At 46.4% G+C, this 144,179-nt stretch overlaps 1 protein-coding gene across 2 annotated transcripts; it reads left to right on the top strand.

Annotated features, from left to right (window-relative positions):
- The first annotated feature begins 76,911 nt into the window (after window positions 1-76,911).
- ZNF281 (zinc finger protein 281) lies at window positions 76,912-141,747 on the top strand. 2 transcript variants are annotated; one of them, XM_068264339.1, is made up of 6 exons: window positions 76,912-77,437; window positions 112,883-113,008; window positions 123,753-123,876; window positions 136,715-136,798; window positions 138,577-138,695; window positions 139,997-141,747. In XM_068264339.1, exons 1-6 carry the CDS (start codon window positions 77,108-77,110, stop codon window positions 141,626-141,628), a joined length of 2,415 nt encoding a protein of 804 aa, XP_068120440.1. In that variant the 5' UTR covers window positions 76,912-77,107; the 3' UTR covers window positions 141,629-141,747. The 2 variants fall into 2 exon arrangements, with proteins under 2 accessions (XP_068120440.1, XP_068120441.1); XM_068264340.1 differs by lacking the exon at window positions 112,883-113,008.
- The last annotated feature ends 2,432 nt before the right edge of the window (window positions 141,748-144,179 follow it).

Below are 144,179 nucleotides of genomic sequence, written 5' to 3'. Positions count from 1 at the left end.
TGCACAGCCATTGTTGTTACAGCCAGAAGAATTTTCACCAGCTCATATGTCTGCGTTACGCGGCAACACTATGGATGTAACGTGTAAGGAGGATGAAGGACCTACACGTTTGGATTTTTCTGAGGCAAGCGAAGCTGGGCAGGATGATTACGATGATGACGATGATAGGGATCCTCTGTATGTTCCCAATAGAGGAGATAAAGAGGGGGACAGTTCAGAGGGGGAGTCAGAGAGTAGTAGGAGGAGAGAAGTTGCTGAAAGAAGCTGGGGCAGCTCTTCATCAGAAACAGCTGGTGGCAGTGTCCGGCACCATGTATCGCCACCTATGTACAGCCAGCCAACTTGCCCTTCAGCATCAGCTGCTGAGGTCCCCATAGTGCCCACATCCCAGGGTGGCTCAGCGGTGTGGAAATTTTTTTATGTGTGTGCCTCAGATCGGACCAAAGCCATCTGTTCGCTCTGCCAACAAAAATTGAGCCGTGGAAAGGCCAACACTCACGTAGGGACAAGTGCCTTACGAAGGCACCTGCAGAAAAGGCACAAACAGCAATGGGATGGCCACCTAAGCAAAAGCAGCAGCAGCACACAAAAGAAAAGTCACCCTCCTTCTCCTCTTCCTCCTTCAGGTGCATCATCTGCTTATGCCGCTTTCTCCCTTGCACCTTCACAGGCACCCTCCTCCACTCCGCCTCTGCCCTTGAGCGGTTCCTGCTCCTCTGCCCACAGCAGCAGTCAGGTGTCCATGAAGGAAATGTTTGAGAGGAAGAAGCCACTTTTGGCCAGTCACCCCCTTGCCCGGCGTCTGACAGCTGGCGTGGCGGAACTGTTAGCTCGCCAGCTGTTACCATACCGGCTGGTGGACTCTGAGGCCTTCCGTAAATTTGTGGCCATCGGAACACCGCAGTGGAAGATGCCAGGCCGCACTTATTTTTCGAGAAAGGCCATACCCCAACTGCACCGTGAAGTTGAGAGGCAAGTGGTGTCATCTCTTGCGAAGAGCGTTGGGTCAAGGGTACACCTGACCACGGATGCCTGGTCTGCCAAGCACGGGCAGGGCCGCTACATTACCTACACAGCCCATTGGGTGAACCTGGTGGTGAACCATGGCAAGCAGGGCGCAGCGGACCAAATTGTGACACCTCCACGGCTTGCAGGCAGGCCTCCTGCCACCTCCTCTCCTCCTGCTACATGCTCTTCGCCGTCCTCCTCCTCCTTGGCTGAGTGGCAGTTCTCCTCTCCAGCTACACAGTCCCAGCTCCGCAGGGCCTATGCTGCATGCCAGGTATGACGGTGTCACGCCATCTTAGACATGGCTTGTCTCAAAGCGGAGAGTCACACTGGAGCAGCTCTCCTGGCTGCTCTTAAGAAACAGGTGGATGAGTGGCTGACCCCGCACCACCTGGAGATAGGCAACGTGGTGTGCGACAACGGCAGCAATCTGCTTGCCGCTTTGCATATGGGGAAGCTGACACACATACCCTGCATGGCACATGTCATGAATCTAGTTGTTCAAAGATTTGTGGCAAAGTACCCTGGTTTAGCGGATGTCCTGAAGCAGGCCAGGAAGTTCTGTGGGCATTTGAGGCGGTCTTACACAGCCATGGCACGATTTGCAGAAATTCAGCGGAAAAACAACATGCCGGTGAGACGCCTCATTTGCGATAGCCCCACTCGCTGGAATTCGACCCTGCTCATGTTCTCCCGCCTGCTAGAACAGAAGAAAGCCGTCACCCAGTACCTCTACAACTGGAGTAGAACGAAACAGTCTGGGAAGATGGGGATGTTCTGGCCCGACAACTGGACACTGATGAAAAATGCATGCAGGCTCATGCGGCCGTTTGAGGAGGTGACCAACCTGGTGAGCCGCAGTGAGGGCACCATCAGCGACTTAATTCCCTACGCTTACTTCTTGGAGCGTGCTGTGCGTAGAGTGGCGGATGAAGCTGCGAATGAGCGTCACCAGGAACCGTTACGGCAGGAACAGGCATGGGACCAATTTTCATCAGACCCAGCTGTTTCCTCAACACCTGCGGCAGCACAGAGGGGGGAGGAGGAGGAAGAAGAGAGGTCGTGTGCAGAAGACGAGTCAGACTCAGAGGATGATGAGCAAGGTGTTTCTTTGGGGGAGGAGGAGGAGGGGACAGCGGCAGGAGAACCACCGCAGCAGGCGTCGCAGGGGGCTTGTGCTGCTCAACCTTCCCGTGGTATTGTTCGCGGCTGGGGGGACGAGGTTGACTTACGTGACGTCACTGAGGAAGAGCAAGAGGAGATGGAGGGTACTGGATCCGACTTTGTGCAGATGTCGTCTTTTATGCTGTCCTGCCTGTTGAGGGACCCCCGTATAAAAAACCTCAAGGGGAATGAGCTGTACTGGGTGGCCACACTACTAGACCCTCGGTACAGGCACAAAGTGGCGGACCTGTTACCAACTCACCGGAAGGTGGAAAGGATGCAGCACATGCAGAACCAGCTGTCAACTATGCTTTACAATGCCTTTAGGGTGATGTGACAGCAGAACGCCAGCAAGGTACAACTGCCACTAATCCTCCTCCCGTGTCCACGCAGTCAAAGACAGGACGCTCCAGCGATCTCATGGTGATGTCGGACATGCGGACGTTCTTTAGTCCAACGCCTCGCCGTAGCCCTTCCGGATCCACCCTCCACCAACGCCTCGACCGGCAGGTAGCCGACTACCTGGCCTTAAGTGTGGATGTAGACACTGCTGTGAACAGCGATGAGGAACCCTTGAACTACTGGGTGCGCAGGCTTGACCTGTGGCCAGAGCTGTCCCAATTTGCCATCCAACTTCTCTCCTGCCCTGCCGCAAGCGTCCTCTCAGAAAGGACCTTCAGCGCAGCTGGAGGCATTGTCACAGAGAAGAGAAGTCGCCTAAGTCACAAAAGTGTTAAGTACCTCACCTTTATCAAAATGAATGAGGCATGGATCCCGGAGGGCTGCTGCCCGCCCCAAGACTAAGTCAGTCCCCGCACACACAGCATCTCTGCCTGCACGCCGTGTGACTGGCTGCCTGGCCTGCCCCAAGAAGACTAAGTCGCTCCCAGTCCCTCCACACAGCATGTCTGCCTGCAGGCCGCTTGACTACCTTCTCCGCCACCACCAACAGGGTCCGGGACTCCAGGCGGATTGCTGAATTTTTTAGGCTGCTGCTAGCAGCGGCCGCTGTAATAATTTTTCGGGTGCGTGTACATGACTGCCTAATTTTTCTGGCTGCACTGCGGGCAGCTGCAACAACAAAAGAAAAGGCATGTACATGCGCCCATTCCCCTTCGTGATCATTACCTTGCCGTGGTGAAGGGGCTTGCGTATCACAATGAAGCACCTAGATGAGTGTCTCGGGGGGCACACAAAAGATAATAAGGTCGTTGCTTCATTGTGGTCAGACCAAATTTGATCAGCTGGACAGTCACTGTTCTGTCATTCAGCTACATCAGCCAGGCCGGCGACCATATGGGCTGTAAAGCCACCAAAACCTGCACTCTCGCCATGGTGCGCACCAGTCCAGCACGGCCGTCACTACACAAACAGCTGTTTGCGGTGCGTTACACGGTGAGTTTGGTGTGTCAGTGTGAAGCAGTACCTTAATTACACTACCTGATTGATGTATACACATGCAAGATGTTTTAAAGCACTTTAGGCCTGTCATTTAGCATTCAATGTGATTTCTGCCCTTAAAACGCTGCTTTGCGTCAAATCCAGATTTTTCCCGGGGACTTTTGGCATCTATCCCACTCCGCCATGCCCCCCTCCAGGTGTTAGACTCCTTGAAACATCTTTTCCATCACTTTTGTGGCCAGCATAATTTTTTTTTTTTTCAAAGTTCGCATCCCCATTGAAGTCTATTGCGGTTCGCGAACTTTAACGCGAACCGAACGTTCCGCGAAAGTTCGCGAACCTAGTTCGCGAACCTAAAATCAGAGGTTCGGCCCAACTCTACCTCTCGCTTCGGCTTCCCTTTAGCCACTTCACCCCACACTCTATTTTACCCTTACTGCCAATAGCCATTTTCACCGAGCGCTGTAAAAACAGCACATGATAATTGGGCGCAGCTGACGTCGTCATAGGCTGTGTTAGGAATAATGGCTATAGCAGCGCTTAGTGAGTAATTTGGGCCCCGTCACAAGACGGGGCACAAATTACAATAAAAACACTGTAATTTGGCCACCAGCAGTAGCTGGAAGCCAAATTACATGTTTACCCTACTATCCATGGCGGCCCGAATGGGGAATAGCAATTAAAGCCGCCAGGACTTGTGCAGGAGCAGGGTGAGCCAGTCATCGGCTTTACCCCACGTCCGAATCCAGAACATCATGAGGGTGAATTGTCATCTATGCGTTTCTATGCTATTCAATGTGTGGCAAAGAATTGGAGAGGAGGGGATTATATTAGAGCCATGTCAAGAAAAGAAACCTATTGGATCTATACACTTAATACTTTGGCACCGCATGGCTTGAATCTAGATATAGAATTGTTTGCCTTTAATGATTGACAGCAGGAGCGGCGAATGAAGGAGGGAGGTGGAGTGGAGATGGACAGGTCGCCCGTGAGTATGAGGCGCGCACCCCGAACCGTCGCTCGTCGCTGCTGTCACCAGGCGATTGGTGGCGGTCAATCGCATGGCGACAGTTGCCGCCGCAACTTCGCCGCAACTGTCGCTAGTCCGCGTGTGTATGCGGACTAGCAACGGCAACATAATAGATAATCTACGGCACTTCCGGCGAGGGGGAGGAAAGTCGGCGACAGCTTCCGTCGCTTCAGTAATCCCTCTTCCGCATGTGTACGCGGAGGAACCTTGCGAGGAGCTGTTGCCGAACCTGTTGCGCACACGCTCCCGCGTGCTATCGACAGGACAAAAAGTAGCCCGTGAGTATGGGCCATTATACTCCTGACTGCGGAAGCTGCTGGCAGGGGCTCCGCAGCAGTCGAGTAGGTCTGGACCGAATCTCTCCGTCTCCCTAGCCCACGGACAGATGCCGCAGCTTCACTAGGACATTGATTGATTGTTGGAGCACGGCGAATTGGACTGAAAAACACGCTAATCGAGTGGAGCTGTGAGTACCAGGAGATACACTCCTATCAAATGCCGCTATTGTGCTGCTCTATATAAACTGTGCAGGATATGAAACCGATTTAGGATTGCCAAAATACAAGTGGATTCCAATATGTTATGCTATCTACACATGGATATTGGTGTTTGTATATATTTTATCTTGATTTAGCCAAAAGGAAGCTCTATCTACAGAAACATTGCAGGAGCGATCCCTGTGATCTGTCCAATTATCTGTGCGAGATCTCGCAGTGTGTATGGTGGTGTGGATGAGGTGTGAGATTGCTCACAAGATATTTTGCTAGACAGCTAAGGGTGTGTTTTCTAATGTTCCCTAGAGACATCTTTGACCATTTTATACTGTGAATTTTATTCATTTAATTGATTTTATTCAAATAAAGTGAAGAATTTCTCTTTGCATAGTGCGCAGGAGTCCATGGGCCTGATTCACAAAGCGGTGCTAACAGTTAGCACACTGGTGAAAAGCCCTTTATCATGCCTAAACTCAGTTTAGGTGTGATAAGTTTAGGTGTGATAAGTTTAGGCATGATAAGTTTAAGCACCAACTGCATTAGCACCGCAGTGCACAGCTGATCAAAAGTTTTGCGCTAGCAAAGTCTGGTGCACTTTGCATAGAGTTTAATGGCGCTGCTTTGCGTGCGGGACTTTGCACGCTATCTACACTTATCTAAACTTAGCATGCCTAAACTTATCACACCTAAACTTATCACACCTAAACTGGCTTTTCACCAGCGTGGTGAAATGGTTATCACGCCTAAAGTCTCTAACTGGGTTAGCACCGCTTTGTGAATCGAGCCCCATGTATTTATATATTTCTCCTATTTTAATAAGACTGTGGCTGTTTGCTTACTATCTCTCCTAGCAGCCTAATCACATGATTTATACTAGAGAGGAGCGCTGCAATTGCCTAATTTTACTATTTGTGCAAACTATTGATAAAAAAATTATTTTGAAAGTTATTTATATATAGAAAAGTTATTTAGAACAAATTAAAAAATACAAATTTATTTATAAAAAATACAAAATTTCAAGGTAATATTTATATACTCTAATTTCAATGATAATTTTCAAAAAATGTTTAAAGGAATACTATCGATACCCAAGTGTTCTAAAATGACAATGTACAAATAATGTCTAAGTAGCTGTGTAAACATTTTCCTACTTTTCATGTTAAAGCGGTTTAACACCCAGCATTACAACTTTGCTTTAAAAGATTGCTTACAGCTTACAAACTATTATGCCAGATTTTTTTTTAAGCAGAAATTCACTGAATGGGTTAAACATGACATTTTAGTGTTGGATTTAACTAGGAATCCGCATTCGTTCTTATCTGTAGTTACAAAATGTATCTTTATTTGTAATACAAATAGACCTTTGAAAAGCCTGCCGGGGAAGCCCTCTTTGTTCTCTCAGAGCAGTGTTTGTTTGTTACATTGTAGATAGATACATTTGTAACTAAACAAGCAAGCAGGAGGAGCATTTCTAGCTAAATGCAGCACTAAAATGTCATGTTTAATCCATTCAGTGAATTTCTGCTAAAAAAAAAATCTGGCATAATAGTTTATAAGCTGTAAGCAATCTTTTAAAGCAAAGTTGAAATGCTGGGTGTTAGACCACTTTAAATATCAGAGGCAAAAGCTGTAATTTATTGAGGATAGGATTTAGCTATATTAGGACAAATCAATTGCAGAAGGGGTGTCTGCTTCAATGCACAGCCAGAGTTGCATATCAGACTACAGAAAGCAAATATCAAACATATCAAACTCTGAAAGTAAAAACAATATGAAAAAGCTGTGACAATTAGTTACATTTCCTCTGCTCTCTTCAGACACTTCAGTCAGAAACAGTGCTCCCAACAGCTGCAGCTCCTGAGTCCTGTCTCTCTCTGTCACACACAGAGCTACACATAAAGTTAACTGATCAAGTGTGAGGGTAATTTCCCCTCTCCTCATGGCTCAGTCAGCCGTCAGTTTTGGAGTCAGTAAACTTTGAATGTATTTTGCTAACAGTAAACAAAGAAGTTGCTACTAAAATGTATACACCAGTACTTAGCAGCACTTCCCAAACAATTCCTGTGTCAATTGAAAAAAATATGTGAATCGATAGTATTCCTTTAAGTCAGTAGCAGGGCTGCTCATCACGGATGAATCACGAGTAACCACGGTATTTACTGCTGATTCAAATTAGCTTTAATTGCCACAGCTGAGCTGCTAGATGCGGCTATAGAGCACTTCCTCCTTCAAGCCGGAAGGAGGAAGTGCTCCATAGCGAGGCTTGCAATGCGTCTAATAGATGCTTGCAAGCTCATGAAACACTGGGCGGAGAGCGGCATTATGGGTAATTAACCCCGCCGCATCTAGCCGCTCAGCTGCAGCAATTAAAGCTAATTTGAATCACGAGTAACCACCGTGGTTACTCGTGATTCATCCGTGATGAGCAGCCCTGGTCAGCAGGTGTCAGGCAGGCAGCAGGCCTGCCGGCCATTCGTTGTAGGGGTGGTGATGGTGTCACCAACTTCACGGCAGAGCCACGCAGTGGAGGCTTGCCATTGGTGTTCAGTGGGGTGGCAGGCTGGCAGCAGGCTTGCCTGCCATTCATGGTGGTGGTATCACCACTATCTCCAGTGCAGAGCCACGCAGTGTAGGCTTGCAAGCAATGAAATGCAGGCTACCTGAAACTCCATCATGGTGTCTGCCACTCTTACGAGAATGAGAAGTTAGTGAGGTGGTGGTATGCGTGAACTGGCACCCCTGTGAATTTAGTTTTGTTTGTTTTGTTTTTTTTAGTTTAGTCAATTTGTGAGAGTTAGTTATGACAAACCAAAAACATTTTTTTTTACAAATTCAAAATTGAAATGTATAACATTTTACAATTTGTTTTCCTGATAGTCAGCAGGTGTCAGGCTGGCAGCAGATCTGCCTGCCATTCGTGGTGGTGGCACCAACTCCACTGCAGAGCCACGCAGCAGAGGCTTGCCAGTTGCCATTGCTGTGTTCATTGGGTGGCAGGCTGGCAGCAGGCCAATAAAGTAATAAAATGCAGACTACCTGACACAGCACCATGGTGTCTGCCACTCTTACAAGAATGAGAAGGGAGGGTGGTGATGGTGGAAACAGTAAATTCGGGTGCCTGAGGCAAGTGGACAAAAAGAGCGCCGCCATTCACTCCCATAATAAATATCGTTTAATGGGCGCCCGACAGGAAAAAAGGGCGCCGGAGAAAAATAACATTTTACAAGCGGCGCCCGGAGACTTTTACTGTTTTATAATTGCTTCTCATGATTACACATTATTTAATGATTTATAATTTTTTAAACATTATTTTTAAACGAAAAACAGTACAATCTTTTTTAAAACATTATTTTTAAACGAAAAACAACACAATATTTTTTTCAAACGTTATTAATGCTTATCACAGGCACCACCAGGGGGGTCTTAGGGTTAGGCACCACCAGGGGGGTCTTAGGGTTAGGCACCACATGGGGGGTCTTAGGTTTAGGCACCACCAGGGGGGTCTAGGGGTTAGGGGTAGGTACAGGGAGGGTTCTGTATGAGAGTAGGGTTAGGCATAGCTTTAGTAAAATTCTTATTAATCTTTTATAACACATTATTATACATTTCACTTTTTAAACAGGGAAGATTAACGTTTTTACAATTGCCGATTTCATACACATTATTTAATCATTTATAACTTTATAAAACATTATTTTTAAACGAAATATAGCACAATTTTTTTTAAACGCTATTCATGCTTATCGTTTAAAACCCTGCGCCCTTTTCTCCCGACGCCCTTTTTTAACGTACGCACATCAAAAAAAGGCGTCAGGAAAAAAGGGCGCTTGGTGTAAACGATAAGCAGTATTATCGTTTATAAAAAATATTGTGTAGAATTTCGTTTACAAATAGTGTTTTAAGAATTTATAAATCATTAAATAATGTGTATGAAATTGGCAATTCTTAAAACGTTAATCTTCCCTGTTTCTAAACTGAAACTTATAATTACGTTTGTTAAAAAAACAGTATTATTTGTTTAAACATTATAATTATATATTGTTATGAATAATCTTGATTTATCGTTTATTATTATAATAAAATGTGAAAATATTGTTTATAACAATATTAATATAAGTACATTCATAATAACTGTTGAATAGTATTATTAAAATTGTACTAAAACTATACCTAACCCTACTCTCACATAGAACCCTCCCTGTACCTATCCCTAACCCCTAGACCCCCTGGTGGTGCCTAAACCTAAGACCACCCTGGTGGTGCCTAAACCTAAGACCCTCTATGGATAATAATGTTTTACAAACATTAATAAAAAATTTTTTAAATAAAAACATTTTAATAATTTTTTGGGGTGGATAATAATGTTTTAGAAAGGATTTACAAATAGTGACTGTAAAAAATATATTGCAATTTACGTTACGTACTGATCGCTTTATTTTGTGAATAATAATGTTTTACAAACAGTAAGGGTTAAAATGTTAAATAATGTTTTAATTAAATAGGATAAATATGTTTAGTATTTTTATAAACGTTATTCGTCACGGGCTCATTTTCTAAACGTAAATCATCACAAGCACAGTTATAAAACATTAAAAATCTCCGGGTGCCGTTTGTAAAACGTTAATAAGCTCCGGCACCCTTTTTTTCCCTGTTTGGCGCCCATTAAACAATATTTATAATGGAAGTGAATGGGGCGCCCTTTTTGTCCACTTGTCTCATGCGCCCAAATCTGCTGCTTCCGCCTCAAGGTAGTATCTCACCCCAGAAAAACTGTACCAGATGAATCTTAAAGATAACAAACAATGTTGGAGATGTGGGGTTGGGGTGGGGAACTTAGTACATATGCTATGGCAGTGTCCAATAATACAATCTATTTGGAAAGAAATTGAACAATTCATTCAAGATTACATAGCCCCGGGTACTTGTATAGATACCATGGTGGCAATTTTCAGGTACAGCCAAACAGGTGATAATAAAAATACTGCACTTCTACTCTATATGCTCTCTTTAGTGGCAAAAGTAATTATAGGGAGATATTGGAAAACCTCAAACAAACCCTCTATAAAAGGGTGGTTAAGGCAAACATCATACTTATTGCGGATGAAGTTGGGCGAGGAGGGAACAGCAGAGGGGGGCCTGGAAAATAAGTTCCAGATACCCGGTAAGATACGAGAATCAGCAATAGAGAAATACAAAGAGAAATTAAAGTATGTTATTTGACTGGGAAGAAAAGTAATAATTGTATAGGACAAGGAAAAGGACAAGGAAAGTGAGGGAATGCAGGGTTGCGGCAGGGTGTAAAGTTAGAGGACGGGGTGTGAAACCAAACAAGGGGTGGTGACGAGTTGGTGGTGAATTTTTTTTGAGGAGAAGATGGGTGTAAGGAAATGAATGGAGGGTATGGGTGGTAAGCTTGAGGAGAGCAGGATGCATGGGAAGGAATGCGGGGTGTATGAGAGACAAGTAGGATAATTGAACCAGTTGTACACATTGTATATTTTAGATTCTGGTTCACTCTTTTCTCTGTGTAATGATCTGCGCTGCTGTCTGCATAGGCAGACAGCTGTTTGACCATTTGTTAGGTCTGAATGCTGCAGGTCCCTGGAAAGGAGACCTATCTCTACTCTACAAGCTGCAGAGTTGCTGTTCTGGGGAGGAAATTGCATACACTTGTCATGCAAATTGCTTAGTTGCTTCCTTTTGATGGTTTGCAGTATAAATACCTTTTGCTCCCAGAATTCCTTGCTGGTCATGAAGGTTTGTTCCTGTTAACTTGCCTGGAGTCTCAGCCCACTGCTAATTGTTAGTAATTATTGCTAGCTTAGAGTAGTTTCCCTTTGGGAGTGCTCCTTGCATTCCTAGTTAGTGCAGTCAGGATTGTGTATATTGTACTGCTTATTCTGTCGTGTCTTGCTCTTGCGATTGCGCTGTCGCCAGCGGTTGGCGGTAGCGAATCGTTCTGTCTTTCCTTTGCAATTGTTCTGTTGCCGGCTGACAGAAAACCGCTCCATCTGTTTGGATCGCACTCGCTCTTGTGGAAGAGCAGTGGACCCTTTCAGTTTTGTTCCCGTGTACGGATCGCACTCGCTCTTGCGGAAGAACAGTGGATCCAATCTGTCTTGTTTCTGTTATTTCGTGTTTGTGTTACATTGGTTAGTTAGGGTGGCACGCTTATCACTGGGCACCTAACGCGCGGTGATTATGTCTTAAACGCGTTCGCTGTTGCGAATGAGTGCGGTGTTCGCATTTAGCAGGGGCGCCGCGAGGCATAAAGCGAACCAATCGGTCGCTTGGGGCCTCGAGATCGTAGGGGCCTCGGCGGCTCAGTGACGTCGGCGTGACGTCACTGTTTCCCAGCAGCTCCGCGGGGCTGGCAGAGCCGGGCAGGGCTACGGGAAGATGGCCGCCGCCGAAGCCCTGCTCTGGAGACTATTTATATGCCTCCAGTACAGGGCTTCGGGTGGCCATCTTCCCGTAGCCCTGATTCAATCAGCGCGGGAGATTGGAGGAGGGAGGGAGCTCCGTGGGAACTGCGCGCCTGAGGAGCCGGCCAGGAGAGGAGACGGGGAGAGAAGACTTCTGCCAGTGCCACTGCCAGGTGAGTAAATTCTTTTCTTTTTGCAGCTCTGAAAATGTGCCCTAATTGTGTTTGATTTCTGCTGAACTTTTCCCTAATTGTGTTTGATTTCTGCTGAGAATGTGCCCTAATTGTGTTTGATATCTGCTGAACTGTTCCCTAATTGCGTTCGATTTCTGCTGAACTGTGCCGTAATTGTGTTTGATTTCTGCTGAAAATGTGCCCTACTTGTGTTTGATTTCTGCTGAACTGTTCCCTAATTGTGTTTGATTTCTGCTGAAAATGTGGCCCTAATTGCGTTTGATATCTGCTGAAAATGTGCCCTAATTGCGTTCGATTTCTGCTGAACTGTTCCCTAATTGTATTTGATTTCTGCTGAAAATGTGCCCTAATTGCGTTTGATATCTGCTGAAAATGTGCCCTAATTGCGTTTGATTTCTTCTGAACTGTGCCCAAATTGCGTTTGATTTCTGCTGAAAATGTGCCCTAATTGTGTTTGATTTTTGCTGAACTGTTCCCTAATTGTGTTTGATTTCTGCTGAAAATGTGGCCCTAATTGCGTTTGATATCTGCTGAAAATGTGCCCTAATTGCGTTTGATTTCTGCTGAAAATGTGCCCAAATTGCGTTTGATTTCTGCTGAAAATGTGCCCAAATTGCGTTTGATTTCTGCTGAAAATGTGCCCTAATTGCGTTTTTATTTTCTGGTGTCTGGGGTAACTGTTGCTGCATTTATTATTTAATGGTCATAGTTGGCTATATTTGCTGTGCTACGGTTAAGCTCCGCCCATACAATGTCATGGCCAAATCCATCTGCGCGCGCCTCAATCACCCCCACATCCATTTTCCCCGCAAACAGCCCCGCCCCAATCCACCCTCCAGCTCCACCCACATGTCATGGCCACGCCCACTTATGCAGGATAGCCACACCCATGCTTCGCGCGCCGCAGGATAGGGCCACTTCCTACAGACCGCTTGGGGCCACAAAAACCTTAGCTGCACCCCTGGCGTTTAGCTAGCGTTTGTTATTTTTCTTGACATTCTGATTATTGTTTATTGCTATGTCTTTTTTGCTACACTTGTGCTCTGTCTTTATTCAGTCTTGTGTCACTATTGGCAATCGCCACTCTTGCGTAATACTGAATTTGCATAAGGAGGGTTCATTAGCGTCTGGCCTGCCATGCTTGGACAAGCCCCTGATGAGTCATACATGACGAAACCGGTAGGGCGTGGCTTCTGGCAGACGGGTTAGACACATCTACAAGCTGCAGCGGCGGTGAGCCTGGGATTTTGATTGAGAGATGCGCATATCAGTTTTATTCTTGTGAGTGCAATTTTTTAAACCTTTTATACAAATAAAACAGTATTACACTATGCAAACGTTTGTTTGAGTTCAAGGAGGACATGAGACTCAGTACATGGCAGCGCCCATAGAAGATTACACACAAACGCTATTGCTGGTCATCTGAGATCAGCCATTACATGCGGTGAGTGCAACTTGTTACTATATGCATGTCTAGGAGCACTGGTGGTTTGCTGTTTGCACTGAGGTGAAGGAGTGGATTTGCATTCGTGCACTGGATTACGCTATGTTGTTCTATTTGATTTGAGTCCATAGCAACTTGGATATATTGCAGCTGAGTGAAGACAACATGTATACTCCTAGAGGAGGGACTAATCACAAGAGCACTGACTGGTCCATGTGGTCAGCATAAATATCTGGTGAGCTCAAAACCTGCTCATGAGGTGGAAGCATACACAGTGTGTTTGGTGCACGGTGATTACTACACTATATGTGACAGTATTACGCTATGTTTGTCCCATATACATTTCTTTGAGGTAACTCCTATCCTGGAGAACATGGAGTCTGGTGGAGATTGAGATATCAACCAATGCTGTCATTGCTGATCTATAATATAATCAGCAACAACATCTGGTGAGAGGATTATGGGCTTGATTTACTAAGCGGTGCTAACCTACTTAGCACGTCTAAAGTCTTTAGACGTGCTAACCAGGGTGCTAAGTAGGTTAGCACGGGATTTGTCAATCAGATCGCACGCAAAGTTTTGCGCACAAAGTTTTACGCGCGCTAAGTCCCATAGGCTTTAATGGGCACTTCGCGCGGAGCGCCCTGCGCTCTGTGCAGTGCGCGCGCAAAACTTTGCGCGTGGTACTTTGCGCACGATCACTACTTCTCACATTTCAACTGAGTTTAGACGTGCTAAGGGCCAGTGCTAAAGTTAGCACCGCTTAGTAAATCAAGCCCTATATGTATTGAAGTGAAGATAAGGACTATTTGTAATGCTTGGACTAAATACACTCTACAGTTTCTGCTGGTAATGTCTGCTAATTATAATACAGGGGGTGATGTTTGCATAGGTTAGTATAACCAACACGGGCTTATATGGACACATATGCTATCACAATATTGCAGGTTTATATGGGGGTGGGTTCATATTTTTGTAATAGATCGTGTTTGCGGAGTAGGCAGCGCAGCCGCCGTGGGGACGATATGGTGGCTTGGTTTCTGCACAGCCGTAGAAGTAGTTAACATGCATCACCGTTACAAGCAGTAAATTTGCATAAGGAGGGTTCATTAGTGTCTGGCCTGCCGTGCTTGGACAAGCCCCTGATGAGTCATACTTGACGAAACCGGTAGGGCGTGCCTTTTGGCTCATAACCTGCTCATAAGCATGAGGTGGAAGCATACACAGTGTGTTTGGTGCACAGTGATTACTACACTATATGTGACAGTATTACTGTGAGAAATCGCGGAAAAGCCGCCACATGTGCTACTGAGCAGGCGGCTGATTCCGCATCCAGTGCGGTGGTTTGCACGCGGAAGCGTGTGTTTGGTAGCAGGGCAGAACGAGGAAAAGCCGCCGCATGCAACAACAGTAAGGCGGCTGGTTCCACGTCCAGCGCGGCGGCTTGCACGCGGCAGCGTGTGTCTGGTGTGGCTGAGTCTGTCAGTGTTTCTCAACATTTTATTGGTATGTACCCCTTATAAAACCCTGTACTCACCAAGTACCCCCTGGCATAGTAAATATTATCACAAGTACCCCTTAACAAACACATATTTAATCGTAGTACATGATAATTGGTTCTAAACAATTTCCAAGCATTTACTATTGCTTTTAATTAGAAAAAAAATACTAATTTGGTGTTTATATAGGATTTATAATTTTCTAAAACTCTAAATTTGTTACTCTTGATCAAGTATCTCAAGCCTGAGTACCCCCTGGAACCCTCAGAAGTACCCCCTGGGGTACGCGTACCGCATGTTGAGAAACTAGGTGTTAGTGCACATAGACTTAGGAGTACACGCGCGCGCTCTGAGAGGCAGAATTCTTATACTAAGCAGGAAGAGTCAGCTGACCACGCCGATCAGCTGACTCCTGAGCGGGATACTATTGGTTGAGCAATTAGGGGTGGTGCTGGAAAGCACTACTCCATATATAGTTCCTGCTGGTCACTTGCAAGTTGTTTGCCGTTGCGATCACTACGTGGAAGCACTCAGACCTAGTCAGATCCTCAGTGTGTTTGAACCAGGTGACCTGGGAATACACACTTAGCCAGATTATTTGAATTGTATTCTGTTTATGCTTTAGCTAGTTCCAGGGTGTAGAGGCCAAGGACCTCACACCCAGCTTAGGGAACTGTGTTATCATCTGTGTTATACTTCAGACTAGTTGCAGGGTGTAGAGACCAAGGACCTCACACCCAGCTTAGGGAACTGTGTTATCATCTGTGTTATACTTCAGACTAGTTCCAGGGTGCTGAGACCAAGGACCTCGCACCCAGAATAGGCATTGTTTGATATATGTTATGACTTATAGCTTTTCTGACTACTCCTCTGTCTTCTGATTCGGTACCTCATATATCTGATATTCCGTTGCCAGACCTTGCTTGACTTGGATACTGAATCAGCCTTTTGTCTTTCTACTTTATCTGTCAGTGTGTTGCCGACCCGGCGTGCCCAACCTCGAGAGCTATCTCTCCCCTTAAAAGAGATAGTCTCCAAATCAGATAGTGACATCCATCTGAGGTGTCACTCACTCCTAGGTCCTTCCCGTCTTCAGCCTGACTCCTCCCCCCGGAGAGCCTCGGGCTGCTGGAAGGTTCCTGTTCCCCCAGAGCTGTGTCTCTATATTGTATACCACCTGCTCAGCAGGTACATTACTCAAAGTATTACTGTTACAGGGGTGTCTCACCCACCAGGCAAGTACAGGTGGTTGCCTGGGGTGACATGAGGTGGTGAGGCGCATTCCCCTGCCGGCTGCCGCTGCTGCCGTGACCATGTTTATATATATATATATATATATATATATATATATATATATATATATATATATATATTATAACCTCCTGACTCCCCGGTGCTCAGCACGCTACCTCCATGTGCTCCGCAGTGCCTCCACCTTCATAGATGCCCCCTCCTTCTCCCCAGTCAATAGCGCAATCAATACTGCTCTTCTCCGCCATGCTCCTCCTTTAAAGCCGCGCCTCTTCTTCTCAGTAGCCACACGGGGTAAAGTGTTTACCTCGTGTGGCCCAGCCTTTAACTCTGCCCCCCGCCAGTCAAACCAGGAGGCAGCGGCCAGCCAGCTTATGCCCCCGACAGTCTGACCCCCCCCCACCTGTGTCACTGGCTGCACACAGACACTGGAGCGAGACATCCAGGGGGCAGATGCAGTCACAGAGAGGAGAATATGAGGTGTTCATGTTGGAGCTGGAGTTGGAGTTTCTGCTCTAGAGATAATCTGCATGCACAGGCAGAAGAGAAGGTATGCAGGCAGGCAGCTGAGAACACTTCCTGTCCTGTATACAGACTCCCATTACTGTTATAACTGCTATAATGTGCCCTGCTCTTTTGACTCTAGAGTTTTCTTTGAACGCTGGTTGGGCTGTAGGCTGGTAAAGATGTAAACCTGTGCTTTAGTGCTGTCTCTCCCTCTCCCCTTTCTGTTCCTTTCCCCCCCTCTTCCATCTTATGCTGCCTCTCCCTCTCCCCTCTCTGTTCCTTCCCTCCCTCTTCCATCTTATGCTGTCTCTCCCCTCTCTGTTCCTTTGCCCCCCTCTTCCATCTTATGCTGTCTCTCCCTCACCCCTCTCTGTTCCTTTCCCCCCCTCTTCCATCTTATGCTGTCACTCCCTCTCCCCTTTCTGTTCCTTTGCCCCCCTCTTCCATCTTATTCTGTCTCTCCCTCCCCCTCCCTGTTCCTCTGCCCCCTCTTCCATCTTATGCTGTCTCTTCCTCCCCCCTCTCTGTTTTCTGCCCCCCTTTTCCATCTTATGCTGTCTCTCTCTCTCCCCTCTCTCTTCCTCTGCCCCCCTTTTCCATCTCATGCTGTCTCTCCCCTCTCTGTTCCTCTGCACCCTCTTACAATGATTGTCTGGTGATACGCTTCCGCATTACGATTATTTTCTGGTGAAACGCTTCCGTATTACGATTACTTTCTGGCATAAAGCTGTCCCATTACGATTATTTTCTGGTGAAACTCTTCCGCATTACGATTATTTTCTGGTGAAATGCTCCTGCAATAAGTGTATTTTCTGATGAAATGCTGTATTTTCTGGTGAAACGCTGCCACATTACGATTATTTTCTGGTGAAATGATTCTGAATTACGATTATTTTCTGACGAAACGCTGACGCACTCCGATTATTTTCTGGTGAAACGATGCTGCATTCCGATTATTTTCCCGGGGGGTGGGGTGGGGGGGGGGGCTCCCAGGTTTTCTCGCCTGGAGTGACAAAATGGCTAGAGGCACCCCTGTACTGTTACACCAAACACTCACTTATCCATAGGTGTCCAGAGGTTAGCAATATATCTGATTATCGGTGATACTGCAGATCATAAATAATCAGATATATATCTGCATTCTTGGTGATACTGCAGATCACCAATGATCAGACTCTTTCTGCGTGCTGACACCAATCGTTACAGAACGGCAGACCAAACCCAAATGGACGCACTCCGCAGCCATCTCGATGTACTCACCACTATGGTGGAGAATTACAACCGAGTACTGGGCAGTCACCAGGCTCAACTCAACGCTTTGTCTGGGACTGTACAAGTTTATCAGACGGCTGTGGATACCGTGCGATCTCCTCCTAGCACAGACATTCGTATGCCTGTAAGACAAGATAAAACAGGAGCGCTCTATGGTGCATTAACGTTTTATTTCTGTTAAAAAAGATAAAAATTGCACTTACAAGATGTAAATGCTATAAAAGCATATCGCCCAAGATCCGGGCTATGAGGATTCCCTTTCTCCCTCTCCTTCCTCCGAATCCCAATCGCTGTGGCCAGTAGCAGGGATGTCGAGATGGATGTCAGACTTGGGGGTGGGTTGGGATCATCGGGACCTCTTAGTTCAGTGCCTGTAGCATCATTACGCGTTTCGGCGTACCTACGCCTTCATCAGATCTGATTGGGATTCGGAGGAAGGAGAGGGAGAAAGGGAATCCTCATAGCCCGGATCTTGGGCGATATGCTTTTATAGCATTTACATCTTGTAAGTGCAATTTTTATCTTTTTTAACAGAAATAAAACGTTAATGCACCATAGAGCGCTCCTGTTTTATCTTGTCTTCCAGTTTTCATCTTTCCCATGAGTATTGGAGCTTGCTAATTGGTGACATCTGTGGGAGTTAAATCTCCGGGATCTTATACTCAGTTGGAGCGCGGTTTTTGTTGTTGAAACTGTACATTCGTATGCCTGTACCTGAAAAGTTTTCTGGCCACAGATCTGACTTCCAGAATTTTAGACTGTGATATAGAGAAAGGACCATATAAGTAGACTCATACAGGTTTTTTTAGATGCAAAAAGTATCAAATGCTTTATTGTCACAAAATGGAAAAAAGGTTCTTTGTTTAAAAGTCTCTGTGAGAGGTTCCTTGCGAATACATCCAATACAGAATTATGGCGCAGACATAAACTTAATCGTAGGCTTTAATGCAGTCAGAAAAAAGGCAACGACACGTTCGTTTCGGGCCCAGAAAGCCCTTCGTCAGGCCAAACTGCAGAAAATACTGTCTACAAAAAAGCACATAGTTGGAGAAACGTTAACCACATTAATATAATGTAAATAAATGTTCCAACACCTCACAGAGAAAAAAACAGAAATCTGTGTAAGTGACGAAGTGTACACACCGAGTCCCATAATGCGGGTCTCCACACTCGTCCAAAAGGGAGAAAAGAAAAAGTGTCAAAGAAGCAAAAGAACACCAAGAGAAGTCAGTAAAGGAATGACCCGGCGTATCGACAACCAAGCAGGCTAGTAAATATCAGTCTGCCATCCAGCCTAGGGTCTACTGTAGAAAAAGAGCCAAGGGAGAATAAAAATACAACAAAGTGACATATGGCAACTAACACATAAGGGTCTATAAATACCGGCCCCATTGTTGCCAACCGTCAAAGGAGAGATTACAAATAAAACATCAAGTGCATAGAGGCATAAATGTGTAACTCTCGGCAAACCTGCTGATCCTGTAGAAGGAACACGACACCGAAGGGGCAAGGAAACATCTGAACCAACCAGATGTAGAGTGCACCCTAAAAAGGAGGTTTAAAAGCAACAAAGTCATCTAGCCGCTTAAAAGATTAAAGCCAAAGAATGGGAGAATATAACAGTAATTGTCCAGCATGGCCGCATATGGCCACACACCGTAACGCACTCCGCAGCCATCTCGAAGTACTCACCACTACGGTGGAGAATTACAACCGAGTACTGGGCAGTCACCAGGCTCAACTCAACGCTTTGTCTGGGACTGTACAAGTTTATCAGACGGCTGTGGATACCGTGCGATCTCCTCCTAGCACAGACATTCGTATGCCTGTACCTGAAAAGTTTTCTGGCCACAGATCTGACTTCCAGAATTTTAGAAACAGAGTGTTATCATACTTTGAGCTAAGACCTAATTCCTCAGGGACCATGGCCCAGAGAGTAACTTTCATTAAGACTCTATTGTCAGGGGATTCCCAGACTTGGGCGTATAACCTTCCCACAGGGGATAAGGCCCTAACCTCGGTAGAGGAATTTTTTAAAGCGATGGCTATAATTTATGATGACCCGGATATTGCCTCGACCGCTGAACGGAAACTCAAGTTATTGCGGCAAGGCAAAGGTCCGATAGAAAACTATGCTGCTGAGTTTAGAAAGTGGGCAGTGTCAGCTCGATGGGACTCATTTGCTCTACTTGACTGTTTATCAGGGTTGTCAGACGCAGTTTCTGATCTAATGTTGGGTCATCCTGAACCCAAATCCATCGATGAGGCCATTTCATCGGCCATCAGAATTGATCGTCGTTTACGATATCAAAGACAGACCCAGAGTAGGAACAATGTGAGGTCCTTGTCCTATGCAGCGTCTCCTTCTGCTCCATCTCCACCTGATTCACCCCCACCGGAACCAATGCAGATTGGTCAGTCGAAATTGTTTCAGGTGGAACGGAGACGCAGGGAAACAGAGCAGCTCTGTCTTTACTGTGCAGAGGGGGGTCATAAGGTACAGAATTGTCCCAAGAAGTCGGGAAACACTGCCGCCTAGGTGTAGTCGGAGGTAATACCCTAGGCGAGCAGTCGTTACCTCGCGAAGATAAACGTTTTCTTCTCCCTTGCACTATAGCTTGGCAAGATAAGACAGAGACTACTGAGGCCTTCATTGATTCAGGCTCAGCAGCTAATTTTATGGATTACGAATTTGCTAAGAAATTGGGGATCCCGATCTCCCCTTTGAAACAACAGATTTGGGTCACAGCGGTGGATGATTCCCCTCTGCAGAGTAATCACCCTCTTTCCCAGACACCAGATTTGGGTATCACAATAGGGGTCTTGCATATAGAAAGTCTATCATCTTTTGTGTTACGAATGGCAACCTCCACGATCATTCTTGGCATGCCATGGTTACAGATTCACTCGCCTCAGATTAATTGGGCCACGGGTCAGCTAACCAGCTGGTCTACCCACTGTTATCATCATTGTCTTGCGAAAGTAACCTTTGGTAAAACCAAGATTCACATGGAGGGATTGCCAGATCACTATTCAGAATTTGCAGACATATTCTGTCCCAAGTCAGCAGATAAACTTCCTCCACACCGTCCCTTTGATTGCCCCATTGATCTTAGGTCTGGTTGTATGCCCCCTAGAGGTCATCTCTATAACTTATCTGGGCCAGAGAAATTGGCTATGCAGGAATACATCCGAGAAAACTTAGCTAAAGGTTTTATTCGCCCTTCTCGATCCCCGGCCGGGGCAGGGTTCTTTTTTGTGAAAAAGAAAGATGGTGGTCTACGCCCTTGCATTGACTATCGGGACTTAAATAAAATCACAGTAAAAAATCGCTATCCTTTGCCGTTAATAGACGATTTGTTTACTCAAGTCACCAATGCTTAGATTTTTTCAAAGTTGGATCTGAGGGGTGCTTATAACCTTGTGCGAATCAGGGACGGTGATGAATGGAAGACGGCCTTTAACACACCCGACGGGCATTACGAGTACCTAGTGATGCCTTTTGGGTTGTGTAATGCACCGGCCGTCTTTCAAGAACTGATCAATGAGGTCTTCAGAGAGGTATTAGGCAAATTCGTCTTGGTATACTTAGATGACATTCTAATTTTCTCGTCCAACCTCTCAGAACACAGAGATCATGTTAAGTTTGTGTTACGGAAATTGAGGCAAAACATGCTGTACGCTAAACTGGAGAAATGCATATTACGCTTCCCAATTCAGGAAGTGGGCAGTATCCTCGCGTTGGGAACACTATGCACTGCTGGATAGGTTCCTTGTTGGGTTGTCTGAATCAGCGGCTGACGTCATGATCAGCCATCTTGAGCCAAAGACCCTTGATGAGGCCATTACTTTGGCTATTCGGATAGACCAAAGAATTCGGTACCATAAACAGGGTCGGTCTCGGGCACAAGCTGCCAGGGTATTTTCATCCCCTTCAGTCACAGCCTCTGCAGATGAGCCGATGCAGCTCGGACATTCTAAAATCTCAGAAACCGAGAAGAGGCGGAGGATGAACGAGGGTCTTTGCCTTTATTGTGGGGAGAAGGGTCATCTGGTTTTGAACTGCAGTAAGAAGCCGGAAAACTCCTCCGCCTAGGTGTAGTTGGAGGTGCTCCCCTAGGCGGACCAGTTTTACCTCACACTGATAATAAATTATTGCTACCCTGTGTAAGAAGGCGGGGAAGAGCCGCCGCCATGAGCCAGCGGTCGGCGGCTCTTCCCGCATTCAGTAGCCGCACACACGGGGAGGCAGCCGCCTCCTCCCAGCGCGAGGCGGCTGTCCCCGTGGAGAGGCGGGCGAGAGGCACTGAAGCCGCCGCGTTGGACGCGGCGGCTGGTACACAGGTCCCCGCTGCGGAGACACCGCAGAGCGGGGCTGCTGGGACTCATAGTCCCTCAGTGTTCAGAGTGACGCGCGCGCGGAAATTTATGACAGTACTAAGGGAGTCAGCTGACCAGGCTGGTCAGCTGACCCGAACTCTGCTTCCCATTGGTCCAGCACTTGGGAGGTGCTGGAGAGGCAGGTGTGTATATATACTGCCGGGTCTTCACTTGCTCTTTGTCTGGCGTTGCGTTCACATACGTGGGAGCACCCAGATCCGTTAGTCAGATCCGTTAGTGTGCCGGGACCAGCTGGAGCTGTAATCCTACACTAAGTTAGATTCTGTTGATAGCTTAAAGTACTAGTTTGATTGTGATTATTTGTTATGACTCTTGCCTGCCTTGACTATCCTCCTGAACTTTGACCTTGTACCTCGTTATATCTGATACTCTGTTGCCGACCCCGGCTCGCTCCTTGACTCTGCTTCTGCCTCCTGATTTTGTACCCCGATATCTCTGCTACCTCGTTACTGAACCCTGCCTGTACCTTGACTCCGCCTTTGCCTACTGATTTTGTACCCCGATATCTCTGATACCTCGTTACTGAACCCTGCCTGTACCTTGACTCCGCCTTTGCCTACTGATTTTGTACTTTATCTGTCCGTGTGTATACGACCTGGCTTGTCCGACCTCGAGAACCGACCTCACGATTGGAGGCGGTTCCCCGTCCTGTTAGTGACACTCCCGCCTGAGTGCCACTTTCGGACTTTCCTTCCCACTGTCAGTCTGACTCCTCCCGTCTTGGAGAGCTCAGACCTGCGGGAGGAATCTGTGCAGTTCTCCTTGCTGCACTGAGGCTTGTCCTCTGTATTACTGTTGCACCAATCACAACACTCTACCCTGGTGACCAGAGGTTAGCTAGTATATTGGATTATCGGTGATACTGCAGATCACATATAATCTGGTATACGTCTGTATTTCCCGTGATACTGCAGATCACCGGTAATCAGACCTCTCTGTGCTTCACCGAGCGTTACAGAACGCCAGACCATAAAACAGATGGAACGCGCTGATCCTCTGACTGTGCTTGCCACTTCGGTGGATAGCATTCATCAAGCACTAGGCCAGCACAAAGCCTTAATTGATGCCTTATCAGGCTCTGTGAAAACCCTCCAGACATCAGTCGATTCAGTGCGATCCCCTCCTAGTGATGACATACGTATGCCTGTACCAGATAAGTTTTCCGGCCACAAGTCTGACTTCCGGAATTTCAGGAATAGAGTGTTGTCATATTTCGAGTTAAGACCCCGATCCTCGGGGACTGAGGCCCAACGGGTCATTTTTATTAAAACTTTATTGACTGGAGACTCCCAGTCTTGGGCCTACAATTTGCCTTCCACCGATATTGCCCTGACCTCGGTGGAGGAGTTCTTTAAAGCCATGGCCATAATCTACGACGACCCTGACCTTGCTGCGACCTCAGAGTGGAAGCTCAAACTTTTGCGGCAAGGCAGAGGTTCGGTCGAGGATTATGCGGCGGAGTTCCGTAGATGGTCCGTCACCTCTAGATTTGGTAATTTTGCCCTCATGGATTACTTCTTGTCTGGGTTGTCGGAGGAGGTCTCCGACCTAATGTTAACCGTGCCCGAGCCCAAGACAATTGACGAGGCGATATCATCGGCCATTCGCGTAGATCGCAGGCTACGCCATCAGAGACAGGCTAGGAGTAGTCACCGGGTCAGGGTGACGTCGTACGCAGTACCGGCTGCTGCATCTTCAGTAACAGCATCTCCGTCCGTCTCGCCTTCTCCGGCCTTGCCTCCACCAGAGCCAATGCAAATTGGTCGATCAAAACTGACCCAGGTGGAGCGGAGGCGGAGAATGACGGAACAACTGTGCCTATACTGTGCAGAGGCAGGGCATAGGGTACGAAACTGCCCTAACAGGTCGGGAAACGGGTCTGCCTAGGAGTAGTGGGGGGTGACACCCTAGGCACACATTCCTCACCCCTTAAAGAAAGAAAATTAATTCTCCCTTGTACTGTTACATGGGAGGATAAGTCCCTAGCCGCTGAAGCTTTTCTTGACTCCGGCTCAGCGGCTAATTTTATGAATTTTGAGTTTGCTCAGGAGTTGGGTCTACCACTCACTCCCGTGACACCCCCCATTCAGGTCACGGCAGTAGATGATTCCCCTTTGCAACGGAATCGTCCCCTGTCACAGACTCCGCTTGTGAAGCTCACCATTGGGGTATTGCACGGGGAACAGTTGCAATTTTTTGTTTTGCATATGTCAACCTCCACTATCATCCTAGGCATGCCTTGGTTGCAGGTTCATTCTCCGCAAATTGACTGGGCCACAGGGCAGTTGACAGCATGGTCACCTCATTGTTTTCAGCAGTGTTTGGGGAGGCTGACATTAGGTCAGACCAAGGTGCAGGTGGAAGGCGTACCGGAACAGTACTCGGATTATGCCGATGTCTTTTGCCCCAAGGCTGCAGATAGATTGCCCCCACATCGCCCGTTTGATTGTCCCATTGACCTCCGTTCAGGTTGTATGCCTCCTCGAGGCCATTTATATAATTTATCTGGCCCCGAAAAACTAGCCATGCAGGAGTATATCCGTGAGAACTTGGCCAAGGGCTTCATTCAGCCGTCCCGGTCACCCGCTGGGGCAGGCTTCTTTTTTGTTAAGAAAAAAGATGGGGGGTTACGGCCTTGCATCGATTACCGTGGCCTCAATAAAATCACAGTGAAGAATCGCTACCCGCTGCCACTCATAGACGATTTGTTCACACAGGTCACAGAGGCTAGGATATTTTCAAAACTGGATTTACGGGGGGCATACAATTTGGTGCGTATAAGAAGGGGCGACGAATGGAAGACGGCCTTCAATACCCCTGATGGGCATTACGAGTACAGGGTGATGCCCTTCGGGTTATGTAATGCCCCGGCCGTCTTCCAGGAACTAATCAATGAGGTTTTTCGAGAGGTGTTAGGGAAGTTCGTTCTGGTCTATTTGGACGACATTCTCATTTTCTCTAACAACCTCTCGGAACACAGAACCCATGTCAGGATTGTATTAGACAAACTGAGGCAGAATTTGTTATACGCCAAACTCGAGAAATGTATTTTTGAGGTCACGTCGGTTGCCTTTCTGGGGTATATAATCTCCACCTCAGGTCTGTCTATGGACCCTGCCAAAGTCTCCGCGGTCCTGGAGTGGCCGCAGCCGGTGGGGTTAAAATCGCTACAACGGTTCTTGGGGTTTGCGAACTATTATAGAAGGTTTATAAAGGTGTACTCCACGGTGGTCGCCCCTCTCACTAGCCTTACTAAAAAAGGGGCAAACACCACTCATTGGCCTCCTGAGGCCTTACAGGCATTTTCCAAGTTAAAAGGGTTGTTCTGCTCAGCACCTATACTCAGACATGTGGACACTTCCTTTCCGTTTATTGTTGAGGTAGACGCCTCGGAGGTCGGGGTGGGAGCTGTGCTGTCCCAGCGTTCCGGTCTCCAGGGTAGATTACACCCATGTGCCTATTTTTCCCGGAGATTCTCTCCAGCAGAAAGAAACTACGATATAGGCAATAGGGAGCTCCTAGCCATCAAATTGGCCTTCGAGGAGTGGCGTCATTGGCTAGAGGGAGCTGAGCACACCATCACGGTTTATACCGACCACAAGAACCTGGAATACATCGAGGGGGCTAAAAGGTTAAGCCCAAGGCAGGCTCGATGGTCGCTATTTTTCTCGAGGTTTTCATTTTTGATCACATATACGCCAGGTAGTAAGAATACCAAGGCAGACGCACTCTCTAGGTGTTTCGAACCGGAGACAGCACAGCCCGCTGTCCCCGAGACCATTGTCCCACGAAGAGTGGTGTTGGCCGCTACCGAGACTTGGGTGGACTGGAAAGAGACGTTGAGTCCCTTCCAGCAGGATATCCCGGAAGGAAAACCTGATGGGGTGTTATTCGTCCCGTTACCGTTCCGTCTCCAGATCTTGGAGATGGTCCACTCTCACAAAAATGCGGGACATCCTGGAGCGTCTAGAACGCAAGATCTCGTGGCCAGATGTGCATGGTGGCCTTCGTTAGCCGCTGATTGCAAGGAGTTTGTTAGGGAATGTACAGTGTGCGCAAAAAGCAAGCCCTCCCGCCTGGCATCTGTAGGTACATTGCAGCCTTTGCCCACCCCGAGTGAGCCATGGACCCACCTGTCCATGGATTTCGTGGGAGAGCTTCCGAGATCTGAGGGCATGTCAGTCATCTGGGTGGTGGTCGACCGTTTTAGTAAAATGGCCCACTTCGTGCCCCTGAAAGGACTCCCCTCGGCCCAAGAACTGGCCGATTTGTTTGTCAACCATGTCTTTAGACTACATGGCATTCCAGAAGACATTGTATCCGATCGGGGAGTCCAGTTTGTTTCGAAGTTTTGGAGGGCATTTTGTCACCAGATGGGCATGAAATTGTCATTTTCTTCGGGTTACCACCCACAGACAAATGGCCAGACGGAGAGGGTCAACCAATCATTGGAGCAGTTTTTGAGATGTTACGTTGCCGAGGCGCAGAATGATTGGGTCAAATATTTACCTTATGCAGAATTTGCCCACAACAACCTAAAGAGCTCTTCCTCAGGGTTCTGTCCATTTCAGATTGTGACAGGGAAACTGCCGAAATTCTCTCCACTGCCAGTTGCGTCCACTCCGTTCCCAGCCTTGGAGGCTTGGCAAAGGTCATTTAAAGACATGTGGTGGACCATCAAGAATAATCTCATAAAAGCATTTCAGAGTCAGAAGGGTCAGGCTGACAAGAGACGCTCCTTGGAATGGAGATTCCAACCAGGAGATTTGGTTTGGGTGTCTACCCGTCACCTGTCACTAAAGCAGCCTTCTGACAAACTTGGTCCCAGGTTCGTGGGTCCATTCCCAGTGACTAGGAAGATCAACGATGTCACATATACCGTTGATCTTCCCACCAGCATGCGGGGAGTGAGATCTTTCCACGTGTCACTTCTCAAACCCGCAGTCCAGATGGGTCCCACTCCTCCTCCTCCTGTTTTGGTCGATGCCCAACCCGAGTATGAGGTAGAGAAAATCATAGATTCACGTACTGTACAGAATTCAGTGCAGTATCTCGTACATTGGAAGGGATACGGCATTGAGGAGAGGCAATGGGTACCTGGGAACCGCATGCATGCGGACGAATTAGTGAGGGAGTTTCATACTGTGCATCCAGAGAAGCCTGGAGGGAGTTGTCCGGAGTCCACTCCTCGGAGGGGGGGTACTGTAAGAAGGCGGGGAAGAGCCGCCGCCATGAGCCAGCGGTCGGCGGCTCTTCCCGCATTCAGTAGCCGCACACACGGGGAGGCAGCCGCCTCCTCCCAGCGCGAGGCGGCTGTCCCCGTGGAGAGGCGGGCGAGAGGCACTGATGCCGCCGCGTTGGACGCGGCGGCTGGTACACAGGTCCCCGCTGCGGAGACACCGCAGAGCGGGGCTGCTGGGACTCATAGTCCCTCAGTGTTCAGAGTGACGCGCGCGCGCGCACTCAGGGGAAATTTATGACAGTACTAAGGGAGTCAGCTGACCAGGCTGGTCAGCTGACCCGAACTCTGCTTCCCATTGGTCCAGCACTTGGGAGGTGCTGGAGAGGCAGGTGTGTATATATACTGCCGGGTCTTCACTTGCTCTTTGTCTGGCGTTGCGTTCACATACGTGGGAGCACCCAGATCCGTTAGTCAGATCCGTTAGTGTGCCGGGACCAGCTGGAGCTGTAATCCTACACTAAGTTAGATTCTGTTGATAGCTTAAAGTACTAGTTTGATTGTGATTATTTGTTATGACTCTTGCCTGCCTTGACTATCCTCCTGAACTCTGACCTTGTACCTCGTTATATCTGATACTCTGTTGCCGACCCCGGCTCGCTCCTTGACTCTGCTTCTGCCTCCTGATTTTGTACCCCGATATCTCTGCTACCTCGTTACTGAACCCTGCCTGTACCTTGACTCCGCCTTTGCCTACTGATTTTGTACCCCGATATCTCTGATACCTCGTTACTGAACCCTGCCTGTACCTTGACTCCGCCTTTGCCTACTGATTTTGTACTTTATCTGTCCGTGTGTATACGACCTGGCTTGTCCGACCTCGAGAACCGACCTCACGATTGGAGGCGGTTCCCCGTCCTGTTAGTGACACTCCCGCCTGAGTGCCACTTTCGGACTTTCCTTCCCACTGTCAGTCTGACTCCTCCCGTCTTGGAGAGCTCAGACCTGCGGGAGGAATCTGTGCAGTTCTCCTTGCTGCACTGAGGCTTGTCCTCTGTATTACTGTTGCACCAATCACAACACTCTACCCTGGTGACCAGAGGTTAGCTAGTATATTGGATTATCGGTGATACTGCAGATCACATATAATCTGGTATACGTCTGTATTTCCCGTGATACTGCAGATCACCGGTAATCAGACCTCTCTGTGCTTCACCGAGCGTTACACCCTGCTCCATTTTCTGGGTGTCAGAATCCGCTCTGCTAGCCTTGATTCCCTGGACAGTTTTGTTTCCTATGCAGGTTGCATAGTTCAGTCCAGGGAAAAGAGGCCTTTTTGTCAGTTTGCAAGGCTGACTGATTTGCATCTACTTATCTTACAATCTGCTTGTCTGCTTCCTTTGAAGGTTTTCAGTATAAATGTCACTTCCTCCCAGAATTCCTTGCTCTTTATAGTTCCTGTTTAGGGAGACTAACCTTAGAGCCTCAGCATCTTTGTTGCTAATATTCTAGTGTAGTTAATTCTTAGGGAGTGCACCTTGCACTCCTATTAGTGCAGTCAGGTTTGTGTATAATTTGTACTGCCTATTCTGTCTTGTCTTGTCCGTGCGATTGTACTATCGCCAGTGGTGGCTGATAGTGAATCGTTCTGTCCTGTTCCTAGATCGCATTCGCCCTAGCGTTAGAGGCGGTGGATCTCCCTTGTTTGAATCTTGGAGTATAACCTTGGCAGTGATTGCTATTGGTTACTCCTTCAGTCTGTCTTGTCTGGAACGAACGTTTGCTGTTGTCTGGTGTTGGACAACTGATTAGCAAGCTGTAACGATTGTGGAACTTTCTCCGTGATCAGCGCACAACGCGTGCGCTGACACGGCGGAAATCCTCCACAAGCGTATATTTGCAGGCACCCAGCAAAAGGTGCTACGCACCTGTCGAGGGAAATTCCTGTCGGCAGATGGCGCTGGGGAGTGCAGAGGAACCAATCCTCTGTACCTCCACAAGTGCCAGACAGGAATTGTACGAAGTGCAGAATGCAATCGCAAGAGAGGCGATTGCGAATGAGATTGAGCAAAGGGACAGGTTGTATGTGTGTGCGCCAATCCAGTCGCCACCCTGCGACCGCGCACACACAACAGCAGATATGAAATAGGAACGCGATCGCGAGAGGTGCGATCGCCAGACGTGACACAAGGCAGATCAGAATAGAATACGAGGTTAGCAAAGGCACAGCAAATAATACAATGAGGAGATACGGAAAATAACAAACGCTAGCTAACCGCGAACACCGCACTCATTCGCAACAGTGCACACGGTTATGCGCGGTCTCCACGTGATAAGCACAATAGAGACGAGCACACCTAACTAACCATTAACAGACAAACATGAAACAGAGGACGCGAGCGCTTGCTTAACGGTTACCTCACCGAGCCTCCAGCAAGTGTAGCAGACAAGACAGACACACGAACACAGGTACAAGTGAGAGATAGGATCCACAGCACTAGCGGAAAGTGGCTAGCGCGATCCAGGTACAGAGTAGCAGAACAGAAGGATCCCCAGCGCTAGCGAAAAGTGGCTAGCGCGATCCCAGAAGACAGAACAGAAGGATCCCCAGCGCTAGCGAAAAGTAGCTATCGCGATCCCAGAAGACAGAACAGAAGGATCCCCAGCACTAGCGAAAAGTAGCTAGCGCGATCCCAGGAGACAGAATAGAAGAGATAGCTGGTAGCAACCGCTGCACCAGCTATACTCCAAGAACAGAGATCAGAACCATTTCCTGTCGACCACGGTTGGGACAGGACAATGGCAACAGGCAAGACAAGACAGAACAGGCAATACAGATAATACAACCTGACTGGGCTAGAAGGGGAGCCTAAAGCAACCCCCAGGAATTAACTATACTAGATAGCAATGGCTGACACTCCAGCAGTGTCCATCAGGAACAGACCATGGAAAGGAAATGACCAGCAAAGCCTTCTGGGAAACATAAAGCTCTTATAGTGCCAGTCATCAAAGAAGGCAGGTAGGGGATTTGCATAACTTATGTATGCAAATTCCCCAGCAAGAGAACAGACCAGAACTTGCAATGGAAAGACAGGTCTCTGTTCCAGAGTCCTGCAGCATGCAAACCTAAACAATGGTCAAAAGGCTGCCTGCCTGCGCAGGCAGCTGAGCGGATTCTCACACAAGCGTTCCTCTCTTGTCTGTATCTTGGAGTATAACCTTAGCTGCTGTTGCTACTGGTTACTCCTTCAGTCTGTTTTGTCTGGATCGAACGCTTGCTGTTGTCTTGTGTTGGACAAACGATTAGCAAGCGTTCCCTCTATCTGTTTGTCTTTGTTTTCCATGTTCATTCGTTAGTCAGGGTTGGTACGTTTTGTCACTGTTGCGCTTAACGTACGGTGGCCGCGTTTATCTAGTTCATTTGTTATTTTCCTTGGCCTTCAGATTGTAGTTATTTGCTGTGTCTTCCTTACTCATTTCATGCTCTGTCTTTGCTCAGTCTTGTGTTGCTGATAGCAATCGCCTCTCTTGCGATTAGCTGTCTCACTCTGGTCTGTTCTGATGTGATATGTTTACCGTCGCTGGGTGGCGACTAGATTGGTAGACATTCATATAGTCTGTCTCTGTTCTTGCTTTCTTCTGAGTTGCTACTTTGTTGCCTAGTCTTGCTTAATCATGCAATTTCAATCTGGCATCTGTGGCTGTACAGAGGACTTATTCCTCTGTACTCCACAGCTCCATCTGCTGGTTGGAATTCTCCTCTACAAATATATACTGGGTACTTTGCTTCCATGATTGTGGGGATTTCCTTCTGCTTCAGCGCACGTGGTGTGCGCTGACTGGAAATCGCCCGCAGATCATTACACTGGTACAAAAGAGTAGTGGAGACTTAGGCATTTGTTGATTCCGGTGCTGCAGCAAATTTTATTGATCTCGATTTTGTTTTAAAATGGAAAATACCAGTTCTCCCCACGGAAAGACATCTTGATGTGACAGCCATTGATGATTCTCCCTTACAAAATGGGAATCCCCTCTCTCAAACCCCGGTTCTTAGGTTGGGGGTAGGGGTATTACATAAAGAGGAGATTCAGTTTTATGTATTAAAAATGTCCTTCATGCCCTTGGAGAAGCTCCCTTCTGCTCAAGAATTGGCAGATCTGTTTGTGGTCCACATTTTTCGCTTACACGGGATCCCGGAAAATGTGGTATCCGACAGAGGTGTACAATTTGTTTCCAAGTTCTGGCGAGCTTTCTGTCAGCACGTGGGGTTAACCTTGTGTAAAGCATAGCAGAGATGCCGCCGCAACAGGGAGCGGCATGGCGGCTATCTCCGCGTCTCAGCCGGCGGTTTCCGCCACGCGGGTGTTTTGCCTCACGGGAAGGGTTTTTAAACCCTCTAACTTCGCTCACCAACATAGTGGGTAAATTGAATTGCAGCAAAACATGAGGAAAAATTCAACAATAATATTTATTGAGCTACAATCCTGTTATAATAATTATCTAGGCTTGCAGAATCATAGTTACATTGTATTTGAGTAATTAGTGAGTACCAATATTCTTACCAAGTATTGTAACATCACCCAGAGAAGATCGGGGGACCTCAGCGACCTCGGAGGGGAAATACCTGGCTGCACAAACAGACGGCATGTCTGCTTGTCCTTCGAAAGCCCCCAACTCGAAAGCATTTTCCCTCCTTTATATAGACAGAATTCAATGTCTGCACAGGCATAGAACATGTTTCGCCCATGCACCTGTGCAGATAAGGGTGCGTTATCGCCATCTGCTTTTTTTAGTGCACCTGTGCAGACAAGACACATGACTGCGTGATCACAACATGCTTTAGAAGCGTCACAAGACAACTTGCACACATATTTTGAGAACTTGCACATATATTTTGACTATTGTTAGATAGCAAAAATTCTCATGGTCAGTCTTCCATGAAAATATTATGGTTCTCATTGTAGATAGCACCACTCTCATGGTCAATCCTCCATGAGAGTGTTATGATTAGAAATATCTCATAGCCAGTTTTTGATGAGAATGAACAAATGTGAATTATAACTGCCAGTGTTGTAATGAACCATCATAGAACATCCAATATTAATAGAAGCTAACATATATATCGTGAACAGTAATCTCTTATCAATCAATCAGACATTCATGTCACTTTTGTATCTCATTGGGTACATGATAGAGTTGTGCCTGGGACTATGGTGAATGCGGGGGAGGCCGCTGCAGCGCTGAGTGGCATGGAAGCTGTCCCCGCGTCTCAGCCAGCGGCCTCCGCCGCGCTGTTACATGATGGAACTTTACCTGGTCCCTCAGTCGCACATAGACTGAGGGCTACGCATGTGCACAGACAGGACCTTTATGCAAGCAGAAGGGGAGTCAGCTGATAAGCTGGTCAGCTGACTCCAACACTGATCCTGATTGGCTGAGTGACTGGGGCGGCGCTAAGGAGCGCTTCCGGTATATATAGGACATGTCTGTCAGTTGTTCCTCGTCTGCTGTTGCATATGCTACGTGTTAGCACTCAGACCCTTAGTCAGATCCTAAAGTGTGCTAGAACCAGCAGGAGCTGGGGATCCACACTTAACCAGATTCTGTTGATAGCTTAAAGTACTAATTGAATTGTATTATTTGTTATGACCCTCTGCTAGCCTTAACTACTGTTCTGTCTTTTGATTCTGTGCCTTTGCCTATCTGATCTAGTTGCTGACTTAGCTTATATCTCACTTTGATTCAGTCTTCTGCCTTTGTACTGTATCTGTTCGTGTGTTGCCGAACCTGCTTGTCTGACTCTTCTGCCCTCACCAGTGAGCTTAGTTCTGGTGAGGGATTCTCAGTTTAGTAATCACCTGCTCCTCAGGTTGATAGCTGCAGTATAGTCTGAATCACCTGATCCTCAGGTTGATAGCTGCAGTATAATCTGAATCACCTGCTCCTCAGGTTGATAGCTGCAGTACAGTCTGAATTACCTGCTCCTCAGGTAGATAGCTGCAGTACAGTCTTAATCACCTGCTCCTCAGGTAGATAGCTGCAATACAGTCTGAATCACCTGCTCCTCAGGTGACTAGCTACTACGGTACTGTCTGGATCTCCTGCCCCTCAGGTGATCACCTGCTGCAGTACAGTCTGAATCCCTCGCTACACCAGTGATCAGTATATATTGTCTTACTGTGCATCTACCTCATCTGTGACTCCAGCCTGCTGGAGTACTGATTTCAGTGTTCTTTAGAGATACCTCCTCCTACCAGCTCCTCTGGGATAGTGGGTATCTCTATCTATATTTACTGTTGCACCAAACACTTATCTTACACCTGGGTGTCCTGTGTCTTGCTATACTTGCATTATTGGTGATTCTGCAGATCACCACATAATCAGGTATAACATCTGTATTATTGGTGATACTGCAGATCACCAATAATCAGAAAATCTGTTCATGCTGACACCGATCGTTACACCTTGTCCTTTTCCTCGGGTTATCACCCTCAGACTAATGGGCAAATTGAAAGAATGAACCAATCCCTAGAGCAGTTTTTACGATGTTATGTTGCAGATGCTCAACATGAATGGGTCAAATTCCTTCCCTTTGCAGAGTTTGCACATAACAATCTCAAAAATGCGTCTTCAGGCTTCTCGCCTTTCCAGGTGGTGACTGGGAAGTCACCTAAGTTCTCCCCTTTGCCAGTGGTCACTTCTCCATTTCCCGTTTTAGAGAAGTGGCAGGAGTCATTGAAAAGAATTTGGACATTGGTGAAAACCAATTTGGAGAAAGCCATTGAGGGTCAGAAAAGACAAGCCGATAGGAAACGCTCTCTGGGATGGGATTTTGCACCGGGTGATATGGTGTGGGTCTCCACTCGGCATATTGCCGTGAGACAACCTTCGGCAAAATTGGGCCCTAAATACATTGGGCCATATCCCGTTGCTGAAAGGATCAATGAGGTGACGTTCAGGGTGTCTCTTCCGGCCACTATGAGGAGTGTAAAATCCGTTCATGTTTCCTTACTCAAGCCAGCTGTCTATCTTGATTCCTCGCCTCCCCCCCCCCTCCCCCCCCGGTAATGATTGAGGGTGAACCGGAATATGAAGTGGAGGAAATTTTAGACGCTCGCAGAGTGCGAAATTCTATACAGTATTTGGTACACTGGAAGGGGTATGGTCCTGAAGAGAGGTCATGGGTACCAGCTCAGCATCTTCATGCAAAAGAAATAGAACAACTATTTCATTTATTACATCCTGAGAGACCATCTGGGGCGTGTACAGAGTCCACGCCTCAAGGGGGGGTAGTGTCAGGATAGAGAGTGGATTCACAGCAGCGGGCAGCAGCGCGACCGCTGCACCCAAGTCTGACGTTACCGTCACCGCCGGCCCGACATGTCAGGGTCCGGCGGCGCTCGCTAGCCGCACTGAGCTCTCGGCATGTCATAGGGCTAGGGCGGCCCGTGCGAGCGAAGCGACAGTCCATTTATGCTCTTAGGAGACGGGTCAGCAGACAAGCCGGTCAGCTGACTCCAGTCTCCATGTTCTCTGCTCTGATTGGTTGGAGGATTCTGGGCGGGCAGTTTGAACTGCCCTAGGATATTTAAACCTGGATCTGACAGTGTTTTCTTGTCTGTTGTTGCGAACACTTCCGTGCTATCGCTCAGACCTTAGTCAGATCCTCAGGATTATTATTATTGTATTGTTTGATATTACTGTGTATGACCTCTTGCTTGAACCTCTGATTAATCTCTTGCCTCTCGATTCTGTACCTTTGCCAATCTGATCTGTTACCGACCTCTGCCTGTCTATAGACTCTGATTCTTGCCTCATGACTCTGTACTTTTACCTATCTGACCTGTTGCCGACCTCTGCCTGTCTATAGACTCTGATTCTTGCCTCACGATTCTGTACCTCAGTTATCCTGATCTGCTGCTGACCTCTGCCTGTACGACCTCGATCCCACCAGTGGGCCCTTGCCACTGGGGGGGGGGGGGCTGCACCTATTAGGTGTCTGGGTATATCCTCTCAAAAAGTGTGCACCAATCACCTGTTTTTTTACACGTTGAATAAAATACTGACATCAGTTAGGTTCTGAGCCATACACTGATATTCATTACAGCTACCTAATTAATAATATAACAATAGTGTAGTGATAGTGAAGGGGTTAATCACTGAACAGCTGTAGGTTTATCACTGTATACAGCACTTGCTAGCAGCAGTGGAGCATGTCTCTCAGTGAGCATTCACAAGCAAGGACGACATTTCTCATCATGGCAGCCCTCCTTATTATACAGGGGGGCCTGGCCAGGGTTCCTTTCTGTGATTGGGTGCCAGGGCTTAGGTTGAGAGCCCTCTGATTGGCTCAATGAGGTCAGGTGGGGCTGGCCAGGGTTCCCTTCTGTGATTGGTTGCCAGGGCTTCTGCTGGGAGCCCCTGGGAGCCCTCTGATTGGCTCAATGACGTCAGGGACGTCATCTCCTTAGTTACAGTATCCGGATATGCGATCAACTATCCGCGGTTTGCTATCCGGATTTGGGCCCCGGGTATCCGGAATCCAAATCCGTCCGGATAGCTGAAAAAAGTTCAGATATCCAGGTTACCTGGTTATCCGGAATCTGGATGAGCAGCCCTGGTGGTTACACTAGCAATGTGCATGTTACTTGGGTTACGGCAGTTGTGCTATTTGCACAACGAGCACTTTCAGAAATGGTCTAAATACAGGTAAAATTGATGTTTACTTACTGGAGGTACAGGAATCAGCCCCATGGTACTGAAGCTTACTACTATAATAAATTTCCAACTGCAATATTAAAAATATGCCACTAGGTGTCAGCAAAGATCATTGGAATCTTCTGAAAGCTTAAAGGGACTCAGAGCTGAGATATAAAAAAAAATGTATACATACCAGGGGCTTCCTCCAGCCCTATCCGCTCGGATCTCTCCCACACCGCCGTCCTCCGCTGTCTGCAACTTCGAGAACCGGGTTCCTTCACTGCCGTCAGTCGGCTCCCTCTACGTATCCCTCCAGCAGCCGCTGGCTGAAACTAATAGTGCTGCATTCATGCAAGCACTACAAAGTGACCCAAATCTGGAGTCTCTCAGAAGACAGGCTTCTGAGCCAATTGCAGACAATGCCGCTTTCAAGGTGTATTGGGAAGGCGGGGAATTGTACAGTGAGTCTATGCAACCCAATGCAGGTAAACGGCATATGAATGCCAAGTGGCTGTTCAATCAGGAAGCATGTGCTGAAGTCCACGCATGACAGTCCTCTGGCAGGACACTTGGGGGTCCGCAAGACACTTGCCTGTATTCAAAAGCAATTTTTTTGGCCCAGAATGAACATGGATGTAACAAAATATTGTAGGTCATATGCTGTCTGTTAGGAGATGGTAAAGTCCAGGGATACTTGTGGGGTTCCCATATGTTCACCGCCACTCAGGAAGAGGCCCTTGCGATCCACTGCCCGTTGTCAGCAATCCAAACCACACTGCCCGGAAAGGGCTATGTCAGGTCAATCCCAGGGGTATTAGACAGCGGACTGCCCAGGTGAACCGAGTTTCAGGTCCCAATGGGTTATCCCGCTGTAACGGCAAACCTGGACCTGTGGTGTTCCTTTAGCAGCAATGCCCCACGTCTTGTGGACATGTGTCTAATCTCTGTCCAAGGAGCGAGGTGTCATGAACGAACCGTGGAAAATGCAATCAATCGGTTTTCTGATTGTGATTCATGGTACAATCCATAATTGTTACTTTTAATAGTTTTCTGTATATATATATTAGTGATTTATATTGCATTTCCAACAAAAGACGTAAGGTTATTTACCTCAGCTACATACCTGCTTTAAGCATCGCAGAAAGAATCCTAGCCAGGGCCGGCCTTAGGTTTCACAGCGCCCTGAGCGCAACCTGATTTTTGTGCCCCCGCTCCATCCTCTTCCCACGTGCATATACACACACAGGCCCATATGCAATTACCCTTTTCTCCTGAGATATCTCCTAGAACAGTGTTTCCCAACCTTTTTGACGATGTGACACATCATGCCAAATGCTCAAATCTCTGTAACACGTCACATATGTATAATAGAAAAAATACTATTAATAACCACAAAACGGATAGAAAGAGTGCATTATCCTGAATACACTTAAAATTGAAGGCTAGAACCTTTCAGGAATATTAATAAAGACAATCAGTGGGACAGTTAGCCCCCCCCCCCATTTAGAATGATAGTACAGCACTGACAATTTGCACCACGCGTTATAGCCGCAGTGTGCCCCCCCCCCCCCCAAACGCCCTCAGACTCAGTATAGGTAGGTAGCCAGGTTTAGGTGCCCCCAGTATAGGATCTCATGTGTAGGTGCCCTCAATATAGGTTGCCAAGCATAGGTGCCCCCAGTATAGGAAGTCAGTTGAAGGTCTCCATCCCCCCATAGGTAGCCAGGCATAGGTGCCTTCAGTATAGGTAGCCAGGTGTTGGAGCCCTCAGTAAAGGTAGCCAGCTACAGGTGCCCTCAGTATAGGAAATCAGGTGTAGGTGCCCTCAGTATAGGCAACCAGCTTTAGGCGCCCCCTTGGAAGCTGGCGCCCTGAGCGACCGCTCCGGTCACTCATATCAAAGGCCGGCTATGACCCTAGCCTTTCTGAAGATTTGCTTCCTGATGTATTGTATTGTTTCAGCCAGACTAGTGTATTTTTAACAATTTTATTTGCAGGTTTAGAATAGTCAGCGCAGGTCCTCTGCCCTTCTACAGAGGTGGTGGAAGCCTGGTAACTGAAATATTAAAGTGTTTGTGTCACTCACACGCTCCCTTCAAGCCTGTCTGCTGCCCAATTCCAGCAGTCCCAGTACATTGATTGCATCCACAAGATTGGATGGCCTGTGGGTTGAAATAGATTGGAAGGCATTGAGCAGTCCAGCCACTAGGGGGGGTGTGACAGAGCAAGTAGGATGAAAGGCAAGGAGAAGCAGGGAGAGGAGGATATCAGGCAGGGATAAGAGGATGCCAGGCCAGGAGAGGCAGAGAAAAGAGGATGCCAGGAGAGGCAGGGAGAGGAGGATGCCAGGCCAGAAGAGGCAAGGAGAGGAGGATGCCAGGCCAGGAGAGGCAAGGGGAGGCGGGTGCAAGGCCAGAAGAGGCAAAGAGAGGAAAATGAAAGGTCAGGAGGGGCAATGAGTGGAAGGTGCAAGATCAGAAGAAACAGAAAGACATGACGCAGAACATTTAGACTCAAAGCGCTTCAGAGAAGCCGCCACTTAGGGCATGTTCTACGGGCAACCAGAATCAACAGGGAGCCTTGCCCAAAGACTTCTTACTGTTTTACATACTGGCTTTGAACCCTGGTCAAGGGCTCAAATCGCTATCCAGCTAGGAGGATGCAAGGCCAGGAAAGGCAGGCAGGCAGGCAAGGATGGAGGGTCAGGAGAGGAGGATGCAAGGTTAAAGGAGGCAGAGAGAGAAGGACGGCAGGCCAGGAGAGGCAGAGAGATGATAAGCCTCTGCCCTCCCCTCCTCTATATAAGCCGGTGGCCATGTTAGGAAACTCATCCTTGCTTGTGACTATGTGGTACTGATAGCATCTCCAGTGCTATTGTTGGTCTGAGCAAGTGCTTTTACTGTGAAAAACAGTGCATTTTGCCTATTTAACACATTTCCAACACATTTATTGTATTGCTGTATAGTTAGATAGTGATTTGATTGTGTTAGTGTAGTGTATTTACTGTATACAGTGCTAGGCTAGCTTAGCTGAGGTCTGTGCAGGCCAGGCCTGCTAGGAAGCATGTAGGTAGGTTAGGGATTAGCTCTTGATTATTTATCAGTTACTGGGCTTGATTCCCAAAGCGGTACTAACAGTTAGCATGCTGGTGAAAAGCCCTTTATCACGCCTAAACTCAGTTTAGGCATGATAAGTTTAGGCGTGATAAGTTTAGACGTGATAACTATAGCACCAACTGGGTTAGCACCGCAGTGCACAACTGATCAAAAGTTTTGTGCTAGCAAAGTCTGGTGCACTTCACTAAGAGTTTAATGGCGCTGCTTTACGTGCAGGACTTTGTGCGCGATCTAAACTTATCTAAACTTATCATGCCTAAAATTTTCACGCCTAAACTTATCACGCCTAAACTGGCTTTTCACCAGCGTGATACAATGGTTATCACGCCTAAAGTCTTTTAGGCGTGCTAACTAAGTTAGAACCGCTTTGTGAATCGAGTCCACTGTGTTAGTTTAGTGTTAGATTCAGACTAGCATTAGCACAGTACTACTACAGTCAGTCAGCAGCAGCAGCATCTGTCTCTGTCTTACTGTGATTCTGCAGCTGCTGCCTGTAGTGTGAGTGTGTGACAGTCATACACTCTTTGGGCTCGATTCAGTAAACAGTGCTAACCCAGTTAGCACACCTAAAGGCTTTGGGCGTGCTAACTAGGGTGCTAAGTAGTTAGCACATACAAACTACTTAGCACCGTAGTTAGCACATGCAAACTTAGCACCGTAGTTAGCACATGCAAACTACTTAGCACCGTAGTTAGGACATGCAAACTACTACTTAGCACTGTGCTAACTAGGGTGCTAAGCTCCATGGTTAGATACCCCTGGTCTTGATAATTATGATCTTGTAAAAGATAGAATATTTGGAAATTTAAATTCAATCTGAGCTCTATATATTATGTGACGATCATTATATTATTGTTAACAATACCTCTCATCTTTCACAGTGATAATTGATGCTGAAGCTACTGTAGGAAAAGTTAGGAGGCGCACTGCTACACTGCATATTCTGTCATATGTTTCTTTTCTTTGTTGAATAAACACTGATTTTTTTTAAAAAAAACTAAGGTGCTAAGTAGTTTACATGTGCTAACTATGGTGCTAAGTAGTTTGCATGTGCTAACTACTTAGCACGTGCAAAGCATGTTAGCACATGCAAAGTAGTTTTTCACTGGCGTGCTAACACTTAGCACCCTTTTCTGAATCAAGCCCTTAGTGTCACTCACTGTCACTCTCTCTTCTTGTGTCATTAGTGTTCTGTTCATTACCAGAGTCAGTTCAGTTTAGTAAGTGACTGACTCACTAGACTTACTGACTGTTACTTATTTTTACTTGTTGTAGTAGACTAGTAGTTCACTCACTGTCACTGACCACCCGTGTACGTGTAGTGAAGTGAGCTACTCAGTACATACTAATTTGTATAGTTGTCCCTAAAAAAACAAACAAAATATAAATAAAACCACTTTTAAATTTGTCCAATTGTCACCAGTCACCTCAGTCACCACACACATATGAAATAAAAGAAAACAATCAGGGTTTCCCCCTTTCCATTTTTTTTCTTTTCTTTTTTTTTGTAATAAATTGTATTGTGCTGTGCAATGTCTGGCAAGGGGCAGAGGCAGCAGGAGAGGCAGCGCCATCGTGGCCGCCGTCAGCGGGTCTGTGGCTGGTCTGCCGCCAGTCACGGGGCGCTCAGCTCTGGGGGAGGGAGCAGAGAGGCGCATTGCAGAGGCGCAGCGCTTTGCGCTCATTTTTGGCCTGGGTCGACGGGCCATTCATGAGAGGCAGGCAGAGTCTGTCATGGCGATGATGGCGGAGCAGCAGGCCACTAGTTCCACGCAGACCTCCAGTGTGACCCCCAGCACTCCAGTGAGCAGCAGCAGATGCCCCTCGCTTGAGGTCACATCGACCCCAGTGCCCAGCCAGCCCTCAGTGGATGAAAGCCTCCTCTTCAATCCAGCGTCCGAGAGCACCTTGAAGGCCATTGTGCAGGAGATGCTGGGGCCTGTCAGCCAGGAGGCTCTGGAAGTGAAGGAGCCAGAGGCAGGGGATGTTGGGGTTGAAGAGGTGGTTGAGGGGTCAGAGGAGATGTTTGGGGAGGAGGACTAGGAGGAGGAAGATGGTGAGGTTCTAGACTGTCCCTACGAGCCACCACAGTTCTCCACCCAAGGTAACTTGGAGGAGGAGGAGGCTGTGGCAGAGAGGCATGGCCAGGGGCAGGGCCAGCAGTGGGCTTGGCAGCCAGGAGCCACAGCCCGCTGCTTCAGCCACCCCCACCAGTCAACCCCCAACCAGCGGGAGACAGCAGGCACCCCCTTCCAGCCGTAGAGGGATGTTCAAATTCCCAATTTGGAAATACTTCCAAGTGTCTACCATGGATCAGTGTTTTGCAGTCTGCAAATCCTGCAAAACAACTCTGAGCAGAGGTTGTAATCCCTCCAGGATGGGTACCTCAAGCCTCCAGGCACATTTGAAGATTCAGCACAGGACTCAGTTTGAGGAGTTCCAGAGGCTGAAGGGAGCTGGTGGACATGTGTGTCCTTCAGCAGCAGCAACATTGTGCCCTACTGCTCATCCTGCAGCAGCAGCAGGCAGCAGGAGCGTGTCAACGCACCGCTCCATCCAGACCTCCCACCGCCGACATTGAAACTGGTGAGGGCAGCCAGTCCTCAGTGGCCTCCTCTGCTCCCTCCACAGCTCCCTCCTCTGCTTCCTGTACAGGCCAGCGGCAGACCCTGCCCAATGACGCTTTTCCGGGTGTGACCAAGGCTCTGCCTTCCGGCCACCAGCGCATCCGGATGCTCAACGGATTGCTTGCCTGGGCCATGTGCTCCCAGCTCCTGCCATACTCCCTTGTGCAGGAGGGGAGCGACATGCGGGCTCTCCTGCAGTACGGGATCCCGGGGTGGTGAATCCCAGCCACCACTACTTCTCCCACATGGCGATCTCAGCACTGCACCAGTTTGTGGTGGCAAACATGGCCCGTTTGCTGGATCACGTCATGGGCGAACGGGTCCATTTCATCATGGACTCTTGGAGCAGCCGGATTGGGACATGCCACTACCTGTCCTTCACCACTCACTGGGGCAGCTTAGTAGAATGGGGTTACACATCAGCAGCAGCATCTGGCACAGCAGCAGCAGCCCAGTGGGTGGTGCCATTCCGCGGGGTCATGGGAGATGCAGCAGGCTCCTCTGCTCCCGTTCCCTCCTCTAGCACACCCACCGCCAAGCGTCCCCGCCTCAGCAGCTAAGCGCTGCTATAGATGACCAGCCTGGGGAATGAGAAGCTGACAGCAGCCAACATCCTGGCCACTCTCAGGGAGCAGGAGCAGAGGTGGCTGACACCCAGAGGCCTCAGAGTCAGTTTGGTGGTTCCGACAATGGGGCCAACCTGCTGGCTGTCATCAGCAGGGGAGAGTGGGTGCCCATGATTTGCCTGCTGGACAGGGCGGTGTTCGATCTTCTGGAAGAGGGAGAGGCAGCTCTGACCCAGGTGGATCAGGAGGAGGAGGACTTTTCAGCTGTTGGAGGTCCCTGACCTTGCTGTTGAGGGGGAACAGCAGAGCGCAGCTGCAGTGGTACAAGGATGTAGAGGGCAGGACGAGGCTCAGCGGGCACAAGAGGAGGACAGGCGTGTCATGTCGGGGGGGGGTTATGATGTGTCTGTGTCCTGTGGCACATCTCTTCCCCATGGCTGCACACAAGCTACGCTGTCTGCGCAGAGACCCCAGGGTGATCCAGATGTAGAAGAGGGTGGACATGTGGATCACCATGATCCTGGACCCACGACTGAAGGGCAAGCTGGGTCAATTCATGCAGCGTGGAAACCCAGAGCATCAAACAAGGGAGTTGCAAGTAGCCCTTGTTAGCAGACTGGAGGAAGCCTTTCCCAGAACTCCATCGCTTCTGCACCTGTCCAGCCAACACAGCAGCCGGTGCCTGCGGCCAGCAGCAGCAGGCGCCCAGGAGATCTGCTGAGTCTGCCTAGGCAAATCTATGCGGTAGAGCTGCCTAGAGAGGAGGTGCCATCAGCAGCAGCATCCTCCTCTAGTCAGCACCAGCGTCTGACCCGCATGGTAGTAGACTACATGGGGTCCTTCAACGGGCTTGACAACGAGGCCCCCGTGGACCCCATGGAGTACTGGGTCAAGAGGCTGTAGATCTGGAGGGAGTTTGCGTAGTATGCCCTGGAAGTCCTGTCCTGCCCCCTTCCAGTGTGCTGTCCGAGAGATGCTTCAGTGTGGCCGGTGGCGTAGTCACTGAGAAACACTCTCATCTGTCCACCCAGTCTGTGGACAGATTCTCCTCAAAATGAACCAGGCTTGGGTGGAAGTCGATTTTCTGGCCTCTGCTGTCAGCAAGAGGGGAACATGAAGTGACTGTGATTGCTATGCCTGCCTGACCACCCTTTACCACCACAACTTCCTGGCTCCTGCTTACTAAGCCTGGTTCATAAATTGTTTGTGCCGTGGTACCACCGCTAGGTGCCATGGTCTATTATGCTGCCTGTTGCCACATGTTACTCCTCCTCCTCCTCTTGCTGCTACCTCCTTCTCTCTGTGTTTCCACCACCAGGGTCCAAAGAATAAGGCACTGCTGCTATGCGCCACCAGCTATTACACCACTAAAATAGCTATATATTGTAAAACAAAACAAAAGATTTTTTTGAGGTGTCCGGGTTCAAAGCTGTGCTGTCCTAGTTGTGTATTGGACACAATGTGGGCTTCACGACCACTGTCTGGAACCTTCTGCTTTTTTCTTTGTGCTTTATTTACAGCCGTGGTACCAACGCTACTTGTCATGGCCTGTTATGCTGCCTGCTGCCACATGTTACTCCTCCTCCTGCTGCTTTTACCTCCTGCTCTCTGTGTTCCCACCACCAGGGTCCACAGAATAAGGTGCTGCTGCTATGCGTCACCAGCTATACGCCACTATAATAGCTGTATATTGTTGTAAAATAAAAATAATTCTTAGGTGTCTGGGTTGAAAACTGTGTTGTCCCAGTTCTGTATTGGACTTCACGACCACTGTCTGGACCCTCCTGCTGTTTTCTCTGTGCTTTATGCTATATTTACAGTAGTGGCACCACCGCTAGGTGCCATGGCCTGTTATGCTGCCTGTTGCCACATGTTACTCCTCCTGCTGCTGCTGCTCTTACCTCCTGCTCTCTGTGTTCCCACCGTCAGGGTCCACAGAATAAGGCGCTGCTGCCATGTGCCACCAGCTATTACACCACTAAAATAGCTATATATAAAAAAATGTTTTGAGGTGTCTGGGTTGAAAACTGTGCAGTCCCAGGAGGAGGAGGATGCTTCTAGTAGTCTGCACACAAGGGCCCCCTGCAACTCCCTTGTGCATTGCTCGGTGGTGGATGGCATCATGAACTCTCCCAGCTTCCCCTTCAGACGTGGGTCCAGCATCAAGGTGATCCAGATGTCCTTCCTTGAACGCATCTGGATCACCCGGGGGTCCCTGCAAAGGCAGCACAACATGTGCACACTCATGGGAAACAAGTGGGCTTTGGCAACAAGATCTTCATCATCCTCATTGTCCCATATCACATGCCTGTCCTCTTCCTGTGCTGTGTCGTCCTCCCCAAGCCGCCATCCCCATACAATGCCAGCAGCGCTCTGCTCCTCCTCCTCAGCATTCAGGTTAGGGACCTCCAACTCCTCTACTACCTGTGAGCCCTCTTGTGCTGCCACCTGCTCCTTATCCAGCTGCCTCAGGGCTTCCTCCCCATGCTCAATTAAATTGCACATTGCCTGCTCCAGCAGGCAAACCATGGGCACCCACTGACACACGGAGGCCTGCTCCTCGCTGACCATCTTGGTTGCCTCCAGGAAGGGACTCAGCCACAGGCATACTCGCCGCATCTGTGTCCACTGAGTTGCACTGATGATGGGGACTTGCTGGTTGCTAGGGACAGTTTGGTCTAACATGTAGGCCCTAACAGCCAGCCTGTGCTGACACAGCCGCTCCAACATGGCCAGAGTTGAATTCCAGCGAGTTGGCATATCTATTATCAGGCGGTGTGGCTTGCCATATTGCTGCTGTAAGGTGGACAGGAGTGCAGAGGCAGTGGCTGAGTGGCGGAAAAACCGTACCACCAGCCGGGCATCTTGCAGCAGGTCGCTCATCCCCTGGTGGGTGCGCAGGAAGAGCTGCACCACAAGATTCAGCACGTGGGCCAAGCAGGGGATGTGCTGGAGGTTTCCCTGCTGCACTGCGGCCACCAGGTTGGCCCCGTTATCGGCTGCCACATACCCCACTTCCAGGCCTCTGGGGGTCAGCCACCTCCGCTCCTGCTTCCTGAGGGCGGCCATACGTTGGCGTCCGTAAGCATTTCCTTCCCCAGGGTCACCAATTTTAGCAGCGCTTGGCAGTGCCGAGGCTTGGCGCTGCTGCTGCCGAAGCAGGCTTGCTTTGCGGGTGTGGAGGGAGTGGGATGAGAGGAGCCTGCTGCATCCCCCCTGATCTCGCATGGTCTGCTGCACTCTTGTCTTCCCTCCCTTCCACCAGTGTCACCCAGTGGGCCGTAAAGGACAGGTAGCGACCTGTCCCAAATTGGCTACTCCACGAGTCCATGGTGACATGGACCTGCTGGCCCGCAGAGTAGTCGAGCAAACGGGCCACGTTTTCCACCACAAACTTGTGGAGTGCTGGGATGGCGTTCCTGGAAAAATAGTGGCGGCTGGGGATTTGCCACTCGGGGATGCCAAATTGGAGCAGTGTCCGCATATCGCTCCCCTCCTGCACCAGGGAGTAGGGAAGGAGCTATGATGCCATGGCCCGGGTCAGCAAGCCATTTAGTTTGTGGATGTGCCTGTGGCTTGGAGGCAGAGGCTTGGTCAGACCCTGAAAGGTGTCACTCAGCAGGGTCTGACAACGATGTGATGCAGGGGAGACAGAGGAGAGAGACGACTGGCTGCCAGCCTCAATGTCTGTGTCTTGAGTAGCCAAGGTGGAATAGCACTTGCGTGCTAGTACTTCTGCTGCGGTGGGGGATTCATGACCCTGAGGGAGGGATGATGCTGCTGTGGTGGTGGGCCTTGTGCTCTCAGCCCCCCCTGCTTGCAGTGCCTGCCTCCTCTTGAACTCCTCATACTGACGGCAGTGGCAGCTCTTCAGGTGGCCCTGGAGGGATGAGGTACCCATCTTGGACATATTTTTCCCATTGCTCAATTTTTTGATGCATAACTTACAGACCGCGTATTGTTTGTCCTGGCTTGTCACCTCAAAAAAGTTCCATACTGGTGACTTCAATTTACTGTGGTCCTGGACGCTACTGCCAGCAGAGGGTGCAGCGGAACAATCTGTGCTTGGGGGTTGCATGGTGGTGGTGCAGGCTGAAGCAGTGTACTGTCTGCTTCCTCCACGCCCACTGCTGCACCTGCCCCTGCCTGACATACGGCGATATACTTGCCTAGGCCTAGGTGACTCGTCATCCTGCTCCGACTATTCTTCCCCCTGGACTCAGGCTGCATATACAGACGGTCCACAACGTCATCATCATCATCAAAATCAAGCTCTTCCTCTGACTCCCCCACCTCCTCTTCCGCCCCTACATCCCCAGACACAAACCCCTCTTCATCAACATCGTCCAATAAGAGTTGTGATTCTGGCCCGAGCTGAATCTCCTCCATATCAGTCCCCAGTATGTCTTGCGCTTCAGCCATCAATATGTTCCCAGATCCCGGACTGAGGGACAGAGCGCTGTCGTCTTGGAGAGGCTGCTGACCACTGGCTGCTGGGGTGGATGTCACAGCAAGCGTGGAGCGTTGGCTGCTGCTGCTTGGAGTGCTGCTCACAGTAGAGGTCTGGGATGCAGTCATGATGTCCATCAATACGTCAGGTTCCATCTGCTCAATGACCACACGGGGACCAGAAACTTTAAAATATTGTAATAACGCCGTCCGCTGACTCGGCCCAGGCTGTGCTGCACTTTCTGCTGCACCACGACCCTGTACAGCTGGGCATCCTCTCCCTGGCCGTGGAGCAGTCCTACAAGTGGCTGAAGCAATGGAACTCCCTTTCCTGACACCCCCACGAACCCTGCCAAACATGTTGCTAATGTATCACTGTAAAATGAGATGACTAATACCAGTGAGCAGTGAGCACAGTACAACGTAACTGAAGGGTATCACTGGGTAATGAGATGATTAATACCAGTGAGCAGTGAGCACAGTACAATGTAACTGAAGGGTATCACTGCCAAATAAGATGATCAATACCAGTGAGCAGTGAGCACAGTACAACGTAACTGAAGGGTATCACTGGGTAATGAGATGATTAATACCAGTGAGCAGTGAGCACAGTACAACGTAACTGAAGGGTATCTCTAGGTAATGAGATGATTAATACCATTGAGCAGTGAGCACAGTACAACGTAACTGAAGGGTATCTCTAGGTAATGAGATGATTAATACCATTGAGCAGTGAGCACAGTAGAACGTAACTGAAGGGTATCACTGCCAAATGAGATCAATAATACCAGTGAGCAGTGAGCACAGTACACAATGTCACTCACGAAACTCAGTGAATGAACAGCACTGGCAGTGGCAGTATGACTGTCTGTAAGTAGTAGCTGAAGTGTATGACTGGCTAGCTGAATACAAGTGAGCAGTACACTCTGAACCTGCCTACCTGCACTAAACACACTAATCACCAGTACACTCTGACTACACTGACTACAGCAATGACTCACTGGCTAGCTAACTAAATACAACTGACAAGTACAATATAAGAGCACTGTTAGGAGTAAAAACGCTGGGTTTTGACACAGAAAACACGCTTGCTGATGCAAAAATGGCCTGGAGATGATCCTCTCAGTACCAGAGTCTAGCAAGGACGGAGCTTTTCCATCATGGCCACCGCTTTATATGCAGGAGGGGAGGGCATAGCCTCCCCTCCTATGATTGGTTGCTAGGGCTTGGCTAGGGGCCTCTGGTTGGCCCAGGGAAGTCACTTCCGCCTACTTCCGCTAATCACGACCTAACCACGAGTTCTGCGCCGTTTTCACGAGCGTGAATGCATTCATTCACGGTCTGGCGAAGCAGATTTTAGTGAATGAAAATTGATCCACAGCGACGAATACCCGTGGCGGATAGCTGAAAAATGGTCGTGGAATCACGGCAAGTCGTGATCACGACCTCCATCCGAGCATCACTGGTGTAATGTGACAAACAAAACATGGCTGCTGTCATTGTATCACAGGAATAAATAATCATAAACTGTTGAAGCTGTTTGCAGCTAGATTTGCTGTGTAAACTATCTAAACTTTAGATAAGATATAGACAAGTTACTTGTTATACTTAGTTTTTCATTTTCGGATCACAATATGCTGTTGGGGTGTTAGGGGGAGTGCCGTTGTTTACCTACGGGGCTGCTCGTGTAGCCCCCCCATCCCTGTGATGGTCGCTATCACCGCTCCAGCTGGCCACACTTCGAAGAATCCTGCAGTAGAGCGCGCTCCTGACCGCAGTACATGCTGCAATACATGCTGGGAGCTATAGTCCATATATATCTCCCTGGCGGGAGATGTACTCAAGTCCATGTACTACACCTCCTGGGATGCATTGTGGCTGAGAGTGTGCTCTACAGTGGGATTCGTTGAAGTGTGGACGGTTGCGGCTGTGACATTAAAAAAAGGCCTTTTTTCAATTTGCCTTAAAGTGAACCTCCGGACTAAAAATCTACTCAGCAGAATCGAAAAGGCTTGGTGTTTCTTTAACAGTTTCACAGCATCAGACCTTAGCAAACTTACCAAAGCATCATTTTTAGCTGCATTTTTAGCTAAGCTCCACCCATCAAAGAAAACTGCCCGGGCTTTTTTCCCCTGATGCTGTGCAAAGCATGATGGGATTTCCTATGTTGTTATTCATGTTGCCTAGCAACTGGGAGGGGTGATCAGCACACAGGACAGTTGGAACTGTGCCTTACGCTCCCTGTCACCTCCTTTCAACCAAAAAAATGGCTGCCCTTATGAAATCAAACATTTGCCTGTTCTTTTAAAACAGGGTGGGTAAGAGATTATATTACCTATCTACTTTAATTAACATAACTAATGTAACATAATGACAGTATGTTTGTTTAGGCTGAAGTTCCTTTTTAAGTAACCCTTTATTATTATTGATTTATATAGCGCTAGCATCTTCCGTGGTGCTGTACAACAGCATACAGTATATAACAATACAAAATAAACAATACAATGGTTAATACAAGACAAGACTGGATAACAGCTAGTGCATTGAATAAACTAACTACACATTTTAACACAGGGGTGGCACCTGTTACACAGCATTGTGAGAGAAAACCCTTTAACTACTAAATGACCGCTTCACGCCGAATGGCGTGAGTGCGGCGGCAGCCCCAGGACCGCCTAACACCGATCGTAGTGCAGTCCTGGGGGCGTATTTTGCTGGGGATTGCGCGCGCATCCCCACTTGCATGACGGAGCACCATCATCAGTCTCCCATCGGCGATCGCCGCTAGGGACTGTAAGACGGTGAAACCGCCATCTATTTACACCGTACAGTGCTGCGATCTATGGCACAGCTGTACTAGGGACAGCCGTGTGACATAGCTGTCCCCTCTGGAGGCAGGGAAGCGATCCGCTGTCATAGGCTAAAGCCTATGAAAGCTGATTGCGTTGATTGGCTGGCGAGGGGAGGGAGGGGATTTTAAATAAATAACCATTTTTATTTAAGAAAATCCCCAAAAATATTTAGAGAAAAATAATCACCCCAGCAGGGATCGCAACCCGCCAACAGAAAGCTCTGGGGGTGGGGGGAATCACTTGTGCGCTGAGTTGTACGGCCTTGCAGCAAGGCCTTAAAGAGAACCTGTACTGAGTAAAAATATTTCAAATAAACACATGAGGTAACTTCAAATGAACATTACATAGTTACCTTGCCATCAGTTCCTCTCAGAAGCTCACTATTTTCTTCTGACAATAATCCCTTCCAGTTCTGACAATATTTTGTCAGATCTGAAATATATCAGTTGCTGTCAGTAAAATATCAGTTGCTGTCAGTTATAGCTGAGAGGAACACTGATGTACCAGGTAATGTCCATGTTTCCCTATGGCTCAAGTGGGCGATGTTACAGTTTAACTGTGTGCTGACCAGAAAGCTGTTATGGGTAATTGCCATTTTCAAAATGGAGGACGGAAAATTTCCTTGATCACAGTGAACAAACAGGACGCGGGACAGGAGAAAGACACTGAGGAATAGACTACATGGAAGGTAAGTATGACTTGTGTATGCTTATTTTGACTTTTAATTTTCAGTTCAGGGTTTCTTTAAAGCTGCAGTGGCCTTAATTGTAAAAAAATAGTCTGGTCACTAGGGGGGTGTAAGCCGAGGGTCCTCAAGCAGTTAAAATCAAATTGCAAAATTGTAATTGTAAGCTCTTAGCAATTGTGTTTTGTAGTGTGAACTATGCCTTAGGGCTCTTTTCCACTAGGAAACATGATTGCGTAGTCTTCTATTGTATTTTCCACGATTTTGCTATGATTGCACCATGTTACGTTATATAAGCACAACTACCCAAAAAAACTGCGCAGACCGGCGATTGCGATTAGGGAAAAGATTAATCGCACTAGTGGAAAAAAAGCCCCACAAATTCCGTTATTCGCGTGTTGTCGCTTTTTGAAGTGGATCGCAGCCTAATAGAAAAAAGCCCCTTTAAGCATAGCAATTGCATTTTGAAAAGTGATTTACTTTAAAGTGGATCCAAGATTCATTTTTATTCATTGCATAATTGTGTTCCTCACATATAGTTTATAGGGCATTCCTCAAGCTAAATACTTTTTTTTTGTTTAATACTCGAATTCCCTATAAACTAAACAAGCCTCGCCCACAGCTTCTCCAAAACGCCAAGGCACTTAGACCTATGTAGCAAGGGCTTATGGGAGCTCAGTCTGGGCAGGAGGAGGAGGAAGTTACTAGCCAGAGATTTCAGACGCAGAGGGGAGGGGGGAGTGAATTTTTTTACAGGCTGAGGGGTGGAGATGCCGTTGCAGATAACCTGTGTAATGATGACAAACAGAACATGGCCGCTCTCATTGTATCACAGGAATAAATCATCATAAACTATTGAAGCAGTATGCACCTAGACTTGCTGTGTAAACTATCTAAACTTTAGATAAAATACATTGACAAGTTACTTGTTATAGTTAGTTTTTCATCTCGGATCCGCTTTAAGTTGGTGACCTACTGGAAATTACAAATCACAAGCTTTAAAGGGGAACTGAAGTAAGAGGTATACGGAGGCTGCCATATTTATTTCCTTTTAATCAATACTAGTTGCCTGGCAGTCCTGCTGATCCTCTGCCTCTAATACTATTAGCCATAGCCCCTGAACAAGCATGCAGCAGATCAGGTGTTTCAGACTTTAAAGTCAGATCTGACAAAACTAGCTGCATGCTTTCTGGTGTTATTCAGATATTACTGAAGAGAACTAGACCAGCAGGGCTGCCAGGCAACTGGTATTGATTAAAAGGAAATAAATATGGCAGCCTCTGTATACCTCTTACTTCAGTTCCCCTTTAAGCCTAGTACACACGATACAATTTTCCATCTGATCGATGGGTAATCTGATAAAACGTTGCATCGTGTTTAGACATCCAAACTGTTACTAAATTTTGCTGTTGATAACTAGCCAAAATCGATTGTATTATCGATCGGGAACTGATTCGACCGGTCGGAAATTATCACACCCATCCGATGGAAAATTGTATTGTGTGCACTAGGCTTTATGCAGTATGGTCATCAACAGAGATGGCCCGAACCTCGGATGTTAGGTTCGGTTTGCGCAAAAAGGTTCGGTTTGCGCGAACTTTCGCGAACTGCAATAGACTTCAATGGGGATGCGAACTTTGAAAACTAAAAACATTTATGCTGGCCACAAAAGTGATGGAAAAGATGTTTCAAGGGGTCTAACACCTGGAGGGGGGCATGGCGGAGTGGGATACACGCCAAAAGTCCCGGGGAAAAATCTGGATTTGACACAAAGCAGCGTTTTAAGGGCAGAAATCACATTGAATGCTAAATTGCAGGCCTAAAGTGCTTTCAAACATCTTGCATGTGTATACATCAATCAGGGAGTGTAATTAGAGTACTGCTTCACACTGACACACCAAACTCACTGTGTAACGCACTGCAAACAGCTGTTTGTGTTGTGACGGCTGTGCTGGACTGGTGCACACCATGACGAGAGTGCAGGTGATGGCGGCTTTCCAGCCCATATGGTCGCCGGGCTGTGGTAGCTCACTGATAGAACAACAGTGACTGTCCAGCTCAGGGCCGGGCCGAGGCATAGGCTGGAGAGGCTCCAGCCTCAGGGCGCAGTGTAGGAGGGGGCGCACAATTGATTCAGCTGTCATTCCTAATTGTGTTTGAAGCAAAAAGAAATAAGAAAAAGGGATACATGGCAGTGACTGCAAGCCAGATAACTAGAGATTAAGGTGTTGGGGAGGTTGTGGGCCCTGTGGCGCCTCTTAGTCTAATAGCAATCAGTGTGTGACGGCTGGGGTGGGAGGGATGGGGGGCGCACTTTGGTGTCTCAGCCTTGGGTGCTGGAGGACCTTGTCCCTGCTCTGCTGATCAAATTTGGTCTGTCCACAATGAAGCAACGACCTTATTATCTTTGGTGTGCCACCCCCCCGAGCTGGCGGTCATTGCTTCATTGTGATACGCAAGCTCCTTCACCAAGGCAAGGTAATGATCACGAAGGGGAACGGGCACATGTACATGCCTTTGTTTTGTTGTTGCAGCTGCACTGCAGCCAGAAAAATTAGTCAGGCATGTACACGCACCAGAAAAATTAGTATAGCGGCCGCTGCTAGCAGCGGCCTTAAAAATTCAGGAATCCGCCTGGAGTCCTGGACCCTGTTGGTGGTGGCAGAGAAGGCAAGCGGCCTGCAGGCAGAGATGCTGTGTGTGTGGACTGACTTAGTCTTCGGGCGGGCAGTAGCCCTCCGGGATCTATGCCTCATTCATTTTGATAAAGGTGAGGTACTGAACACTTTTGTGACTTAGGCGACTTCTCTTCTCAGTGACAATGCCTCCAGCTGCGCTGAAGGTCCTTTCTGACAGGACGCTTGAGGCAGGGCAAGACAGAAGTTGGATGGCAAATTGGGATAGCTCTGGCCACAGGTCAAACCTGCGCACCCAGTAGTCCAAGGGTTAAATGCTGCTCATAGTGTCTACATCCACACTTAAGGCCAGGTAGTCGGCTACCTGCCGTTCCAGGCCTTGGTGGAGGGTGGATTCGGAAACGCAAAGGTGAGGCGTTAGACTAAAGAATGTCCGCATGTTCCACATCACCATGAGATCGCTGGAGCATCCTGTCCTTGCCTGCGTGGACATGGGAGAAGGATTACTGGCAGTGGCACCTTTATGGCGTTGTGCTGAGTCATCACCCTTATACTCATTGTAAAGCATACTTGCCAGCTTGTTCTGCATGTGCTGCATCCTTTCTGCCTTCAGGTGACTTGGTAACATGTCCGCCACTTTGTGCCTATCTCGAGGGTCTAGTAGCGTGGCCACCAAATACAGCTCATTCCCCTTGAGGTTTTTTATTTGGGGGTCCCTCAACAGGCTGGACAGCATGAAAGATGCCATTTGCACAAAGTTGGATCCAGACGTACTCTCCACCTCCTCTTGCTCTTCCTCAGTGACGTCAGGTAAGTCCTCCTCCTCCTCCCCCCAGCCACGAACAATACCATGGGGACGTTGAGCAGCACAAGCCCCCTGCGACGCCTGCTGCGGTTGTTCTTCTGCCGCTGCCTCCTCTTCAGAAACACATTCCTCATCATCCAAGTCTGACTCCTCTTCCCCACACGACTCTTCATCCCCCCCCCCCCGTGCTGCCGCAGGTATTGAGGAAACATCTGGTTCTGATGTAAATTGCTCCCACAACTGTTCCTGCCATAACTGTCCCTCTTCACGCTCCTCCACAGCTTTATCCACCACTCTACTCACGACACGCTCCAGGAAGTAAGCGTAGGGGATTAAGTCACTGATGGTGCCTTCACTGTGACTCACCAGGTTGGTCACCTCCTCAAACGGCCGCATCTCCCCAGATTGTGTCCTTCCACTGAAATTGTAGAGGTACTGAGTGACGGCTTTCTCCTGTTCTAGCAGGTGAGAGAACATGAGCAGGGTCGAATTCCAGCGAGTCGGGCTACCACATATCAAGCGTCTCACCGGCAAGTTGTTTCTCCGCTGAATGTCCGCAAAGCGTGCTATGGCCGTGAAAGACCGCCTGAAATGCCCACACAACTTCCTAGCCTGCTTCAGGACGTCCTCTAAGCCTGGGAACTTTGACACAAATCTTTGAATGACTAGATTCAGCACATGTGCAATGCAGGGTACATGTGTCAGCTTTCCCAAATTAAAAGGGGAAAGGAGATTGCTGCCGTTGTCACACACCACGTTGCCGATCTCCAGCTGGTGCGGGGTCAGCCACTGATCCACCTGTTTGTTAAGAGCAGCCAGGAGAGCTGCTCCAGTGTGACTCTCCGCTTTGAGGCAAGACATGTCAAAGATGACAGGACACCATCGTACCTGGCATGCAGCATAGGCCATGGGGAGATGGGGCTGTGTAGCTGGAGAGGAGATCGCGGCACCAGCCAAGGAAGAGGAGGATGACGACAGCGAAGAGGATGTAGCAGGCGGAGAGGAGGTGGTAGGAGGCCTGCCTGCAAGCCGTGGAGGTGTCACAAGTAGGTCTGCTGCACAGCCATGTACTCCCTGCTTGCCATTGGTTACCAGGTTGACCCAATGGGCTGTGTAAGTAATGCAGCGGCCCTGACGGTGCTTGGCAGACCAGGCATCTGTGGTCAGGTGGACCCTTGACCCAACGCTGTGTGCCAGAGATGACACCACTTGCCTCTCCACTTCACGGTGCAGTTTGGGTATCGCCTTTTTAGAGAAATAATTGCGGCCTGGCATCTTCCACTGCGGTGTCCTAATGGCCACAAATTTACGGAAGGCCTGTAACAGCTGGCGAGCTAACAGTTCCACCACGCCAGCTGTCAGATGCCGGCCAAGGGGGTGACTGGCAGAAATTGGCTTCTTCCGCTTAAAGATTTCCTTCACGGACACCTGGCTGCTGTGGTCAGAGGAGCAGGAACCGCTCAAGGTTAGAGGCGGAGTGGAGGAGGGTGGCTGTGAAGGTGCAAGCGAGAAAGCGGCTGAAGACGCTGCACCTGAAGGAGTGAGGAGAAGGAGGGTGGCTTTTCTTTTGTGTGCTGCTTTTCCTCTGGTGCTCTTCCCATTGCAGTTGGTGCCTTTTCTCCAGGTGCCTTTGCAAGGCACTTGTCCCTACATGAGTGTTGGCCTTTCCACGGCTCAATTTTTTGAGGCAGAGAGAACAGATGGCTTTGCTCCGATCTGAGGCAGAAACACCAAAAAATTTCCAAACCACTGAGCCCCCCTGGGGTGATGGCACTATGGTGGCCTCAGCAGCTGACATTGAAGGGCATGTTGACTGGCTGTACATAGGTGGTGATACATGGCGCTGGACACTGCCACCAGCTGTTTCTGACAACGAGCTCCCCTTGCTTCTTTCAGCAACTCGTCTCCTCCTACTCCTCTCTGACTCCCCCTCTGAACTGTCCCCCTGTTCATCTCCTCTATTGGGAACATACGTGGGATCCGTATCATCCTCATCATCATAATCATCCTGCCCAGCTTCGCTTGCCTCAGACACCTCCAAAACTGCACCAACAGCAGGTACTTCATAATCATCCTCCTCACACGTTACGTCCATAGTGTCGCCTAACTCACACATATGAAGGAATGGATGGGTCGGCACCACTAAATAGTATAAATAGCTCTTTATTTGGTCACATAACTGCTGTTATGTGACCAAATAAAGAGCTATTTATACTATTTGGTGGTGCCGACCCATCCATTCCTTCTACTGCACTTGTCCCAAGAGGCACTGGGACGGGGTCGAGGCACACCCGCTTTCGCTTAGGTGCTTCTCACTTCACCTACTTAGTAACTCACACATATGAGCGCCTTCATCTTGTTGTTGTAGTAGTGGCTTAGAATCAGTGATTTCACCACCAAATAACTCCTGCAAAGTGTCAAATGCATCGGATGTGGTGCTTGTAGTAGTGCTGGTGGCTGCGGGAGATGAGGTGTTCTGTGTTAAATAGTCAACCACGTCCTGACAATATTGGGAGTTGATGGCACGTGCCTTCTTCTGAGCACGTGCCGCACGAAATCACATCAACACGACCTCGCACAGACCTGCCGGTGCCGGGTGTCCTCTGGGTCTGCCTCTTCCGCTACCTGTTTTGTCCGTTTTGTCCATATCGGGGGGGATGAAATGAAAGGTATGCACTGACTTGACTAATACAATGTGCAGTCACACAGGTGCACGGAGTGGTATATCACACTGCAGGCACTCACATAGGTAGGTGGGTGCGCTGAACACAACAGGTAGGTATATGCAGTGTTGAGGTGGGTTCACTGAACACAAAAGGCAGGTAAATGAAGTGATGAGGTGGGTTCACTGAACACAAAAGGTAGGTATATGCAGGGATGAGGTAGGTTCACTGAACACAACAGCTAGGTATATGCAGTGATGAGGTGGGTTCACTGAACACAACAGCTAGGTATATGCTGTGATGAGGTGGGTTCACTGAACACAACAGCTAGGTATACAGTGGCTTGCAAAAGTATTCGGCCCCCTTGAAGTTTTCCACATTTTGTCACATTACTGCCACAAACATGAATCAATTTTATTGGAATTCCACGTGAAAGACCAATACAAAGTGGAGTACACATGAGAAGTGGAATGAAAATCATATATGATTCCAAACATTTTTTACAAATAACTGCAAAGTGGGGTGTGCGTAACTATTCAGCCCCCTTTGGTCTGAGAGCAGTCAGTTGCCCATAGACATTGCCTGATGAGTTCTAATGACTAAATACAGTGCACCTGTGTGTAATCTAATGTCAGTACAAATACAGCTTCTGTTTGACGGCCTCAGAGGTTGTCTAAGAGAATATTGGGAGCAACAACACCATGAAGTCCAAAGAGCACACCAGACAGGTCAGGGATAAAGTTATTGAGAAATTTAAAGCAGGCTATGGCTACAAAAAGATTTCCAAAGCCTTGAACATCCCACGGAGCACTGTTCAAGCGATCATTCAGAAATGGAAGGAGTATGGCACAACTCTAAACCTACAGAGACAAGGCCGTCCACCTAAACTCACAGGCCGAATAAGGAGAGCGCTGATCAGAAATGCAGTCAAGAGGCCCATGGTGACTCTTCTGGACGAGCTGCAGAGATCTACAGCTCAGGTGGGGGAATCTGTCCATAGGACAACTATTAGTTGTGCACTGCACAAAGTTGGCCTTTATGGAAGAGTGGCAAGAAGAAAGCCATTGTTAACAGAAAAGCATAAAAAGTCCTGTTTGCAGTTTGCCACAAGCCATGTGGTGGACACAGCAAACATGAGGAAGAATGTGCTCTAGTCAGATGAGACCAATTGGTTTGTAGAGATGGTGAAGCACTCCTTATGTATTGCGTTTGATGTGCCATGGTAAAGCCAGCCACACTCTGGATCTTCATACGTATTGGAAAGAACGTACCGGCACCATCAGGTAAGTAAATATATGCTCTTTATTGTAAATGGACAGCTGTCATAATGCGACGTTTCAGGGTAACCACCCCTTTATCAAGCTTAGCTGTCTGTTGTCCATTATGACAGCTGTCCATCTACAATAAAGAGCATATATTTACTTACCTGATGGTGCCGGTACGTTCTTTCCAATACTAGTCAGATGAGACCAAAATGTAACTTTTTGGCCAAAATGCAAAACGCTATGTGTGGCGGAAAACTAACACTGCACATCACTCTGAACACACCATCCCCACTGTCAAATGTGGTGGTGGCAGCATCTTGCTCTGAGGGTTCTTCTCTTCAGCAGGGACAGGGAAGCTGGTCAGAGTTGATGGGAAGATGACTGGAGCCAAATACAGGGCAATCTTGGAAGAATACCTCTTGGAGTCTGCAAAAGACTTGAGACTGGGGTGGAGGTTCACACTGCATGCACTCACATAGGTAGGTGGGTGCACTGTACACAACAGGTAGGTATTTGCAGTATTGAGGTGGGTTCACTGAACACAAAAGGCAGGTAAATGAAGTGATGAGGTGGGTTCACTGAACACAAAAGGTAGGTATATGCAGGGACAGGGCCGGGCCGAGGCATAGGCTGGAGAGGCTCCAGCCTCAGGGCGCAGTGTAGGAGGGGGCGCACAATTGATTCAGCTGTCATTCCTAATTGTGTTTGAAGCAAAAAGAAATAAGAAAAAGGGATACATGGCAGTGACTGCAAGCCAGATAACTAGAGATTAAGGTGTTGGGGAGGTTGTGGGCCCTGTGGCGCCTCTTAGTCTAATAGCAATCAGTGTGTGACGGCTGGGGTGGGAGGGATGGGGGGCGCACTTTGGTGTCTCAGCCTTGGGTGCTGGAGGACCTTGTCCCTGCTCTGTGCAGGGATGGGGTAGGTTCACTGAACACAACAGCTAGGTATATGCAGTGATGAGGTGGGTTCACTAAACACAACAGCTAGGTATATGCTGTGATAAGGTGGGTTCACTGAACACGAAAGGTAGGTATATGCAGTGATGAGGTGGGTTCACTGAACACAAAAGGTAGGTATATGCAGTGATGAGGTGGGTTCACTGAACACAACAGCTAGGTATATGCTGTGATGAGGTGGGTTCACTGAACACAACAGCTAGGTATATGCTGTGATGAGGTGGGTTCACTCAACACAACAGGTAGGTATATGCAGTGATGAGGTGGGTTCACGCAACAAAAAAGGTAGGTATATGCAGTGATGAGGTGGGTTCACTGAACACAAAAGGTAGGTATATGCAGTGATAAGGTGGGTTCACCAAACACAACAGGTACTAGGTAGATGCAGTACTGGGTATTACAATATGCACCTGTCACACACACACACACACACACAGGTAGTCACTGAATGTGCTGGGCCTGGCTGGCAGTGGCAGACACACAGTATGAATTAGCAAGGCTGTCTATGCAACAAAAGTGTCAGTGAGTGACACACAGAAAAAAAAATAGATCACAAGATCAAAATTAGCTCTCAAAAGAGCTGTTGTGGGGTGCTATTTTAGCAATAAGAATCAGCCAGGAGCAAGCTATCAAGCCTATAACAGCCTAACTAATCTTTCCCTATGAGAGTCTGCCAGCAACTGTCCCTTCTCTCACTATTGCAGGCACATGAGTGAGTGTAATGGCCAGCGGAGCCTGCCTTATATAAGAGGGGGAGTGGCTCCAGGAGAGAGTGTAGCCTAATTGGCTACAATAAGCCTGCTGACTGTGATGTAGAGGGTTAAAGTTGACCCTAATGGCGCACTATGGAGCAAATCGAACTTCCGCAAAAGTTTGCCTTCGCTGGCGAACGCGAACCACCGAAAGTTTGCCTGGAACCGTTTGCAGGCGAACCGTTCGGGCCATCTTTAGTCATCAACAGTATAATTCATTTAGTACAACATCTGTCTTTTATTGATTCTCCACTAGAGGTGTAGCGAACGGTTCGCCGGCGAACGGTTCCAGGCAAACTTTCGGTGGTTTGGCGAACTTTTGCGGAAGTTCGATTCGCCCCATAATGCACTATGAGGGCCCTTTTCCACCAGCGCGTTTGCGCTGGCTGAATCGGAAAGACGCAAACCTCTAGCGATTTTACAATCGCTACGGTTTGCTTTTTAACATAGGAATCGCGGTAGGTCATTTCCACTACCGTGATTCATTTTTGACAGGAACGCGAACACGCGGCGGAGCAATATTTGCCGCGATTTTGCTATGCAGTGCATAGCATAGCAAAATCGCGGCCGCAAACGTCGGGGAATCGCCGGTAATTGCGATTCAGCAATCGCTAGCATTCAGCGTGAACGCTAGCGACTGCTAGTGGAAAAGGGCCCTGAGGGTAAACTTTGACCCTCTGCATCACAGTCAGCAGGCACATTGTAGCCATTCAGGCTACACTAAGCCCTAGAGCCCCACCCCCCCTTATATAAGGCAGGCTCGCCGGCCATTAGAGTCACTCGTCTGCCTGCTATTAGACAGACTAGGGCGAGCTGCTGCAGATTGTTCTCCTAGGGACAGATTAGTTAGGTTCTTGGCTGCTTAGCTTGCTCCTGGCTGATGATTATTGCTTTTATAGCACCCCTCAACAGCTCTTTTCAGAGCTCATCCTGTTCCTTTTTTTGTGTGTGTGTGTCAAACTGACACTTTTGTTGCAGACACAGGCTTGCTAATTCATACTGTGTGTGCCACTGCCAGCAACCCAGCACATTCAGTGACTACCTGTGTGTGTGACAGGGAGCTGCACATTGTACTACCCAGTACTGCATATACCCAGTACCTGTTGTGTTTACTTAACCCACCTCATCAATGCATTTACCTAGCTTTGTGTTGAGTGAACCCAGCTCACTGCATCTAACTACCTGTTGTGTTGAGTGAAGCCACCTCACTGCATATAACTACCTGTTGTGTTGAGTGAACCCACCTCACTGCATAGAACTACCTTTATTGTTCAGTGAACCCACCTCACTGCATAGAACTACCTTTACTGTTCAGTGAACCCACCTCACTGCATATAACTACCTTTACTGTTCAGAGAACCCACCTCACTGCATCTAACTACCTGTTGTGTTGAGTGAACCCAGCTCACTGCCTATAACTACCTTCACTGTTGAGTGAACCCACCTTACTGCATATAACTACCTTTTTTGTTCAGTGAACCCACCTCACTGCATATAACTACCTTTACTGTTCAGTGAACCCACCTCACTGCATATAACTACCTTTACTTTTCAGTGAACCCACCTCACTCACTACAACTACCTGTTGTGTTGAGTGAACCCACCTCACTGCATATAACTACCTGTTGTGTTGAGTGAACCCAGCTCACTGCATATAACTACCTGTTGTGATGAGTGAACCCAGCTCACTGCATCTAACTACCTGTTGTGTTGAGTGAACCCACCTCACTGCCTAGAACTACCTTTACTGTTGAGTGAACCCACCTTACTGCATATAACTACCTTTACTGTTCAGTGAACACCACCTCACTGCATCTATCTACCTGTTGTGTTGAGTGAACCCAGCTCACTGCCTATAACTACCTTTATTGTTCAGTGAACCCACCTCACTGCATATAACTACCTTTATTGTTCAGTGAACCCACCTCACTGCATATAACTACCTGTTGTGATGAGTGAACCCAGCTCACTGCATCTAACTACCTGTTGTGTTGAGTGAACCCACCTCACTGCCTAGAACTACCTTTACTGTTGAGTGAACCCACCTCACTGCATATAACTACCTTTACTGTTCAGTGAACACCACCTCACTGCATCTAACTACCTGTTGTGTTGAGTGAACCCAGCTCACTGCCTATAACTACCTTTATTGTTCAGTGAACCCACCTCACTGCATATAACTACCTTTATTGTTCAGTGAACCCACCTCACTGCATGTAACTACCTGTTGTGTTGAGTGAACCCACCTTACTGCATATAACTACCTTCACTGCTGAGTGAACCCACCTCACTGCATATAACTACCTTTATTGTTCAGTGAACCCACCTCACTGCATGTAACTACCTTTACTGTTCACTGAACCCACCTCACTGCATCTAACTACCCTGGACGTGTTTAAATCCAGACTGAAAACCCACCTGTTCAGTCTGGCATTTGCAGAAATATAACTTTTGTTATGTGAATACTTCATCCTACTAATTACTGAATCTGAGAGAGCCTAAGCGCTTTGAGTCCTATGGGAGAAAAGCGCTATAGAAATGTTATTGTATTGTATTGTATTATTGTGTTGAGTGACCCCAGCTCACTGCCTATAACTACCTTCACTGTTGAGTGAACCCACCTCACTGCATATAACTATCTTTATTGTTCAGTGAACCCACCTCACTGCATATAACTACCTTTACTGGTCAGTGAACCCACCTCACTGCGTATAACTACCTTTACTGTTGAGTGAACCCACCTCACTGCATATAACTACCTTTACTGTTCAGTGAACCCACCTCACTGCGTATAACTACCTTTACTGTTGAGTAAACCCACCTCACTGCATATAACTACCTTTACTGTTCAGTGAACCCGCCTCACTGCATATAACTACCTATTGTGTTGAGTGAACCCAGCTCACTGCATCTAACTACCTGTTGTGTTCAGTGAACCCAGCTCACTGCATCTAACTACCTGTTGTGTTCAGTGAACCCAGCTCACTGCATCTAACTACCTGTTGTGTTCAGTGAACCCAACTCACTGCATCTAACTACCTGTTGTGTTCAGTGAACCCAGTTCACTGCATATAACTACCTTTATTGTTGTGATGATCTGCTCGGCTGCCTGTGCAGGCAGGCAGTTTTTTGACCATTGTTTAGGTTTGCATGCTGCAGGACTCTGGAAAGAAGAGCTTCTGTCAATTTTGCAGCTTGTGCTTGCTGAGGAATTTGCATACGTTGTCATGCAAATTGCCTGGCCACATTCATTGGAGGCGTGTACTATAAGTACTATGTGTTTCCCACAATGCTTCGCTGTTCATAAGGAGTCTTCCTGTGAAACACTCTGGAGAGTGTCAGCCATGCTCTTTGTTTGAAGATCAGCTTAGAGTAATTCCTGGAAACTGTGCTAGGCAGGTTCCCTAGTGCAGTTAGGATTGTTTATCTGTTTTGTTTGTCTGTTGCGATTGTCCTGTCCCAATGGTGGTCGACAGGAAATCGTTCTGATCTCTGTTCTTGGAGTATAGCTGGTGCAGCGGTTGCTACCAGCTATCTCATCTGTTCTGTCTCCTTGGATCGCACTAGCCACTTTGCGCTAGCGCTGTGGATCCTTCTGTTCTGTCTCCTTGGATCACGCTAGCCACTTTGCGCTAGCACTGTGGATCCTTCTGTTCTGCTACTCTGTACCTGGATCGCGCTAGCCACTTTCGCTAGTGCTGTGGATCTTATCTCTCGCTTGTCCCTGTTTTCGTGTGTCTGTCTTGTCTGCTACGACCGCTTGCTGGAGGCTCGGTGAGGTAACCGTTAAGCAAGCGTTCGCGTCCTCTGTTTCGTGTTTGTCTGTCGATGGTTAGTTAAGCGTGCTTGTCTCTGTTGTGCTTATCACGTGGAGACCGCGCATAACCGCGTGCACTGTTGCGAATGAGTGCGGTGTTCGCGGTTAGCTAGCGTTTGTTATTTTCCTTGTTATTCTCATTGTATTATTTGCTGTGCCTTTGCTAACCTCGTATTCTGTTCTGATCTGCCTTGTGTCATGTCTGGCGATCGCACCTCTCGCGATCGCGTTCCTATTTCATATCTGCAGTTGTGTGTGCACTGTCGCGGGGTGACGACTAGGTTGGCGCACACACATACAACCTGTCCCTTTGCTCGTTCTCATTCGCAATCGCCTCTCTTGAGATTGCGTTCTGCGCTTCGTACAATTCCGGTCTGGCATTTGTGGAGGTACAGAGGATTGGTTCCTCTGCACTCCCCAGCGCTATCTGCCGACAGGAATTTCCCTCTACGGGTGCGTAGCACCTTTTGCTGGGTTCCTGCAAATATACGCTTGTGGAGGATTTCCGCCGTATCAGCGCACGCGTTGTGCGCTGATCACGGAGAAAGTTCCACAATCGTTACAGTATGAACAGCCCAACCCAAAACCCCAGTGTAGACGGAATTTCCGATTCGTACGATTTTGTCGAATATGGCTCTTGTACCTTTAAGAGATTTAAAAATCTTGAACCTGAATCAGCAGACGAGTTTTTGTCTGAGTGCACTAAACTGTTAGCAAACCCTGAATTCCAATGCACCCCAGTGTCTACCTGGGCCCCCCAAATGGTCTACATTCTGTTGGGGGGCGAAATGTCAATGTGGGCTTATGATGTGTTAGATCATACCACCCTGAGTCAAAGACCCCTGGAATTCTTGGCCTTTTTAATTCACAATTGGCTGAGATTACCTCAATTACCATACCCCCTTAATGAGTTGTTGTCAGCAGCTCAATCGGCTGTTCCATCTACTCTTTCATCCAAAAAGCAGCCATCCAGAGCTGCTAAGTCTAAACGTAAAAGATCTAGGAAGACTTCCCAGCGGAAAAATCCATTGCCCATAGCAACTACAAATAAAGAAATTAGTTCTGTAAACTCTGAAGTAGGGAAAGCACTTGAATGTGATGATTTCAGAGAGACTTCTCAGTCTCAGGTTTCGTTGCCCCAATCCAAAGCCTATGTGGATCCTATTATAGGTAGGATTGCACACTATATTAAAGCAGTTAAAAAATCTGTTCTTGTTCCTGAACTCCACCCATATGGAGATTATCTGGATACTGGCCTGTTTGAACCCCCATTTGCTTCCTGGGATGTTGGGGCCTTGCTGGAAGAATTCGATTTTGATTGGAAAGCCTTTTGCGATTTTTACATCGCAAAAAGCGAAAATGTCTTGAATGCTTGTCTCAATTCAATGTACCTTCTGATTGATTCCGATGAATGTGACAAGGATGATGTGGATCTGGTGATTAATGTGTGGCAGACGATTTTGGATGAGTTGCACACACACCAACCAATTGATTCCAATAAAGAGACATCGTTGTCGGATGATTGTTCCTGCCTTTCTGGGGTAAAGCATGTGAGTCTTGACTTTGTGCAATCTGAAATGAATGAGTGTGCCGCTGTGGTTGATTCCTGTGCGAATCCTGAAGGATTCGCTCCTGACAGTGTGCAGTTTGAATCTGTGCGATCTGATGCCTGTTTCTCGGATGTTCCTGCAGATTGTGATCGGCATGAGTCTGTCGGTTTCCTCAAGGATGTGTGGGATCCTTTGTCATTTAGAAACAGATCTTTGAGATCTTCCGTCTGTGACCCTGCTATGGGGAAAATTTCTCGACTATGCAGCGTCAAAAGTAAAATTAATATGCCTAATAAAGTTTATCCTGTTGATGTTGCTATTTCTTTTGCACATGAGTCTCTGTCTCACCCTGTTCACACCTGTAGGGGCCCGTTGCCTGATGACAGTTGCTCGAGTGTTTCGGTCCTAGATGCCTTGCAGTCTCCTCCGCAGATCGCGGAGGTTTGCGCTATGGAAGCATCAGTTTCACAACCTAAAGTGAATTTTGATTCGCAGGTTTTGCGTTCTGACTCCTCGGATTCGACACTGTTAGCCGAATCTAAGAGTGAGACAGCGCTTCGGTTTTGCAAATCTGATGCTGAACCTTTTTTGCCTTGTTCAGAGACATTTTCTCTGAACCTGCCCTGTACCATGGATGAAAACATGTTTTCCTTTCACACTGACGTTTGTGAGCCCCTTTCTTGCTCTGAGGGAAGTGCTGATTCTGCACCCTGTACTCTGGATGAGTCAATGTGGCCTTGCTTAGAATCCCCTGCAGTGTCCCTAGAGGCTCGTCTAGGTATTGCCACTATACTCACCTGTTTTTCTGCATTTTTGTAGTTACAAGCTAGTTTGACTGCCACACAGAATTCTGGGTACAGTAAGAATGAAGTTAGGGAGTCAGTGTGTGTTCCAGTAAATATACCTGTACATTCCCCTCATGATGATGAGGTCCAGTCTCAGTTTGTGGTGGAACCTTCCCTGGGACATCTGCCCTGTCCACAAAATAAAGTTCCAGTTTTGCCCGGTAACATGGATAGTTCAGAATCCTTCTTCGAAAACCTGTAAAATGATGTTCCTGAGGTCTTGTTTGATGTTCTGGAGGTCTCCGAGTTCCTCCCAAACGGTGCAGAACTTGTGGGAGATGTCTCCTGCCCCCCAAGTCCTTCTGAGGTGTTACCCTCTTCCGTGGGCATTGCTGCCTTGCTGGCTACCTTTTCAGCTCTGGTGGAGCTTCAGTCATGGGTAGTCAATGATGAATTTCTGTCAGATACCATTACAGTCATCTCTAAGCCTGAGACCGAATTTTCTTTTGAAATACCAGTACCTGTGACCTCTACTCGTGATGATTTTCTGCCCGGTCCTGGTTTTGGTCTGGTCGTGCCGGACTCTGAGGTTGGCAGTTCCCCGACATGTCCTGAGGTCCTGTGCTGGTGTACCCCAGTGTGCTCTGTGACCCAGAAAGCCCAAGTGTGCCTCGGTTACCAGCGTACTCAGATGCTTCCTCGGTGGAGACATGTTCTGATTTAGCCTACCTGCTTGCATGCCCAGAAGTGGTCCCTGAAAGTCTTGATCTTGATGGGTGTCCTCGTAATTCTGAGTCTGGAATTGTCATTGGTTCCATAGGGGTTCTTGATAGTTCTCCATGTGAGCCTGGTGATTGTTCTGCCCACTTGGGATCTCTGTGGAGCTTCAAAAGGTTCTGGGAGATTCCGGGAGAAATTTTGCTTGGTACCCTGGATAAGATCAACAGTGGCTTTTGTGTTGTAAGGGACACTTCGAACAGGTTTTGTGGCAGATTCGGTATTTTCGGACGCTCCTTGGAAGGTGGTGGGTATTGTCTGGAGGGTGTCGATGGCTTCTTCTCTGGTATCCACAGTCCTGATGGGTGTTACGCTGAGACTTGTAGTGCTGATGGGCATGTTTCGGTGGCTTCTGTTTCCGATGAGGTCAGTTTCGGGTAGACTGACTCTGGAATTGGACCTTGTCGGGCTGTCCCGACCTTCATGAGTCTTCGGTTGGAGTATTTTGCTAATAGCAGTTTTGAGGGTCGTCTGGAATTCGACCCTGGAGGGGGGGGGGGGGTACTGTGATGATCTGCTCGGCTGCCTGTGCAGGCAGGCAGTTTTTTGACCATTGTTTAGGTTTGCATGCTGCAGGACTCTGGAAAGAAGAGCTTCTGTCAGTTTTGCAGCTTGTGCTTGCTGAGTAATTTGCATACGTTGTCATGCAAATTGCCTGGCCACATTCATTGGAGGCGTGTACTATAAGTACTATGTTTTTCCCACAATGCTTCGCTGTTCATAAGGAGTCTTCCTGTGAAACACTCTGGAGAGTGTCAGCCATGCTCTTTGTTTGAAGATCAGCTTAGAGTAATTCCTGGAAACTGTGCTAGGCAGGTTCCCTAGTGCAGTTAGGATTGTTTATCTGTTTTGTTTGTCTGTTGCGATTGTCCTGTCCCAATGGTGGTCGACAGGAAATCGTTCTGATCTCTGTTCTTGGAGTATAGCTGGTGCAGCGGTTGCTACCAGCTATCTCTTCTGTTCTGTCTCCTTGGATCGCACTAGCCACTTTGCGCTAGCGCTGTGGATCCTTCTGTTCTGTCTCCTTGGATCGCGCTAGCCACTTTGCGCTAGCGCTGTGGATCCTTCTGTTCTGCTACTCTGTACCTGGATCGCGCTAGCCACTTTCGCTAGTGCTGTGGATCCTATCTCTCGCTTGTCCCTGTTTTCGCGTGTCTGTCTTGTCTGCTACGACCGCTTGCTGGAGGCTCGGTGAGGTAACCGTTAAGCAAGCGTTCGCGTCCTCTGTTTCGTGTTTGTCTGTAGATGGTTAGTTAGGCGTGCTTGTCTCTGTTGTGCTTATCACGTGGAGACCGTGCATAACCGCGTGCACTGTTGCGAATGAGTGCGGTGTTCGCGGTTAGCTAGCGTTTGTTATTTTCCTTGTTATTCTCATTGTATTATTTGCTGTGCCTTTGCTAACCTCGGATTCTGTTCTGATCTGCCTTGTGTCATGTCTGGCGATCGCACCTCTCGCGATCGCGTTCCTATTTCATATCTGCTGTTGTGTGTGCACTGTCGCGGGGTGGCGACTAGGTTGGCGCACACACATACAACCTGTCCCTTTGCTCGTTCTCATTCGCAATCGCCTCTCTTGCGAATGCGTTCAGCGCTTCGTACAATTCCTGTCTGGCATTTGTGGAGGTACAGAGGATTGGTTCCTCTGCACTCCCCAGCGCCATCTGCCAACAGGAATTTCCCTCTACGGGTGCGTAGCACCTTTTGCTGGGTTCCTGCAAATATACGCTTGTGGAGGATTTCCGCCGTATCAGCGCACGCGTTGTGCGCTGATCACGGAGAAAGTTCCACAATCGTTACAATTGTTCAGTGAACCCATCTCACTGCATCTAACTACCTTTACTGTTCAGTGAACCCACCTCACTGCATATAACTACCTTTATTGTTGAGTGAACCCACCTCACTGCATCTAACTACCTTTACTGTTCGGTGAACCCACCTCACTGCATATAATTACCTTTATTGTTCAGTGAACCCCCCTGACTGCATATAACTACCTGTTGTGTTTAGTGAACCCACCTCACTGCATATAACTACCTTTACTGTTCAGTGAACCCAACTCACTGCATATAACTACCTTTACTGTTCAGTGAACCCACCTTATTGCATATAACTACCTTTATTGTTCAGTGAACCCACCTCACTGCATATAACTACCTTTATTGTTCAGTGAACCCACCTCACTGCATATAACTAACTGTTGTGTTGAGTGAACCCAGCTCACTGCATATACCTAGCATCCCCCCGAGATGGACAAAATGGACATACCAGGTAGAGGAAGAGGTAGAGGCAGACCCAGAGGAAGGCCACCTGGCACCGGCAGGTCTGTGCGAGGTGGTGTTGCTGTGATTTCGTGCGGACCTGGCCCAAAATACAGTGCTCAGAAGAAGGCACGTGCCATCACTTCCCAAAATTGTGAGGACATGGTTGAGTATTTAACACCAAACACCTCATCTCCCGCAGCCAGTGCCCCCAGCGCTGGTACAAGCACCACATCCGCTGCATTTGACACTTTGCAGGAGTTATTTGGTGGTGGTGGTGGTGGTGAAATCACTGATTCACAGCCACTACTGCAACAACAAGAAGAATGCGCAGGTACACCACCTCATACGTCTGAGTTAGGTGGCGATAGTATGGACGTAACGTGTTAGGAGGGGGATGATGAACCACCTGAAGTTGGTGCAGTTGAGGAGGTGTCTGAGGAAAGCAAAGCTGGGCAGGAGGATTATGATGACGATTATACGGATGCCACCTATGTTCCCAGTAGAGGAGATGACCAGGGGGACAGTTCAGAGGGGGAGTCAGAGAGGAGTAGGAGGAGACGACTCCATGATAGAAGCAGAGGGAGCTCGTCCTCAGAAACAGCTGGGGGCAGTGTCCGGCGCCATGCATCGCCAGCTATGGACACCCAGCCAACATGCCCTTCAACATCAGCTGCTGATGCCACCGTAGCGCCATCACTCCAGGAGGGCTCAGCGGTTTGGAAATGTTTTAACATGTGTGTCTCAGATCGGAGCAAAGCCATCTGTTCTCTCTGCCAGCAAAAATTGAGCCGTGGAAAGGCCAACTCTCACGTAGGGACAAGTGCCTTATGAAGGCACCTGGAGAAAAGGCACAAACAGCTATGGCAAGAACACCTGAGGAAAAGCAGTACCCAAAGGACAAGCCACCCTCCTTCTCCTCTTCCTCCTTCAGGTGCATCATCCTCTTCAGTCGCTTTCTCCCTTGCACATTCACAGCAACCCTCCTCCACACCGACTCTGCCCTTGAGCGGTTCCTTCTCCTCTGCCCACAACAGTACCCAGCTGTCTGTAAAGGAAGTATTTGAGCGTAAGAAGTAAATGTCTGCCAGTCAACCTCTTGCCCAGCGTCTGACAGCTGGTGTGGCGGAACTATTAGCTATTACCATACAAGCTGGTGGAGTCAGAGGCTTTCCGTAAGTTTGTGGCCATTGGGATACCACAGTGGAAGATACCAGGCCGCAATTATTTTTCACAAAAGGCCATACCCAAACTGTACCGTGCAGTTGAGAGGCATGTGGTGTCATCTATTGTGAAGAGCGTTGGGTCAAGGGTCCACCTGACCACGGATGCCTGGTCTGCCAAGCACGGGCAGGGCCGCTACATTACGTACACAGCCCATTGGGTCAACCTGGTGACCAATGGCAGCAAGCAGGGAGTACGTGGCTGCGCAGCGGACCGACTTGTCACACCTCCACGACTTGCAGGCAGGCCTCCTGCCACCTCCTCTCCGCCTGCTACATCCTCTTCGCTGTAGTCATCCTCCTCCTCCTCCTTGGCTGGTGCCACAATCTCCTCTCCAGCTACACAGCCCCCGCACCCTAGGGCCTATGCTGCATGCCAGGTATGACGGTACGACGGTGTCACTCAGTCTTAGACATGTCTTGCCTCAAAGCGGAGAGTCACACTGGAGCAGCTCTCCTGGCTGCTCTTAAAGGGGAACTGAAGAGAGAGGTATATGGAGGCTGTCATGTTTATTTCCTTTTAATCAATACCAGTTGCCTGGCAGCCCTGCTGGTCTATTTCTCTGCAGTAGTATCTGATTAAAACCAGAAACAAGCATGCAGCTAGTCTTGTCAGATCAGACTTATAAGTCTGAACCACTGAAACACCTGATCTGCTGCATGCTTGTTCAGGGGTTATGGCTAATAGTATTAGAGGCAGAGGATCAGCAGGGCTGCCAGGCAACTGGTATTGCTTAAAAGGAAATAAACATGACAGCCTCCATATACCTCTCTCTTCAGTTCCCCTTTAACAAACAGGTGGAGCAATGGCTGACCCCGCACAAGCTGGAGATCGGCAATGTGGTGTGTGACAACGGCAGCAATCTCATTTTCCGCGTTGAATTTGGGAAAGCTGACACGAGCGCTTTGAGTCCTATGGGAGAAAAGCGCTATAGAAATGTTAATGTATTGTATTGTATTATGTACCCTGCATGGCACATGTGCTGAATCTGGTCGTGCAAAGATTTGTGTCCAAGTACCCAGGCTTAGAGGACGTCCTGAAGCAGGCCAGGAAGTTGTGTGGGCATTTCAGGCGATCTGCCATGGCACGCTTTGTGGACATTCAACGTAGAAACAACTTGCCGGTGAGACGCCTGATTTGCGATAGCCCGACTCGCTGGAATTCCACCCTGCTCATGTTCTCTCGCCTGCTAGACCAGGAGATAGCCATCACCCAGTACCTGTATAATTACAGTACAAGGACACAATCTAGGAAGATGGGGATGTTGTGGCCCAACAACTGGACACTGATGCGAAATGCATGCAGGGTCATGGAGCCCTTTGAGAAGGTGACCAAACTGGTGAATCGCACTGAGGGCACCATTAGTGACTTGATCCCCTACGCTTACTTCCTGGAGCATGCTGTGCGTAGAGTGGTGGATACAGCTGTGGAGGAGCGTGAACAAGAACAGTTACAGCAGGAGGAGTCGTGGGAGCAATTTTCATCCGAACCAGATGTTTCATCAACACCTGCAGCAGCACAGAGGGGGGAGGAGGAGGAAGAAGAAGAGGAGTCGTGTGGGGAAGGAGAGGAGTCAGACTCTGATGATGATGATGAGGAAAGTGTTTCTGTGGAGGAGGAAGAGGCAGCGGAAGAAGAACAACCGTGGCAGCCGTCACAGGGGGCTTCTGCTGCTCCACGTTCCCGTGGTATTGTTCGTGGCTGGGGGGAGGAAGAGGAGTTGCGTGCCTTCACTGAGGATAAGCAAGAGATGGAGAGTATGTCTTCATCCAGCTTTGTGCAGATGGCCTCTTTCATGTTGTCCAGCCTGTTAAGGGGCCCCGGTATCAAAAAACTCAAGGTGAATGACCTGTACTGGGTGGCCACGCTACTAGACCCTCGGTACAGGCACAAAGTGGCACACCTGTTAACAAGTCAACACAAGGCAGAAAGGATGCAGCACTTGCAGAACAAGCTGTCAATGATGCTTTACAATGCGTTTAAGGGTGATGTGGCAGCACAACGCAATCAAGGTACCACTGGCAGTAATCCTCCTCCTGCCAAGTCCACGCAGGCAAGGACAGGACGCTCCAGCGATCTCAGGGTGATGTCGGACATGCGGACATTCTTTAGTCCAACTCCACGCCATAGTCCTTCCGGATCCACCCTCCACCAACGCCTGGACCGGCAGGTAGCCGACTACCTGGCCTTGAGTGTGGATGTAGACACTGCGAGCAGCGATGATGAACCCTTGGACTACTGGTTGCGCAGGCTTGACCTGTGGCCAGAGCTGCCCCAATTTGCCATAAAACTTCTGTCTTGCCCTGCCTCAAGCGTCCTGTCAGAAAGGACCTTCAGTGCAGCTGAAGGCATTGTCATTGAGAAGAGAAGTCGCCTAAGTCACGACAGTGTTCAGTACCTGACCTTTATCAAAATGAATGAGGCATGGATCACGGAGGGCTACTGCACGACCAAAGACTAAGTCAGTCCACACACACAGCATCTCTGCCTGCAGGCCACTTGCCTCCTCCGCCCCCACCAACAGGGTCCAGGACTCTAGGCAGATTCCTGAATTTTGGCTGCTATACTAATTTTTCTGGTGCGTGTACATGCCAGCCTAATTTTTCTGGCTGCACTGCGGGCGGCTGCAACAAAAAAACAAAAGGCATGTACATGTGCCCATCCCCCTTCGTGATCATTACCTTGCCGCGGTGAAGGGGCTTGCGTATCAGAATGAAGCAATGACCGCCGGCTATTTGAGTGTCTCGGGTGGGGGTGGCACACAAAAGATAATAATGTCGTTGCTTCATTGTGGTCAGACCAAATTTGATCAGCTGGACAGTCACTGTTGTTCTATCATTGAGCTACCACAGCCCGGCGACCATATGGGCTTGAAAACCGCCACGGCCTACACTCTCGCCACGGTGCGCACCAGTCCAGCACGGCCATCACTACGCAAACAGCTGTTTGCGGTGCGTTACACAGTGAGTTTGGTGTGTCAGTGTAAAGCAGAACTCTAATTACACTCCCTGATTGATGTATACACATGCAAGATGTTTTAAAGCACTTTAGGCCTGCAATTTAGCATTCAATGTGATTTCTGCCCTTAAAACGCTGCTTTGCGTCCAATCCAGATTTTTCCCCGGGACTTTGGGAATGTATCCCACTCCGCCATGCCCCCTCCAGGTGTTGGACCCCTTGAAACATGTTTTCCATCACTTTTGTGGCCAGCATAAATGTTTCTAGTTTTCAAAGTTTGCCTCCCCATTAAAGTCTATTGCGGTTCGTTTGCGAACGGGGTTCGCGAACCAAAAAACGGAGGTTCGACACATCACTATTCTCCACCCCAATTTAGGGGAGATTTCTTGGCAAGCGTTTGAACAAACGAGAGAATTTTCGGCCACTTCAGCGTTCTAAGTGCGGTGGGAATCGCCGCGGAAAAAATTTGCATGCGGATGCGAATTTCAAATGCGGTTGTATGCGTATTTTCATGCAAATTCGCATATGATTTTGCATGCATGACTATGTATGCAAATTTAACCATGGCAGTGCCTGTGTGCTTTTCAATTGTTTCTATGTGAAATCGTATGCAAATTTGCATGAAAATTCGCATACCAAAACCGCATGCAAATTTCCTATTAAATACATTGTATGCGGATCGCATAGCGGTATGCGAATTCTGATGGCTCTGCCGTGCAGATTTTTTTGTGCACAGAAAAATGCTCAGAAATCCTGAGGGCCCGTTTACACTAGAGCGAATCTGCATGTGTTTCTTGCATGCAGATTCGAATAGACAATACAAGTGCATGGGACTGTTTCCACTTGTGCGGGATTCTGTGCAGTTTGTCTTGCAGAAAAAAATCTGCACAGCAGACCTATCAGAATTCGCACGCCGCACGCGATTCATCGGTAATGTAACTGAGTAGGAAAACCGCAAGCATTTTAGTCTTGCGGTTTTCCTGGTGTTTCCGTGTGCGTTTATAAACCCATGTCAATGCTTGCCGGTTAAAATCGCGTTGCACAAACTGCGAGCGATTCCGCGTGAAAACCCGCATAGAAACGGCAATGCAACCGCATGCAGGTTCGTTGACGCGATTTTCCCGTTGAAATCATGCCGCACAAGTGGAAACGGACCTTGACAAGTGGAAACAGTCCCATTCACTTGTATTGTCTATGCGAATCTGCATGCAGGAACAGTGCAGTTTCTAGGCTAAAATGCACCCAGGGCGAGGGTGTAAAAAATGCACCCGCCCCCCCCCAAAAGCCCCCCCCCCCCCAGGTCTACTAGCCAGGTCTAGTTGCACTCAGTATAGATTCCCCCAGAACAGGTACCCCAGTATAGGTAGCCAGCTATAGGTCCCCCCAGTATAGGTAGCCAGGCATAGGTGAGCCAGTATACTGTAGTTGCCTCCGGTATAGGTTAGCCAGGTAGGTGCCTCCAGTATAGGTAGCCAGTATAGTTGCCCCCAGTATAGGTTAGATAGGCAGGCGTCCCCGGTATAAATTAGATAGGTAGTAGGTACCCCCAGTACAGGTTAGCTAGGTGGGTGCCTCTAATATAGGTAGCCAGAATAGTTGCCCCCAGCATAGGTTAGATAGGTAGATGCCCCCAGTATAGGTTAGTTAAGTAGGTGAATCCAATATAGGTAGCCAGTATAGTTGTCACCTGTATAGGCTAGCTAGGTAGGTAGGTGCCCCCAATACAGGTTAGATAAGTTAATGCTCCCACTATAGGTTAGATAGGTAGCTGCCCCCCAGTATAGGTTAGATAGGTAGGTGCCCTCCTGTATAGGTTAGATTAGGTAGCTGCCCCCTCAGTATAGGTTAGATTAGGTAGCTGCCCCCCAGGTTAGATAGGTAGCTGCCCCCCAGTATAGGTGAGATAGGTAGGTGCCCCCAGTATAGGTTAGATAGGTAGCTGCCCCAGTATAGGTTAGATTAGGTAGCTGTCCCCCAGTATAGGTTAGATTAGGTAGGTGCCCCCCAGTATAGGTTAGATTAGGTAGGTGCCCCCAGGATAGGTTAGATAGGTAGGTGCCCCCCAGGATAGGTTAGATAGGTAGGTGCCCCCCAGGATAGGTTAGATAGGTAGCTGCCCCAGTATAGGTTAGATTAGGTAGCTGTCCCCCAGTATAGGTTAGATTAGGTAGGTGCCCCCCAGTATAGGTTAGATTAGGTAGGTGCCCCCAGGATAGGTTAGATAGGTAGGTGCCCCCCAGGATAGGTTAGATAGGTAGGTGCCCCCCAGGATAGGTTAGATAGGTAGCTGCCCCAGTATAGGTTAGATTAGGTAGCTGCCCCCTCAGTATAGGTTAGATTAGGTAGCTGCCCCCCAGGATAGGTTAGATAGGTAGGTGCCCCCCAGGATATGTTAGATAGGTAGCTGCCCCAGTATAGGTTAGATTAGGTAGCTGCCCCTCAGTATACAGGAGGTTAGATTAGGTAGCTGCCCCCTCAGTATAGGTTATATTTGGTAGCTGCCCCCTCAGTATAGGTTAGATAGGTAGGTGCCCCCCAGGATAGGTTAGATAGGTAGCTGCCCCAATATAGGTTAGGTAGGTGCCCCCCATGATGGAGGGGGGAGCCGCAGCCGCAGGGAGGGCAGCCCGACCTCTCCCTCCCTCCCACTCCCCGGGCCGCCCTCCGTGCGATCTCCCCTCGGACTGCAGAGTAATGCAGCAGGGAAGCGCTATAGAAAACTACTCACCTCCCTGGTTCCAATCTCTGCTCTCTTGCCGCCAGTCTCCTCTCTCTGCATAGACGCTGATACACACACACACGCTGCTTCCGGCTAAACAGGAAGCAGCATGTGTGTGTATCAGCGTCTATGGAGAGATGAGACTGGCGGCGAGAGAGCAGCGATTGGAACCAGGGAGGTGAGTAGTTTTTTATAGCGCTTCCCTGGTGCATTACTCTGCAGTCCGAGGGGAGATCGCACGGAGGGCGGCCCGGGGAGTGGAAGGGAGGGAGGGGTCGGGCTGCCCTCCCCGCGGCTGCGGCTCCCCCCTCCATCACAGCGCCCCCCTCCCAGCAGCGCTCAGGGCGCCCGCATGGCCGTAGAAACGGCCATGTGCAGGAAACGCATGCAGATTCACTCTAGTGGAAACGGGCTCTAAAGGTGGCCATACACTGGTCGATTTGCCATCAGATCGACCAACAGATAGATCCCTCTCTGATCGAATCTGATCAGAGAGGGATCATATGGCCAAATTGCAGCCCCCGAACCCTGCTGGTTCAGGAGATAGATTAGAGAACTCTATCTCGGGAACCAGCGGGTCTCGGGGGCTGCAATTTGGCATAGAAGTAGTTCGGGGGGTCCCCTCCCTACCCTGAAAATGTAGGGAGTGTAAGAGGTGTGGGAGCTGAGATATTTAGTATTTTACCTCCAGCAGCATCATTCTATAGGAAATGTGGCCGCACAGTCTCCTACTGCGCATGAGGGGCAGCGCAAATCCACAGGCTGCGTAATCAGACACAACACCGGCGCGAGTCCCCGCTGGGTTCCGGTCTGGCTGGCTTCACTTCTTCCTGTTCGGGGATGTTTAAACAGTAGAGGGCGCTCTACTGTTTAAACTTCCTGTCGAGAAGTAAGTGAAGCCAGCCGGTCCGGAACTCAGCAGAGAAGGAGCAGCGGTGACTCGCGCCGGCGGAGCAGGTAATGTATTGCCGCTAGCGTCGGTCGTTGGACATTCAAACACTGCTCTCGACGCACTCCCGACCCGCCGGCGATCGAGCAAAATCTTCCGCACAGACGGATCGACGGGAACGATTGATTTCATATGGAAATAGATTGTTCTGTCAGCGTTTGCGCAACGATTTCACAGCAGATTTGATCACAGTGATTGAGTCTGCTGTATATCGGTGGGAAAATGTTTAGGTGTATGGGCCCTTTAAACAATCTCCAGAAGGAATGACCTTTGTATCAGCACCAGCATCTCGCAGACGTGCTAACGCACAGCACAACAATGCACCAAGCGACCGCCCAGACACAACACAAATCCTACTGGCCGGTCCCCGGCTCGCATGCGCAGTGGCCTGCACTGTGGGGAAAGCGAATCCTCAGCGCGCACGCGCAGTAGCCCGACCATGAGGACAGGACATGCGTAGTTGCCGCCGTGCGGTTCCCGCGCATGCTCAGTGAGGCGCCTGCTGAGTGGCGCGCCTGCGCAATGTGAATGCTATCCTGGTTCTATTGTGGAGCTCTCGGGCGTCGTGTTTGTTGAACAGGCCGGTGTGCGGTCAATGCCCGTATTGTGTGAAGGAGGAGAGGTGGCGGCGAGGCGATGCATGTGATGACCTAGCGCGGCGGTGTGCAGCCCCCGGCGTCCCCTCCCTTAGCCGCCTCTGTCCTCGGCTCACCTTACGCGGCGGCCATGGAGCCGACCTTCCCCCCCAGCATGCTGATGTTCAGCCATCTCCCGCCCGTCACCACCTTCGCTCGGCTGGGCTCCGACCTGCTGCCGCCGCCTCCTCCGCCAGCCATGCTGCCGGGCCCCGGGGACATGATCCTGAAGAAGGAGCCCGGCTCCCCCCCGACCACCGCCGACTTCCTGCACGGCCTGAGCGCCATCAAGCAGGAGAAGATCGCAGAGCACGAGCATTACCACCACCATCACCACTACTACGGGGAGCGGCAGGCCGACATCGTACAGGTGACGGTGGGGAGCCCGGGGCTCATACCAGACCTGGGCCTCAGCAGAGAGGTGAGAGGGGGAACAATGGCCACTTCCACCTGGGCTCCCAGCCCACTGTGTCTGCCAGGGCTCATGGCTTCTGGGAAGGGGGGGACACAATCACAACTTATACTAGAGGTTATTTGTCCCTATCAAAGCCTATAAGTACTATATGTGAGATCTTGGCCTTCTGGAAGGGGACAATGACCACTTACACCAGGGCTCCTATCCTACTGTGTCTTCTAGTGCTCATAACTTCCTTCGTAAGCCCTGATCCTCTGACAACTTATACTAGGGGTTCTTTGTCCCTATCAAAGCCTGTAAATACTATATGTGAAATATTGGCCTTCTGGAGTGGGACAATGACCACTTACACCAGGGCTCCCATCCCACTGTGTCTTCTAGTGCTCATAACTTCCTTAGCAAGCCCTGATCCTCTGACAACTTATACTAGGGGTTCTTTGTCCCTATCAAAGCCTGTAAATACTATATGTGAAATATTGGCCTTCTGGAGTGGGACAATGACCACTTACACCAGGGCTCCCATCCCACTGTGTCTCTTAGTGCTCATAACTTCCTTAGCAAGCCCTGATCCTCTGACAACTTATACTAGGGGTTCCTTGTCCCTATCAAAGCCTGTAAATACTATATGTGAAATATTGGCCTTCTGGAGTGGGACAATGACCACTTACACCAGGGCTCCCATCCCACTGTGTCTTCTAGTGCTCATAACTTCCTTAGCAAGCCCTGATCCTCTGACAACTTATACTAGAGGTTCATTGTCCCTATTGACCCTGTAAATACTATGTGAGATTTTGGCCTTCTGGAAGGGTACAATGACCACTTACACCAGGGCTGCCATCCCACTGTGTCTTCTAGTGTTCATGACTTCCTTAGGAAGCCCTTATCTCCAGTGAAGGGGGAAGCAATGACCACTTTTACCAGGGTTACCTTGTTACTGTGTACCTTGGATCTATCAAAGTATGAAAATGCTGGATGACAAATCTTGGTCTTCTGGAGGGGGACAATGTCCAATTCCACCAGGCTTCCCACCCCTCTGTGTCATTTAGTGCTAATAACTTCCTTATCAAGCCCTGGGAAGGGGGCCACAATGACAACTTAAACCTGGGATTCCTTGCCACTGTGTCCCTTGACACTATCAGTCTCCATATTCTGTATGACAAATTTTGGCCTTCTGGAGGGGGGCAATGCCCAATTCCATCAGTTTTCCATCCCACTGTCTTCTAGTGCTCAAGACCTCCTTTGGGAAGCCCTGATCCTCTGGGAAGGGGGGATGACACAGTGACAACTTATACCTGGGATTTCTTGCCGCTGTGTCCTCTGTTCCTATCAATGTCTACATATGCTCTATGACAAATCTTGGCCTTCTGTAGGGGGACAATGACCAATTCCACCAGGCTTCCCATCCCACTGTTGTCTTAGGAAGCTGTGATCTTCTGGGAAAGGGGGCACAATGAAAACTTGCACCAGGTATTCCTTGCCACTGTGTCCCTTGTCACTATCAAAGTCTGCATATTATGTATGGCAAATCTTGGCCCTACTGGGTGGGGGCAATGACCACTTCCACCAGCGCTCCCATCACACTGTGTCTTCTAGTGCTCATGACTTCCTTAGGAAGCCCTGATCCTCTGGGAATTGGGGACACAATGACAACTTATGCCAGATATTCATTGACACTGTTTGCTTTGTCCTTATCAAAGTCTGCATATTATGTATGACAAATTTTGGCCTTCTGGAGGGGGACAATGACAACACTAGGGCTCCCATCCCAATGTTCTAGTGTTCATAACTTCCTTATGGAGCCCTGATCTTCTGGGGAAAAGGGGGGTGTTTACAATGACAGCTTATACCAGGAATTCCATAGTAAACGTGGAAGAAATTGACCAATTAAACAAGGGATTTCTTGCCACTCTGTCTCTTGTCCCTATCAAAGCTTGCATGTACTGTATGTCAAATCTGTGCTTTCTAGATAGAAGGGGGCAATGACCACTTGCACCTAGGCTCCTTTTTACTGACTTCAAATACACATCGCCTTGTCAAAACCTGGTATTTGGGGGGGGGGGGGGGGTGCACCAGTTCTATTCTTTTTTTTACCTCCTCCTTATCAAACTGTATAGTTACACCATGGCTTCCTGTTACGTATTGCTCTCCACCTTTACTAAAAAAAAAACAACATATCAAACCTTTATCTGATAGGTTGGGGTAATAACCATTTTTCTAAGGGCTGGTTTCCCCACTTGTGCCCCTTTTTACTACCTCACTATCAAACCTAGTTTAATTAGGAGAGACACTTGCATCATGTACGGCATCCCTTCCTACTCTGTGACCATCTTAGAAATACAGGATGGTTTATTTTTTGCACTAATTCATGGTGGTATAACACAATTGTATCTGCATTTATTGTACTATTTATAAAATGACTTTCCACTATATCTGAATACGCAGGGGTTCCCCGCATGCAAGCCTGATGGGGGGGGGGGGGAACGCTATCGCTTGCTGGTTTGATTCTGGACATGATCTGCTGCATGCTTGTTCATGGTCTATGGCTAAAAGTATTAAAGGCAGAGGATCAGCAGGACAGCCAGGCAACTGGTATTGCTTAGAAGGAAATAAATATGGCGGCCTCCATATACCTCTTACCGCGAGTGGTGTTGGGTCTAATATTCCCACATACCTACGGTATATAGTGGTAACCCACCTTTGTATTATTTAGCTACTTTCAACATTGGAAATTGCTTGACCAAACTTAGTACACTATCAGGCTCTCAACTGTTTCCCTTTTTGTTTTACCAGGTAAGTATAAATCTATATAGTATCTCAGGTTTTGAGGTTCAGCTTGTTGATGGAACTGATGCCTTTTTGGCTCCTAGCTTAGATAGACCATTGATTGAGTTTTCTTTGTCCTCCCTTGCTTTAGAGCAATCACCCGCCACATGTGAAATTGTTTACAAACAAGTAGTAGCAGTAGAGTATTGTACAGTAGCAGGAAGTTTTGAATCAGGATGATACTATTTGTTGGTATCCTGATACAAAACTTCCTGTTTACAAACAAGTCACAGTCCACTCTGCAGTATTGGTCTGTATAACCATATGCTTAGGGCACTTCTACACTGAAGATCATGGTGCATTGCCATTATGATTTTCACATATTTTCAAGAACGTGTGTTGATGTGATTTTCAGGTATAGTCGGCAGACTGTTGTTGCATTTCCCAGTGGAAAAAAAAAGCTGCGGGAAGTTTTTTTCAAATGGGAGATCCCATTACAAATCGCATAGCACTGCATGCACTCTCATTCATTTAACACAATCACAGGCAAACTGCAGCATGCACTACGTTTTGCGATTTTGTAAAAAACAGATTGCACCACTTTGTATGGGGCACTGCGATTACTATGTTATTCACTATGTCCTTGCGATGAGCAAAACGTGAAGAGCATGCAGTGTCGAGAGACCTTAATAAAAACCTATGACTTTATTTTAAAAGAAAATCAGATACTTACCTCAGGAAGGAGAAAGCCTCTAGATCCCAATCAGGCTTCCCCCATCCCTCCGTTTCAGCGCTGGCAGCTTTCAAAAAAACATTTTTAAAAAAGTTGCATACACACGTGCGCTTTGAAGCGACCCAACTGGGCTCGGCTGTTTCCGTCAGATCCCATTGAATTTGCATGTGGGGAATCTCTCAGAATCGACAGTAAAGAAAATGAGCTCTTGGGCTGGGTTCACACTGCCATAAAAAAAAAAATTCTGCCTATTAGAGTGAAACGGATCAGCAGACATGTAAACGGATGCTTTCCAAATGGAGAGACGGGATTGGATCCTATTGCCATGCAAAGGATTAGTTGTTCAGTTCTGAAGAGTGGAACTGAAGGCTCGGCAGAACACAGTTGCAGATTCGGATCGTTGAAACATAGGATGCCAACGGAATATGGAGGCCTAGAAAAATGAACAGTGTCAGTTCTCACCAATCTGGTTGCCGCATACGTTTCTGCGCTTTGTCGTCTGTCACCTCAGGTCAAGTGCTGCCACCCCCACTCGGGTCCACTGCAGGGGACATATGTTGGTATACAGAAAGGAGGGAGGATTCCCATTGGTCTGTTGCAATGCAATGGGGAGCCACATAATGGTTCTGCTGGGGCCCCGATCTGTATGCCAGCACTTGTCCTTGCAGAGGACTGAAGCAGCGGCAGAACGGAATGTGATGGTAACAAGTGGACCGGGTGCACAACAGTCTGTATGTGAACGAGGCGCACAGACACTGAATCTACCACAGCATATCCTGAGCGGATACGCTGTGAGCGCACCATTGTGCACCCGGTGCAGTGTGAACCCAGCCTTAAGTTGCCATGTGATATGGAAGCTTTGACACCAGAAATCACTCATTGCAGTTGCTATTACTTTTGCTCCAGACGTTTTGACAGCGATTTTTCAACAGTCATTTTGCTTTTCTATTCTCCAATAGATTTGAAATCACTGTAAAAGTGCTACAGGCAGCACTTTTGCAATCTTAATAAACACAGTTAGTGTGATGCAGCATTTTAATAAAAAAAACACTAGCGACGAGAAAAAACAATTTTAAGATCTTTAGGTGTGTAACAGCCTTGATGTATCCCAATTGAAGACAAGAATATTATTTATTTATTGTATTTATAAAGCGCCAACATATTACACAGCGCTGGAATACAACCACATTTTTATAAAGTCCATTGCAGTTGTCCTTTCCCGTTTCCCCCATGAGCCCTAAAGTACCGGTATGTCAGTGGAGTGCAGTTGTTATGCATTTTTTTTCATGAGTTTAAATGCATTCTTTTTTTTTTTTTATGCAAATGAGGCCTGGCCTATTCCTTGCCTCCAGCTTCCTGTCATTTCACCTCTGTGCAACATGCAGCAGAAAAGAGCCCAGAGAGAAATGCAGGAAAACAAGCATTTAAGAATGTGCATATGCATTACAATGCATGCATTTTCACGATTACTAGTGTGAGCCCTGCCTTGATGCCAATTTTGTATACATTCAAAGCTTTAAGCGCAAGAACATTTGTGCCAATTTATGACGGGCCAGTTAACACTCTGCTTTGTTGCAATGGAGGAAGGGCTAACGGTCCCTTCCAAAGCAAAGGTCTTTATGCATTCCTTCTGCACTATCAACGGTGCATTGCTTTTACATGCAGTTCACACCACTGCAATGCATTGGTGTTACTTGCCCCTAAGGTTAGTTCACAGATCTATAGCAATGCATGGATGCCGTAGGCATTTTTGCATACAGTGTATGCATTAAAGGGATACTGTAGGGGGGTCACGGGAAAATGAGTTGAACTTACCCGGGGCTTCTAAAGGTCCCCCGCAGACATCCTGTGTTGGCGCAGCCACTCACCGATGCTCCGGCCCCACCTCCGGTTCACTTCTGGAATTTCAGACTTTAAAGTCTGAAAACCACTGCGTCAGCGTTGCCGTGTCCTCGATCCCGCTGATGTCACCAAGAGCGCACAGCGCAGGCCCAGTATGGTCTGTGTCTGCGCAGTACACTCCTGGTGACATCAGCGGGAGGTCATGGCAACGCAGGCGCAGTGGTTTTCTGACTTTAAAGTCAGAAATTCCAGAAGTGAACTGGAGGCGGGGCCGGAGCATCGGTGAGTGGCTGCGCCAACACAGGATGTCTGCGGGGGACCATTAGAAGCCCCGGGTAAATTCAACTCATTTTCCCCCGACCCCCCTACAGTATCCCTTTAACTGCGTGTTTTATGCGTTTTCCATTGAGATGGTGCAAATTGTCAATTTATTTTTTATTTTTTTTTTTACCCAAAATGTATGCCCAAAGAAATGTGACTGAGTTATTCATTTCATGGCAGATTCATTCATTTCACACCTGTCAGAATCCTCATTCACGTTTATTGTACTCTCTGCATACATCACTGGCACAGCCATGGCATGTAACTGTAATTATTCATTTATATAGTGCTGACAGATTTTCTGTCCAATAAGTACAATAATTGATGTCACAGACAATCCCACTGAGGTGCTCACACTGTAATAAATGTTTGCAAAGGCCACAATTAGATACTTACCTCAGGCGGGGGAAGCCTCGGGATCCTAAAGAGGCTTTCCCCATCCTCGTACGTCAGGCTGTTCCAGCACTGGGACACCCAAAGAGTGTCCTGGCTGTGCATGCGCACCGGAACCGTACTGCTCAGGCCCCAGCGGAAATGGCCAAACCCAAATAAGTCAGCGCTACCCAATCCAGCCTATCTGAAGAAAGGCGAGCCGGCTGGCGTGAGCTTTTTCAGGGACCCATCGCAGGAACAGGTCTGTGGAGGGGGACGGTGGAAGCCTCTTTAGGATCCAGAGGCTTCCCCCCCTTCCAAGGTGAGAACCCCCTGGCCTAGGGACACTTTTTTTTGCTTTAGGTTCATTTTATAGAGTAGCGTGGGATCGACCTGTGAGAGCCAAATTAATCTACCAAACATAGTTTTGTATTGTGAAAAGAACGCATATTAACCAGATGAAACACTAATATGGTGAAACATGAGACCCAAGATAAAAAAAGCTATAAACCTTCTTCCCTGACTTGACCACGATTTAGTTCCATCGTATATCATTATATTCATAATATTGAGCATTAATATTGCACATACATCTTCTACATCTATAGCGTATATAGTCTTGTCTTTAACTTTCCCTCAGACGGGCCCACAGTCTAATACCTACTTTAGTCATACCCTCCCCCCCCCCATATTATTAGCCTAAGGCCTCTACAACACCCAGTTTGCGGTAAAGTTGAGGAAGTGCTTGGCACCATGCTCCCTTGTAGGAGTGACTATGAAATATGAAAAGCCAGACAGGGGTACCTGGCTCTTCTACTGACCACATATGCTATTGCTCCGTTGTTATTGCCTGATGAGCCGGGATCAAACATGCGAAGCGTATTGCATTGTCCCCCGCAGTATGTAAATAAACTTGTTGTATTTGACAAACACATTAACAATTTTTGTGTCTGTTTGGAGGAGGTAAATCCACCACTGCCTCCTCATGTATTAAACTTTTCAGACACTTTTATCCTTTTGGCGCCTCTGTATCCGTACTACGCTATGAAAACCCAGGCTCCTTAAAGTGAACCTCCGGACTAAAAATCGACTCAGCAGCACTGAAAAGGCTTGGTGTTTCTTTAACAGTTTCACAGCATCAGAACTTTGTTTCACTTATACAAGCCTCATTTTTAGCTGCACAGAAGAAAACTGCCCTGGCTTTTTTCCCCTGATGCTGTGCAAAGCATGATGGGATTTCTGATGTTCTCGTTCTGCTGTTTTGGTGCAAATTTTTTTTTTTTTTTTTTTACATTTTGAATTTGACATTTGAAGCCTAGCGTGCGCAGCTGGGAGGGGTAATCAGGACACAGGACAGTTGGAACTGTGTCTCCTGCTCCTTGTCACCTCCTTTCAACCAAAAAGATGTCTGCCCCCATGACAAAGATGGCAGCCCCCATGAATCACAAACATTTGCCTGTTTTTTTTAAAACAGGGTGGGTAAGAGATTATATTACCCATGCGCTTTGAGTCCTATGGGAGAAAAGCGCTTTACAAATGTTATTGTATTGTATCTATTCTAATTAACATAACTAATGTAATTTGATGACAGTATGTTTGTTTAGGCTGAAGTTCCCTTTTAAAGGGAACCTAAACTGAGAAGAATCTGGATTTTTCCTTTTAAAATAATACCAGTTGCCTGACTCTCCTGCTGAACCTGTGTCTCTAATGCTTTCAGCCACAGCCCCTGAACAAGCATGCAAATCAGGTGCTCTGACTGAAGTCAGACTGGATTGCTGCATGCTTGTTTCAGGTCTGTGATTCAGCTACTACTGCTGATCAGCAAGTCTGCCAAGCAACTAGTATATCCTACTCAGTTTAGGTTCCTGTTAAAGCAGAACTTATGATTGAATAAGAACAGTGTTTCACTTACCTGGGGCTTCTGCCAGCCACTTGCAGACTTCCTGTCCCATGCCAGTCCTCCACGATCCTCAATTCTCCCGCCGCCAGCTAGTTCCGTACTGTCGTACATTCGACTTGAGTCGATGGCAACTGAGCCTGCGCACCCCGAGCCACACGTTTCTCTTTGCATTCCTGCCCGCAATAGCGTCCTGTGCTAATAGGCAGAACGTTATTGCCGGCGGAAATGCAAATATACACTTGGCCCAGCGCGCACAGGCGTAGTTGCTGCGTCTGCAGTTAGGAAACTAGCTGGCGGCGGGAGAACGGAGGATCGTGGAGGACTAGCTTGGGACCGGAAGGCTGCAAGTGGCTAGCAGAAGCCCCAGGTAAGTGAAACACTTTGTTTTTATTCAATCTTCATTTCTGCTTTAAAGGGAATCTAAAGCAAAGTTGGAAAAAAAAAGCTTCACTTACCTGGGGCTTCTACTAGCCCCCTGCAGCATCCCTGTGCACACGCTGACCTGGAACGATCCTTCGGTCCCCTGCAGCAGTTAAGTTTAATTTTCCACCAACTGGCCAGCCATTGAAACTGCGCCTGCGCGGCCCAGGCATGTGTATGGGTGGCAAACAACAAGACGACTGCCTGATGGCAAACATAACGTGCCGTTTGCCTGATCTATACGGCAGATCGACTCACATGGCTGTTGGGCTGATATTGTGCAGTTGCGACGTGTGTGTGCAACGTAGAGTGCAGTGTTCTCCCCAGGCTCTTTTAGCCGGGTGCTCCACTCTGCTAGTTTTTGTGAGCCCCCGGCTGTCATCGGCTCACCTCCTCCTATGCTGTAAGCAGAGTTGTGCAGAGAAGCACCAGCCCTGCATTCTCACATCTTGCCCCACCCGGCTACTTTTTCAGGTTACCCGGCTTCTATTTCATGCCACCCGGCAGGAAAAAATTTCTGGGGAGAACACTGGAGTGAAAGACTTTGTTTTGAATGTGGCCATGTCATGCAGTATTTATATTTGAGTTGGTTGTTTAGTTGGTTGGTATGCGGAAAATATTTGTTGTCAACGGTTTGTTGTGGTGTCGGTCGTGCATGTTGTGGGACGCGTGTATGAGCCTTTAGGTTTACATTAGTTGTCGCCCCGTTTGTACGCTGTTAAAAACACATACGGAACAAAGGTGAAAACGAAGCGCAACACAAATCAAATGCCAATGTGTAGCTGGGCCCAAAGTTTACATACACATAGGCTGAGGGCACTTTCACACCGGTGTGGTACGGCATTTTACTGCAGCCTAACGCTAGGGCAATGAAAGTCTATGGGGCAGTTCATATTGCGTACGGTGCGCCGGAAGTACCCTAACGCAAGCGCATACCTATGTTAAAGGGAACCTTAACTGAACGGGGGGGTAAAACGTTTCTCTTACCTGGGGACTATTACCAGTCCTGTGCCCTCGGTGCCGCTCTGGAATCCTCCGGTCCCCCGCTGTCACTTAGTTTCGTTTTTGACGACTCGCCAGTCGGCCGGCCGCCATGCTTATTATTGGACGCATTCCCTACTGCAATTAGCGCTGTTGCGGACCGAAACACGTTGCCGCATATCTACCGGAGGATTCCAGAGCGTCTCCGAGGGCACAGGACTGCTGCAGGGGCTGGTAATAGCCCCAGGTACGTGAAACTCTTTACCCCCCATTCAGTTAAGGTTCCCTTTAAAGTGAGGCGGACTGGAAGTCATGTAAGGCTATGGCGATGCGTGTTTTTTTAAATGTCTGTTGCAAGTTTTACACGTCGCACATGCGCCAAAGTGTATTTTAGCAATATGCTTCCTTGCAAGTCATCGGTTTGGCCACAGGAAGCGAGCATCACTTACTGCTTGGCCTGCTGCCACACAGTGATGACTGCGTTATTCCTTTATTGGTGGTGTGGCACAGCTACCACCAATATTCAGTGTGAAATCGGGCTTAAAATGTTGACATTCCATTATTTTTAATATCTGTTAAATATTGTTACCATAGATAACTTGTCTTTTGCCAAATCGGGCAATCTACTTTATTATTTATATTATTTACTGGAGGTCATTTCAAAGTAATTATGTAGAGTTTTTTATTTCAAGTTTCGTCTTTTCAATTTCATTTGTAACTAAAATATAGACGCGCTTTATTTAGCGGTATTGCCTTTCAATAGCTTAACATGAATCCCATGCTTAGCATCAGCAGGAGGAAGCCCCAGGTAAGCATAAAATTGTCTCTCCATTGCCATTTCGGCTTTGCTGCAGCACACACACACACACACACACACACACACACACACACACACACACACACACACACACACACACACACACACACACACACACACACACACACACACACACACACACACACACACACACACACACACACACCTTCAATAGGTCGTGTGTAGAAGACCGCTGAGATTCAAGGCAAGTGGAAATGGACCCTTACAACTTCAGACAGGCATTCCTTTTGTCTGCCAATGTGACAGTACTCTGTATTGGATCATGGGAGTACCTACGGGCCTTTTCCTATGCAGCCCCTACTCTATGGAACTCACTTCCACAGTCAGTACGAGAGGCTCCTTCTCTGGACAGCTTTACAAAAAAAAGGCTAAAAACTCACCTCTTTTCCCTAGCCTTTGAGACTGCATAATGCAGGGTCACAGCGCTTTGAGTCCCCAGGGAGAAAAGCACTATAAAAATATTATTGTTGTTACTTTTCCACGTATGGATATGGCATATCTGCTTTTTGATACTGAAGATTTATTTTCATGGTGTTTAATATCATTCCATGAAGATGAAGTATTAATATGTCCACATGTATTAATGTAAGAAAACAACGTGGAGTTTTTACCTTGTCACCGGACTTAATAGATTTGTGTGACCGATTCAGGGCTGTTCTTAACCACTTCACAGCTCCAGTACAGTATATCTACTCCCCTGCAGACTTCATCTAACCGCCCAGGGGAGTAAATATACGTACTCCCGCTGCTACCACTACTGTAAGCGCTCCCGCTTATTTGTGCGCTCGTTCATGTTGCCATCTGCCCGCCAGGAGATCAATGAATGAGAAAGCAATTCCTAATCATTGATCTAAGTCCCCGTAGCAATTATCGGCGCCTTTTATGAGAAGCTGCACGATCATTCTAATAAATAAAAGTTTCCCATCTTCAGTACACTTCCTGTAAGCATACATATTTTGCTTACAGGACGTATAAAAAAAAAAAGACTGAGGCCATCTTGTGGCCAAATAGTAAAACTACAACTAAAAGTATTTTTTTTAAATGCAAAGACCTGTTTTTACATTTTAAATTAACCCCTTACCTCCCACACTCCCCAATAGGTACCAACATTTATTTTTTTTTGTAAAAAAATACAATGAAATAAATTTACAATTATAAAAAATACATAAATAGTTTTCTTAGGGACTGAACTTTTTTAATATGTATGTCAAGATGGTATAATACTGTTACTTTATAAATTATGGGCTTTTTATTAATGATGGATGCAAAACTGAAAAAAAATGCATCTTTATTTCCTAATAAAATATTGGCGCCAGACATTGTGATAGGGACATCATTTAAATGGTGTAATAACCGGTACAAATGGGCACATAAATTACGTGGATTTTAATTATGGTAGCATGCATTATTTAAAAATTATAATGGCCGAAAACTGAAAAATAAGGATTTTTTTTCCAATTTTTTTCTTATTTTTCCATTAAAAAACATTTAGAATAAAATAATTCTTGGCATAATTTACCACCCAAAGTAAGCCTAATTAGTGATAAAAAAAAACACATTTAACACATTTCATTCTGATAAGTAGAGATAAAGTTATTGGCAAATGAATGGAAGGAGCGGAAAGGTGAAAATTGCTTGGATGCTGAAGGGGTAAAACCCCTCAGTTGTGAAGTGGTTAAGATTGCAATTTTTTTTTCAAAAAGAGACTGTTCAATACAATCTGGGTGAGGCTGTGGGATGCCCATTCAGCAGATTGCAACAAGACTTTGGGATGTAAAGTAAACCTATTCTAAAGATCAAAGTACGACCTGAAACTACATAGGTTCACTTCACCTTGTCTGAAGTGGAACACCCGCAGAGGGAGGCCAAGAGCCGAGGCTGCCATACCGCAACCACCAGTCCCACTTGGCAATTATCTGTCATCCCTAAAGGGGCCCATACACCTGAATGATTTTCCCGCCGATCACTGTGATCGAATCTGCTGTGAAATCGTTGCGCAAACGATGACAGAACGATCGATTTCCGTCCGAAATCGTTCGTTACCGCCGATCCGTCCGTGCGGAAGATTTTGCTCGATTGCCGGCGGGTCGGGAGTGCGTCGATAGCGGCGTTCGAATTTCTAACGACCGACGCAATACAGCGGTAATACATTATCTGCTCTGGCCGGCGCGTGTCCCCTGGTCTCCACTGTCCTCTTCTCCGCTGGGTTCCGGACCGACTGGCTACTTCCTGTCCCGGCAGGAAGTTTAAACACTAGAGCACCCTCTGCTGTTTAAACTTCCCCGGACAGAAAGAAGTGAAGCCAGCCGGTCCGAAAACCGGAGCCGAGCGCGGAGACCGGGGACACGCGCCGGCTGGATCAGGTAATGTATAGCTGGCGGGAGCAGCGGCAGCTTCACAGATCGGTTTCATGCTGAAATCGATTCCAATCTGTTTGCAGTAAAGGCAGCCATACGATCCCTCTCTGATCAGATTTGAACAGAGAGGGATCTATCTGTTGGTCGATATGATGGCAAATCGACCAGTGCATGGCTACCTTAAGGGGTGTGTGGGAGGGGGTCATCAGAGAGAGGTGAAGGTTCAGCAGTGATGACCCATTTCTTCATGTGTGCTGAATTTCTTAGTTTGGAATGCCAGTCACCTGGTGATGTCATCGCTAGACTGAAATGCTAGTGTCTGGGCTCTGGACCAGCTGATATAAAATTCATTTAATAGACATCAGCTGATCAGGAGCTTCTATGGATAGAAACGCAGCTGTGCCAATGAGCACATCGGCCATTGGGATGATGCCATAAAGCCTTCTGTTAACAACACCCCCCCCCCCCCCCCCCCCCCCCCAATAGAACTGCAGTGTAAAATGTTGCCTTAAATTGCATCATTTTAGGACAGTGGAGGGAGCCATGCAATTTTTGTTTTTTGTTTACTGTAATGCGAAAGCAAGAGTTCTGGTTCACCATGAGCTTGCTGGGTAGTCTATAATGTGAAACAGACTTATGCCTGCACTGTGTGGATCATCCAGGGGCTTCCCCTTTCTGAGGTCAGTACCCAAATGGGGCAGTTTTTAAGTGTATAGAAGGGATAATTCAGCATGAGTTATTAGGTGCCCACCCCTTCCTCCTGTGCCATACAACCATTGGTCTACTGAGACCATTTGAAGTCCTGTGATAGTGTGGTGGCTGGATTAGTATGCACGCAACTAAAGTTGCTACTAAAAAAGAATAAAAAGTTTGAGTGTGAATAGTCTACCTCCCCAGTAGGATGCAGAGATGCCACTGAAATCTGAACAAACTGCAGTTAGAGGGAACTCCAAACTTTTATCGCTTTACTTGGTCATTGTGTACTCATTACTCTTTGTTTTGCTTTATCTATGTTTAGTATGCTTTCCGTGTAATCTGTGGTATATGTCATATATATATAATTTTTTTTTTCCTAAGACTTTTTTCCCCCCTCTCTTACTTTATTTCCTTTTTCGTTTATCGGTTTGGGTATACCGTAAATGATTATTGCATTTCTAAACCGGGTTACTGGTGAAAGTTTGTTCAGTACAGCTTCTTATTTTTATATTATGGAAAGAAGTATATGGCTACAATACAAGTTATTGCAGCTGCAAAATATCTTCTGTCATAGATAGCCATTGGGGCCTTTTTCCACTGCTAGTCACAAGTGGAGATGGGAGCGCACACAGTTGTTTTTCCCCAGAACTTGCTATGCACTGTTTGTTTTTTGTGGGATTGCGGAGCTATTGAAAAGTCCTATTTGATTGCCACAAATGACAATCACACCAAAAATTCTGCAGGTGAAAGGAAAGGGAGCACTGCAATTTACCTGATGATCGTCAAATCCCACACACTTCATAAAACTAATGATCACAGTGCACGCAGTGACAAGAGAACCTCATTTCAAGGAGGATGTCATATGGTGCTCAGGGTGGAGTTACTTGCCTCCATGATGATGATCCTCACTTTCTCTGATTTCTGGGTCTCTGGCCCCTGATTCCATTGGTCTGCGTTAGTCCTGTGTTTTTATCAAACTTTTTCTAAGTATTAATACATTGCATCACCTGCTGCCGGCTATAGGATCTTCTGAGCTAAAGTCCATACCATGTTTTTGGTCTAGTGTAAAGTATAGCAGATCTTGGCTACCTAAGGTAAGCGCAGAGGCCTGTTCATGCTGGATTCACATCTGTGCGTTGTCTGTTCCTCACCCCTGGATGGTCCAGATGCTTCCTTTCCCAGAACCTCATTGAGCCTGCCACTTCTGTCTGGGACTCTCTTCTTTCCATGGCCATATTCCCTTCCTTACTGGGCATGAATGTGAGTACATCGAAGGGCTACATCTTCCAGCATATATTGCAGTGTCTGGGGACCTACAGTTCAGTGAAACTGCTGTGGCTCTGGATGGAGAAGATTGTGGAGCACATACACATGGGAGGCTAGGGAGCAACCCCACCCCTTCATTCTAACAATGTTGTATGCCAAGCTGAGTACCCCTCTCCAATTGGAATTTGATCTGGAAGTGATTGATTGATTGATTCCTGCACTGCAAAGTGCAGCTTGATAGACTTCATGAGAAATTGAGCATCAAACGAACCTCAAGCATTGTTTTGTATGTATCTCCCATCTTTCCATCCCCATCCTGCATGTTCTATAACCAGGGCTGTGGAGACGGTCAAGGAATCTGAGTCGGAGCAATTTTTGGGTACCTGGAGTTGGAGGTTTCATAAACTAAGTTTTATTCAGTCGAAACTATTTTTGGGTATCAGGAATCAGAGTTGGAGTCAGTGGTTTCATTTATACAGGAGTCAACGTCGAGGAGTCAGAGCAATTTTTGGGTACCTGGAGTCAGTCAGTCAGTCGGTGGTTTCATAAACTGAGGAGTTGGACGATTTTACTATCAACTCCACAGCACTGCCAAATATTTGGAAGCGATTGACTGTTGGCAGCAACAGGTGACCAAATCAGCTTCTAGAGCTCTAGGCTCGTCCAGGTTTTATTCATTTTCTCTGTTTAGAAAGAGTTGGTGCCGTATTTGTTCTTTTTGGCTTATATTTTCCTCTCATAGGTTTTGATTGTTTTGGTTGTTAGATTCTTAAAATAGCAAGGTTGTCTGGTCAAAGAGCACAGCGGTGATTACCTGTGAACAAGATGTCAGGTCACCAGCCTGACTCTGTTTGATTAGTGTTGTTCAAACATTGTTTTGGAAATGGCTTTATGGCAGAGCACAAGTCAGCTGGTTTAACTGCTCTGGAATTACTAAGGGCCTTTTTCCACTAGCCTGCGATTTGCTTCTGATCGCAAATCGCAAGGTACATTAAACTAATGGAAACTGCAGCAGCAATTTCCATTAGTGCGATCCGATTGCGATGCGATTTTGGTCAAAGCGCAATCGTCGTCCTGCCGCGTTTTGTATGCGATTGAGCTGGACTATAATGAATATAGTAGCTCAATCGCAATCGCATGGTGGAAATTGAAACGCGATTGCGATCGGAATCGCAATCGCATTTCATAGTGGAAAAGAGCCCTAAGGCCCTAGGGCCTTTTTCCACTAGCCTGCGATTTGCGATTTGCTTCTAATCGCAAATCGCAAGGTACATTAACCTTTTCGGGACCATATTAATGAGATCCTACGCCGCACTTGTGGCTGTTCTAGCCTGATGAGGCGTAGGATCTACGCCGGCCCGCAATTTCCGCTCCCGACGCGATCGTGCGCACCCGGAGGGGGAGATTAAGCTGTCATATGACAGCCGACATCTCCCCCGAGTGATCAGCAGCCATCGCGTATGGCTGCTGATCACGTGATCACTACGATCCGATTGCGATGCGATTTTGGTCAAAGCGCAATCGTCGTCCTGCCGCGTTTTGTATGCGATTGAGCTGGACTATGAGTATAGTAGCTCAGTCGCAATCGCATGGTGGAAATTGAAACGCGATTGCGATCGCGATCGCATTTTATAGTGGAATAGAGCCCTTAAGCCCCCAAACCAGGAACACTATGTATATTGTGGTGCAATTAAAGTGCAGCGCTGGGGCCACCTGAGGACTGTATAACTTTTATGCAACCAATTTCGGCATATTCAGCATTATGCATTGCTTAAAAGGAAATAAAGATGGCAGCCTCAATATCACTCTCCGGTCCTTTTTTTTTTTTTTTTTTTTTAAAGCGGATACGAGATGAAAAACTATAACAAGTAACTTGTATGTATGTATGTATGTATATATATATATATATATATATCTTCTCTAAAGTTTAGATAGTTTACACAGCAAATCTAGCTGCAAACCGCTTTAATAGAATATGATTTCTTCCTGTGATACAATAGCAGCCATGTTGTTTGTAAACATTACACAGAGGCAGGCTTATCTGTATCTTAAGCACAAAAACCTAATCCCCCTCCCTCCTCTCCCCTCTGCCTCTGAAATCTCTGGCTAGTAATACCCCCCCTCCTGCCCAGACTGAACTCCCATGAGTCCTTGCTACTGCCTGAAAGTGCCTTGGCTCTCTGAAAACCTGTGGGCGTGTCTTTTTTTTTTTTTTTAGTTTATAGGGAATTCGAGTATTAAAACAAAAAAGTATTTGGCTTGAGGAATGCCCTATAAACAATAGGAAAGGAACACAATTATGCAATGTGTAAAAGTTCATCTCGGGTCCACTTTAATGGGATACTGTAGGGGGTCAGGGGAAAATGAGTTGAACTTACCCGGGGCTTCTAATGGTCCACCTCAGACATCCTGTGCCCACGCAGCCGCTCACCGATGCTCCGGCCCCGCCTCCGATTCACTTCTGGAATTTCAGACTTTAAAGTCTGAAAACCATTGTGCCTGCGTGGCCGTGTCCTCGCTCCCGCTGATGTCGCCAGGAGAGTACTGCGCAGGCCCAGTATGGTCTGCAGCTGCGCAGTACGCTCCTGGTGACAGCGGGAGCGAGGACATGGCAACACAGGCACAGTGGTTTTCAGACTTTAAAGTCTGAAATTCCAGAAGTTAACCGAAGGCGGGGCCGGAGCACCGGTGAGTGGCTGTGCGGGCACAGGATGTCTGCGGGGAACCATTAGAAGCCCCGGGTAAGTTCAACTCATCTTCCCCCGACCCCCCCCTACAGTAACCCTTTAAGCATGTTCTGGAATATGGGGTCTGCTTGTCATGTGCTGGTCAGATATTACTGTATTATGCAACAGCAAGGAATTCAGTGGCTTAGTCTTCTGTATTGGTTTCTCCATAGAATGCCGTATAAAATACATACAAAGGATGGTAATAGTAGTTCAGCTGAAGAAACCAGCTCAGCCTGTCTTTCATGCTGGGGTGGTTGCTGTTTGAGTTTTGGAGAAAATCTGCTGAGATCCAGCAGGGGGTCAGCCTTTACCTCACTTCACCCAAAAGAACGACGTCCATTTTGTTTCATTTCATATCCTCTGCATTTCACCCCTCAGGTTAGTGTACTGTGTACTTGGCGTGCACTGCTTTCTGCCACAAGTCTATTATTCTTTAGGGCATTTTTTAGAAATGTATTTGGCTTCATTTGGGCCATAATGCATCACTTTACATTCAGAAACAGGTTTGCTGATTTGATGTATATATTACGCCTAGTTCACAATGCAGCAGTTATGTAGCAGAATAACTCTGCATGCCAACTCGCTTCCCATACGTTTCTGTGGGGCTGTTCACATATCTGCATCGTAGCAGATCGCGTTATTCTAACTCGCTGCATGCAGGCTCTGAGTTTAACATTGTGTCCATTGCAGTTCACACACATTTTAACGCAAACATTATGCAATGCACCACTGTAAATCCAGCCTTACTCATAGCAAACAATGGGATAGCTATTTATTCCAAGTTTCATTTGGAAGTTGAGGCTAAAAGTCTGATTTCTGTGGACAACAAATGAGTTCCTGTTACAAAGGATTCAAGCAGGAGAGTGGACCGCAGTGAGGCGTTTTTGTTTATAGATTCTGACATCGAATCTGCCTGTGGACTGTTTCATATTAATTTGCCTGCTTAGTTTCAGACAAGTCACTGTTATTATCTAATTTCTGTCTAAGTTTTGTGCAGATTGAGCATGTTGATCAGAACCCTTTCATAGATTTTTGTTTTGGGCCGTACATGTTTAGATTGCCACCTAATGCGGCAGGCAGTTCAATCCCTCTCTGATCTGAATCTGATCGGTGAAGGATCTAATGCAATTTCACGCCAAATCAATCATTTACGACAGGTCCGATCATGTTTCAGATTGATATTGGGCAGAAGTGATCCAATCGGGAACCTTATTGGACCTATCAGAAATTGATTTGACCTGTTGTTCTGATGGGAAATTACATGGTGTGTTCCAGGCACCGTCTCCTGAGCGCTGTAATAACCGCGTAGGAGATTTGGGCGCAGCCGGCGCCACCATAGGCCATAATAGGAATTACGGCTATAGCGGTGCATAGTCAGTAACTTCATCGCCGTCAGAAGACGGAGCTGAAGTTACTTTTAAAGCACTTATTCAGCTGCCAGCAACAGCTGGAAGCCAAATTACATTGTTCCCCACCATCCACGTGGACCTGGAGGGGGAATAGTATTTAACGCCGCCGGGAACTTGTGCAGCAGCAGGATAAGCCATATAGCGGCTGTATCCTGCGCCCAAGTCTCCCAGCGGCCAATTCATATGAATGCCAATTTCCCCCCAATACACTGAATGCAGATTTTCTATAGATATTGCCATGAAATCTATTCAAAATCTATCTATCTGCGGCGTTGCTTGTTTGATACAGTAAATCACTATTGGCTGTCGATCTACCACCACATTCAGTCTAAATTTACTGTCCGAACATAGTTGAGATTGATTTTTTTTTTTTACAATAAAAATTTAGATTGAGTTTTACCGCAAATCGATGTAACTTACGATCTATGCGTTTTACGTCATAGATAACCGGGAGATGAGTAAAATCTGCCAGTAAAAATCAGTGGTTGTAGGGCCATCCTAAACCATCAGTTGGGCCAAACCATTTAAGCTTCTAGGTAGGCCGCAGCATTAAATCTACATGGCCCCTTGGCTTAACCATGCATTTGCTTGTAAATTGGGGGCCTGAAAACACACTGTCAGCCCTGGGAAAAGGCTATAGAAACCCCTAATGTGTGGTGACGTGTGGTGACGTGGCCCGATTCTGACTGTGCTTGGCCAGCAGTGAAATGCCTGGTACATACCTTGCAATTTCACATCAGATCGATGAATCAAATCGATCATTTCTGACAGGTCTGATCTGATTTCTGGTTGTTTTTCTGATTTTGTAAAGAAATAATTGGCAAATGGATCAGAAAAACGATTGGAAATCAGATTGGACATGTCGGAAATTATCAATCTGATGTGAAATTGCATGGTGTGTATCAAACATAACTAGGTCTATTCAGGTTGTTACGTTGGTCTACTCATCAGATCTCTAGGTGCCTTTTGATGTTTTGCTAATTATTTACCTCAGTAAAATGATTGTGTGCTTTTACAATACTCAGGCTTTTGTTTATACCTAGAGAACATTTCCTTTTTTTTCCCCAGAAGCCATGCTGCTTTTTGCCCTCCATACACCATTGTCTTAAGTTCATCTGTCACCCAGACAAGGGGTGGGCAGACATTTTGTCTGCTGAATAGGCAATTGGGAGGATATTCAGCTCATCATATTGTGTGAGGAAGGCTCTGATTCATTATGGGTGAATACACTGCTTCATGTTAAGCTTTAGCTACAAAAAATGTTACCTCTTTACGGACAGGAAGCCATTTCTGGTTAAGGGATATAGGGCGTTGTTTGGTCTGCTCGTTATAACGCAATCTTTCTTTATAAAACAGCCCATTAAAAAAAAGCAGGTAGCTATCTGCTTCTCCTGGACTTGCTTCCCCATAGGACAACACGGGCCTCTGTCGAGCTGAATGCTCGTGTGTTTTCTTTGTCTTTTGGGACGATCAACCTTTCGATTCAATGATTATTTTTTTTTTTTATCAGATGGACTCAGACTAGAATCCATGCCACAACATGGCCATTTGATCGATCTTTTGATTTATTTCTGGCCAAAAATCAGTCAAATGAATTGATTGGGAATGGCGGAAAATCTAAGTCACAAGGAACGCAATCGGGTGCGCGGCAGTAAAGGCGTTACTGCCACACACCCAATTGCAACGCAACGACGAAAAGACCCCTGGACAACCCACCCCCCCCCACCCAAGTGTATGTGTCCCTGCCTGTGCTCACTTGTAAAGAGGAACTCCAGTGAAAATAATGTAATGTAAAAAAGTGCGTTATTTTTTACAATAATTAAGTATAAATGATGTAGTCAAGTGTTTGCTCATTGTAAAAACTTTCCTCTCCCTGATTTACGTTCTGACATTTACCACATGGTGCCATTTTTACTGCTGGCAGGTGATGTCAGTGGAAGGAGATGCTGCTTGCTTTTTTTGGCAGTTGGAAACAGCTGTAAACGGCTATTTCCCACAGTGATGCTAGAATGAGGGAGGGGTGATCACAATGTGGGAGGGGTTTCACTACAATATCAGCCATACAGAGCCCGCTGATGATCCGCTTCAGAAAAGGAAAATCTTTCTCATGGAAAATATGGTATCAGCTACTGATTGGGATGAAGTTCAATGCTTGGTTATGGTTTCTCTTTAAAGGCTCACCTGTCGACTTCTGGCTTCCTCTGGAGTCCAGTGTCACTGCGAGTGCCTGTCCCAATTGACACTTGGCGCATGTAGTGGTATCACTACACACAATATCCAATGGTCAGCCTGGTGGCACATCAAGTGATGTATGGCCATGGGGTACATAATACAGAATTGGAAATCATAGTAATTAGTTACCATTGTAACATGATGAAAAAATGTGTAGCAAATTCCAATGACAGATGTAACCTGATGAATGGTTGAATGGACCATTACTAGTAAACATACTGGTAGTATCTGGATGAATATCTGTGTTATGCTGGGTACACACTATGAGATTTTATGGTCGATTTACTGTCAGATCGATTATTTCCAGCATGTCCGATTTGCTTTCTGATTGATTTCCAAACATTTTCCGATCTATTTCCTATATAAAGTTAACGGAAATCGGTCGGAAAGCAAATCGGTTATGTTGGAATTCGATCTGACAGTAAATCGACCATAAAATCTCATCGTTTGTAGCCAGCATTAGGGCTGGTTCACACTTGGCGCTTAGACCGCCACTTGCCAGCGATCGCGTTCGGCTCCTATTTGCAGGCAAAATCTCACAATTCAGTGGGATTTGCACGTGTGATTCACGTTCAATAGAACGAGAATCACAGCACAATCGCAGCTGAAACGTTGCATGCAGCGCGTTTGCGATTATTTGAAATCACAAACGCTGTGTAAATGTATCCATAGGGATACATTAGTGGCAGCGCTTGGCTGATGACCAATGATCAGCAAAGCGCTGAAAAATCGCCCACTATGAACCTGCCCTTACATGAGGTGTTATCTGTAGTGTCCTTGGCTATTTAGCATAGTCCAATCAGTAAGCTGCCTTATCGCTTGAAATGATTGTTCACAAATTTGAAGCCACAGGGCAACCTCAGTGCGGGTCGCATCTCTCTGCTGACTCCGTATAAACAATCAGACATCATCTGCTTCAGGCTCCTGGGATTTGCCAGAGTGTTTTTATTCTTCTCTATTTATTTTTGTACATATGGCGCGACTGGTCTAGCACAGAGCATGCTCGCGTGGCAGGTGTCACGGCCTCAGAAGCACTGCAAGGCCCAGACATTGGATGTCTTCAGCTGATGTAAATTGCCATTCACACGTCTCTTGAGGCGTAAGCACGGGAGACAATGCGCTGAATGCTTATCTCAGACCAGTCTTTTGTTACGTTCCAGAGCATTGTTCAATCAATAAATCTCTTCTTCAATCGGATCCAAAACAGTTGGCAGTCTCCCGCTGAGCTTTTCAGGGATTCAGAGTCTGTGATGTAGCTGCATGTTGTCTTAAAAGACTTGAAAGAGATGGGTACAGGTAATCTACGCTAAAATACATCACACATTGATTGTGGTGAATTACAACTGTTTGTTTTCTTGTTTTTGTTTTGCTTTTACATGTAGAGTTTGTTGGAGCGAGTCCCATACGTATAACCGAATAACATGAGAAGTCCTGTATCTGAAGTGCAGGGGAATTATTGTTTCTATGGGATTGTGTCTCTCTTTGTGTGTAAGAATGCATGCTGCACTTTGGTGGGTGGGCTTTTGTCTGTTTGATGGGCATTTGTTTCAGCTGTCATTCTTCAGATGTATTACTGGGGGGTGGTTCTTATTTTACATGTGTTTATTTTACACCGTTCTACAAATAACCTATAATGCCAGATGAGCCATTTTGTTCAATTAAATATAATTAATTTAGAAAGCGCCAACCTATTCTATGGCGCTGTACAGAGTATGAAACAAAATGTGATGCGTAATGCAGAAAATGGTATATATGCTGGTACATAATACAGAAGTGGTAGACATAGCGACAAATGTAACGTGATAAACAAAATATATAGGAACTTCCAAGACACAAAAGGGAGAGAGAGCCTTGCCCTTGCAAGCTGACGGTCTAAAGGAGTAGAGAGGAAATGAGGTGAAGCTACGTATACAAGCTTGGTTAGGCCTTCTTCACACTCGGGGAACGCAGAATCCCAATCGCCTAGCGATTGTGGAATTCAGCAATTTTTCGGTGATAGTGATTCTCATTCCAATTAATGAGAAATCACTACACAATCGCCGGTGAAATGCTGCATGTAGGGCATTTGCGATTTGCAAATTTCCGCTGCAATTGCTGCAGTGAGAGTAGTCCTATAGGATTTCCTTTCAGCAGCGCTTTGCTGATCACTGGTGATAACTAAAGCACAAACGGTGTGTGGATGGACCCTTAGGCTGCTTTCACAGTGAGACGTTACAGGCGCACGTTAGTGCAGCCTGTAACGCAGCCCCACCGCATAGCAATGAAAAATCAATGGGCTGTTCACAGTGCCCACGTTGGGTTACATTGTGACGCAGCACATCCGTTGAGAGTGCTGCATGCTGTGCGTTATGCGCGGCTAAGCCGCGTTAGACTGTGCGCACATGCTCAGTAGTGTTGGGGAGGAGTGGAGAGTGGCCAGGCACATGGCTAATTAATATTCACTGCACGGTGTGACGTGCAGTGTTTATTTCCTGGAGCGGCCGCTCTGTGTGGCGGTTGGCCGGGCGGGACCACGTGATGCTGCATGCGTCCAAGAGTACGCATCGCGGCATCACGGACGCCAGAGTGAGCTGCACAGTGCCGCTCAATCTGACGTCCACATCAGAGAGCACCACATTATGTGCCCTATAACGTCCACTAAACGCAACGTCCTGGTGTGTAAGTAGCCTTACTGTTGCCCAGAACGATGGTACAATAGAATTTCGTTATAGTAAACTTTTTTTGTTTATAGTCCTGGAACAGTCCCAACTGTTTTGGATCCTTATATTACTCCTACAGATCCTTTCATCTTTAGGCATAAAGGGCCTCGCTCTCTCCTGCATATTATCCTATCTCTCTGGAAGGTCTTTCACAGTCTCCTACTTAGATCAGACCTCCTCGCCACATCCTTTATCTGTGTGGTACCTCAAGGCTCTGTTCTCATCCCTCTCCTCTTTTCCATTTACATGCATGGCCTTGGTAACTTAATCAACTCATTTGGTTTTCAATACCGCCTATATGCAGATGATATACAACTGTAACTCCCTCACACAGGTTCCCGACTCCATGTCTGCTCGATCATCTTTTATGACCTCTCGCTTCTTAAAACTCGATATGAATAAATCAGCACTAATCATCTTTCCACCGTCTCTCTCCACCTCTCTGCCTGATAAACAATAAATGTAGATAACACCCCTATATCTTGAGTTCCCAAACCACGATGCCTGGGGGTAATATTTGAATCTTCTCTTTTATTCCTCACATTTGTTCCTGTCATCTCCAACATGAAAACATCCCGCATCCAACCTTTTCTCACTCAGGACACATCCAAGACCTCACAAAGTCCTGCAACTACCACCTTAGTAACATGTGCAAGATCCACCATTTCCTGACCTCTGCCACCAACAAAAGCCTCATCCATGCCCTCATAATTTCTTGCCTTGACTACTGCAATGCCCCTCTGTCTGGTCTCCCTATGACCCGAATAGCCCTGCTGCAGTCCATCATGAATGCAGCAGCCAGAATTATCCACTCCTCCCATCGCTCCACCCCGGCGGCTCCCCTCCGTGAATCCCTCCGCTGGCTTCCTATACAGTCCAGAATCAGATCCAAGATATTGTGTCTGACCTACAAATCTGTCCACAAAACCTGTCCAACCTACATTTCCGATCTTACTCAGAGGTAAGGCTGGGTAATCCCCCCCCCCCCCCCCCCGGATTACCCAGCCCCATGCACGCCTCCAACACTATGGAACCTAACTTGCCTAATCCCCATGCTCCCATCCAGTGACTGACTAAGCATTACCTTATGCTCATACTGTGCTGCGTGATCTGGTTTTTCTTGTATTCCTGTATTATCATATTGCTGTATGTCACCCCTTAAAGAGAATCTGTATTGTTAAAATCGCACAAAAGTAAACATACCAGTGCGTTAGGGGACATCTCCTATTACCCTCTGTCACAATTTCGCCGCTCCTCGCCGCATTAAAAGTGGTTAAAAACAGTTTTAAAAAGTTTGTTTATAAACAAACAAAATGGTCACCAAAAGAGGAAGTAGGTTGATGTACAGTATGTCCACACATAGAAAATACATTCATACACAAGTAGGCTGTATACATCCTTCCTTTTGTATCTCAAGAGATCATTATACACAGGCAGTGTGCATAGAGGGGCCAGGAGGGGGGGAGATGCATCACAGAACCACAACACTGAAGAACTTGGCAGCCTTCCAGACACAGGCTGACAAGTCTGACAAGAGAGAGATAAGTTGATTTATTACAGAGATGGTGATAGTAGAACGTGCTGCAGTAAGCCAGAACACATTAGAATAGCTTTTGGAACTTGTAGGATGATATAAAACAGGATGCAATTTTTGTTACGGAGTCTCTTTAACCACTTTACCCCCGCGCGTACGTATTTCTCCGCCCCTTTTTCCATCCTTTAACAACCAGGGACGGAGAAATACGTACTTTCCGCGTTCCCGACGCTGTCCGCGCTCCCGCTCGTAAACACGCCGCCCGCCGCTAGTAAACACGCCGCCGCCCGCTCGCCCAGAGATCAATGAACGGGAAAATCCATTCCCGTTCGTTGATCTAAGCCCCGCAATGATCCGCTGCTCTCCTATGGGCAGCGCGATCATTGTGAGAAAAAACTCACGTGTCCAGCCTCCTTATACTTCCTCCAAGCTTCCGGAAGGAAGCTTGGAGGTCGCATTAAAACAAAAAGTTACTGTAGCCATCTTGTGGCCAAATAGTAAACTACACCCTACACATTTTTCACATACAAATAAATGACTTTTACATATAAAATTAACTCATTACCTCCCACACTCCCCATTTTTTTTTTTGTAATTAAAAAAAAATTAAAAAATGTACAATTAAAAAAAATACATAAATAGTTACCTTAGGGACTGAACTTTTTAAATATTTATGTCAAGAGGGTATAACACTGTTAATTTATAAACTATGGGCTTGTAATTAGGGATGGACGCAAAAATGAAAAAAATGCACCTTTATTTCCAAATAAAATATTGGCGCCAAACATTGTGATAGGGACATAATTTTAATGGTTTTATAACCGGGACAAAAGGGCAAATACATTTCATGGGTTTTAATTACTGTAGCATGCATTATTTAAAAACTATAATGGCCGAAAACTGAAAAATAATTATTTTTTTCCCCACATTTTTCCTATTTTCCCATTAAAACACATTTAGAAAAAAATAATTCTTGGCATAATGTCCCACCTAAAGAAAGCCTAATTGGTGGCGGAAAAAACAAGATATAGTTCATTTCATTGCGATAAGTAATGATAAAGTTATAGAGGAATGAATGGAAGGAGCGCTGAAAGGTGAAAATTGCTCTGGTGCTCAGGGGGTAAAACCCCTCAGTGGTGAAGTGGTTAAAATTGTCTGTAACCTAAACTAATGCCCAGCGCTGTGTAATAGGTTGGCGCTTTATAAATACGATAGATTAAAATGTTAGTACATGCTCTTATATCTCGCTTGGACTATTGCAACATATTGCCTTTAGATTGTAAGCCTCTGGCAGGGTCCTCCTTTCCCTAGTGTAATCTATAGGATCATGTACTCCTGTCCTATGACAGCCTGTACTTGTATTACTGGGCCTACCTAACCAGCCCTTATCGCATGATCATGTATTTTGTACAATTTGCATGTATAACTTTGCTCTGTTGTATTACCTTGTTATGTCTGTCATCCTTGTATCATTGTATATATTTATTGTCCAGAGCTGCGTAATATGTTGGCGCTTCATAAATACAATAAATAATAAAAATAATAATTGCTTGGTGGACTTCCAACTAACCAACTGGCACCCCTTCAATCTGTACTGAACTCAGCTGCTCGTCTCATTCATCTCTCTTCCCGCTCTTCCTCTGCTGCTCCCCTCTGTCAAGCTCTTCATTGGTTGCCATTTACCGAGAGGATCCATTTTAAACTCTTAACCCCAACCTACAAAGCTCTCCACAATCTCTCTCCCCTTTACATCTCCTCACTAATTTCCAGATACCAACCAAACCACAATTTTAGATCTGCACAGGAGCTTCTTTTGTCCTCTTCTAGAATTACCTCCTCGCATTCACATACAAGACTCCTTACATGGCCTTTCCACAGCCAGGGCTGTGGAGTCGGTACAAAAATCTTCCAACTCCGACTCCTCAGTTTATGAAACCACGACTCCGACTCCGGGTACCCAAAATGGCTCCAACTCCTCTACTCCGACTCCTTAGTCTAATACTTAGCAGTGCTGTGGATTTTGTACAAAAATCATCCGTCTCCTGACTCCGACTCCTCAGTTTATGAAATCAACAACTCCGACTCCGGGTGCCCAAAATTGCCCCGACTCCAACTCCGACTCCACAGCCCTGTCCACGGCACATCCGTCACTCTCCCACCTTTGAAATCTTTAAACGCTCCCTCAAAACTCACCTTTTGCGACAAGCATATTCTCTAACTTAGGCCAAAATCTCAAGTTTTACTCCTTACTAGATAACCTTAACAGACACTGTGCCTGTATGTATACTGCATACCTCCCCAGCTCTCCCCCCCCCCCCCCCCCTCCCCCCTCATTCCTTTACGCTGTAAGCTCGCAAGGGCAGGGCTCTCTCGCCAGTTTTATGTTTATACATTTTATTCATCATGTTACATCTGTCATTGTAATCACCAGTTCAATATTTTGTACCAGTGTCCGTATTTAATGTATATCATTGTCTATCATTTTATACCCCCTTGTTTGTTTTCCTACTTTGTACAGCGCCATGGAATATGTTGGCGCTTTATTAATCAATAATATAGTAAACCTCTGGATATAGTTATCTCAGGCCTTGGGTCCCAGCAACTGCATCTGTATAAATATAAAATGTATGACCAATTCTGATATGGTTAACTTTTGATATAGTAAACTACTAAATCCCTGGTCCCTTGGAGTTTACTGTAAAGGGCTTCTACTGCATTTGATTGTTGTGGCAACATTCCCTGCAACAAGCTCTGTACATGCTGGGCAGTGTGTGCTGTTCTATGGAGAGAAGGGAGCTTTGGGGGTGAGTGGCGTCCGGTAGCACAGGAGACAAAAGGAAGATCTTGATTTTTATTGCGTATTTATATAGCACTACCATCTTCCACAGCACTTCACGTATAGTATATAGGGTCATGTCACTAACTGTCCCTCCAAGTGTAAACCCTACCATGGTCTGTCATCGTCTGTTTCTATTATAATCTAAACCTGGTAACACACATACATCCAGCAATTTGTCAGGCCGATTCCCCCCAACCATTTCAATTTTATTCGAATCAAGAGAGTGGGTTCTAGGATGCATGATCTACAATAATTGTCTGATATCTGGGAGAATCATGTCGAGCAGGATGGAGGATTTTGGTTGACTGTAAAGGAATCGGCTTCTGTTCATATGATTTCAGTTGACAAAGAATCGATTTTTGGATTCAGAGCATGGAGGCACAACAGTTGTCAGATAGGTTAGTGAAGGTGGATCGCATAGGATTCGACTTTTGATCAACCACACTGTTAATTGCCCGATAAAAGTTGATCTCTTATTCGCTTGATGCAAAATCGCTAATTGTATGGCTGCCTTTATAGTTTGCCACCTGATGTTACATAGGGTTTTTTTTTCATAATTATTTGGGCTGAAAAAAGACCAACGTCCATAGAATTCAACCAGAAAACATGTGGCAAAACAATTGATTTTTTTTTTTTTTTTTATTCTTGCCACACACAACATATGAATTTTCAGAAGATCCAAGCTGGTAATCTTTTGGAAATTGATCGTAACTATTCAGTGCAATGCCGTGGCCTATCGATGGACTACTGGCTCCTACTCTGACCCCAATCGCCCTACATTTTCCATCTGGTCTTATCGATACTTAAGGTTGATGTTTGGTCTAAATCGATTGAAAATCATTTGGACCTTTGGGGGCGGGCTGAGTAGATTCCCAGCAGGTGAATCTAATCTGCAGGTAATCTAGGTGCCCACTCACACTGGCAATTGCAAAACGCTAGCGCTAGCATTTTGCGTTGGCAATTTTATCGCAGTAAAATCACTGTACATTCTTCCGATTAGCGCTTTCTAGACATGTAATCGCTCTAGAATTGTGGAATTGCCTGCGATAGGTGGCAATCGCGACGGTGAGATCACTGCTATATATTTAATATTGCGCTAATGCTTGAAAAAGCACTAGTGAGTCGGTGATTAGCAGGAATTGCCCCAGTGAGAACGGGCCCTCATAAAAATATTAATGTACTGGCCCCTTTAAAACCTCCCCAACACACCCCCCCACCCCAAGGGAAAAGGGGTATCTGTTAACCTACCTGTAGGTTTTTGGGTTGGAAGGCTCTTGTATATTATTTGGCAATGTACTATAGCTGTGTATGTGTGTGTGTGTGTGTATCTATCTATCTATCTATCTATCTATCTATCTATCTATCTATCTATCTATCTATCTATCTATCTATCTATATATATATATATATATATATATATATATATATATATATATATATATGATAACCAACTATCCATCATTTTAATACCTGAGATACAGTGCTTGTAAATGGGTTTTGCTTAACCATTAGATACAGTGGCTTGCAAAAGTATTCGGCTCCCTTAAAGTTTTCCACATTTTGTCACATTACTGCCACATACATGAACCAATTTTATTGGAATTCCACATGAAAGACCAATACAAAGTGGTGTACACGTGAGAAGTGGAAGAAAAATCATACATGATTCCAAACATTTTTACAAATAACTGCAAAGTGGGGTGTGCGTAATTATTCAGCCCCCTGAGTCAATACTTTGTAGAACCACCTTTTGCTGCAATTACAGCTACCAGTCTTTTAGGGTATGTCTCTACCAGCTTTGCACATCTAGAGACCGTAATCCTTGCCCATTCTTCTTTATAAAACCGCTCCAGCTCAGTCAGATTAGATGGACACAGTTTGTGAACAGCCGTTTTCAGATCTTGCCACAGATTCTCGATTGGATTTAGATCTGGACTTTGGCTGGGCCATTCTAACACTTGGATATGTTTTGTTTTAAACTATTCCATTGTTGCCCTGGCTTTGTTTATGGTCGTTGTCCTGCTGGATGGTGAACCTCTGCCCCAGTCTCAAGTCTTTTGCAGACTCCAAGAGGGTTTCTTCCAAGATTGCCCTGTATTTGGCTCCATCCATCTTCCCATCAACTCTGACCAGCTTCCCTGTCCCTGCTGAAGAAATGCACCCCCCGAGCATGATGCTGCCACCACCATATTTGACAGTGGGGAGGGTGTGTTCAGAGTGATGTGCAGTGTTAGTTTTCCGCCACACCTAGCGTTTTGCATTTTGGCTAAAAAGTTCAATTTTGGGCGCATCTGACCAGAGCGCCTTCTTCCACATGTTTGCTGTGTTCCCCGCATGGCTTGTGGCAAACTGCAAACAGGACTTCTTATGCTTTTCTGTTAACAATAGCTTTCTTCTGCCCCTTCTCCATAAAGGCCAACTTTGTGCAGTGCACGACTAATAGATGTCCTATAGACAGATTCCCCCACCTAAGCTGTAGATCTCTGCAGCTCGTCCAGAGTCACCATTAGCTTCTTGATTGCATTTTTGATCAGCGCTCTCCTTGTTCGGCCTGTGAGTTTAGGAGGACGGCCTTTCTTGGTAGGTATACAGTTGTGCCATACTCCCATTTCTGAATGATCGCTTGAACAGTGCTCCGTGGGATGTTCAAGGCTTTGGAAATCTTTTTGAAGCTTAAGCCTGCTTTAAGTATCTCAATAACTTTATCCCTGACCTGTCTGGTGTGTTCTTTGGACTTCATGGTGTTGTTGCTCCCAATATTCTCTTAGACAACCTATGAGGCCATCACAGAGCAGCTGTATTTGTACTGACATTAGATTACACACAGGTGCACTCTATTTAGGCCTGGTTCACATTAGCGTTCGCTGTCCGGATTCGCCTGATCGGATCCGGACCGTATACTGTACAAACGGAATGTACATTCCGCATAGCAATGCAAAGTCTATGCGAACGTTCACATGCGTCCGTTCCGTACAGAACGGAGCCGGATCGGATCCGGACTCCGGACACTTTTCCAACATGCGCTATTTTTCGGGTCTGGATCATCCGGCCCACGCACCCGGACCGGAGCCTGACTGCACCATCCAGAAATAGAAACCAATGGGAAACGGAAAGCACAGAACACACTGGCTACAAACGCCTGACGTTCTACCCCACTTTCTATGCGTATATAGCGGCCATTTTGGATGAGGACACATGGGCCAAGCATTTCTGGAGTGGAGCAGCAGTGACTAACGTGCTGGGGAAGTATGTCAGAGGTGGAGGTGAGACCTAAACAGCGGAGGACCTGATTCTACAGGTGCACCTTCTGCTGACCTCCCAGACCCCAACAATTATATAGTTTTATTTATAACTTTTACCAAACGGATCCGGATCGCAGCCGTATACATACCTGATGCAACCGGACTGGATCCGGATCGGAACCGTACGGTTCCGATCCGGATCTGGCCCGGTCATATGGTCTGTTTGGCACAGAAACGCAAGTGTGAACGGGGCCTTAGTCATTAGCACTCATCAGGCAATGTCTATGGGCAACTGACTGCGCTCAGATCAAAGGGGGCTGAATAATTATGCACACCCCACTTTGCAGCTATTTATTTGTAAAAAAAACTGTTTGGAATCGTGTATGATTTTCGTTCCACTTCTCACGTGTACACCCCTCTGTGTTGGTCTTTCATGTGAAATTCCAATAAAATTGATTGTTTGTGGCAGTAATGTGACAAAATGTGGAAAACGTCAAGGGGGCCGAACACTTTTGCAAGCCACTGTACATGCTGTCCAGGTCCCCCCAGCACCACTATTCAGAGCACATGTGGAGGAGCATGCCAAGGATTGCTATTTGCTATATCTGGGTACTGCAGCTAGGCCTCCCAAGAGCTTCAGGACAGCAAGTCCTCTTTTTCCATAGTCAGCTGAACTGCTCATTTGTCGAGCAGATCAGCTGCCCGGGCTGCTAGCCACTAGTACCATTCTGCTGCAATTACATCCAGTCGAAAGGCAGCATTCAGTAAACTGCGTTTGGCACTTGGCAGCTTTGTCCAGCAGCAAAGAAAAGTCGACATGTCTGAGCATGGCAGCCGCCATGCTCAAATGCATGGTGACCGTCTGTCCACCGCCCGTGCCAAGCGCTAGCAAGTGCACGGCTTTTAAACCGGCACTGATAACAGGCGGTAAATTCTCCTTCAACTGCCCGTGAGAGTCCTTCCTAACTTTGGCTAAGTTGTTTTTTATCTGGCCACAACTGGTGCTGGAGATGTCTCCTGGCTTGTTTATTTTAAAGGGGTTCTGTGGACCTTTTTCAAAATGTAATTTAACTGAGTTGTAATGTTCCTTTAATATTCATGAACCTTTTTTTCCCCCATCTTGTTGTGCTGTCTCTCTAAGGCTCCTTTTAAATAATTCGTCTAGTTAAATAGACGAAAATGTTCTTCGTGGAAGAGGCAGACAATACAGCAGCAGTTCCTCCCTGTCTGCCTTTCCCTCCCCCTGCTACTCGTCATCTGATGAGTCATCCCTGACCTTTGTTCGCGTTCCAGAGAGCAGGGGGGAGGAGGCTGACTGCAGTGAGGAGAGCTGCCTTGTGTAGTTTCCGCTCTGCCCAGAGATAGGTGTACAGTACCGCATCTCAGCACCGCAGGATGCGTAACTCCGTGACCGAGTCATACGTCACGGAGGATGTGACTGTTTATGCACCTATGCCGAGCACGAGCGCTTACACGCGCGCAGTTGGGAACGGCTCTCGTGCACGGCAGTTTAAGAAGAGAGGGCAGAAAGCGGTGACCCGGAAGCACTTCCGGAGTCGCATGGGATCGCGGCCATCTTGGGAACAAGTAATAAAAGGTTTATTTTATCATTAAAGTTATTTATTGGCCGTAGGGAGCGCCGAAATTGGGACAGATAAACAGGGGGCATAATGGGGGACACAATAATATGTTTATCAGTGTGCTTGAAAACCACCACAGAACTTATTTAAAGTAATTACAGTATTCATGAATTAAAGCTACACACAGACCTAACAGAACTGTTGCTTATTCTTTCCTTTTGCACATAGGCTGGGCAGTAATCCTGTCTCTAAATCTTAACAGTCTTCCTGGTTGGACCCATTTTTGAGGATTAGTAATTGGCTAAGTTGGATTGGCCAATCACTAATCCGCTCAGCTGTCGCTTAGTGAGGTAGTATGATGCAGAAGATGTCGCTCAGTGAGGTAGTATGATGCAGAAGATGTCGCTCAGTGAGGTAGTATGATGCAGAAGATGTCGCTCAGTGAGGTAGTATGATGCACAGTATGTCGTTCAGTGAGGTAGTAGGATGCACATGATGTCATTCAGTGAAGTAGTAGGATGCACAGGATGTCGTTCAGTGAGGGTAGTATGATGCACAGGATGTCGCTCAGTGAGGTAGTATGATGCACAAGATGCCGCTTAGTGAGGTAGTATGATGCGCAAGATGCCGCTTAGTGAGGTAGTAGGATGCACAAGATGTAGCTCAGTGAGGTAGTAGGATGCACAAGATGTCGTTCAGTGAGGTAGTATGATGCACAAGATGTCGTTCAGTGAGGTAGTAGGATGCACAGGATGTCGTTCAGTGAGGTAGTAGGATGCACAGGATGTCGCTCAATGAGGTAGTAGGATGCACAGGATGTCGCTCAATGAGGTAGTAGGATGCACAGGATGTCGCTCAGTGAGGTAGTAGGGTGCACATGATGTCTCTGAGAAGTAGTATGATGCACAAGGGATCTCAGTAAGGTAGTATAAAGCACAAAATATCTCTGTGTGGTAGTATGATGCATAAGGTGTCACTCTGTGAAGTAGATAGTTGTTTAAAGTCAATGGGGAACCGTCTGTAGAAAAAAAAAGGCAGATACTTCTACCGTAGGAGAGGGAATGCTCTGGGTCCTATAGAACTTTCCCTCTTCTCTTCTGGTGCCCTTGGTGCAGCACTGGCTGTCGTCTTTGAATCCCCCACCACAGGAGACTTCGGGTGTCTTTGGGAGCTGAGTCCTCCTGAAGAGAGGTGGCTTCATACTGTGCACGTGCAAGTGTGCGAGAGAGGCTGCTTGCACATGTGCAGCTTGGAGTGGCTCATCTTTGTAAGCACTCGGGCTCCCTAAAATTTTACGAAGCTTCCTTCGGCAGTGGAGCGAGCAGTATTTGACCAAATTGGTCAAATACTGCTCCTAGAGACATTGCTGCGTCGGGAAAGGAGCTGGAAGGCGCTCTACAAGACACAGAGCCTTCCCTCTCCATAGGTAAATATCTGGCTTTTATTTTATTTTTCTTTTACACGGTTCCTATTGACTTTAAGATGTCTCTGGTAGTATTATGCACAATAGATCTATGATAGTTTTATGTACAAGATATCTCTGTGAGGTGGTATGATGCATAAGATGTCTGCTTGCAGTCAGTAGTATTCTGCGTGGCACGGGGTGAAGCTCTATACACACATACTCTGCATCAAAAACAGGGACCCTGGGGAGCACTATATAAACTTGAGGGGAAACCTGGTAGGCCCATAGCCACTGAGAGAGCGCTATGCAGCAGGTCCATGTGGTGGTGTGGTGTTTTCTTTTGTTTTTATCTTGTAGATTTCAATTTCTATTTTCAGTGTGTAGCAGGAATAGAACCCCAGCTGATCAGATTTCACTTTCATATTTTGGCCATGTGGGTGGCCATACATGAGCGTTCTTTATTCAAGTGAATTGAGCTTCTGATGTCGACTTGAAGCCAATTACAGTACGATCGTTTGCAATTTTTGCAGTCCTGATTGCCAGGGGACAGAGCCTGGTGCGTTTTTACAAGTGTGCAATTTTTGGAAGTTGTGATCAATTTATCAAAAGTGGAAATCACTGGGCCCCTGGAAGATATGAAACCCTAGCTTGCACTAAATAAATGAAAAATACATATTAAGGGCTGGATTAGACGTTCTAAACGACAAGGACAGCAGTTGGTGGTGTTCACATAAAATTTTCAGTAAAACGTGTCTTCTAGTCTTGGACACTACGTGTAGTATCTCTGAGTCAGTTGCTCTTGCTGGTGTTGTGGCTTATGGCCATCAAAAGCCCCAAAAAAGGCAAACAATTGCAAATGCCGCGAATGTCGTTTGGCTGAGGTGAACAGGAAAAATAACCACAATGCTGTTGTACATGAAGCCTTCAAAAGTCCTGAAACTATTGAACAACCTCTAGTGACTTTTCCAACATTAAAAGCCTCACCACAAAAACGATTAGGCCGTCTGAACCAACCCTTAGGGTCAGTCTCACAGTCAAAGTAGGACATTGCAGAGAACATGTTGGAAATTAAAGCTAAAGACTATGAACCAGACATCCTGTTAATAAAATAAAGTGTTGTACCATTTTGTTGTGCGGTTTAGGTTAACAACCTGCATGCAGTGCATAAAAGTGGCTGGGGTTTTCATTTCCCTTGTTTTTCACATTTTAAAGACAGTCTTCCGCTATAAATCAGAGAGCCAATCATTCTGGAATAAGAATGCCAAAGCTAACCGTGCACCTGTTTTCTCACAGCTGTTAATCAGAACTGAAAAAAATGGCTGCGAACCAAAACAGAATCCATCCATGAAGAAGACCAGGCGTCCAAGCTCAGAAGCTCACGAAGCCAAATCCAAACGCAGGCGGAATGACTCAACTAAAGTAAGAGCATCGCCATGCTCAGAGTGTTCTAAGCTCACAATCTAATTCTGCATAAACTATTCAGTTCTTGTAAAGAAGTACTGTAGACTTCTGTTATGTAAACTTTCCCCTCCAGTTGTTGTAAAAAGTAATTGTGATGGGACCATTTCCAAAGATAACTGTGAATTTCATTGCCCGTGGCATGCAACCTCCCAAGAACTTGTTCACCCATTTACTGCTGCATTTGCAGATACTACTACTGCTTACTTCTAGAGGCTACTACTGGGAGACAGGACTTCTTATTCTTCCCAGTGCAGAGGTTGTATTTTAAAGGCATCCAGGAAAAGCCTGTTTGGAGGTGAATAAGCAGCATGTCTCCAGCAGCATCCTCTTGTGTAGAACTTGCACTACACTAGGGCAATGTTCTTTCAGGAAAACTAAGCATCTTACGATCACATGAGTAGAGGTGAGTGTGGGTATGCTGACTATATACTTGGTAGAGGAGGCCATTGAAATAATTTTATTCCTGTCATTGAATGCTGGACTTGATCCTGCCCTGTTTTCAGTTTGTACAATTCAGTTAGTGTTTCCAGTCCTAAAAGCAGACCAGAACTCTTGCACAGCACACAATGAAAAGTCTTTATTCCTCATGTAGTTAATGAAAAAAACTCACCACTGTTTAGACAGATAAACCTTATTGGTATCAGCAACTGTGAATAGACTGCAAAAGAACTCTGTGGCTGCTCTCTGTATAGTAAACCCTGAGGCTTAAGGTCCGTACACACGCCGGACTTTAGGCAACGACGGGTCCGTCGTTGCCTCCCGCTGGGTGGGCGTGCCAGCGACAGTCCGGCGTGTGTACACTCTGTCGTCAGACTGATACGGCTGTTTCTGAGCGATCCGCCGGGCAGATCGCTCAGAAACAGCCGTATCAGTCTGACAGAGCGTACACACGCCGGACTGTCGCTGGCACGCCCACCCAGCGGGAGGCAACGACGGACCCGTCGTTGCCTAAAGTCCGGCGTGTGTACGGACCTTTAACCCTTTCAGTGCCTTATGCAGAAGTGAAACCAAGATTTTTTTTTTTCTTTTTCAATTTAGGATTTAGAAGTGTGAAGACTATGCAGGGTGCCATCTACAGTCCCTTATTACCAGTGCCAGTTACCTGGCTGTCATGCTGAGCTTTTAGCCTTAAGGGTTTCAGTTGTTTTTCAATCATACACCTGCAACAAGCATGCAGCCAAAGTCAAAGCTAACTTCAGGTTTCCTTCAAAATCTAGGCTTCTAGTGGACTATGAAGTAAGTCACATAATTAGATTGTCAAAGCCAAAATGCGAACAGAAAACAGCTGCCAAACATCCAGTGACTGCCTCCTCTCCCTGGGATATTATCGGCATACGCACAGTCCTTTGCACAGTATGGCAATTGTGGGGTTCTCATAACCTGAGCAAAATTAGGCATGAGCAAAATGTGACACGTTTCATAGGACAAAAAACAGTGTAAAATACTACTTCAGTAGTACTTTAAAGGACATCGCAATCAGTTTTCTGAAACCCTGTATATTGCTACAGTTATTGTCACTATAACAGACAGTTTGCTTTCTCGGATACTGGCTGCTTTTTCTGTAAAAATTCTCCTGCCACATTCTATGGAAATGATAAGTAAGGCTCTGACAAGACTAACCAGTTGCAAGCAGGGCCATTGGGTAACTATAAAAACTATATTTTTCACGTTTCGATCGCTTACAGTCGGCAGTTCACATCTGACAGGTTTTAGAGTAGTCCATCTCCCCATGGAAGGTATTCAGTATTTCCTTTATGCCTAGTGCACACCATACAATTTTCTGTTAGATTTCACCATACAATTTTTTTGCTAGATTTTCTGTTAAGATCATTTCCGACATGTCCGATGTTCCAGCCTGATCCTTTCTGTGCTCGATTCTGCATGGAGGACAATGGGAAAAGATGAGAAAAACGAGCAGACGATAAAAGAATCGAGCGTGAAAAACGATTGGAGGTGGAATCGAGCGACAAAATGGAGCAGTGTATGCCCAGTATTAGATTTTCTGTAGACACTGGTCATTATCTCTGGTGCATTGTCTTCTGGTTATCTCCTGCTGAGTAGAACAATGCCTAATTGCTAGGCTATAGTTAGTTAGATCATTTCCAACATGTTGCAGGTAAATCTAACAGAAAATTGTATGGTGTGTACCTAGCATTATTTTTTACCGAAGCACTGTTTGGAAAGGATGTACACAAATACATCAGCCCGCCTGTTTATTTATTTGCACATTTATTTTGGCAGTGAGACTGAGCAATTGGCATTCAGTCAGGCTAGGCCCACACTAGGCACGGTTGCAGGACGGACGCTGCAGTCCGGGATCAGGGGAAGTACCACCAGACCGCAAACTGATCTGTTTTTCAAAAAAAGTGCATCAGTTTTGCATCAGTTTCCGTTTAGTTTTTTTTACCTCAAAAAACTGACAGAAAACGTCTCTATCATTAGGAAGGTAGTGGGAAGATTTTTTTGGGCCACTAATAAAGTTCAGGCTATCCGTTTTTTCATCCGTTTTTGGTGCTATTTTGCCTGTGGAGATGGAGTTGCGTTTCCTCATTGCTTTTCACTACCCATCCGTGTATCCGTGGTCCGTAAAAATGCAGCAATTCCGGACCTTCCGTTCAGGTTTTGAAAACGGGTTCCTGCAAACGCAGACGGATCCGTGTTTTTCTTGGGTGAGGACGGCTGCTATTTTTAACATTAGTATCCAGGACTTCGTTTTCCATCAGGGCTGAAAAACGCAGCCACGGATACATTTCCGGACCTAGTGTGGACTAGCCCTTAAAGCGGACCCAAACCAAACATTTTTTTAAATCAAAATATTTAGTTGCACCACTGACACAGACAAAGGTAAATAAACACTCCTTCAAGCCTATGAGCATTTCAGTGCATGCTTTTCACCCTTCTCTTTTCATAATTAGGATTATACAGGTGACAGCCATTCCTCCATTGCCGGACACCACCTACTCCACCACTTTGCCGAATTCTGTCCCAGCAATATGAAAGGAATGGAGGGGTTGCAGTATTAGTATTAGTTCCACCAATAAATGTAAAATATTTTATATTTGTCATCATGCAGCTGAAAAAAAGGCTGCTATTTATTATAATTTAGAAAATAGATTTTCATTCTGAAATCTTGTATTTTTAATTTGGGACCACTTTAAGTGCTTTTGAAAGTAAAGAAAATCCTGAGAATCCCACCGGAGGAGATGAACTGTTCCAAAAACCTGTTAGATCTGTCTAAATTTTACTGCCTACTGTAAGCGACAGGAGCCTAAGAAAAGTAATTTAAAGTGCATTGTAATCCGGAAGAAATGTGCCGCCTTATAAGTGTGTGTACATGTGTATTTAACATTTTACAATCTTTCATGTTAGTGATCCTTTAATTGAAGCAGCACATTACAAAATGTGCTTATTATATACACCTGCATTAGGCCTCATTCACACTGGGCTGCTCTTCAGATGAGCTTCAGCACTTTGCTATCCCTATGGGACCATTCTCACTGCAGCATTGCGATTTGTATTATGAATGTGATACGATTCTCGTTACCCAGATGAAAACTGCAAGGCTCAATCAGCGAAAAAAATCACATTGCAAAATGTTTACCAGGCCTCAGAGTAAAGCCTTGTACACACCTATGAGGACCTCAGCCAGCCACAGGGATCAGAACTTGGTCCCTATGGTGATATTTTGTAGTCCAGTGCTGTAAAGAAGCATCACTAGTCTGTAGGCTAGCGACACCTTCTGTTGCTATGGAGAGAACGGTGCAGTGCACGATGGAGCAGGGAGTAAGAACAATGGCCTGGCATGAGCTGGTCCGGCAGTCTGCCTGTCTTGCCGATGCATTGGGACTACCACACGCAAGCTAGATTCATGGCAGAGGTAGCCCTGAATGGCCACTTTGCCTAAGAATCATTAGCATGCGTATGAAGCCTCACTCTGAATTTTGGTCAGGAAACTCGCATGCCTTAGGCAACATGTTCCCTAACATCCCACTCTCACCAGCCTGAAATGGTTATTGCCAGAGCAGCAAGGGGGATCATAAGACGGGCCGAGATTTCAGTCATGTCCAGCCTGCTTATAGAGATTTGTAACCAATCTCCACCCCTATATTCTATGCCTGTCACATTGGCCATCATCAGTCTGGCTGAGGGCACTGTGAGTCACTGTCTATTTCCTGTCTGAAGTTCATGTTTACTGTAAGGCAGGTGTAGATATAATGAGCACATTTTGTAACGTGCTGTGTCAGTTTTGTTCTCTAAATAAATGACTCAGCTGCTTGTATAGTCACCTGAAGGCCTCCTGCTTGTTCTGTCAAAGCCCGGTTTCCATATGTAAAGTGAAAGGAGAATATATCAGAACAGAGGTGGATATAAATGGCTTTCTGTAATAGTGGCATTCATTATAACGATATGCAGTATTTAAAGCACACCGAGCACCTCCTATAACAAACAATGTTTAAAAAGGAAATGTGTGCTGTTTGACTGGGCGGCGTTCAGTGAACTCTCCTATGAGGGCTGTTTCGTAGCCCCCATTTCCACGAAGGCATCCATCTTGCACCTGTCAATGCTGCAAAGCCGCGGTTCATAGTGCCCACGAGTCTAGCGAGATCCTGGTCACTGGTGCATGCTGTGAGATGTAAAGATCTTTTCTCCCAGCATGTCCTAGCAGCCAGGCACGCTATATCTACTATCGTGCACCAGTGGCTGGGAACGCCACATTTCCTGGCAAGCCCTAGCGGCCATGGACAGGCTGGACTCACAGGTATTGACAGGTTCAATATGGATGCCCAACTGGAGATGGGCTATAGAGCAGCCCCTGTAGGTAAGTTAACACTGCCCCCTCACATAGCGCACATAATTTATGAACCTCCCTTAGGGGGAGGTTCGTTTTAAATATTCATTTTTTTATTTTTTAGATGAAGTGCTCAGGTGGTTTTAATAAAAGATGAATTTGATTTTTGGAATGGATGTTCTTTAATGTGATTAGATGTCCTCATGGCTGTGGAAGTAGTTATGATGTATTTAGTTTGATGTATGTGTTCTCAACTTCCATCTCCATAAGACCTGTGTGAAAAAAAAACTTTCAGGGAACCCGAGGTGAGAGGTATATGGAGGCTGAACATATTTATTTCATATTAAGCAACACCAGTTGCCTGCCTGTTCTGCTGATCCACTGCCTCTAAAACTTTTAGACCCTGAATGAGCAGATCAAACGCTTCTGACCAAAATCTGACGATTAGCTGCATGCTTATTTCATGTACGTGATGCAGGCACTACTGACCAGAAAGATCGGCAGACTGCCAGGCAACTCGTGGTGTTTAAAATAAAGAAATGTGGCAGCCTTCATATGTCTCTCACCTTGGGTTCCTCCTAAAGAGAATCTGTACTCTAATATTCTTACAATAAAAAGCATACCATTCTATTCATTATTTTCTCCTGTGCCCCTCTGTGCTGTTTCTGCCACTCTCTGCTGCAATCCTGGCTTGTAATTAACAGTTTTAGGCAGTGTTTACAAACTAACCAGCTTCTAATAGGCTCAGCTAAGCATAGTGTGTGAGTCACTCAGAGTATGCAGGGGGCCTGCAGAGGGTGTGTATCGCTTCTACCAATCACAAGCAGCCCTGCACATTCCACACAATCAAGCCTTAGCCCGACAAACAGGACAGAGGAAAGATACATTGATTTATTACAGAGACAGTGCAGTTAGGAAAGACTGCAGTAAGCCAGAGCAGATTAGAACAGGCATAGGAACTTATAGGATAGAAGAACTAAGGCTGAAAAATTTGTTACAGAGTCTCTTTAAAGCCCAACTAAGCACACAGCTGAGCAAGGCAAGTTCTAATAGCAGACTTCATCAGGTCAATATAAGCCAAGCGCATAAGAACTGCAGTACATGTTTCTTTCTGTCCTTTTGTTTAGAGTTCCCCAACCCTGTCCTCAAGGCCCACATGCTTTCCAGAAAACCATAAACCTGCACAGGTACAGTAATTAGTGTCTCAGTAGAGCTGATTAACTACTTGTGTGTATTTCCACAAAACATGCACTGTTGGTGGGCCTTGAGGACAGAGTTGGGGAACACTGCTCTAGTTGGTGAGCCAGTCAGGTGTAACTATTTGATTCTTTAAGTTAGAAGAACAGTAGAGGTCAGAATGTATTTTCCAGCGTTACAGTGGAAAATGTGGCTTCAATGGTGATAGAGGCAGTGACAATGGTTGGAACAGGAAATTCGTTTGCACAGTAGTTTCTTTAGCTGCGTAACTCACTACCTACCTATTCCGTTTTATGCAGAAGAGATGGGTTTTAGCCCTTGTCAATAATATGTAGCCCACATGAAGGATAATTTCTAGACCTAATTTTTTGAACAGGGTACCAGTAGATGAAGGGGTTTTATCTGTCTGCATAGGCACACAACTATGGGCAAGCACAGCTATAAAACAGTTTAGTGGCTTCAATATTCTGTTTAGTTGGGCTTTAGGTTTAAATCCTTGAGTTTGTATTTACAACACTGTGCTCTTGAATAATAATACAACAACTAAGAGCAACCATGAAACAGATATGTTAGAAACAGTGCAAGAAAAAAATCGAGTTGATAATTGAGCAAAAAAAAAATTATTCCGAGATGCCCGTCAGATTCTCCCTAGATCTGGGAATCTGTTTTGCTTGAAATCTTTCTTGCAACAGTTTTTGAAAAATCATTAGGTCGGTCCCTCTCTCCCTCCCAAAAGGAAATGGCGTTATTTGAATGGGTGGAAGGGTGGGTAAGGATTTTGACCCCTAACCTATCGTCTTATGGGGGGGGGGGGGGTAATGATGAAATAAAGCACACTTACCTGATTAGTACTTCATTAACTTTCAGTGTTTTCAATATTTTTTGTCTTCTATTCTTCACCTGTGTTACTCTGTTCCTCATCTGTAGATCGTATTGCTTGATTGCAGAACCATGTGCCCATTCTTTCTGCACCCCTGCTTCCTCTTGTGGTGGTTTTTGTTTCGTTTTTGCTTGTTTAGACCAGTGTTCCTCAACATCATTTCAGTGCGTAGCCCTTTATTAATGACTCTGTTGGCCAAGTACCCCCAGTTTGGGTAACATCATCTCAAGCACCCTGTTACATATATTTACTATTAAGTATTTATATAGCACAGAGCTGTACAGAGATGTTGTCTTGTCACTAACTGTCCCTCAGAGGGGCTCACAATCTAATCCCTACCATAGTCCTATATCCATCAAATTCTAGGGCCAATTTTAGGGGCAAGCTAGTTAACTTATATGTATGTTTTGGGGATGTTGGAGAAACCAGTAGTGCCCGGAGGAAACCCACGTAGACACCAGAATATACAAACTCGATGCAAATAGTGACCGGCCTGAAATAGGAAAATGGTACCCAGCGCTGCAAGGCAACTTGGATGCCCTCACTATGCCACCGTGCTGTCCACAGAGGGGCTTTGTAATTCCTTGATGTTTTGAAATAAATATACATATTTCAGGTTTGTTTATATTTGGTTCAGCGTTTTCTAATCCCAAAATGCACTTGAATGTATTGGCTACAACAATTTGAAGTACCCCCAAACCCTACTAGAGCCCTTTGAGGGGTTTGCGTACCATATGTTGAGAAACTAGGGTCTACAGACCAATCAGATCACTCTACATGAAATTCACACATTCTCATGCCTGCACTCTGTGATTTTTGTGTGTGTGTTGGGGAGGTGGTGGGGGGGGGGGGGGGTTAATGTGGTGAGAAAAGATGCTGTCGATTTACCACTCAAACAAGCAAGGAATTAACAAGCGAAAAAAACTGATTTCCACTAGGGGCGATTTGGACTGGGGAATGCATGCAATTGAAATGAATAGGCTGCCGCCCTATTCACATGTGGGGGAGGGGGGGGGGGCAGACGGTCGGCAGCATAAATGCACTGGATGTATTATCACAGTGTTGTGGAGACGTACGCCAGCTCACATGGTTTCAAACGGGTTTTCATGGTATCTGTGTTTTCCCATTTTAACCATTTGTGTTTGTATGCAAGGGAAAATAAACTGCCCCTTTCACCTATTTTCCTGGGTAGCATTGGCTGTATATTTTTGGTTCCCTCCTTGAGGGGGTGACTAGATAGTCTTGGCCATCAACATGCATGTGTAGTAAGGAGCCAACTATGCAAGGGAGCCCCACTTCTTCTTACACGTTGTGCATGCATAGGTTTAAAGTAGTTAAATATAACGTGGATTGCTACAGTATTGCAATGCCTGTCGAGCATGTGTGTGTTCTACTCTCCATTCATTTCAATGCAGCCCATCACCACTTCTAAAGTGCAGAAAGGCGCACGGCCTGGCAGGGAGGATGAGATCACATACTTTACAGTGGCACTAAGCTAAGGATCAATATTTCATGGCCTTTCACCTTGTAAACACCCCTGTAGTGGTATGTGTGCATCATTTTTAAAAATAAACTAAGGCAATTGACCAGCAGATTTGTGCAAGACTTGCATCTACGACACATAAACAGTATATGTGGTTTCAGCACCGCAGAATTCCACTCAGTGGGTCCCAGGCCTGATGCTGGGTAGACTCCAGAGTGGCAGGTTTCTTCAGTAGAATGAGAAGTAGCTTTCCCCTGTACTGGGAAGTGATTCCTGATGTGTACCCTAAGCTCTTAGCTAGGCTCCAGCTTGCAAAACCTAAAGCTTAAAGTAGCATGGCAGTAGCATCCGTGCTCCCTGTACCTCTACTCAAGTGCTCTCCCATGAAGTTTTCACCTGTTTATCACCCTTCATTAAACTAAAAAGAGCTGACTATCGTGGCTGCACATGTCACTTACCTGTTTGTAGGGTCTGCAAGACAAGTATGTCTCATTTGTTCCAGCTTGTAATAGCATGAGGTCTCTGTGGTGGTAATTGACAGTGTACAAAGGAGTGCAGAGCCTGCTGCACACAGCTAGGAAGTGGTACTGCAGGGGGAATTAAATGAGTTGTATAGCAGCTGACACCTTATAGCCACCTCCCTCTTTTTTCCACCTTGTTAGGTACACTTCCAAGTTAAAGCACCTGAAGCAACATAAAACTTCATAATGAATTGTATGTGTAATACGGATAATGCACATAGAACCTTAGTAACTAAGAAAAGATTTTCAGTTATATAGCTTTTTTGTTATAGCATTGCATTGTACTGTCACAGTTGCAGTTTTAAATCCACACACTGTTTTAAGCTATGAAACAAACAAACTATAATTATTAGTCAGTGTTTGCCCATTGTAAAATCTTTTAAATCCCTGATTCACATTCTGACATTTATCACATGGTGACATTTTTACTGCTGGCAGGTGATGTAGCTGCTGCGTGCTTTTTTGGCAGTTGGAAACAGCTGTAAACGGCTATTTCCCACAAGGCAACAAGGTTCACAGATAGGAAACTGCCAGGAGTGCCATGGTCCTCAGTTTCTTGTGGGAGGGGTTTCACCACAATATCAGCCATACAGCACCCCCTGATGGTCTGTTTGTGAAAAGGAATGATTTCTCATGTAAAAGGGGGTATCCGCTACTGATTGGGATAAAGTTCAATTTTTGGTCGGAGTTTCTCTTAAAGTGCTTCAGAAAACAGGACTGTATTTGATCCAGTTGGTCGAATAGCTCAAAGAAGCTCTCTTGCGTAGATAACTGAAGATTATTTTTTTTAAACTCTTCCTGCACTGGAAAAACAAAAGTTTGCTTTCCTAAAACAGAAAGAATTTGCGATAATTTGGGTTGGAGTGAGCTTGAGATGTCTCCCAGAGCAACACTGCTGAATATATGCAAATTAACCATTGTACCCTTAGAAGCTAAACACACCTCCAGAACCGCTGGAATGCAATGAGTTCTGGGTCACCATGAGCTTGCTGGTTAGGCTGTGCCTCTCGGATTTACAAGCCCTACTCCATAGAGCCAAATTAATCCATGCCATGCACTGATGAGGATCAAACAATCCGAAACAGTCTGTATGCATGTTGGATTATTATGGCTCTGTACAAATTAACAAGCTGACACATCATTGCATTCCAGCGGTTCTGGAGGTGTGTTTAGCTTCTAAGGGTACAATGGTTAATTTGCATATATTCAGCAGTGGTGCCTGGGAGACATCTCAAGCTCACTCCAACCTGAATTATCGCAAATTCTTTCTGTTTTAGGAAAGCAAACTTTTGTTTTTCTTAACATCTTAGTAAGGGGGCTTTTAGGACCCTTGTAGTCCCTTACACACTCCAATGAGTTCTGGGTCACCATGAGCTTGCTGGTTAGTCTGTACTGGAAAACAATGAGACTCCCTTCTTTGCTACTAATGTTTCATTTCTTAGCTGTACTACACATACGACTCATTATCTCATGAGTTTATTTTCGCTCCAGGTTTGCTTTGTGTGGTCATTTTAACTTCTTTTAATGTTTTGCCCACTTTTTACATTTGTCACATTAGCTATGAAACGTGTGTTTTTGCCTCTGCCTGCATGTTGTAATCTCCCTATGGGAAAGCTTCCAACATGAAGGCCATTTTCCCCAGTGTAGTGTTTGGTGCGCAGCGGCTCTTGCTGAATGAACACTGTTGTCTACTTCTCTGCTTTTGCTTTCCAAACCCTTATTCTGAACTGCGGTTGGTGTGTGCATTTCATTTTTTTTCTTTTTTTAAGCTTCACTGCATGAATCTAAGCAGAACATGATTTGTCTCTTCTGACTCTTACTTTTTCTTGCAGTCATACGGTGGTGAAGGTGACGCTGCTAATCTATCTCCAAATCAGAAACCTCATATATGTGAACATTGCAATGCTGCTTTTAGGAGTTCTTATCATCTGCGTAGGCATGTGCTTATTCATACAGGTATGGCTGCATGTATCTTACACCTGCTTTGGTTTTATAGAACACCGTGATCATAAATGCTTAGTTACTATGAAGGCTTTTTGTACAGCAGAGTCCCTGGTATTTGGCACCAGCGGGGATCACCTGATGCCAGATACATGTGCTGGCCGGTTGCTTGAGCAGCCGGCCAAAAAAAGCACAAACCTCCCCCCAGAAATACTCGCCAAGCCTCCAGCGATGTCTTGTGGTCTCCTTGCTGCTCCTAGCGTCGTCCTGCTTTCTTTCCGGTGTCCTCCGTGCACATAAGCCGGCGTATCACCTGACCCAGTCAGGTGACACACCAGCTTGTGTGCATGGCGCTGGAAAGCTGCTAGGGAGGAATGCTACAAGACCTCCTCACTGGAGGCTTGGTAAGTATTTTAACAACGTAAGCCTAACTGGACATGTATATCTGTCCAGTAGAGTTGTGTAAAATGCACCTCCAGTTTGTTGCTAAATGAGGCACTTTTAACTGGGATGAGACGTGGAACACATTTTGGTGTGTTTTAAAGCTTGGACCCACATCACATAAGAAATAGGTGGGGGAAAACTCAATCAAACTTGAAAAATTTTAAAATTCTAATCACACTTGGGAAAGCATTAGTAAAACCACAAAAGACACATGTGGCAATGTTTTAACCATGATTAGTAGAATAGATTTTATGGTGTTTTAGGGTTAAGGGCTATGTCTTGTGTATTATTTTTAGTAACCGAATCAAAAGCAATAACATTTTCATATATTCTGTACCAAAACCAAGACTTGTAAAATGAAAACAAAGTGACAGAATATAAAAGAAAACTATATTGTTACCTTAGGAACCTGGCTTTTTAAATATGTATGCCATGAAGGTACATTAGCTATAGTTGCAAATAAGGTCTTGTCATCATTTGTAGTGTACGAGAAGGCAAAAAAAAAAAAAAAAACACAAAATAGAAAAAAGACACTTCTTTCCAGATACAATATTGTCACCATACATTGTGCTAGGAACAAAATCTAAACATTGTAACAACCAGGATGGATAAGTAAAATAAAATTTGTGCGTTTAATTTATAATTAGCACTGTTTGTTGTAAAGTTATAATGTATTTGAATGGAAAATGTTTTTCAATTTTTTCCCTTATTTTCGCTTTAAAATGCATGGAAAATATTGTAATTACTAGACAAAAATATCACTCTAAAAGCCTAATTTGTCCTGAAAAAAAATATAGATAATTTAGGTGTGATAAGTAGTAGTATAAAGTTTTTGGTGAATGAATTGCAGCAGTACTGGTATGTGAAAATTGCTCTCGTCCTGAAGTGGTTAAATGCAGGGCTGTGGAGTCGGGCAATTTTGGGTGCCTGGAGTCGGGAAAAAATGCACCGACTCCTAATGAATTTGTAACTGTAAAATAGAAAATATGATAAAATGCTCTTTCTCAGATAATCGTCATTAAAAATAATGTATACATACAGTAATAGCTGTGCTCAGTCCACAAAAATGAAATAAACCAATCAAAATTAGTTACTTGTGCTGCTTCAATAAAGCAGTCCCTGTATTTTTAAGGTCAGATATACTGATCTGATTGTGACTGTATATATGATGTGTACACAGGAATCTCTTATATATACTAAGTAACATCTATGCTGTAAGAATAAAGCATGATGTGTAGCTGTGTCACTAATAGAGATGGTCAATGAGATGGAAATAATTCTGCATTGATGCTGATTTATGCAAATGTATGCACTCTCTTTGCTGATGATATGTTGTTAAAATTTGGTTTGGTGACTACAAATTAAAGGGTACCTGAGAAGGATGAAAAGAAAAGTTTTATACATACCTGGGGCTTCCTCCAGCCCCCTTCAGGCTAATCAGTCCCTCGCTGTCCTTCACCACCTGGAACTTCTGCTATGAGTCCCTGTAATTCAGCCAGTCAGCGCAGTCCAGCCACGTGCCGCTCCCACAGCCAGGAGCGTTCTGCACCTGCGCAATAGTGCTGCGCAGGTGTAGTATGCTCCTGGCGGCGGAGTGTGTGCATGCGCACTACACCAGACTGACTCAAGTACCTGGACTCATAGCAGAAGATCCATGTGGTGGAGGAGGACAACGAGGGACTGATTATCCTGAAGGCGGCTGGAGGAAGCCCCAGGTCTGTATAAAACTTTAATTTCATCTGTCTCAGGTTTACTTTGTTACACAGTAGTACTATACTCTACATATGCACTCCCCACAGAGCTGCAGGGAATCCACTGAGAATGCTGTGCACATTGAACACAGAGGTGTTGTCTGTTTACAATCTCCTCATTTCCCTGCAGGGTACCTGCACATCATTCTTACATGTACCCACACTTACATTGCCTAGGGCCTGATAGATGTTCTTTGTTCCGGTTTGTACCTTTTACAAGTACTCTTACCAAGGACTAGTTTTAGTCTAAAGGGAATAAATATAGTAGTCTACATATCCTTCTCACTTCAGTTGTCTTGTAAAATTCCTAAGCATTGGCAGTTAAGAGACGAATTTCATGTTACATACTTTTAATCAACAAAATTGTAATATGCAAATTAGAGGAGTCGGAGTCGAGGAGTCTGAGTCGGTGGAATCCTAAACTGAGGAGTCGGAGTCTGTGGATTTTTGGACCGACTCAACAGCCCTGGTTAAATGCCTCCAAACCCCCTCCCCATTATCCACTAGGCATGCTGGTTAGTTGACTTCTGGCTGCCTGAATTCCCGATAACTGGGAATCTGCTATATTTTAAAGTGGACCTAAAGTCACTATAATTGGCGCAGAGACAGGCGATAGTAAGTTTAGCCATCACAAGTGGTGATAACAGTGCAGCTTCTTGAAAAAGAAAATGTGCTAGAAGCAATGGTGTTTTCAAGTTCCCTAAAGACCTGAGTGTCTGTCAGTTGTCCGTAGTTTGACTGTCAGCACAGGAGGATGACCTATATAACAATAATTGGCTGTATTGAGTTTATAAATTAGTTTACATTGTTTAAAGGACAATCGAAGCGAAAATAAACTAATGAAATAAACAATTGTATCTATCTTCCTTCTCCTAAAAATGACTTTTTATGATATTCCACAGTTTTATCACATGTTTAAATCTACCGTATACACTCGCAAGCAAGCCAAATTTTTGACCCCCAAAAAGGGGGTAAAAAGTTGGGGGGTCGGCTTGCTTGCGAGTCACCTGTGGTCCGCTCCCCCTGCTCCCCCACCCCGCGGTCGCCGCTATCACCTGAGCTGGTGCCGCATCTTCTATTATTCCCCTCTCCGCTCGTAAAGTAATTCACAGCAGTGATGCTGTGATGATGAAGCAGGAAGTCATAGAGAGAGAGAGAGAGTGGCTTCCTGTAGCTATGGGAACCGCTATTTCTCTATGGCTTCCTGCCTCGTCATCACAGCAGCCGCCGTGGGGCGCGCTGCTGTGAATTACTTTACGAGCGGAGAGGGGAATAATAGAAGATGCGGCGCCAGCTCAGGTGATAGCGGCGACCGCGGGGGAGAGGAGGGGGCACTACCTATACTGGGCACTGTACTAGCTATGCTGGGGCACTATACTGGGCACTACCTACCCATACTGGGCACTATACTAGCTAAACTGGGGCACTACCTACCCATACTGGGCACTACCTACCCATACTGGGCACTACCTACCCATACTGGGCACTACCTACCTATACTGGCCACTATACTGGGCGCTATACTGGGCACTACCTACCCATACTGGGCACTATACTAGCTAAACTGGGGCACTACCTACCCATACGGGGCACTATACTAGCTATACTGGGGCACTATACTACCCATACTGAGGCACTATACTACCCATACTGGGGCACTATACTACCCATACTGGGGCACTATACTACCCATACTGGGGCACTATACTACCCATACTGGGACACTATACTGCCCATACTGGGGCACTATACTACCCATACTGGGACACTATACTACCCATACTGGGGCACTATACTACCCATACTGGGCACTACTACCCATACTGGGGCACTATACTACCCATACTGGGGCACTATACTACCCATACTGGGGCACTATACTACCCATACTGGGGCACTATACTACCCATACTGGGGCACTATACTACCCATACTGGGGCACTATACTACCCATACTGGGGCACTATACTACCCATAATGGGGCACTATACTACCCATACTGGGGCACTATACTACCCATACTGGGGCACTATACTACCCATACTGGGGCACTATACTACCCATACTGGGGCACTATACTACCCATACTGGGGCACTATACTACCCATACTGGGGCACTATACTACCCATACTGGGGCACTATACTACCCATACTGGGGCACTATACTACCCATACTGGGGCACTATACTACCCATACTGGGGCACTATACTACCCATACTGGGGCACTATACTACCCATACTGGGGCACTATACTACCCATACTGGAGCACTATACTACCCATACTGGAGCACTATACTACCCATACTGGGGCACTATACTACCCATACTGGGGCACTATACTACCCATACTGGGGCACTATACTACCCATACTGGGGCACTATACTACCCATACTGGGGCACTATACTACCCATACTGGGCACTATACTACCCATACTGGGCACTATACTACCCATACTGGGCACTATACTACCCATGCTGGGCACTATACTACCCATGCTGGGCACTATACTACCCATGCTGGGCACTATACTACCCATACTGGGCACTATACTACCCATACTGGGCACTATACTAACTATACTTGGACACACTGGGGGGGGGGATCACACGGCCAGCATTTCCTACCCCCGGCTTAAGAGGGTCAATCATTTTTCCTGTTTTTTCAGGTAAAAGTTGGGGGGTCGGCTTATATGCGGGTTGGCTTGCTTGCGAGTATATACGGTACTTTTTAAGTTTTAACTTTTATTGTTTTTGCTCAATGACACATTCATTGAAGGTATGCCAGAGGTAAAATCTATGAACTATTGACCCTCTTAATATCTTTCCATTTCTGGTAGGGAAGTGTTTTATAGTTGGAATTTCTTATCAGTGAGGGTCACACTGTAGTCACTTCGTAACTGAGTCAACCACTTACATACCTGATATTTAACTACCGTATATACTCGCAAGCAAGCCGAATTTTTCACCCCCCAAAACTGGCCCAAAAGTTGGGGGGTCGGCTTGCTTGCGAGTCGTGGGTGGGTGGATAGGTGCTGCCCCTCCCCGCTCCCCCCGCGGCCGCCGCTGCTATTACCTTAGGCGGCGCCGCTTCCTCTATCCCCGTCCTGCTCCGATAACTAACTCATTCACAGCAGCGCGCCCCCCGCTGCTGTGTGATGACGGAGGAAACCATAGAGAGCGGTTCCCATAGTAACGGCAACGCCGCTACAGGAAGCCGCTCTCTATGGTTTCCTCCATCATCACAGCAGCGAGGGGCGCGCTGCTGTGAATGAGTTATCGGAGCAGGACGGGGATAGAGGAAGCGGTGCCGCCTAAGGTAATAGCAGCGGCGGCCGCGGGGGGAGCGAGGAGGGGCACCACCTACCCATACTGGGGCACTATGCTAGCTATACTGGGGCACTATGCTAGCTATACTGGGGCACTATGCTAGCTATACTGGGGCACTATGCTAGCTATACTGGGGCACTATGCTAGCTATACTGGGGCACTATGCTAGCTATACTGGGGCACTATGCTAGCTATACTGGGGCACTATGCTAGCTATACTGGGGCACTATGCTAGCTATACTGGGGCACTATGCTAGCTATACTGGGGCACTATGCTAGCTCTACTGGGGCACTATGCTAGCTATACTGGGGCACTATACTAGCTATACTGGGGCACTATACTAGCTATAATGGGGCACTATACTAGCTACACTGAGCACTATACTAGCTAAACTGGGGCACTTCACTAGCTATACTGAGCACTATACTAGCTATACTGAGCACTATACTAGCTATACTGAGCACTATACTAGCTATACTGAGCACTATACTAGCTATACTGAGCACTATACTAGCTATACTGGGGCACTTTACTAGCGATACTGGGCACTATACTAGCGATACTGGGCACTATACTAGCGATACTGGGCACTATACTAGCGATACTGGGCACTATACTAGCGATACTGGGCACTATACTAGCGATACTGGGCACTATACTAGCGATACTGGGCACTATACTAGCGATACTGGGCACTATACTAGCGATACTGGGCACTATACTAGCGATACTGGGCACTATACTAGCGATACTGGGCACTATACTAGCGATACTGGGCACTATACTAGCGATACTGGGCACCATACTAGCGATACTGGGCACTATACTAGCGATACTGGGCACTATACTAGCGATACTGGGCACTATACTAGCGATACTGGGCACTATACTAGCGATACTGGGCACTATACTAGCGATACTGGGCACTATACTAGCGATACTGGGCACTATACTAGCGATACTGGGCACTATACTAGCGATACTGGGCACTATACTAGCGATACTGGGCACTTTACTAGCGATACTGGGCACTATACTAGCGATACTGGGCACTATACTAGCTATACTGGGACACACTAGGGGAATAAGGCGGCCAGCATTTCCTACCCCCGGCTTATATGGGGGTCAATCATTTTTCCCTGTTTTTTCAGGTGAAAGTTGGGGGGTCGGCTAACATGCGGGTCGGCTTGCTTGCGAGTATATACGGTATTTAAAAAAGGAACACAGCTTAGTTATTTGTGTACTAGGCACTGTACATACACATGTCTATCTCATCATGTCACCTCGGGTATACTTTAACCTTCACGTAGGGCCTAAATAACCAAGCTAAAGGATCATATGTAATGTTTCATTGTCTTAAGGTGTGTACATACATCCAGTTTTGATTGACCAATTTAATCACTCCTTATGTAAAATGAGGGTCAATTGATTTTGAGTACTCTGAACAGGTTGTATAGGTACGCTCTCATACTAGGTGGTGAAATTTGCTGTGTATGCCCAGTTAGGCCGCCCTGCGTCCGCTGATGCATCCTGCCAGATGTGTGCTGCTAATGGCACAAGGCAGAAAACCACAAACTACATCAGCCCTCTGCACCTCATGAGCTTCAAGTGTATAGGAAATCGTGTGCCTGTTTACCATTTCTCTCAGCATCAGCCAGAGTAATTATGATGAGAATACGAGGCTGCTGTGCAGAACGATTCCTGACTAGCTTTGAGCATGAATGTGTGCATTTTAAGATAGTCTTTAAAAAATTAGGAAGTAAAAAAAATAAATAAAAAAAAATTAAAAATAGAATTACATATTCCTACTTTTCCCTGTTTGAAGGGCAAGGTGCGATCTTATACGTTCATGTGCTTCAAGAAGTAATGGGGTAATAATGCAATGAAGAGTGCTTATAATGCTGTCAAGTAGCACCCTGAGGCTAGGAACACAAATAGCAGAAATGTTAGCATTGCGGAAAACACAGCGTTTTTGCCGCCAATAGTAGTCAATGGCCCGCATAAAAAAAGCATATAAAAACGCATATGCATTTTTAAAAACGCTGGTTTTGTTGCATGGTTTTCAAAAACGCACATAATGAAAGTCAATGGTAACGCAATGTAATGCATTTTGTATGCATTTTTTTTTCTGATGTATTTACGCTTCCTGTTTTCCCAGTGATTTGCATAAAACACATACAAAGCGCATATGCGTTTTGTATATGCAAAGTGGAAACGTGTAAAAACGCACTCAAAACACTAGAATAACGCATGTGCCGGAACAAAAACGCAAACACACAAACCATTGCACATGGCAGAAAACTCTCGCTTCAACGCACAGCCATTTGTGCACCCAGTCTCAAGGAAACCTGCGACAACTAAAGTGAAATAAAAAAAATGATACGTTCCTGTGGGTTACTACAGCCCCCCTCAGACTGGCCCGGTAATTCCACTAGTTGGGCCTATTGCCCATACTCAACAGTAAACCCTGTATCCAACTATCGGCATAATTAAATGTTCCATTAGCCTTTCCACTGATACATTGCTCTTGTTCAGTTGAAATTCTCAGCAGGAAAATCAAATTAGCCTTACTTAAGCTTATTTGAATTTCCAGCATGGGTTAGGTTCCCACAAGAGCTTGACCTCCGGCCATTGGAGTGGACAGAGTAGTGCCTGCTCCGATGGCCTGGTTGGAGCCCGGAGCAGATGCGTTTCAACTAGTGGCTTTTTTTTACCAAGTAGCTACGTTCTGGTAGCTATTTGCAATTGAAATGAGGCAGCTGTGACCACGGGAGAGGGGGTCAACGTACCTATGCGGCCGTCTGATTCGCTGCATCCTACATCGCGTCTTATGACGCTCCCTCCTCCCGGGTTGAAGGGCGAAGCCTGGGAGTGACGTGGGACGCATCGGATCAGACGGCCGAATGGGTATGTTAACCCCCCCTCTCCCGCGGTCACAGCTGCCTCATTATAGTTTTGGTTCTGAGTTGCTTAGAGTATGTAGCTACCTATTAAAATCAACACTCGTTTCAACCATGGGCTATATTGGAAACACATCCACAGTCTTGAAAACATGTCTGCATAACCGTGTGTCCTGCTTACTGCAAGGGATCCATAGCAGACTGACAAATGTGAACTGATCACATTATTAAGGGGGAACTATGGAGAAAAATTGTAAAATATGTGCAGACATAAACAAATGGGACATGTTTTCTCCAGAGTAAAATGAGCCATAAATTGCTTCTCTCCTATGTTGCTGTCACTTACAGTAGGCAGTAGAAATCTGACAGAAGTGACAGGTTTTGGACTAGCCCATCTCTTCGTAGGAAATTCTCAGCAAGGCTTTTATTCTTTATAAACATATGCGCTAAAAAGGATTTAAAGAGGAACTCCAGTGAAAATAATGTAATAAAAAAAGTGCTTCATTTTTACAATAATTATGTATAAATGATTTAGTCAGTGTTTGCTCATTGTAAAATATTTCCTCTCCCAGATTCACATTCTGACATGTATTACATGGTGACATTTTTACTGTGGGCAGGTTATGTAGCTGCTCCTAGCTGTTTTGGCTGTTACAGACAGCTGTAAACAGCAATTTCCTGTCTGTGAACATTGTTACATTGTGGCAGTTTGCCCAGAGTACCGCGGTACCAGAGCTTCTTGTGGGAGGGGTTTCATCACAAAATCAGTCATACAGCGCCCCCTGATGGTCTGTTTGTGAAATGCAATAGATTTGTCATGTAAAAGGGGGTATCAGCTACTGATTGGGATAAAGTTCCATTCTTGGTCGGAGTTTCTCTTTAACCACTTGCCGACCGCGCACTCATAACGCGCGTCGGCAAAGTGGTAGCTGCAGGACCAGCGACGCAGTATTGCGTCGCCAGCTGCAGGCTAATTAATCAGGAAGCAGCCGCTCGCGCGAGCGGCTGCTTCCTGCCAATTCACGGCGGGGGGCTCCGTGAATAGCCTGCGGGCCGCCGATGGCGGCTCGCAGGCTAAATGTAAACACAAGCGGAAATAATCCGCTTTGTTTACATTGTACGGCGCTGCTGCACAGCAGCGCCGTAAGGCAGATCGGCGATCCCCGGCCAATCAGCGGCCGGGGATCGCCGCCATGTGACAGGGGACGTCCTGTCACTGGCTGCACAGGACGGATAGCGTCCTGTGCAGCCCCGATCACCGGGGATGACAGGTAGGAGAGGGAGGGGGGGGAATTTCGCCGCGGAGGGGGGCTTTGAGGTGCCCCCCCCGCAACATGCCAGCCAAGAGGAGCGATCAGACCCCCCCTGCACACCATCCCCATAGGGGGGGAAAAAGGGGGGCGATCTGATCGCTCTGCGTGCTGCCTGATCTGTGCTGGGGGCTGCAGAGCCCACCCAGCACAGATCACAGAATACTGCGCTGGTCCTTAAGGGGGGGGGTAAAGGGTGGGTCCTCAAGTGGTTAAACAATGATGCTGCCCAGCTTCCCTGCTCGCTACAGTTTTCTGGCAGTTGGACATAGCAACTGCCATTCACGAAGTGCTTTTGAAAATAAATAAATCGCTGAGAATCCCCTATGAAGAGATGCACTAGTCCAAAACCTGTTGCTTCTGTCAGATTTCTACTAAAAGACAAACTTATATCGCGCTTTTCTCCTGGCGCACTCAAAGCGCCAGAGCTGCAGCCACTAGGACGCGCTCTATAGGCAGTAGCAGTGTCAGGGAGACTTGCCCATGGGCTCCTACTGAATATATGCTGGCTTACTGGTCAGGCAGAGCCGAGATTTAAACCCTGGACTCCGTGTCAGAGGCAGAGCCCTTAACCATTACACTATCCAGCCACCCCTGCTGTACTACCTGCTGTAAGTGACAGCAACATAAGAGAAAAGTAATTTATGGCTCATTTTACTCTGGAAAAAAAATGTACTTATTTGTCTGTTTGCACATATTTTAACTTTTACAATTTTTTGCCATAGTGCCCCTTTAAATAGGATCCATTCAATGATCAGTTTTCCATTGTGGCAAAACAGACAAAAAAAAGTCAATGTTCCGATATAGTGTACACCAAGCCTAAAGCCCCATACAGACACTCAACAGCGGTCTTTTAAGCCCAATCTACACGATACGATTCGATTACGATTCTATTTACGATCGGATTAAATTCGACATGTCTGATCAGGATTCAATTCGATTTGCTATTGTTTTGCAATGGCAAATTGAATTGAATCGAATCCTGATCGGACATGTCTGATTTTATCGGATCGTAAATAGAATCGTAATCGAATTGTATAAAGAATCGTATTGTGTAGATTGGGCTTTAGGCTCTCACAACTTTTCTTGGGAAACACCTAAAAAAGCTTGTTCAAGCAGCTAAAGGTGGCCACACACGATACAATAAAATGATCCAATTTTACAGTAATTCGATAAAAACGATTGTATCTCTCGAAAAAATCGAAGCTTTTTTATTTCATTCGATTGAAAAATCCGATTGGATTTCCCGGTTTTTTTTTCGATTTAAATCGATCCGGAATGCCAGATATTTCTCTTCCATTTCTACTAAAGATTGTATGGTGTGTGTTGGATTGTAAATTTATTAATATACACCCTAGCAATTTTCTCTGTTTCCAATCATTTTTATCATAATTGAGGAAAAAATTGAACATAGGTGTGTGGTACATTGGTCATATTTTTGAAATGTTACAATTAGTCAGAAAAATTGGTTGCAATTCTTAGATTGAACAGATATTTAAAAAATTGTATGGTGTGTGGCCACCTTAAGACTGATAAGTCAATCCAAATGTTGAATAGACTTCTTATCAGTCTTATCAGCTGCTTGAACAACAGCAAGAGATTTTTTTTAGGTGTTTCACAAGAAAAGTTGTGAGAGCCTAATGCTGGGCATGCACGGCACGTTTTATCTTATCAATCGAGCCGCTGATGGCTCAATTGATAACATTCAACCTGTCCGATACCCTGCTGGATCGATACTGCGCTCAACAACAATGGGAAGAAACGAGCGGCTGATTAGCAGCGCCCGCAGGGACGAGTGGGAATCGATCTGCGTGGACAAGCGGTGACGCGCCGGCATCGAACCGCTGGCTCGTTACCAGCACTTAAACTGTCCGTGTATGCCCAGCATAATGCTTGGCATACATGGTTCGTTTCTTCTTATCAATCGAGCCACTGATGGCTCGATTGATATCTGACGTGTCCAATCAACACGGCGGATCGATTCTGCACTTGATCCCCGCGGGCGGACAACAGAAAATAAGCGAGCGGCAGATGAGAAGCTCCCGCGGGGACGAGCGGGAATCGATCCGGGCGCCCGCGGGGACGCGCCGGCATCGATTCAGCGGCTTGGTTCCGGTGCATAAACGCACAGTGTATGCCCAGCATTAGGGCCCGTTTCCACTAGCGCGGAAACCAGGCCGAATCCGCAGTTTCCCCGCAGGCAAATCGCTTGTGGAATCTTTGCCATAGGAAATAATGGCGCCGCCGGCTGAATCGTTTGCCCTAGCATTGGCCACAGTTTTCGCACGGGAGGCAGCGAATCCCATAGTCGTGCACGGCTTCTAGTATTCTTCTGCGTTCCCGCAAACCCGGAAGTGCTGCCTTGCGCGTCTCCCAGTCGCGCACGGTGGCGAGTGGAAACTGGCCCTAAAAGTGTGTGTGTGTGTGTGTGTGTGTGTGTGTGTGTGTGTGTATATATATATATATATATATTATAATATATAATCTTTTTCTTTATTTGACTTTGTCATTAAAGGACTACTGTAGGGGGGTCGGGAGGAAAATGAGTTGAACTTCCCCGGGGCTTCTAATGGTCCCCTGCAGACCTCCTGTGCCCGCGCAGCCACTCACTGATGCTCCGGGCCCGGCCTCCGGTTCACTTCTGGAATTTCCGACTTTAAAGTTGGAAAACCACTGTGCCTGCGCAGCCGCGCTTTCTCTCCCGCTGACATCACCAGGAGTGTATTGTGCAGGCCCAGTATGGTCTGAGCCTGCACAGTACGCTCTTGGTGACGGCAGAGGGAAAGAGGACATAGCTGTGCAGACGCAGTGGTTTTCCGACTTTAAAATCTGAAATTCCAGAAGTGAACCAGAGGTGGGGCCGGAGCATCGGTGAGTGGCTGCGCGGGCGCAGGATGTTTGCAGGGGACCATTAGAAGCCCTGGGTAAGTTCAACTCATTTCCCCCCGACCCCCCTACAGTAGTACTTTAAGGTTTCCCATTAATCCAGATAAATACATTTTAAATAAAACAAGGTGTAAGATACTTTACTTAAACAGTATATATGTTTTTGTAAAGAACTACAAATAGCTTTTGTTTTCTGTAACAGATTTATAACTTTGTCTTCTATTTTTAGGTGAAAGGCCTTTTCAGTGCAGTCAATGCAATATGAGTTTCATTCAAAAGTATTTACTACAGCGGCATGAAAAAATACATAGCGGTATGTATGTGAAAAATGTATTGTTGCTATTAGTTGCATGTAGCCTTCCTTAAAGTGAACCCGAAGTGAAAATGAACTGATGAGATAAACAATTGTTTTTATCCTCCTACTCCTAAAAATGACTTTTTTGATTATCCCATGGTTTTATTTTATATATAAACATTTACAAAGTAAATTGAATGTTTTATTGTCTGTGCACAATGGCAGTCTATTAAATAGAGTCCAAGAGTTAAAATGCATGACCTGTTGACCTATTTCTCCCCTGCCTTCAAAAATAGTATTCTGCCAGTAAAATTTTTATGGCTGCAATTTTCTTATCAGTCAGGTTTACTGTATTCCCAATAAGGGACTGACAAGACAGAAGCTGTCAGTTGAATGCCTGAAAATTAACTCTTAGGCAGTGAATTAAAGTAAAACAGCCTGGTTATTAATGTTTTGCACCGTACATGCCTATGTTTATCAAATCTTGTCACATGTTGCCTCGGAAACCAAAAGTAAAAATAAACTATCGATGCTCCTGAAAATGACATTTGTTTTTTTTTTTTTTATAATCCCTCAGTTGTAATTTGGGGGTTTCCAGAGGAGCGATTGTCATTTTCCCCAAATTACAATCACTGCCTGCAGCATTTTTGGAGCATTTGCGATTTGATAAAAAGAATAGGATCGCTGCAAAATCATTTTTTAAAGGGGAACTGAAGTAAGAGGTATACGGAGGCTGCCATATTGATTTCCTTTTAATCAATACCAGTTGCCTGGCAGCCCTGCTGGTCTATTTCTCTGGAGTAGTATCTGAATAACACAAGAAACAAGCATGCAGCTAGTCTTGTCAGATCTGACTTTAAAGCCCTGAAACACCTGATCTGCTGCATGCTTGTTCAGGGGCTATGGCTAATAGTATTAGAGGCAGAGGATCAGCAGGGCTGCCAGGCAACTGGTATTGCTTAAAAGGAAATAAACATGGCAGCCTCCATATACCTCTACAGTTCCCCTTTAAATGCTGTACAAAGCGACTTCAGTGATTTTTTTTTTTAATACCCAGGACCACAAAAGAAAAAAACAATTTGCAATCTTTGTATGGGCCACTAGCATTAAATTCAAAAGTACTTTGAAATCAAAAGAAATCATTCTGGGAAAACGCTGTTAAAATTGCTATTAAAAGCATTTAGCGATTTTTTTAACGAGGACCTGTAACCAAGGATTGAACTTCGCAATCAGTAGCTGAAACCACCTTTCCCATGAGAAATCTTTTCCTTTTTTCAAACTAATCATCAGGGGGCTCTATGGCTGATACTGTGGTGAAACCCCTCCCACAGTGTGATGTCAGCACCTAGGTACTGACATCACACTGTGGAAGCCATGTTGCATTGTGGGAATTAACAGCTGTTTCCAACTGCGAAAAAAAAGCAGCATCTCCTTCCACAGACCTCACCTGCCAGTAGTAAAGAGATCGCCATGAGATAAATTTCAAAATGTAAATTGGGGAGACGAAATATTTGACAATGGTCAAACACTGACTAAATCATTTATAAATATTGTAAAAATTAAGCACCCTTTTTATTACAATATTTTTACTGCAGTTCCTCAAGTGGGCCCCAGCCCCTACTTGTAATATATACTATAAGTAGAAGGTTGGTCCTTCCTCTTCACTTGTCTCGTCCTGTAGCCAATGTGGGTACTTTGCAGTATTGTATTGCCACAGAGACAGTTTTTTCCCTTTATGACTTGGGTTAGGTAGATTTCTGGCCATGTTTTTATTTGCTTTCATCTCTTCCTTTTAGGTGAAAAACCTTTTAACTGCGACCAGTGCAACATGAAGTTTATTCAGAAGTATCACATGGAAAGACACAAAAGAACGCATAGCGGAGAAAAGCCATACAAGTGTGACACATGTCTGCAGGTATGCATTTCTGCCAATGCATCTAATCACTAAAGTACAGCTGTGCTTTGTAGTGCTGTTTAAAGCACACCTGAAGTGTGCTAGAACTTTTAATGTAAAGATACGGTGGGATAGAGTACCCGCTCCTCACAATTCTCCTATGACTCGTTGTCTTGGGGTCCCACCTGCTCTGTTTCAGGAGCTCTCCCAACCGTTTCCTGGATGTTCACCGGTCAGTGCACAAGCGATTCAGAAGTGGGCGTGTACAAACTGCAAACCGGGCATGCCCAGTGAAAGAAGGTGCACCTGCACTTCTTCATGCACAGTTCAACCCCCTTCCACCACGTTAGTCAACATAGGGGGCCAGTCAAATATTAAAAGGACAGAGAATGAGGGACCCAAAAGACAACAAGCAGCATGAGGAGAGTTGACAGCACGTAATATCAGTCATAAAAGGGTTGTTGAGAGGTATGTGAATAAGCCACTGTAAGATTCGAAATGTATGCATCATTTAGAACAGTTTCTTTTTTTTGTAAATAAATCTCACTGTTGAGTTGGCCTTTGCACGAATAATTTGCTCATCTTTAAAGTGGACCTCCGGTGTGTATACATATTCAATTGTTCCTCTTCTATCAAGTTACAATCAATTGGGGGGGTCTTCTGCTTGTGAATTAGTCCCGGGGCTCAATGCCCACTGTCTTCTGGCACTTAGCCCCACCCTCCCTGAAATAAAATATTGTGTTTTTCTATCTTGAGTAGAGGAAACAGGATGGTGGTTTTCGGTGATTTGGGGGGGGGGGGGGGGGGGGGGGGTGTAAGGCATTCATAAAGCTGGCAGACACGGTTCCCCGGGACTGAGCACAAGAAGACCCACCAGGTGATTATAACTTGATAGGAGAGGAACAATTGCATATGTAATATATACTGGAGGTCCGCTTTAAGCATTCCAGATTTTCTCCAGTATGCTGGCAATCTTTTGCCACCTTTTTAGTATTTAGTCCAGACTCGCTAATTTTTTAATAATCATCACTCAGAAATTTTGAGAATCATAAGAGGTGTCTTAGTATATCTCAGGTCCATTATTTTCTTTGGCATTATTTAGAGCCAGGTTATCCAACTCTAGTCCTCGAAGGCCGAGGTCCTCACACATTTTTGTTAATTGATGGGACTGAATCGGGAAATGCGTGGCGCGTCAAGTAGAAGACATTACTCTAGCTTTCAATCCGTCCTAACCCCTGGCATGGATATGGCCCTCAAGGACTAGAGTTGTGGCCCTGATAACTGGATCAACAGTTAAATGTTTTTGTTTTTTTTTCTTGCAGTTCTTTTCGAGGACAGATAGGTTGCTGAAGCACAAAAGAACATGTGGTGAATCCATAAGTAAAGGCGCTTTGGATCCCGGGTCATCAAACCACAATTTAGATCACTTATCTGGCAATTATGATTTATCTCAGGGAAATTCTAATTTTTCTGGTCGAAAGAAAGCCAAGTCCAGAAGCAGTTCAACACACAAAGACCTTAAGATAAGCAGCAAACTGAACGAGGCACATCTTGCCGCTAGCATTGATATTCAGAGCTATGCAGTGGATGTTCCGATTGTGTCTTCCGTGAATGGCCCAGCCAGCATTATGATGGATAATCTGGACACGAAGATGCCAAAACTAGTGTTCAAGAAAGTGAGCCGGAAACAAGCAGAGAAGAATGCACTCTCTTTGGATTCCCAGTCCGCAAACATGGCCATTCATAAACTTTCAGACAAAGCCAATGGTCCTCTTGATATCGTGGGAAATACCAGTGTAGACACCATGAATCTACTTCAAAGTTCAGGTAACAAAGGTTCTACAAGTAGCAATTACGATGATGCCATGCAGTTCTTGAAAAAAAGAAGATATCTGCAAGCCAGTGGCAGCAACAATGCATATGCGGTGAATGTAGGGCATATGGTTACGCAACAGTCGGTTATTCAGTCTGCGGTTTCCAGTGTTATGGATGGTGATAACCCACTAACCCTAATCGATTCACAGGCCTTGAATGTTGAGATAAAGAACTGCCATGACAAATCTGTCATTCCTGATGAGGTTCTCCAAAGTATCTTGGAGCACTATACTCATAAATCAGTTGGGCACCCGGATGTGACGTTTAGCATAGGTGATCAGCATGTGGAGCTTCAAACGGCAGGTGAGAACAATGATTTGGTCCAGGAGGATAATGTCTGCTCAGATTCTCATTCTACACCAAATGATAAGGCCAATATGTTTCAGGAGTATTCAAAGTATTTACAGCAAGCTTTGGAAAGAACAAGCCATACAACTTCATTCCCATTAGGTCCAAGTTTACAGTTCGTTAGCCTCTCTTCATCTCTAGCTAGTCCTTCTCTTTTCTCTGATAAACAGATTTACACTACATCTCCTCTTGATTGTGGCTTCACCCAGTCTGTAACGTCAGTATTGCCGTCCACATTACCAAAGTCACACTTTGGCATGGTGGTCGGACCCCAGAGTGGCTTCTCATTATCTCTGGAGACAACACAGCAGCAGCTGACGCCTTCCCAAGAGTTGGTTGATCAGATTGACTCACAGAAATCATTGGACACCTCCTCCAGCTACCAGATCTCATCTCAGGAATTGAATGGGCAGAAAGAACAGCAAAAGAGCCTGGAGACCTCTTCGGGCTTCCACCTTCCGCCTCAGGATTTGGCCAGTCCCTTAGAACAGCAGAAAGACATCAGGCCGCAAATGACATGCCAGATTGAGAACTTTGCACAAGCGTTTGGTTCTCAGTTCAAATCTGGCCACAGGGTGCCAATATCGTTTAACACTAGCACTGATGGGGGAGTGGATCACAGGTTGAGGACTTCAACTCCAGAATTCTCAGGGTACACAACTTTGCTATCTGATGTAAGTGAAGCAGGTAGCACGCAAGTCAAGACTTCAAATAGTCAAAGTTTCAGGTGAGGATGCCAGTTCTCCCAACTTTCTTTTGAGGTCTTTTAAAACATGGTGTATTTTTCATTTTGATAACACTGCCATCAGAATGTTTCTACACAATCGTTGATAAAAAAAGATGTAACCTATGCCCTGTCAATGCAATTTTTTTTTTTTTTTTTTTTGTTTTGTTTTTTAAACTATAAAAAGTATTGTGATAGTTGAGGTTGTACCTAATTTTTAAATTGAAATTAGATAGTGGGAGGGAGGGACGGGGAACAGGGTAGCCAAACATAATTTGGGAGATACCAGGCAGCAATTTTTTGATTGCAATTACCCTGGAGGGACGAAGCCGAATTAAAGCCCATTCTCCAGTCTTTGAAATACAAATAGCCGATACAAATGTTTTTGGACTCAGGAATGGAATTTTGAGCTGAAGGCACATGCATTAATGAAGATTTACTTTTAAATCCTGAAGTTTTCTTTTTATGTTCATCCTATTGGCATCATATCTTGAAAGTAGGTCATGCCTGTAGCCTGTATTCCGTCATATATTTAATATCCTCGGCAATAGCTTTAAATTAACAAACGTAAATTACTATCAACGTATTTGACAAATTTATGTATGTACAGTGTTCTCTTATTTTATTTTATTTTTCCTTTTTGATATACCTCATTTTTACTGTCCATGCAGCATTCAGGAACATGTATTTTGCAATATTGTTCAAAAATAATAAAGAAAAAAATGTTCAAAATGATTTTATAGGGGTTTGTAAACCGTGATACAGTTCATGTTGTAATATATACTATTGACTCTGTACTAGACAGACTTACTGTATCGGCTCAGTCATATTGCAATGAGTATATCTGTATACCTTTCTCCAAATGGACTCTGCTTCTTGTGAATGGAGTTAGGTGAACCACAGTAGTAGGCAAGTACGAGTTCAGACTATGACTATAACTATAGCAATTTTCTTTTTAAGACATCTATGTATTACCTTCATCCCTTCCTTCCTCTTTACAGTCATTGCAAATTCTGTTATGGGTCATGTGCCCAGTCCTCATTTTGCAAGTTGGGTATTACCCTTTTGTTCTGATTCTTTTCCTTTAGCAGATGCTAATTAAATGGCTCAGTAGACCCTTTAAAACATACAGGTATAACAATTGCTTAAAGTGTCTGCACTGACTGTAGGGCAATGAGACGTGTTTTGCCATTATGCTCGGTTCCCATCCGCCATTAGACCACGTGTGGCCAGTGGGAGTTGACAGTGTAGTGTCCACTCCAGTGGTCCAGCTGTAGCCCTGGGCAGATGTTACCTCCATAGGCTATATGGGGAACGCATCCGACTGCCCAGGATTGTTGCGGACAGCACAGAAGTGCTGCACGCTTACTGCAACGGATTGGATCTTTTGCAGACTTGACAAATGCGATCAGCTCCTCCATATACAAAAAATGTCCGTTCTCAGCTTAAGTGGGAACAGAGCCTTAAAGAGAGTCTGAAGCGAGAATAAATCTCGCTTCAGACCTCATAAATAGCAGGGGCACGTGTGCCCCTGCTAAAACGCCGCTATAGCGCGGCTTAACGGGGGTCTCTTCACCCCCAAATCCCCCTCGATACACCCGGGGAGCGCTTCCTGGTTGGGGCAGGGCTAGCCGTCGCAGCCCTGCCCCACGCGCGTCTGTCAGCGCGTATCTCCGCCTCCCCCCCGCCCCTCTCAGTCTTCCTTCACTGAGAGGGGCGGGGGAGAGGCGGCGATGCACCGCTGACAGACGCGACTGGAGGCAGGGCTGCAGCCGTTAGCCCTGCCTCCAGGAAGCAATAAATCACGACCAAATCTGCGACCAAGTGTCGCAGTGGTCGTTTTGGGGGTGAAGGGACCCCCGTTAAGCCGCGGGATAGCGGCGGTTTAGCAGGGGCACACGTGCCCCTGCTATTTGAGCTCTGAAGCGAGATTTATTCTCGCTTCATAGTCTCTTTAATCTGATACCATTTCCAAATCCTGTGAAAACTGACATGTAGATTTTGTGAGCTCTGAGCATCTGAGAGGAACAGAACCAGGCCCAAGTTGGATATAGGTGCACAGGTCAATGTGCAAACGTCCTAAAGGCCCCTTCAGGCCTTACATATAAAAAAAGATAACATGGGATAGCATTTTGTCAAAAGAACTTCCCTCAGCAGTTTTGGTGTGGCCAATTAAGTAAAGAAAATTTGGCAGTAATTATAATCTTTACAAGAACACGTAAAGGATTTTTATTTATACCTCTACTTTTGTCCTGCAAAATCTTAGCGTTCATGCTTGACTTGCATTGATTAGTGCACTGAGGCGGGATGGTGGACTTCTAAGGTAGTGTAAATCCTTAAAGGGAACCAGACGAGGGGAACCTTAAAAATGGAAAAAGATTTTATACATACCTGGGGCTTCCTCCAGCCCCATAAGCGTGGATCGCTCCCACTTCGCCTTTCTCCGCTGCCTCTATCCACCGGTACCGGGTCTCGTCACTTCCACCGGACGCGGCCAGTTTTCCGCATCCACAGGGACTCCCTCTGTCTGTCTTGTTACACATGCACCTGTGCAGTAC

The sequence above is a fragment of the Hyperolius riggenbachi genome, chromosome 12 (assembly GCF_040937935.1).
Source record: "Hyperolius riggenbachi isolate aHypRig1 chromosome 12, aHypRig1.pri, whole genome shotgun sequence".
NCBI lineage: Eukaryota > Metazoa > Chordata > Amphibia > Anura > Hyperoliidae > Hyperolius > Hyperolius riggenbachi.
Note: the sequence above shows the minus strand (reverse complement) of the source record. Positions and strands in the feature narration are given on the sequence as shown.

Bases quoted from the DNA above. Each gene is read 5' to 3' on its own strand.
- ZNF281 (XM_068264339.1), top strand. From the start codon at position 77,108: ATGGAGCCGACCTTCCCCCCCAGCATGCTGATGTTCAGCCATCTCCCG. The intron at 136,799-138,576 runs GTATGTATGTGA...TCTTCCTTTTAG, and splicing joins GCATGAAAAAATACATAGCG to GTGAAAAACCTTTTAACTGC. The intron at 138,696-139,996 runs GTATGCATTTCT...TTTTTCTTGCAG, and splicing joins AGTGTGACACATGTCTGCAG to TTCTTTTCGAGGACAGATAG.